Here is a 135,414-nt window from a genome sequence, read left to right on the forward strand (position 1 = left end):
CTGGCTCTCGGCCCCTCGATTGACCCAGGTAATGGGGAGGTTCACACTGGCATGTCCCTCCAGAGAGCAGAGGCCTTGGTCACTCCCTCTGAGGCCTATGAGGGAAACTGCCATGAGTATTCATTCTATCGAACAGGAAATGAAGCTTGCACCTGGCCAAACATGCTGCTCCTCCTGGGGCACAACCCCAGGGCTTTCTGACCCCATGGCCTCCTAGTGTTGCACTAGGTCTCATGGAAGAGAGATCTGGAGACTGTTTTAGGTCCTGGGACCTTTCATCTTCAGGCATCAGGGCTCTTGTAGCTGTAGGGGAGGACCTGAGGCAGCACAGATTGGGTGACTGCTGACCCTGGGAGGTCGTGGGGCTCAGGACTCTGGAGACCAGAGCCATCCAGGCTGTGCTGAAGGAGTGGCCCAAATGTTAGCTGACACCACCAGGGACTCAGGAAGTGGGGTTGGCCCTGGCCCACCATGTTGTACAATGCGACCCAGTCAGGACCCCTCCTTGAGTGGGACTCTTCAGGCCCAGGTCCACCCTAGGCATGGCATTCTGTGATTCCAGATTACTCAGAATCTGGCAGAGCAGGGTCTCTAGCTCCCAAGTCCCAAGACCTCTTGACTATCAACTAAGGATCACCATTTCCCTCGGGTACCACCTATCTGCCCATTTCACTTGTGCTCTGGGCATGTGCCTCTTACTGTTTGGACCATGGCTCTCAGCCTCCATCTGACCCTGGTCCCCACCCCCTGACTCCTGAGTCTGTCTGCACCAACCCATAGCGATTCTGCTCCACACTCTAGGCCTCACTGATGTTGCAGGATGTCCACCTCGAGGGTTTTGCTGGAGCCCCTACCATTTATCAACCATCTAGAGCATTGGTCCATACTGGACACACAGGCAGTCACTTGGGAATGCACGCACATGCTCGTATGTATGCACTGTGCACACATATTCACACCCTTGCACCCACACATGTGCAAATGAACACCTGCATATGCACACACATGCACTTGTATGTGCACTTATACAACACACTCACACACTTGCACTCACACAAGCCTTCACTCACACTAACACTCTTGCATGTGTGGGCACAGTGGCACACATGCAGTCAAGTGCACAGAACACACAGCACACACACACGAGGATTTTCATGGATGCATTCACCTGCATGAACACATACTCACTGCACACACTCTGGCATACTTGCACACATGCAATCATATGTATACATTACACCCACATGCATGCGATCACACACAAACACCTGCAAGTATGCACACTTGTACACATATGCACACATTTGCACATGCACAGGCCCACTTACACACATGTGATGACACTCACAAGAACTCATAAGAATTCAGGTTCACTTGTGCTCTGGCAAGACCAGCTGTGCCCACCTTCTCCCATACAAGCCATCTTCTTTCCTTCTCTGGACTTTGAGTTTCAGTTGCCTCCCATACCCTACCTGTCCCCTCTATCTGGTCAGCTTGTGGTAAGCCCATAGGGTCCAGTTCCTAAGAGCTTCCACTGTGCAATGCCAAGCCTTTCATGTGAACCCCTATAGCAGTGGTTATCTGTCCCCATATGCCTCTTGAGGACAGGACTGTTCCAGACATATAACTCTACCCAGAAAATACCTGCCTGGCTTAATCAGTAGTGACTTAGCCTGACTGCCATCTCCCCAGGGGCTCAGGCCCATATGGGAGTAGAAATGATGGGCTCAGCCCCTCATGGCTCAGCTCCTCATGGCACTAGGTCACCCTTCACTACAGGGTGAGCAGCCGGGGTCAGACCACAGAAGTGGTCAGGCTGGGAGCTGAGCCCACGGGTGTGGGTGTCAGAACTGACCCTTTATGTATGCACACACAGGCTCACCAACAAGTGCTGCGTTCCCAGAGCTGGGGCGCCCCCATCATCCCAGGGCTTTGATGGGGCCACACTTCCAACCAAGATGGTCATGGACAAGGGTGGCTGGACCTGTGCTCTGGGTCATGCGCATGGAGCAGGGACCCAGGCCCAGCCCTGCTCAGGAAAGAGCCAGCTGCATGAAGGCGGGAGGAGAGGGGGAGGGGGAGAAGAACTCAGTGCCCTCATCAGCGGGGCACTACTCGGGATGGATGCAGGTAACCATGGAGAAGGGCCAGCACAGACACCCTCAGGCCACAGCTGGAATAGACTCAGAGTGAAGCAGGTCTAACCCCTCTTCTTGCAGGTAGAAGACTGAGGTCCAGGCAGGGACAGTGAATCAGAGGTAAAGCTGAGCAGAAGCTCAGGACCCAGATACCCAGGAAGAATGGGAGTCCTGGTGAGGCTGAGGGAACAGCTGTGGTTCAAACCCAAGGCAGATCATTGCACCGGGACAGACATAGGACCAACGGGATGGAGCTGGGAGTCCAGGGACACACAGAGCCTCTATGGCCAACGGATTTCACCAGGAATACAAAGATCATCTAGGGTAAAGAAGAATCTCATCCACAAATGATGCAGAAACAACTGGATGGCCACACACAAAGGATGGAGTTGGACCCCAATCTCAATTAACCACCCACCCAGTTAACCAAAATGGATCATGGATGTAAAGCTATAAAACGCTTAGGAGAAAACACAGGGATAAATCTTCATGATCTGGGATTTGGCAATGAATTCTTAGGTATGACATATAAGTAATAAAAGAAAAATAAGATCTCATCAAAATAAACTTTTGTGTATCAGAGGATATTATTAATAAAGTCAAAGACAATGCGCAGAATGGGAAAAGTTTTGCAAATCATATATATGATAAGAGTCTAGTATGCAGAATTTAAAAGGATGTCTTTCAATCCACCAACAAAAGGACAAACACCCCAGTTAAAAATGGGCAAAAGACGTGAACAGACACTTTAAAGAAGATATAACAAATGTTCAGCAAGCACATGATAAGAAGTTCATTATTATCATTCAGTTCAGTTCAGTCGCTCAGTTGTGTCCGACTTTTTGCGACCCCATGTATCACAGCATACCAGGCCTCCCTGTCCATCGCCAACTCCCAGAGTTCACTCAAACTCATGCCCATTGAGTCGGTGATGCCATCCAGCCACCTCATCCTCTGCCGTCCCCTTCTCCTCCTGCCCCCAGTCCCTCCCAGCATCAGGGTCTTTTCCAATGAGTCAACTCTTCGCATGAGGTGGCCAAATTATTGGAGTTTCAGCTTCATCATCAGTCCTTCCAATGAACACCCAGGACTGATCTCCTTTAGGATGGACTGGTTGGATCTTCTTGCAGTCCAAGGGACTCTCAAAAGTCTTCTCCAACACCATTACCAGTCGTTAGGGTCATACAAATTAAAACCATGACAAAATACTACTTTACACCTGCTGAGATACTAAAAAAGGAGGAAAGTAACTAGTGTCAGCAAGAATGTGTAGGAATTGGAATCTGTGTAACTGCTAGTGAGAAGGTAACATGGTGTATCCACTGTGGAAACCAGAATGGTGGTTTCTCTAAATGTTAAATAGAGAATAACCATATGATCTAGCAATTTCACTCCTAGCGAATGGAGTCTTTGGACTGAAAGCAGGGACCTGAGCAAATACATATACACCCTTGTTCACAGCAGTGCTATTCACAATAGCCAAAAGTAGAAACAGCCTAACATCCACCAACGGATAAAACGTACAGTGGAATATCATTCAGCCATAAAAGGACTTCCCTGATGGCTCAGATGGTAAAGAATCAGCCTGCAATGCAGGAGACCCAGGTTCAATCCTGGGTAAGGAAGGTCCCCTGGAGAAGGGAATGGCAATCCACTCCAGTAGTCTTGCCTGGAAAATTTCAGAGGAGCCTGACAGGTATTGTGCTAAATGAAAGACACCAGGTGCAAAAGGCCACATATTATTTGATTCCGTTTATATGAAGTGTCCAGAGTGGGCAAATCCACAAAGACAGAAAGCAAGTTGGTGGCTGCCAGAGACCAGGGGGAAAGGAAGCAGGAGAAACTGCTTATTGGTGTTTAATTTGGGGGGTAACAAAACGTTCTGAAACTAGATAAAGATGGGACTTCACAGCATTGTGAATGCACCAAATACCACCGAACTTGAAATGGTTACCTAAAAACAGTTACTTTCATTTTATACAAATTGGACTGCAAGGAGATCCAACCAGTCCATCCTAAAGGAGATCAGTCCTGGATGTCCATTGGAAGGTCTGATACTGAAGCTGAAACTCCAATACTTTGGCCACCTGATGCAAATAACTAACTCATTGGAAAAGACCCTGATGCTGGGAAAGAGAGAAGGCAGGAGGAGAAGGGGACGACAGAGGATGAGATGGCTGGATGGCATCACCAACTCGATGGACATGAGTTTGAGTAAGCTCCAGGAGTTGGTGATGGACAGGGAAGCCTGGTGTGCTGCAGTCCATGGGGTTGCAAAGAGTTGGACATGACTGAGCGACTGAACTGAACACCTCAATAAAAAGTGTAAGGGCATGTGGGGTAGTTGAGGGTGACCAAGACAGGGTACAGAGAGAGAGAGCGCAGGAGAACAGGAACAGAAACTGCCCTGTAGGAGCAGGGGGACCAGCAGTGGTCCCCTCAGAAAGACTGCTGACAGCCCACTCAGCGTGGGCCGGAGTCCCAGAAGGGGTGGGACCTCTCGCAGAGCACCTTGGCCTCACCAACACCTCTGCACCCCAGACCCCACAGGCGAGGAGCTGGAGAAGAGTCAGACAGGGCCAGGCCACAACTGCCTAGGGTAGGGTAGGTAGCCAGGGGGCAGAATGGAGACGGGGAGTATCAGCACAGCTCTCCCTTAGTGTTCGCTTCCTCCAGTGGACACCACACTGCTGCCTGAGGGTGGGGCCCAGGCCTTGGAAGCCCCTGGCCCCGATACCCAGCGTCAGGCCCATCTAGGCCTGCCAGGAGCCACTTCCCATCCCAGGTAGGCGAGCTGGCCCACAGAAGTTGAGTGCTATCTCTTGGTGCCTGTGGGCCAACCCTCAGGGGAGCTCAGAGGTGTCCATACTGGCCAGCACTCTGAAGCACCCTCCCCTCCCAGGGGCCTGGCCACTCTGTGGTCTTCTCAGCAATCTCCCTTGGCTCCTCCACTGCACCCCGTGGCCCCAGGCCACACCCTCCACCCCCTACTGCAAGTGAGTCCTCTGGCCCACTCTACCCTGACCCCAGTCCTGAAGCCCATGGCCACGGCACACTGCCATGATGGGCGACCACTCCCTGGCTGTGCGGGTCTAATGGAGCAAGGAATACTTCTGTTGGTCTTTCTTTGGGGGATATGTCTTAACAGCTAGGTTCTTTTGCTTCTGGAGAAAAAGGTTCCCATGTCACAGGCCTCAGAATCATTAGGCTACAAATTCAGATCTCTGGGACCCATAGGGTTCTGGCTCTGGCCTGCTGTGGGGCCCAGGAATCTGTATTTATGCCTTGAAACCCATGTGCGGGGGGCAGGGCCGATCTGAGCCCTAGACTCTGATGGGCTGAGCCTCAGGGACTGGAGGGCATCACTCCCTCCCCTGCCATCTTCGCTGCATCCCTGAAGCCTTTTCCTTCATGACCCAGAAGCTCCTGCTGCTGTGCTGGGTGCTGCTGCTCAGCCTCCTCTTTCAACTGACTCTCTGAGTGAAGGGCACCCAGCAAACCACCACTGCCCTCAAGCAGCCCACTTTGGACGCTAAGGCAGGCTTACTCCAGAGAAGCAAGAAGAGGTCCTGCCACTCCTGTTCTTGAAGTCTGTTGAGGATACGTGGAATCAGATACTTTGAGTATCTTACCATTCGGGACTTTCCAAGACTTTCAAGAAATGATACAGAGCCAGAGGCAGCAGCATTGAGTGAGACCCTAGACAGCAGCCCACCTCTTTTCAGGCCTTCTGAGGGATGAGACTCTGGGGTCCAGTGGGCCAGGGGGTTACACGGAGGAACAGTCTGAGCTAAGCTCTGAGAGAAGGAGCTGTCCAGGTAGGCTGGGGTCTTGGCCAAGCTTCTATAGCAGGAGAAGGTAGGAGCAGGGGGCCAGGAACTGCTGACAGAGAGAGATAGGGCCCCTGCCTGGGAGGGGTCTCTGGTTAGGTGGGGCAGGGCCAAGAGGGGCTGATGAGTTTAGCATCCTTGGGGTGTGGAACCCAGGCAAGAGTGCGGCAGGGCAGGGCAAGGGTGGGATATGGTAGCCAAGTTGGGGCTGTAAGACCCACTGGTCCAAAGGATGAGATGCTGGGGGTACCTGGGCAGCTCCTGACCACCTGGAGCAAACTTGAGCCTCTCTCCAGCTGATGGCTCAGATGCTGAAGAATCTGCCTCCAATGCAGGAGACCTAGGTTCAATCCCTGGGTCGGGATGATCCCCTGGAGAAGGGAATGGCAACCCACTCCAGTATTCTTGACTGAAGAATTCCATGGACAGAGGAGCCCGGTGGGCTACAGTCCATGGGACTGCAAAGAGTCAGATACAACTGAGCAACTAACACTTTCACTTTTCATTTTCCTTCTGGTACAGCTGGTTCTCTTTCATGCACCACTCATTCATTCAGGAGTCCCATTCCTGCCCAGAGAGAGTGCAATCAGCCTGGGGCATAGGAACCCCTCCAACAGCAAGAGGGGGCAAGTTAAAGGAGGTGATGTGTATGTCAGTCCCAGCCAACCCAGGGGTTACCTAAACAAATGAAAATCCCCACTGCAGAACCCAGGCACGATTACCTAGGAAGCAGCATAACTGAAGGCTGGGCCTGGCTGTGGGCCTTTGGCCCTCCTGTGAGTCATCTCTGGTGGCCCCAAAGGTCCTGGCCCACCCCAGGGGACAAGAGGGCAGCTCCACCCTTCCTGGGAGCAGCAGGCCTGTCTAGTTCCAGTGATGTCATGAGGATTTTCCAAATTATGTTACTGGATCCATCACATGGGTCAGAGGAGGCATGAGGAACAGGCGGGACCTGGGCCCTTCCCTCTCTCCTCCAGACTACAGCTCAGACACTGAGGTTCCACTGCTGCTGCTCTGCCCCCTCAGAGCCCACCGGGTGCCCCTCCAGCATCTGGGGACCTGAGTCTGGATTCTGCCAAGAGGAATTCAAGGTGACTTCCCAGTCCCTGGGCCTTGCCTCCCCTGCTGTCTCTGACTAGGGAAGTTCCAGCATGTCTTCCTGAGCCAAGGCCCCTCTGCCACCCCCTGCAAGCCCTGTCACATCCCAGCACTTTGTCAGCACTTCATGGGCATCCGGGGCTGCACCCCTTGGTCAGCACCCAGAGTCCCGCGCTGCTCAGGAGCTCCCAGGCCTCCCCTTCCTCACTGCAGAGAACCCAACTGTGAGTGTGCACCTCCGTGCAGGAGTGAGCCCATCCTGGATCCTGTTGCTCAGTCCCTTCTAAAGACATCACAGGTAGACGTCATGAGTGGAACCCTCCAAGCACCTCACAGTAGATCTTAGGTATCCCTGAATGATAGGGATAGGAGCATGTCTAGAGGGGGAGGTTCCCGGGTGACGGTTGGGAGGCTAGAGAAGCGGTAAGTGGAGAGGACTGTGAGGATGTGGGAAGGGTGTTTGTTTTAGGATGATCTAAGGGTGGGCTTAGATCAGAGAAGGCAATGGCACCCCACTCCAGTACTCTTGCCTGGAAAATCCCATGGACAGAGGAGCCTGGTAGGCTGCAGTCCATGGGGTCGCTAAGAGTCGGACACGACTGAGCAACTTCCCTTTCACTTTTCACTTTCACGCATTGGAGAAGGAAATGGCAACCCACTCCAGTGTTCTTGCCTGGAGAATCCCAGGGATGGGGCCGCACAGAGTCGGACACGACTGAAGCGACTTAGCAGCAGCAGCAAGGGTGTGTGTGTAAACTGATGAGATGATCTAGGACAGGGGTTGATGAGTTATGGCTCATGGACCACGTCTGGCTGCCACCTGTCTTATAAATGAAATTTTATTGGAAGAACCACACCCCTTTGTCTCCATATTGTCGCTGGCTGCTTCTACTCTACTGCAGCAGGGTCAAGTATGTAGTAGTAACAGAGACCATAACCAGCTCGATTAAACTCAGCGGGGGCCACTGGAGAGGCTGGGAAAGATTCACAGGATCTGCTCTTGTCCTAATTAAAGGAAACTGAGTGGTTGATGAGCTTTGGGTGGACACAACCGAGTGTGACAGCTGAGCACCTTCATATTGCCCCTGGGGAGCTATAGCCGTGACTCAGCTCAGCGCAATGTTGCTCAGAGACTGAAGCACACACGCAGGCCTTGGGCCTGCTCCTCTTCTGGGGCCTCTGTCTCACCGCCTGATCCACCTCACCTGGGCTGCTCCTCCTCACTCAGGCTGCCAATGAGACCCTATGCACCTGAGATGGAGCCTCCAACTTAGTCATCAAAAATATCAATAATTTTGGAGAAAGTCTCAGATCCTATGGGTTTTACACTGCAGTTGTTGGGTGGGGACAGATAAGGATTTAAACAAACAGGGGAGTCTCAGACAGGATGATTGCTACAGAGACCCTGGCGGGCTCCTCATCAGGCACCTGCCCCATGAGAAGCCTGTCACTAGGTAGGTAGTTACCTTAGTTTTTCTTCTCTTCCACGATAACTTTTCCAAGCTGTCAGATGGCCTCCGCCAGTTGAGAACTTGCACCTGTTCTGGTCTGAGGTCTTACCTGTGGTCTCTATTCCTACTGTGTGAGTGTGGAGGCTGGCCTGACCAGGAAATCAAACTCACTTAAAGGGCCCAAGAAGTAGCAGACCCTTACTGACCAGATGGCCAGGCTGGGAAGGCCTAGAGAGGGAAGGAAATGCCTGGCACCACAGGGCTGCCCAGCTGGGACAGGTCTCTTGGCTACCAATCATTGCTCTGAACAAAAAGGGCAGAGATGGCAACACAGAGGGTGTCCTAACATGAGTTCCCCCATCCCTCCTTAAAATACCCTCTCTGATCTCCAAACCATATCTGGGCCCAAGAGAACAGCCCACAATACTCCACCAATGGCCTTTGTTAACACCAAAGCCTCCGTATTCATCAGGGGCACGAGAGGCACCAGACACCGGCTATGGGAGCAGAGTGGACCCACAGAGGCCTCGGGAAGGAATCCTGTTCTCTCACCAAGTGGCTCCGACATGTGCCAGGCACTGCTTGGTGCCATGCTCACAGCAGGACTTGGGGTGGGGGTCGGGGGCGGTTCCTGATGGAGGGGCCTGTACTTCACGTGGATACACCATCTAAAGATGCCAGGACAGGTGACTGGGCCTGCAGCTTCTCACCTGTGACACGCAGGATAATCCCACAGGCCTCACCCAGGCACACGGTGAGTGATACTTTCTGTTAACTCTTTTTCCTACCTCCAATCTGATGCCACAATACTTTTCCCAAATGTTCTTTCTTGTAACTTATTTATTGTGTGAGATATTTTATGCATCCTTTACAAGCTTCTCCAAAACTAAACAACAAGGTGTGCTGAGTACGTGCTGTGTGCGTGCCTGCCTGCATGTGCCGGCAGGTCTCCGTGTGTCTGCGTGCGTCTGCAGGTCTCTTCATGTGTGTGTCTCCGTGAGCATCCCGTGCCTGAGTCTGCCTGCACACGTGTGTCTCTGTGTGTCTCTGTGCCTCTGCGTGCGCACATAAATGCACATGTGAAGAAATAACTGTGTAATTACATCTGAGTTGCTGGGGGATGAAGTCCCCAAGCAACTCTCCCACGTTGATTTTAGTGAGTTAGCACATGCTCCAGGAGCCCGTGTGATAGAAGGCTTGCTTCCATGGAGTGGCCACCAAAGGTAACTGAGACACAGCCTCCTCCTTCTGGGCCCAGTTCCAAGGGAAGGAAGTTCGTGTGACAAAACCTTGAATACACAGAAACATTGCACAACATTACAAATGTTCCTGACATCACAGGAAGACAGGAAGCTGGCCAGCAGCCCACGGTGGCCATTGCATGCGTGGCCAGAAGGTTCTTCTGATGGCCCTTGGAGCACGGGTTTCTAGACTCACACACTCTAGCTGTGTCTACAAGTCAGAGTTTTGCCTGAAAATAACCTCCATTTCCTTATAAAGATTAAAAAGTAACTAGGGAAGAAAACTATTTTTCCAGCATAAATTTCCCCTCTTCTTTCCTTTCAAGAAGAATATCTACTAACACAGGTTTTGAGAATATCACTCCAAGGTGTACTAAAAAGCAAACATCAGTTTTGGAGAGGAGGTGCAGACTCCCACCCTGCAGGGTACCTGGTGAGAATGTGTCTACATGGTTACTACTGCAGATGGTTCTTCGGGAATTAGTGTTTAATGGTCAACCCATAAATAAGATAAAAATTGCGACTGAGGGACAATCCCAGAGAGGAGGTTATGGATTTCAAGCTTGATTTCAAATAAATCTAATGATGCACTTACCACCATATGTTTAAACTGTGACTTTTACAGAGGTAGCCAAGGAAGAGGCTGTTTTAGGGCCAGTCTCAGCTCCAATTTATTTTGTTGGTTTTACAGTAAATTCAATGTTTTAAGTTTGCCTTGCAATATCAAAACACTGATCCAGAAGCTCCAGGGAAGGAAAACTTGTGTTGCAAAGCTCCACACAGCTGCTTGTATTTTTAATTATAAATAACAAAAGTCAGCAAGAAGCACCCAACACTTGCAAGGACCATGGAACCATCCCTAATCCATGCACACATTTAGTTCCAATGTTTGTGGGTCACGGAAGAACCAAGAGAGCTCCAGAAAAGCAGCACGCAGTTAGCACCTTAAAGGAAGACTCCAGGCAGCTCTGCGTGGAAGGCGGCAGGTGGAAAAAAACCCACTTCTCCCATAAACTCTTCAGCTTGCCCACATCCATCCAGAGATATGACAAAAGTAGGTATTTACATGCCATTTGGCCTTGGCCCAGGCTCCTGAGGTGACTTCACCCAGTCTCCTGGTTTGTTTCCTTCTCCACAAGACAGAGTTTCCTAAGCTTTTTTCCAGTTTTAAGCGTTCCATATACATGTTTTTATTTTAAGCCAGCATGATCCTTTCTGAGAGAAAGTAAACACAAACCATTAATTTGTTGACTGGTACGTTATCTGGTTATCGTGACCCCTCCTTATTTGCAGGCTCTGTATTTGTGAATTTTCCTACTTTTTAGTGCTGATTTCCCTTTTTGAACCTTATTTGGCCCCTTGCAGTGAAGGCCTGCGAACACAGGACCGGGGCTGGGGAGCAGCGCCTGACCTGGGCGGGACGGTCCTGCCCAGAGGGTGGACTCAGAGGCCATCGGCCCCATGCTCCTTCTCGGGTAAGACTGTATGTTTTTGGCTCTCAGCACGGCGAGGCCGTGGGCCGCCTTGGAACAGTTCGCTCCACCTCTGCAGAGCCTCAGCGCTGCCAAGGGTGGGGGTTAAACCGGGTGCCTTTCTGCCCCCTCAACCCTGCCCTGCGGCCTCTCCTTCAGCTCTTGCAGTGTCGTCCAGCACTCAAAGAGAAGATGAGCCAGGCTTAGGAAAGGAGGGTGGGTGGGCAGCAGCCTCGCTTTCTTCAGTGGAAACCTGGCCCAAAGGCTTCCTTTGGCTGTGAGAAAGCTCTGCATGGCTGCAGCGAGGAACTGGAGAGGAGCTGACAGCACTCGGGGAGGACGGGGTCTGAGGGACGAGGGTGTGAGTGTCCTGCTGCCCCCTGAAGTGAGGATCTGGGTGGAGGCCCAGCTGTAGGGGTCACCATCTCGACCGGAGCCTGGGCCCAGGTGGGATTGTGTAACTGCCTCACTGGACCTTCCCTTCTCCCATCCTTGCTTCTCAACGGAGTCGCAGCCACCTCAGGGGCGGGAGGATAGGACGGTACAGAGGGTGGACTCAGAGGCTGTCGGCCGCATGCTCCTTCTCAGGTAAGACTGTATGTTTTTGATTCTCACCACGGCGAGGCCCTGGGCCGCCTGTGGCCAGTTCACACTATGGACTGAGGAAGATGGACTCCTGCTGGCCTGCAGAAAACTTAGGGAGCCACAGCTCCTGTCCTTCCAGGAGAAATTCCACATCTGACCCAGCCTCCTCCAGTCTTTCACCGCTCGCCCCAAGTTTCCCTGGGTGGTGCATTGAGAACAGGACTCCTGGTATCACGTGGGGCCTTGGGCCTCTTGAAGCCAGCCGCAGATGGGCCGAAGGGAACCCCGTGGTGTGCACAGCCCGCGCCCTTCCTAGCTGACCCTCGGGGTGCCCTGATGAGGACACAGTCCCTCCCCCTTGGAGGGAGGAAGCAGCTGGGCTGGAGTTGGGAGGGCACAGGAAACCAGCAGGCCCCACAGAGGGTGTGCCTTGCTTGAGAAACGCAGGTGGGAGGTTTGAATTCTGTGAAGCCATTCTGGCTAATGGTTTCTTTACCACTGTGCCCCTCCAGGGGGACTGTATGGACGGTGCATCCTCTAGGGTCCCTCAGGTCCCAGGATGAGAACGTACCATCCTAGTGTTCATGACCAAGTCCCACACACTGGGAAGCTTCTCCCAGGCGCGTGAAAGGTGCAGGGTCTTTGATTGAAGCAGAAGACTGGGAGAAGAGTGAAAAGGTCATATGGTGGCCCCAAACGTGGTGAAAGCAGCCCTGTCTAGTGCCTGGTGGATAGGGCACAGACTGCTGATCTTTCACAGGGACAGGACGCTGCGACCTGGGACTCACGCTGCAGGGACGCAGTCCAAGGGCTCGCTGTTGCACTCTGTGCTGAGGCGTACTAGTTAACTGTTGCCCAGGGAATCACAGAGGATGAAAGAGAGAATGATGCTTACTAGCGCCAGGACAACCTGGCTGTCACCAAAAGGAAGGCTTCGGCGTCAGACAGAAGGACCACACACCTGGCTGAGAAGCCAGAGCTCACCCAGAGCACACGCACCATATGCTGGGTCTGGAGTGGGTGAGGAGCAAGAGTTGGCCACACACGTGGAAACCAAAGCCCAGTCCCTCAGACGGCAGCACTTCTGCCCAGGCGTGGGTTTCATCTCCCTGAGGGACCCCACGTGCAGCTGAGAGTGGTGGCTGCTAGGCGTCTTGGACACACCACCCAAACGAGCACCGTTCCCTTTACTGCCCTGGCTGAGAATACGCACATTTCCTAATTCAGAGGTTGCGACTAATGTCCTGTGGGTGGTAGAGGGGAAAATTTGGAGTAGACAGCCCCAGATCTATCCCTGCCCAGGGCTGTGCACATCTTCTCGGGGAGGTACTGCCTGACGACAGAATGGGGCATGGCTGACCTCAGCTACTGGGAGTCAGAACTCCTTGTCCTGGCACAGGGCAGCCTGGGCCAGGCTCCCAACCCACCCGGACTCTCTGACACACACATGTGCACACAGTCACACCCCGGCCCCTTCATATGCACATATACCCCACACCCAAACCCATGTACATACTTATGTGTACATTCATTCACATGCACACACACACCCAAACTCTTGCACACACATATACATACACCCATGCACATGTAGGGCTTCCCTGATAGCTCAGTTGCTAAAGAATCTGCCTGCAGTGCAGGAAACCCCAGTTCAATTCCTGGGTCGGGAAGATCTGCTGGAGAAGAGATAGGCTACCCACTCCAGTATTCTTGGGCTTCCTTTGTGGCTCAGCTGGTAAAGAATCCACCTGCAATGTGGGAGACCTGGGTTTGATCCCTGGGTTGGGAAGATCCCCTGGAGAACAGAAAGACTACCCACTCCAGTATTCTGGCCTGGAGAATGCCATGGATAATATAGTTCGTGGGGTCTCAAAGAGTCAGACATGACTGAGCGACTTTCACTTTCATGCACATACAAACTCATACACGCCTAAACTCACACACATACCCTTGCACACACACCTCCAAATCCACTCACACACCCTCCATTGCACATATATGACTCCACATATGGTGTACACACACCCCACACACACACACACTCATATATCCACACCACTTGTCCTGTGGTGTGTACACACACACACACCCCACACACACACGCTCATGTATCCACACCGCTTGTCCTGTGGTGTGTCTTCATCCAGGATCAGGAACACTCACAGCAACAGCGCAGAGGGAGCTTGGTGAGCTACAGGTCAGAGCACTCTCTCCCACTGGCTCCCCTGCCCTGGAGCCAGGCTAGCCCTCCCTCTTCTACCTCATGAAGCTGTTCCCACTGCGTCCTTGGACAGCCCTAGGCATGCATCCCCAGACCAAACCCAGCTCCGGAACGAGGAGGAAAAGAAGCCAATGCTGAGCAGGGCTGCTAGTCAGTATCCTATGCAAATCCTGGTGGCCAAGGCCTGAGGAGGCCACAGGGCTCGTCAGAAGGCAGGACCCTCAGGAAGGAGCTGGGAGCTTCCCATGGTCAGCTGATGTCTGCCCAGGCTGTGGGCAGCCTGCATGCAGACATACTTGTCTGGAGGGCTCCACAGAGTGTGCAGGTACCACTGTATCACCTCAGGTACTGTTTCCAGAACACCGTCAGGGTTTCACCCTGTCTCTCTGCCTAGGCTTGGTGCCTGGAGGGTGCGGATCCTTTGCTCCCCTCCCCCTATCCTTTGCTGCTTACCAAAGACCTCCCTCCTAAAGAAAGGGAGCTCGGTGCATCGTCCCTTCCCATCTTCAGACTTCAACTGCTGGGAGATGCCACCCCAGTGCTATATGCTGCCCCTTCTATCACCTGTCCCCTCCACTTGGATGCCCTCCTGCTGCCATGCCCAAATCCCCTGCCACCTGACCATCCATTGCCCAGCCCACACTGCTCGGCCCCTTCTGCCTCGTTGCGGCTGTAAGCTCACTCTCACACCTTCCCAGTGGTCTGGAGACCAGTGGGGCCCAGACAAGCCCATACGCAGAGATGACAGAGCTCAACATATGAATGAGCAAAATATTAATACTCCCCGCACAAAATTTTCATCTGGATCCTTTAGCACTATACAGATAGAAGGACTGTATTAAAATAGGCCTCAGACTGTACCTAATTTTTATCAGACTCTGAACATAAGGAAAGAATTAAGCTTTGAAGGAGGTATCATTTCCAAATTTAAGCAGATTTTTGTTTTGGAACTTTCTCCCTTGAAAATTACCAAAAGCCAAAACTGACAGGCATGCTTTCTTCTGAAATTGCAGAGTAATTTATTTATTTATTCAGGCCATGTGCTCGCTGGGATGGCATCTGGAGATAAACATCTGCTTTTGGTGAGAGTCTGCAATTTAGTCATGCCAGGCACACAGCAACTTCAGGCGTGCAAAAGCACAAAATATCTGGCCCTCTTTCTAAAATAAGAGAATGGTCAGAGGTGGGAGCCAAGTGTGGAGCCCTTCCACATCCTCCTGTGATGGAGCTTGTCCCAGGCAACGGGTCTTCTTTACAGGAAGGGGCCTTAGGAATGTCTATCCTGCCCTCTCCCCAGGACCCTATCCCAGGCCTTCTGCTTTACTGCCTCCTCACTCCTGCAATTCCATGCTCACCACTCCCCTGCTCAGAAACACCCAAGCTGAAGGCTTAAGGCGTGGGGCAATAAAAAGTAACCTCTCCCAGTGGCATACCCCTCAGAAGCTCTCCCCTATATCATCCATCTGAACTTCATGTAGCCAGGACCCTAAATGGGTTTTGGTATGAACTGTGTGCCAGGCATGCCCTTATGGGTGCAAATGGTGCCCACTTGACCCCTGGGAGGCCCCACTGGAAGAGTGGAGAAGCGCAGCTGCAGGCGGGTATAGCTGACACACCCAGATCCTAATGAGGGCTCCAGAATCACCTCTGGGCCTGCTTGGGGCTCACCCTGAATGCCAACAAGCTGCAAGCTACCTGCCCGATCTCCTGTCCCCCCACATGGAGTTCCTGTAGTCCTAGTGTAAAGAGGAGAGGGAAGACTGTAGTCCTGAGGGCTTGAGAGTCTCCATCTCTGTCTCCCAGAGACACGCTTCATGGCAATTTCCAAAAAGTCTCTCAGGCACTGGACAGATGACAGATGAGCTTTGCTCCGTGCAATCAGTCAATTCAACACAAGATCTGTCAACAGCACTGAGTCCTTGTCACGCACAGAATTTCAGACACCCAGCTTGTTCTCTCCATTCTGTATCACTCAGAGGCAGCTTCCTAGTGCCCTGGGTGCCATCAGATGATCTCTGCCCCATTTTGGCCTTGCCCCCTCTCTCCATGGATGGAAGAGCCTCTCTTCCCTCCCGGAAGCCAAAGGGTTTTTGTTGAACAAATTCATGATCTCAGGACAAGCCAGGAGGGCCAGACTTGTCTCAGGTTTAAACATGAGCAATTTGAGTCAGGGACCCTCTTGACTGATTGGAAAAGACTGTGATGCTGGAAAGACTGAGGGCAGGAGGAGAAGGGGATGACAGGGTGAGATGGCTGGATGACATCTCTGACTCAAAGGACATGAGTTCAAGCAAACTCCAGGAGATGGTGAAGGTCAGAGGAGCCTGGCATGCTACAGTCCATTGTGTCACAAAGAGTCGGACATGACTTAGCCACTGAACAACAAAAGTACCATTTTTCTAGATTCTACGTATATGTGTTAGTACATGATGTTTGTTTTCCTCTTTCTGACTTACTTCACTCTGTGTGATACTCTCTAGGTCCATTCACGTCTCTGCAGACAACACAATTTTGTTCTGTTTTACGGCTGAGTAATATTCATATGTACCACATCTTCTTTATCCATTTCTCAGTTGATGGGCATTTAGGTTACCTGGAGAGCATCACCAACTCAATGGACATGAATTTGAACAAACTCCAGGAGATAGTGGGGGACACAGCAACTGAACAACAAATACCCTCTCGTAACAAGATGACACCACCCTTACAGCAGAAAGTGAAGAGGAAGTAAAAAGCCTCTTGATGAAAGTGAAAGTGGAGAGTGAAAAAGTTGGCTTAAAGCTCAACATTCAGAAAACGAAGATCATGGCATCTGGTCCCATCACTTCATGGGAAATAGATGGGGAAACAGTGGAAACAGTGTCAGACTTTATTTTGGGGGGCTCCAAAATCACTGCAGATGGTGACTGCAGCCATGAAATTAAAAGACGTTTACTCCTTGGAAGGAAAGTTACGACCAACCTAGATATCATATTAAAAAGCAGAGACATTACTTTGCCAACAAAGGTCCGTCTAGTCAAGGCTATGGTTTTTCCTGTGGTCATGTATGGATGTGAGAGTTGGACTGTGAAGAAGGCTGAGCGCCGAAGAATTGATGCTTTTGAACTGTGGTGTTGGAGAAGACTCTTGCGAGTCCCTTGGACTGCAAGGAGATCCAACCAGTCCATTCTGAAGGAGATCAGCCCTGGGATTTCTTTGGAAGCAATGATGCTAAAGCTGAAACTCCAGTACTTTGGCCACCTCATGCGAAGAGTTGACTCATTGGAAAAGACTCTGACGCTGGGAGGGATTGGGAGCAGGAGGAGAAGGGGATGACAGAGGATGAGATGGCTGGATGGCATCACTGACTCGCTGGACGTGAGTCTGGGTGAACTCTGGGAGTTGGTGATGGACAGGGAGGCCTGGCATGCTGCGATTCATGGGGTTGCAAAGAGTTGGACACAAGTGAGCGACTGAACTGAACTGAACTGAACAAGCAGGCAGAAAGACGGGCTGTTGAACCACAGCATTTCATGACGTTATGTGATGTACAGGTCCCTGTGGCCATTTCTCAGGAGGAAAAAAAAAAAAGTGAGACCATCTTTAGCAGTGTCAGGAGTGCCCTGGCTTCTGGAACACCTCCAGTGATGGGAACATGTCAGAAATGCTTACTGTCCCTAGTGGGAAGGAACTAAACTCAGGGGGTCCTGCTTTCAAAACAGACAAGATGCAAGCCCCAGAGGGCAGGGTGCTCTGAGTTTGCTCTCCAATCAGGGAGCATCAAAAACACTTGGCCAGCATTAGCCTGCCTGTCTCCGCCACACATCTACAGTGTGCAGAGAGTGGAGGGACCCTGCATGAGCAGAGCGGGCTCCATCGAGGCCTCAGCACTCTTCTTGCTGTCTTCTCGCCTCACACTGCCCTGCCGATGGAGCACGCTGCACCCACAAACAGCAGCAAACCATGATGTCCCCTCTCAGACGCTTACTCCACTGGTCACTGGTAACTGGACAGCGCCCTACTCACTCTATGGGGGTCCTGGGTCCACTACTACTTCCTGTCTCTCCTGACTTTACTGCTGTAAACACCAGGCACCACGATAGAAACCATTAAACTAAAAACATGCTGAACACGGGGAACAAATAGGAACATTTCCATAGATGGGGCTGCTGTCCAGCTGGCCATCTGCATTTTAAATCCCCTGCTGTACCTCCCTGGCCCACTGCAGGTTCTGGTCTGGCTGTCACCTTGAAAATAGCCTGCTGGAACCACAGCAAGAGGTTCCTTTTGCGATGACAAGGACACCTGGTCCCCAGGCTGAGAGGGTGAGGGGGTTTCCTCCCCACAGCTGTGGCCCTCATGACTGCCTTCATCATACTCCTTCTGTCTCCTCAAATGTGTGATGGAGAGGAAGGGACTTCTCCCAGGACCTCAGCACTAAAGACCTCCTGGAAAAGGAGTGGCTTCACAAAGCCCTTTGTTCGCTGTCTCCTAGCTCCTGAAGCCACTGTGAGGACATCTCACAGCCACCAGGGGTGGGGAAGTCTCACAGATAAGCAGATAGGAGGTAATGGCTTGGGCCAGGGGCTCTGGCTGGTTGTAACAGTGGGCGTTTAGAACCCGTATGTTATAGATGCAGAAGTAAGTTACTTCCCACTTCAGAGGTGGGAAGTAACTTACAGAAGTCCTACAGACAGACAGCAAGGAGAACCAGCACTGTGAGCTTATGCATCGGCCCTGTGGGTGAGGAATGAGGGCTGCTCTACCGCTTTCCTGGATGCAGGAAACAGCCAGGGGTAGATCCTAAGACACCCTCAACATTCCTGCCCTTGTGTTCACACAGGCTTGCCCAGCTATTTGATCAAACACTGATAAGGTGTTGCTGCATAGAGATTTTGTAGATAGGATGAGGGGACTTCTCTACCTGGTTGCAGAGGAAGAGTCCTAGGTTCACAGCATGAAAAGGATTTGGCCTGCTTCTGCTGGTATGAAGATGGAGGAGGCCATGGGGCAAGGAACATGGGTCACCTCTAGGGGCTCAGAGCAGCCCAACTGAGAGCCAGAAAGGAAACAAAAACCTCGGTCTCACTGCTACAGGGAGACGAATTCTGCCAACGACCTGGATGAGCCTGGAAGAGCCCCGGATGAGCCCATAGGAGGATGCAGCCTGGCTAACACCCTGATTTCAGAATTCTGGCCTCCAAGACTGTGAGAGGAAATTTCTGTTGTTTCAAGCCACCCAGCTTGTAGCACTTTGTTATGGCAGCCCTGGGAAACAAACACAGATTGTATTACTTGGGAGTGGTACGCCACTGCAACAAATACCTAAAAACATGGAAGTGGCTTTAGAATTAGGTAATGCCTTGAAAAGTTTAGAGACGCATGATAGAAAAAGCCTAAACCGCCTTGAACAGACTATTGGTAGAAATATGGATGTTAAAAACTCTGCCAGTGAGTACTCAGAAGGAAATGAGTAACATGTTATTGGAAACTGGAGGAAACGTATTATAAAGTGGCAGAGAACTCAGCTGAACTGTGTTCCACTGTGGGGTGAAAAGCAGAACTGGTAAACGAACACAAGGAGATTTCTAAGCAAAGTCTCGAAGGTGCAGCCTGGTACCTCCTTGCTGTTTATAGTAAGACTTGTTAAACAGAAATGATGAGCATCTGCTGATGTGGGAAACTCTCAGCCTGTTCTGACAGCAAAAGAGGCTAAAATTAGGAGATTCGTCATGGTTAGTAAGGTATGCACTGGTGAGAAAGCCGAGTGTGGCTGAAGAGATTAAGGGTGTGACTCAACCATCTCCGAAGAAGCAAGGCACAGAGATGGGGTTACCCAGGAAAGATCTAATGGAGGATCTTCTTGTCTGGTGTGGATCCCCGTGACAAACACAGGAGACCCACACGTGTTTTGAGAATGTCAATCAGCAGAAACACTGCCAGCTGGGACTGAAAAGGATGAAGTGGGAAAGGGCTGTTGGACTTCTAAAATTCTACAGGCAGGAACCAGGCTGATAGAGCTACTGAGCGATTGACGTGTTCCACCCTTCAAGAAAAAGGAAGAGTGTGCTGGGCCCAGAAGATGAAGCCTTGAACCACAGAGGATTCTTCTCAGGTCTTGAAACTGAGTGGGATTTGCCTTGCTGGATTTCCTTCCTTTATCTCCTTCCCTCTTTCCCTTAGTTTTTCCTAGTGGTCTTTGTTTCTTAGAGCGGTTTTAGGTTCACAGCAAAACGGAGTGCAAGGTATAGAGAAAGTAATCCCTGGCCTGACGTTCACAGTGTCTCCTACCACCACAACCCCACAACAGAGGGCACACTCGTTATAATTAGTAAGCCCACACTGACGCATCACTACCATCCAAAGTTCACATGAGGGTTCCCTCTCGGTCTTACACAATCGATGGGTTTTGAAAACATAACCCTACTTTTTAGCAGTATCACACAAAGTGGTTTCACTGCCCTAAAAATCCTCTGTGCCCTGCCTATCCATCCCGTTCTCCTCCCCATCCCCAATCCCTGGGAACCATTGATCTTTTTACTGCCTCCGTGGTCCTGCCTTTTCCAGAACATTATATAATTGGAATTATATAGTACGTATATTCTCAGATTTTCTTTCAGTTAGTTAATATACATTTAAGCTTTTTCGATGTCACTTCATACTTCATAGCTCATTTCTTTTTAATGCTAACACTTCATTATCTAGATGTACCACAGTGTGTTCATGTTGTCCTTTGTATTATAGTCCTTATCAGGTATGTCTTTTGCAAATATTTTTTTCCCCAGTCTGTGGCTTGACTTCCCATTCTCTTGACAGTATCTTTCACAGACCTGAAGATTTAAATTGTAATGAAACCCAACTTATCCATTCTTCCTTTCACGGATCACGACTTTGGGGTTGTATCTTTCCTAAGATCTAGGTTTTCTCCTATGTTATCTTCTAGGTATAGTTTCGCACATTACATTTAAGCCTGTGATCCATTTGGAGTTAAATTTTTGTGAACAAAGTCTGTGTCTAAAGATTAATTTTTTTTCATGTGGGTGTCCAGTTGTTCCAGCACCATTTGTTGAAGCGTATATTTGCTACATTCTGTCGCCTTTGCTCCTTTGTCAAAGATTCACTTACTACATTCAGGTGAATCTACTTCCAGGCCCTCTACTGTTTCATTGATTTGCCTAATTTTTCAACAATACCACACTGTCTGGATTACTATCACATTATAGTCATCTTGAAGTCAGTCCTCAGACTCTGTTCTTCTCATTCAGTATTGAGTTGCCTATTCTGAGTCTTTTGATTCTCTAGATAAACTGTAGAATCAGTTTGCTGATATCCACAGAATGACTTACTGGGATTTTGATTGGAATTGCATTAAATTTATAGATCAAGTTGGAAAATACTGATATGGTAACAATAGTGACTCTTCCTATCCATGAACATAGAGTGTATTTAGCTCTTCTTTAATTTTTCATTAGCAGCCATGAAATTAAAAGATGCTTAGTCCTTGGAAGGAAAGTTATGACCAACCTAGATAGCATATTCAAAAGCAGAGAACAAAGGTCTGACTAGTCAAGGCTATGGTTTTTCCAGTGGTCATGTATGGATGTGAGAGTTGGACTGTGAAGAAAGCTGAGCGCCAAAGAATTGATGCTTTTGAACTGTGGTGTTGGAGAAGACTCGTGAGAGTCCCTTGGACTGCAAGGAGATCCAACCAGTCCATTCTGAAGGAGATCAGCCCTGGGATTTCTTTGGAAGCAATGATGCTAAAGCTGAAACTCCAGTACTTTGGCCACCTCATGCAAAGAGTTGACTCATTGGAAAAGACTCTGATGCTGGGAGGGATTGGGGGCAGGAGGAGAAGGGGACGACAGAGGATGAGATGGCTGGATGGCATCACCAACTTGATGGACGTTGAGTTTGAGTGAATTCCAGGAGTTGGTGATGGACAGGGAGGCCTGGCATGCTGCAATTCATGGGGTTGCAAAGAGTCGGACACAACAACTGAGCTGAACAGAACTGAGTATATTGTAATTTCTCTCATAGAGCTCTTATATATATTTTGTTAGATTTATATTGGGGGGCGGTGTGCTAAAGTAAACGACATTGTTAACTTCAAATTCCACATGTTCATCAATGGTATCTAGGAAAGTGATTAACTTTTGCATATTAACACTGTATCCTGCAACTTTGCTATAATTGTTTATTGGTTTCAGCAGTTTATTTGTTTTGGTCAATTCTAATTTTCTACACAGAAAATCGTAACCTCTGCAAGCAAAAAAAGTTTTATTTTTCCTTTCCAGTCACTATACTTATTTTCTTTTTTAGTTTCATTGCATTAACTTTTAGAACAATGTTGAACAGGAATTTTGAGAAGGAACACTTTTGCCTTGTGCCTGATCTTAGCAGAAAAACTTCAAGCTTCTCACTATTATGTATAGTATTTGCTTTAGATTTTTTTGTAGATGTTACTTATGAAGTTGAGAAAATTCCCTTCTGTTCCTAGTTTGTTGGAAGATTTTTTTTATCATGAATGAGTATAGGATTTATCATATGGTTTTTCTGTATCTATTGATATGATCATGTGATTTTTTTCATCTGTTGATGTGATGGATTATATTGATTTTTTAAAATGTTGAACCTTGAATGTTGAACTCTGGTGACCCTTCCTAACTTCCATATCCCCTTCCCCTCTTTTGGAGTAGGAACAGCCACTTATCTAACTGTAGTTAGAAGCAGACAATCTGTTTTCTGGCTTCACAGGTCAGAGATGGAGGGAAATTTTGCCCCCGGATGGACCATACCAAGTGTCTCACCAATACTAGATGTAAATGATTCAGATGATGAGGTCAGAGCTGATGACATTTAGATGAGACTTTGGATGAAGAGCTGTCATGTAATGGGTTGAGACTTTTGCAGATGTTGGGATGGACGAATATATTTTCTATGTGGGATGAATGTGAATTTAGGAGGAACATCGGACAGATTATAACAGGCTGAACTATTGCCCTCAAAAGACATGTCCAAGTCCTAATTCCAGGAACCTGTAAATATGACCTACTTGGAAAAAGTGTCTCTACATATGCAGTTAGGTCACAAATCTTGAGATGACCAGGTCATATGGGATATTTTAGTGGATGCAAAATCCACTGACAAGTGTCCTTGTAAGAAAGAAGCACCGGGAAGTTTGAGGCAGACACACAGAAGAGGAAGCGATAATGGGAAGATGCAGTGGAAATGGTGAAATGTGGCTTCAGGAAGTGGAAAGGCAAAGATTCTCCCCTAGAGCCTCTGAGGAGACCAGGGCTCTGCTGACACCTTGACTCCAGAATTCGGAACTCTAGAACTGAGAGAGCTTAAATTCTGTTGTTTCAGGCCACCCAGTTTGTGGTATTTTGCTACAGCAGCCCCAGAAGACCATACACCTCCATCTACTCTTATGTACAGTTTGCAGACAGGCCAGGTAATGGGGAGATCCTAGCCCATGCTGTGAGGTCTGTGAGTGAAGGGCTGGGTGATGCGGAGACCCCACCCCTCTGAGGTCTGTGGACTGTGAGAGCAGAGTAACATGGACACCCCACCCATGATGATGTTCCTGTGCTGGGCAGTGTGACAAGGGAGAGCTGAGCAAGCAGGAGTGGGTGGATCTGTGAGCAGCCTCAGGCTAGTTTATGAGGCCAAGAGGGCAGACTGCTTACTTCACAGGATCCAGAGGTCAGAGTGGGCTTGAACAAGATGCAGTGGTGTCTTTTCTTATGACCCCATGCTCCAACAAGCACACAGAGCAAGTGAGGCTGCAGGTTCAGGCATCTCCTCATTTTGGGTTAAGCTAACAGGACAGTGAGTGACCAAGAAGGCATCTTGTTGCCTCCCCAGCTATTGCTTCAACCCCCTCTGTGACCCTCCCGTGCTGAAGCAATGTTCTACATGAATAAGCCAGTTGGGAAGACAGGTGGTCTCTAAGTTTAGCAAGCAGCTACTGCTTCCAAAAAGAAACCAATTTTCTATGACACGGCGCATAAAATGGGTGGGTTTGGATCTGTAAGTAACCCTGGTTCATTCAGACCACACCCCATGACCTGGGACACTTCCCTTCTCTCCACACTGTTCTTCCTGCGGGCTCACTCCTGTTGGGCAGTCAGGATCTCAGCAGAGCCTTGACTATAGACCCTGGAGGGTGTTAGGTATTTTGTTTCCTCACTTGTCAGAAAGAAACACAGATCCCCTCTGGGGAACTTCTGTGAGCACTCTGCAAAGCCAACAGGCTTGTGCGTCTGATTCACAGACGAACCACTTACTGGGCACTTAGGAATGGGATCCCTGGTCTCGTCTTCTGACCCACTTCCATCATCTTCATTCCTAATCTCTATTCCCAAATTGTGTATCTCTATGCTGCCATCGCATTAGGAAACGAACCGCCCTCTAAAGCATCACTTCCATTGGAAAACGCAGCAGAAGGTCCAAACAACTCCATGTAAGAGACTTCACAAGGCTGTGCATTCTCTGCTTGTCCTCACCTTCCATGGTAGGAGAACCCAGTGCCTGCACCCCACCTGCCACTCTTTTCCAGGGCACTGGTCCCGAGCCTCTAAAAAAGGGTCCAGCCTCATTAATCCCAGCACCAGCTCCACTGCCCAGAAGTGGGGACAGAACAGCCGCTGCATGGGGGAAGCCGCCTGAGTGTGGAGGAAGAGGCATGGGCAGCAGGCTTGGGCTGTTTGCACACCCTGGGAGGGCCCAATCCTCCTTTATGGATAGCTGGGTTTCTGCATCCTGCCCTTTACTCATTCTAGGGAACATGCCCTAGACCTACTAACCCTCCAGCCTCCAGAAGAGATAGATGGCGGAAATGAGCTGCCATTCCCTAGCTCACACCTCCCTCCCCAGGGTGAGAGAAAGGGACAGAGGTTATGATAGAAGATGAAGGTAAAATCCAGAGGTCACTGAGGAACCAGTGCTGCCTCGGACCTGGTGGGAGAGCACGTGGGACAGCGTGGCACTACTGTGCCCCGGGACAGTAGCTGCTCATGGTGGGATGGCCTGAACATGGCTGCCTACCCAGCAAGAGCCCAGGACGTGAGTCAGGCTCAAAGAACACAGCCTTGACCGTGGTCGTGCTCACAGCTCCCCACTCCTGAAGCCGGGATCTCCTCACCTGGACGCTGCACACGGGCCTTGAGTGGCCCCTGGGTGGACAAGCAGCCCCTGCTATCTTTGAATTGATGCCTTCTCTGCCCCTGCTGGTCTGTTTCTCACTGAGGAGGCTGAGGGATGAGACTGAGCAGTCCTTCTGGGAAGCAGGACCACCCTCGTCTTCAGACTAGCTGAAGGACCAACCTTGTGGCTTTTTACTTTCAAAATGAATCAGGGAAAATTACCTCCTGGGTAAACCCACTGCTGTTCTGTTTCCAGATGGGTGCCAAAAGCTTGAGATACTATGTGGCTGCGGAAATCAACTGCAAATGTGAAAACTGATTACAATTTGCAAGTTGTATTCAAACCCGTAACTAATAATTAAATCAGGAGCAGTGAGAGGGGAGAGGACTCCTCATAGGTGAGGCCAGTGGGGCCTTGGAAGCTTGCAGCATGGTCTCATGCCACGGCTGACATCCCAATCAATACAACTTCTTCCAAGAGGGCATTTCATCAAACCCAAAACCAAAGCCCCCCACCCCAACTGCCTGCCTGTAGTCAAGTTTCCTGTGTTATTTGAATGTCTCTAGGATTGCTTGCTCTCTTTTTCTCTCCTAAAATGTGTGTGTGTGCCGTTTTGCAGCCTCCAGAGATGACCTGTGGAAACCATGACCTGCCATCTCCACCTCATTCGCTCCACTGCCCCCACTTCTGCCTTAAAGGGAGGGGACCGAGCAGCGCCGTCAGCGCAGCCCGCGCAGCCCTGAGCAGCGGGGAGTCAGGCAACAAGCCGGTGCGCGTCCCCGGCCTGCGGCCGGCACTTGTGCTGTAAGCAACGTCGCTGCGAGCCGTTTGGCCTCACAATTGGCTGTAAGGCAACTGTTCCATGAAAGATAATCTACTACAGTCTTGCAGAGCATTAACTATCGATTCTTTAGCTAATTTAGATACAGCAGCTTGTTTTCTAATGCTGTCTTAACCAAATTACGCAATCTTAGAAACTGGAGGGAAAGAAGAAGCAAGGACCTCCTATTCCCCCCAAACCCAAAATACATGGTTATGTGATTCCTCACGAGCATAAGTTTCTTAAAAATGGAGACGTTATTTGATAGCAGAAGTACATGATGTAGCTAGAATTTTGGTATTTGGCACTGAATCTGGCTTACATGATTTGGTTAAGTATTAATATAAGGACTGGACATATGATGGAACACTTAAATATAGTCCATGTATGTACTACCAATTATACACAATATCATCTGTTCATTTTACTTCCAGAAAAATGCCAAAAGATTTCAGATTTTTTTATATCGTAAAGAACATACAACTGACATTAGATCCTGAATCCTTAAATGATCGACTGTGAAAAAGGAAGTATCATCACTTTCTCTTAAAGTGAAAGTGAAGTAGCTCAGTCGTGTCCGACTCTTTGCGACCCCGTGGACTGTAGCCCACCAGGCTCCTTCCTCCATGGGATTCTCCAGGCAAGAATACTGGAGTGGGCTGCCATTTCCTTCTCCAGGGGATCTTCCCGACCCAGGGATTGAACCGGGGTCTCCCGCATTCCAGGCAGACGCTTTAACCTCTGAGCCACCAGGGAAATCACACTTTCTCTTAAGTTATGCCCAAATACAAGTATAACCATGAATCTACACACATTTTAATGACATTCAAATATTTTTAGCATTTTCATTTTTCCAAAATAAAATCTTTTAAAGATTTTGTCATTAGTTTTTCATGTTTCATTGTCATTTTTGCCTTTTTATCTTTTATGGCAAAAATACCCAAAACCCTCCCAGCTGCAACCCTAGACTCAGTGCTGGCCACCAGCAGGAATGCCATGTGAAGGGCTCAAGCCACGCTTGAGTTTGGGGCTAAGGAGGGAAGTTAGATGCCCTCCAGACAATGCTTGAAGACTCTGATGTGAAACTTCAAAGGAACACACCCATCTGGGCAGGTGAGTGCAAAGCCCTGCAGTCTGTTCTCCTATGGCTTGCAAGCTGGGGACGTGTCTAAATGTTCAAATGGTTGAAAGAAAATCAGAACAAGAATAACATTTTGGAACACATGAAATATATGAAATTCTAACTTCACAGGTAGTTTTGATGGAACATAGCATGACCATTTGTTCCTAAGTCCAGGCTGCCTTCATTTAACTGTAGACCTGAGACATTTCAACAGATACCACGTGGCTTGAAAGATGAAGTATTTTTTACCTGGCCTTTTATTGAAAAAGTCTGCTGACCTCTGCCCTAAACAAAAGAATCAGCCATTTTTTTACGAAATGTTAAAGCAGTTTCATTTCAGCTCAGTATTGGTCTCACAGCTGCATTAGATGTGGGTCCTTATTCTGCCCACCTTTATAGTGTAAAACTGAACTTAAAGAATTACGTGTTTTAAGTGCAAACTCCTTACGGGGTGACAACAAACTTAACTCAATCCATTCCCTCAGTTAAGAGGTTAAAGGGCAAGTAGATTTTGTTACTCACATGCGTGAACTTGACCCCCCCACACAAATCCAAAGTCAATGTTAGAGGACAAACTCCACATCAAGAAAATAAAAACCACAATAGAAGACACAACAGGTCCTGATCCAAACACCAGTGGTGATGACCACGGGCTCGGTGTGCCTTTCCTGCCACTCTCCGGAGGGTCTACTCACCTGGTAGCATCCACTTGGTTCCAGCCGTCACACTTACCACCTAGGCCGCCTGAGGGTGGCAGGAGACATCACCAGCTGACCTGCTCGTCCCCTTCCCTTGGCACTGCTTCTAGGAGCGTCTCAACAGCTGTCCCCCCGTGGCCTCCCCATGTGCAGAACACGGAGGCGGAGCCAGTACACCACACTTGCAGGGAGCAGGGGAGGTGGAATTACTCCTCTGGGGTAAGTGTGTCGTGGGAGTCACTGCCTGGTTTCACAGAGTTCTTGGCAATTTTGCTTCAGCCTTGGTGACTAACCATTTGGCAGATGGATTTTCTGCTACAGGAAGGTGCTGAGGTTAAAAAGTTAGTTCTGGGGTCAAGGTTTAAAAAAAAATAGCATAAAATGGTCTTTGATGGTCCTTTTTTTTTTTTTTTAATTTTTAAAACACTCTAAGTCTCCACATCAATTTAGCTATTCATGGGCAAGAAAGGGCCCAGAGAATAGTCCTCTAACAGTACAATGTCTTCTGTATCACACACCTTCATGCTCAGAGTATCTGGTGATGGATTAGGAGAGGGTGAGGCCCACAGAGCTCAGGGCTTGTTCCTGGCTGGGGATCACTAGCAGAGTCCCGGCCCCTGCTTTCCAGAGGCCTGTTGGTAGCCGAGGCGTCTATGGCCCTAATTCCAGAGGAGTTACCTATTTTCAGGATGAGCAGAGGCTGGCTGGCTGCTGGAGACTGAGCTGGGGACCTCTGACCAGTGCCCACCTGTATTCAGAATAGCATCATGAGTGGCACGGATTTGTGTTCATGTCCGCTGCTCAGGGCTCTCCAGAGCTAGATGCAGAGAGCGCAGGCCTGATGGCAGCAAGTCACCTGCTCATTGAGACACCTGGGTAATGCACGCACCCTCAGGCGTCCTGACTCCGGGCCTGAGGTCAGTGTGTGTTGTGTGCATGTATGTCTGTGTTTTCTGAGTCCCAGGCACGAGCCCCATGCATGGCCATGGTGAGAACCACGTACTCTACCCCAGGGGACACACTCTTCAAGGGCTGCCATGAGAAGCTATGGTATTTGGGTGCAGCCTGCCCACCTGCACTTGCCCGTGCCCAGGGCACATGTGCTACATCTCTTCAGTCGTGTCCAATTCTATGCAACCCCAAGGACTGTAGCCTACCAGGTGCCTCTGTCCATGGGATTCTCCAGGCAAGAATACTGGAGTGGGTTGCCATGCCCTCCTCCAGAAATCTTCCCAACTAAGGGATCTACCCCGTCTCTCCTAAGTCTCCCGCACTGGCAGGCAGGTTCTTTACCACTAGCACTACCTGGGGAGCCCATGCCCAGGGCACAGGCTGCCTTTCCTCAAGTGTTCCTCCAAGTTCCACAGGGATGTGATCCAGCTGCGGCTGCCTCTAGGCATGAACTCTCAGTAACTGTCCTTGCTGACACACCTTCCCATCTGCTGTGTTCTCCCTGACCTCCCTGGGATCATGCACAAGAAAGGGCAGCACGGGGCTCAGACCCCATGGAAGGGGTATGAGCTCTGAGCTCATCCATCACTTGATGCAAAGGAAAGGTCAAGAGCGACTCTGCACACACCTGCATTGGTACAAGAAACCTTGAGAGGACAGGCCCACTTCTCATCTTGGAGGTTAGTAAGTACAAACCAACGAAGACAAACAGAGACTAGGAATATAATTTACCAAACTGAATAAAGAAAAGAACTGAAAGACCCTTATGACCATTACTTTCTAGAAATGCTACTTTCCATGTCTTTTTGGAATGGATCAGCTGTCACAAGGCTGGGCATCCCTAGGTGACCCAAAATCCATGCCCACTGGGAACCTCAGGCCTAATTTGGAAATGGGGTCTCTGTAGTCATCATCAAGGTAAAAAGATCTTGAGGTGAGATGACCCTGGATTAGGATGGATCCTCATAAGAGAAAGGACAGGGAGTTTTGAGACACAGAAACGTGGGATGATGGCCACATGACAATGGAGGCAGAGATCTGGGTGATGTGGCCACAAGCCCAGGGATACCTGGAGGCACCGGTGACTTGAAATTGCACAAATGATCCTCTCCTAGAGACACCAGAAGGACCGCAGACTGCCCACACCTCAACGCTGAATTTGTGGCCTCCAAACATGCATTCCTACTGCTGTAGGCCTCCTGTCTGTGGTACTTTGTTAGGGCAGCCCCAGAAAACTAACACTGTATCTGTGAATGAATTCTTACAACCACCCAGGACTCAGCACGCGAGTGGAGTGGTGCGCCGTGGCAGCACAGGCTTGCAGGCGCCATCCCAGGAGGGCTGCAGCAACGGCGCGCCGCAGCAACCCCGTACAAGGCCTACGCGAGCTTCTCTGGGCAGGGCTCCTTGCGGTGTGATTTCAAAGCAGCCTGAACGGCGCTTGTTGTGAGAATGGGAGGACGCCACCCACTTCTCTACTCTCCCTCTTCTTCCCATGAGGGGCTCTCCCAGGCACACACTGTGCTGTGCTGTGCTTAGTCACTCAGTCGTGTCTGACTCTTTGAGACCCCTTAGTCCATCAGTCTCCTCTGTCCATGGGGATTCTCCAGGCAGGAATACTGGGGTGGGTTGCCATGCCCTCTTCCAGGGGATCTTCTCAACCCAGGGATTGAATCCAGGTCTCCCACATCGCAGATTGATTCTTCACTGTCTGATCTGCCAGGGGACACATTAAGACATCCCAAACCAAGCGAAAAGGCATCAATGTATAGCTTCAGACAACATTCTAAAACTAGCATTTCTGTCTCTGGATAGAAATGGGGCAGAAAAGCAAAAATTAACACTATTTAAAATAGGTGCAATTTCACCAATCAGAATGGCTGCTATCCAAAAGTCTACACGCAATAAATGCTGGAGAGGGTGTGGAGAAAAGGGAACCCTCTTACACTGTTGGTAGGAATGCAAACTAGTACAGCCACTATGGAGAACAGTGTGGAGATTCCTTAAAAAACTCGAAATAGAACTGCCATACAACCCAGCAATCCCACTGCTGGGCATACACACCAAGGAAAGCAGAACTGAAAGAGACACGTGTACCCCAATGTTCATCGCAGCACTTTTTATAATATGCAGGGCGTGGAAGCAACCTATATGTCCATCAACAGAAGAATGGATAAGAAAGCTGTGGTACATATATACACAATGGAATATTACTCAGCCATTAAAAAGAATACATTTGAACCAGTTCTAATGAGGTGGATGAAACTGGAGCCTATTATACAGAGTGAAGTAAGCCAGAAAGAAAAACACTAATACAGTATGCTAAGGCATATGTATGGAATTTAGAAAGATGGTAACGATAACCCTGTATGCAAGACAGCAAGAGACACAGATGTATAGAACAGTCTTTTGGACTCTGTGGGAGAGGGAGAGGGTGGGATGATTTGGGAGAATGGCATTGAAACATGTATAATATCATATGTGAAATGAATCGCCAGTCCAGGTTCGATGCATGATACTGGATGCTCGGGGCTGGTGCACTGGGACAACCCAGAGGGATGGGATGGGGAGGGAGGTGGGAGGGGGGTTCAGGATGGGGAACACGTGTGCACCTGTGGTGGATTCACGTTGATGTATGGCAAAACAATACAATATTGTAAAGTAATTAGCCTCCAATTAAATAAATTTATATTAAAAAAATAATAATAAATAAAAAAAAATAGGTGCAGTTTGTACTGTTTTCATGTTTGACTAAAAACTGAGCAGTTAAAGAATATTTCAGGTGTCTACAGGATGATCTCAGGGTGTACCAGGTGTACTCTTAGCTTTTATTAGAACTTACAGTATAACCAAAGAGAAACTGACCTGTCCATCAGAGAAAAACGGAACAACGTGAAGGCAATGAGGTCTGTACTGAGCAGGCCATGCAGGAGAGGCAGGCTCAGGACCGAATGTAGTTCTGGAGAAGAGATTTTCCTGACAAAGGATACGCCTGCAGTGTTCAAACAGGCAGAGGGTTAGAAATAAGCAGATTCTTTCATAGAGACGTAAATCATCCTTTTTATGGTTATCAAGAGGAGACAGGATGCAAATACAGCTAGTTGTGCCCTGGAGACCTGGGACTGTGGCCAGGCAAAGTGGTCCCCGAGGCCTGGGTCCAGCTCACCCTCAGAATGAAGACGCCGTGCTGCCGTGGCCACCTCACAGGGCTCAGCCTGTGTTTGAATGTGTGGGTGCCCTTGACTCCCCGGGCAGCCTGGGTGGGCCCTGCAGGCAGGAGCTCACTGTACGTGTAGGCAGAACTCCTGCCCTGCACGTCCAGCTCTCTACAAGGGAGTCCCTGGTGGCGGCTGCGGTCGCCCCGAGCCACTTTCTCGGCAGCCCTGCATCCTGAGGCGGCCGTGCCCCTCCCGGGACAGGCACCTGGGATGGCTTCCCGGGTCTTCATCCCAAAGGAAGCGTGCAGGATCTGAGAACAACGTGCTCTGAAGTGATTCTCATCAGCAGCGGTCAGCCCTATGCTTGCCTGTTCTTCTAAGTCAGTTTCTTCATTCGTCGGTTGTGCTTGTCGATGGTTAAGGTCGTCCGGTCCACAGCTTCAGTGATGCCATCCAAGGCCTCATCCTGTCTCTCCAGCTCTGTTTCGGTGTCTAACGCAAGACTTTTGAGCTTCCTCAGGATCTGCAAGAGAAGCAGAAATGATAGGAGGGGCTGCCTTTTCTGATGCTCTCAAAAACAGATAATATATCTTTCCATTATTTTCAATAATACTTCAGAAAATGTGTAAGTTAATGGAGATGACCAACCAATGTGTAAGTTAATGGGGAGGCTCTGAGCACAGAGCCTCCAGCTCTGACCCGGCTTTGGGTCTCAGCGCTGCCGTTTTCTGGCACTGACCTTCAGCGAGGTAGGGCTGTTGGGAGATGATGCATCCGCTGTCTGGCCCTGCTCCAGGCCATAAAGAAGGAGACTGACCACACAGCCCCAGGAGATACATCCCTGAGGCACTGCTGTTTCCAACCCGTGATTTCGATGCTGACCGCCTTGCTGAGAGAATGTTACCACATCCACATGGAATTCCTGCAAACGGTAGTGGCACGGTGCAGAACCAGGAATCCAGAGGCTACAACTCAGATCTGAGTCCCAGCTCTCACCTCATCACTGCTTCATTTACCTTTCTGCATCCAAATGCCTAACTGCAGACTGAAGCTGGAAAACCAAAGCTTAAAAAGAAAGGCAACCCCCCTTTTTTGTCTGTATATTTGATATATTTCACACACAAATATAAAAGGCAGAACAAAACAGGAGAAATAGCCAGAGGTGATGAAGCAGGCACACACCACAGCCCCGTGGGCCTACCCAGAAATGCTGGGACAGCCCCGCGAGCGCAGGCCCTGGCGTCCTCCAGGGAGGCAAAGGAGGCACCAGTGAGCACACACACGGAGGACACACAGAGACGCCGAGAGCGCGCAGTGAGCCCGGGGAAGGACGGCTCCCAGACCAAGGGAGCGGACCAGGCTGGACGGCAGCTCCTTGCCCCATTGCCGGGACTCATGTCATACTTCATACAGTTTTATAAACTAGTTGAGAGCAACACTGTATTACTGTGAAATGTACTTTAACTATATACCTACTGAACCGGGGTTTAAAAATTTAATGTCTTTGACAACAAAAAGAAATGATTTTGCGAGAAATCTTAATGACCAACTACTTGCAATAAATATCAATACTGTTCCTCTTTTAAAGAAAGGTTCAGGAAAGGAAGGAACTGCACAATCTGAATTAAGACGAGCCCTTGGTGCCCGGTTTACTAACTCCCGATGGACCAGCCTGCCTATGGATCCATGCAAAGTCCTTTATCACAGGAGGATGGGCCTGACGATGAGCAGCCTGGGTGAGCACCAGAGGAGGACCCCGAGTGCAGCCCTGCTGATGACATATCACACTCCAGACTGAGAGCCACGCCCCGCAGGTCCCACCCAGAGACACGGGCAAGAAAGCTCTGGGCTCCATAGGCGGCCTGGGATAATCCTGAGCAGTGCTACTGCCTGGGAAAGGAGGCCACACCTCAAAGAGAATAAAGTGCAGCCACATGGTGTCTCAGAAGGCATAGTAGTACCTGTGAGGTCAAACGAACCAAAAAGGAATGCCTGAGCACCCGGCCCACCACCCACTGCCTGGGAGAACTCCTCCATCTGATTAACAAGAAACAGAATAGGCAGGGAGATGGTCAGGAGGAGAATACAATCAACTCGTTCCCTAAGAACGGTGGGGCTCAAATGAGATCACAAATGTGAACAAGCTGTGAAAACCATACAGTGCTGTGTAAGGTGCCGCCGCCAAGTCTTCCAATGCTCAGGCTGAAGGAGCCCAGCAACACGCCCCCGCATTTTGGAGGGCGATGTGGAGATGAGGCCCGCTGAGGTCATCCGCAGTTATACGCAAGTCAGTGACAGAGGGAGGATTTACCCCGTCTCTCTTCAAACAAAGCATCATCACAGGGATCTTCGTCATGAGAAAGAAGAATAAATCCTGATCCAAGCTAGCAGTCTCAGACACTACCTTTTTGCGCCCTCTGGGAGCTGGTGGAAACTCCATCAGTTGAGTCACTTGAAAAACTGGACAGAGCTCTGGAAAGTATACCGTGGGGTCAGTCAGCTCTGGAGGGGATGGGCTAGATGACCTCATACAGGAGGTCTTTTCCATCTCTCATTTCTATGATCTCATATGGCTGAGGCCCAGACAGCATAATAAAAAAGTCACCACTCACCACTATGTTAGGCAGGTCCTTCCATGCTGTTCTCTCTGGTCAACTGTTCCTTCCTTATTACCTCCATTTTAGTGTGATAATAAGGCCATTCTACCAGAAACTTGCACAAAATGTCCCCTTTGTCAGACACCTGCATCCTACGTGACACCTTTGAGGAGGTCTCTCTCCTAGGCTGAGTGATTAGGCCACACAGACCCTGTGACTCTCTTTGCAACCTCTACATCCTTGTCAATCACATCAAAACGTGGCCAAGTATATTTTCAACTGAACTGTTTTTCAGGACTACCAGGTTCTAAACTGTAAACACCCACTGTTCGCACATGCACTGATGGCAGGAGACGGGCTTTCAGCAAGGGAGCCGCATGTTCCCTTCCCTGCAGACAGTCAACTGTTTTGTTCTGTTCTGATATTAACAGTGCACACAGAAAACCAGGAAACAGAACTTAGAAGAGATGATAAAAGTCCTCCAAAACCCAAATCCAAATTAGTGCCTGTTAGACAAGCACTGCTGATAATATTGCTTTCTCATCCCAACATCCAAACACTCTCAGAGGAAAGTAAAACTGGGGATTAGAGAGAGAGTGTGTGTGTGTGTGTGTGTGTGTGTGTGTGTGTGTGTGTATGCGTGTGAGCTCATCTGGGTCTGACTCTTTGCAATCCTTTGGACTGTAGCCTGCCAGGCTCCTCTGTCCATGGGATTTTTCAGGTAAGAATACTGGAGTGGGCGGCCATTCCTCCTCCAGGGGATCTTCCTGACTGAGAGACTGAACCAGCCCTGCAGGCAGATTCTTTACTGCTGAGCCACTGGGGAAGCCACATAGATATTCATCTATATGTATGTATGTGTATATATATATGTGGTTTTGCTTTCTGTGTTCTCATTCCCCAGTTATCTGAAATAAGAATAGAATTTAGGGGACCCCTACAATGTGCCCTAACTATTCTCTGCTAATCCTCAATCTAACTCTGTTTCACAGATGAAGCTGAGAAGGGTGGCTGACTTGCTTGAGTTCCTGGGGTCTAGCTCCTACTGTGGCCCTGACAACCGCTGCATGGACAAGAGATGTCACGGCCATGACTCAGAGATCGCATCACTGAGACACTGAAAGAAACTGCATAAGACGTTAAAAAACGGCAACAGGGCTCTCACCAGGGATAGGCAGTTGATTCACATATCCTAGAACCTGTACCAGCTCTGAGAGCCCTGAGCGACCATGGAAAGATATCCAATTAGGGAGAGCCATACTCGAAATTTCAAAATTTCTAATAAAAAGTAAATAGTATAATTAATTTTAATAATATATTTTATTTAAACCAAATAACCCAAAACATTATCATTTAAACATGTGAGTGGGTGCTCAGTTGTGTCCAACTCTGCAATCCCAAGGACTGTAGCCAACCGGACTTTACTGTCCATGGAATTTTCATGGCAAGAATACTGGAGTGGATTACCATTTCCTTCTCAAGGGGATCTTCCCAACCCAGAGATCGAACCCGTGTCCTTGGCGTCTCCTGCAATTGGCAGGTGGATTCTTTACCACTAGCGCCACCTGAGAAGCCCCCCATTTAAACATGAAGTCAATAAACATTAACGAGAGATTTTATATTCATTCTTTTTTTATATGAAGTTCTCACAAGCTACTTGGAGAACTCGGACCAGCTGCTTTTTAAGTGCTCAGGACCCACACGTGCCCAGTGGCCTCTGTGCCAGCTGGCACAGGCCCGTATCGCCACGCGACAGCACTCTCACCAAGGACCACTTTGCGTGACGGATGCTGTGTGTCCTACACTTCCACAGCCATCTTTCTCTAGCGGATGAATCAACCGCCTCTTTTCCAAAATGAAACAGTGGCAAGAGCAAGAACACCTATATTCTTGAGTCTATGCTTAATAAACACAGTAGTAAAAGGCACATACAACTTATTTTGTGAACAGGAACAGTTGACATGACTACAAAAGTTGAGCATTTTACCGAGTATATGAGTCCAAATAAAGACTGGTTCCTGTTGAGTTTCATTTGGAAAAAGTTTCACTGAGATGGTCTTAAAAATAGCACTCGTTCTATGCAGCCTGTTGAGACCCTTGGTTGGTCTGCCAAAACTGCACTTGAAATTAATTAATACTGCAAAAACACAAGTGAGATCTTTAAAGCTACCAAGTCTGCGAAGAAAATTACTGAGTAAACCTTCAAACTACTAGTATCTCTGGAATACTGGTTCAGTGTCTTTTTCCTTTAAGAAAGGGATTGAAGTAATTAAATGGCATCGTGTGCATTCCATATAACATGGGATGGAAAGAATGGAGAATATGAAGTCTGGCCAAACCTTAAAACAGTTGTTACTTCTGTGGCCCAGGATGACAAGCTGTCTAGTCATCAATGCACAATGTTGCCAGCCTCTGGAATATCAACGGGGCTCTCAGACGAACCTTCACTGGGCTCTGACTCAAAGACCAGGGTCAAAATGGACTCTTCCCCAAGTCTCTGCTCCACTAATAAACAAACCCAGCAGCCAGCCATCATCCAGCTACATTTGTACCTAACACAGAAATTATGTGATTAATAGTACATTGAGTTTTAGGAAAAACTTTGATAAATTCCCAAGAAATATATAGTGCACATAAGTTCAAGTTAAGACAAAATAACATGTATGCCAGTATCTCTGGGAGCAGAGATTCCTTGGGAAAACACCACAGAAACGCTCAATGCTCTTCAGCTCAGGAGTCACAGGCGCTCAACAAAGCCAGAGCAGGAGGCTTGGTTCCCCACAGGCAGGATGCTGGCCTCACTCACGAGCCTCAGGAACCAGGAAGTGGGAGAGCAGAGATGACTCAGACAGGAAGTGGGAGGTACCACATGGTCCCCAGGACAGAGCAGAAGTTTCTGTCTTCTCTGGAAGAGGAAGACCTTCTGCTCGGCCACATGCTACAGTGACCTCCATCTCTGCCATGTCGCAGACCTCAGAACAGCGGCACAGACACCATCTGGGTCGACAGAAGAGCAGATACAGAGATCCTTTAGCTTTCCAACCATTTTCACTTTGTTTATAAAAAAAGAAAATAAATTATGGAAAAATGGCTCACCCAGTAGAGGAAGCTCCCTTACCAAAACAGACGTATGCCTCACGCCAGCTATCAAGGTGTGAAAGCCTGGGAATCAGAGGCCCCAAGCTCTGCTGTAAGTAGAGCCTGGAACATGTAGGCTTGTGCTTTCGCTGTGTAAGGACATGGCCTTAATGTTTCTACAAAGCCTATAATATGCTAGTTGTTGCCTCACTTATAGTCTGAAAAAAGAAAGTGTTTTGTTCTACCTCACAATAAAACTCCAGGATTTAGACTATTAGTCTATTTAAGTACCTAAAATGAGTAGGAGAAGGAAACGGCAGCCCACTCCAGTATTCTTGCCTGAGAACCCATACACAGAGGAGCCTGGTGGCCTCCAGTCCATGGGGGTGAAGGGGTATCACAACAAAGAAGTCGGAAATGGCTTAGCGACTGGACAACAGAGTCAGTTTAATATTAGCTAGACTGTCTGCCTTGATCTTGTTATTAAACTGACCCACTGAAAGACTGAATTTTCTTGCAGTAAGAAACTAGCAACCATTTAAGAACAGAGCTGGGATGAATCAAGCTGTCTGCAGTTCTACCATTTGGGACTATTAACATGCTGTAGAGAAGGCAAAGAGGGAAAAATTGGCTCCCTCTCAACCAAAGCTCTAGAGGCTGTACAGAATATTCTAGGCTACAATCTGTCACATTCAGCACTCACAGGCCACCCCTGTGCCCCACCCTGCCCTCTCTGCATTCCCTGAGGTCCTGAGGGCAACCTGTGATGCACAGGGGCAGGAAAGGGTTCTCTTTTAAGGAGCACCCCTCTTCATAACCCTCTCGCAGCACAGAGAGTTGAGCATAAACCTGCCTTACGCACCAGGGCTGTGTCTGTACAAGACTTTGAGAGCTGAGTCTTCAGGGATCTGTTAGCCCTCACTTGAAGTCTGCTGAATAGCGTGGTTACAGACACCGCAACGGCCCACAGCAAAGATGGCCCCTTTAGCTCACGGCCTGGGCAAGGAAAGCACCTCCCAGGACTATAGAGAAGTCCTGGGAACCAAGCTGCTATCAGACTGTAAACAGAGCTTCCCATGATGAGAACCATGTTTTTAAGAGAGGAATGGAATCCCTACCAAGTGAAATGCTCAATAAACTGAAGGTTCATCTTACATTAGGAAGTAAGTGCCTCAGTGGGGACTTCTCAGGACACGAAATAAAGAGAAAATGCATTAATTTGGAAGTTCTTCAGAGCTGACTGGGGCACAAACATTTGGGACCCCACTGGTAAATTTGCTCAGAACAGAATTCTGCTCCATATAATACCAGCCTCACCCTCACTTCAAAGCAAGCCTCAAGTAGGGGACCCTGTTTTGTAAAACGTGATAGTAGCATTTTATCTGCTGAAGGCCACACGGCTCACTTGGCAACGGCACTTACTGGCCATGGGAGCTATGTCTCCAACAAGTAGTCTCCAGCCCTGTGCTACAGATCGGATGGACAGAGGACGCTGCCCAAGGCCATGAAGCTTCCCCAGTACCGTGTCCATGTATTCAGTGCAATTTTACATTTAAATACTGCATAAAACCAACTTTCCAGCCTGAACCAAAACCCACCAAATACTAGTTAACTATTTTTTAAAAGTTAAAAAAGATGCTGGTAATGGATGAGATATCCCAATAGAAAATCTGTTGGGTGCACCATCTCCACCCAACAGATGTACAAAGCATACTCCACTTGAATCAGTGGAACCCGCAGTCCCCTCCAGGGCACACAGAACATCCTCCAGGACAGACCACATGGCAGGCCTCAAAATAAGCCTCAACTTAAGACTGAAGTAATAGAAAGTACCTTCACAGTGGAAAGAAACTAGAAATCTGGAAAAATAAAAAAAAACTTACAAATATGTGGAAATACAACACTCTTTAACAACCAATGGGTCAAACAGGGAAATTAGTAAACTCTCTAAGACAAATGAAAATAAAACCACAACATACTAAAATAGTAGCAAACTGAACCCAAGTAGAATTTACCTCAGAATGCAAGGGTGGTTCAGACTTAGAAAATCAATTCATGCAATATACCATACTGTTAGAACAAACAGAAAAAACATATACAATCAACTCAACTGATGCAGAAACAGCAATGACAAAACCCAACATCCTTTCATGATAAAAACCTTAGAAAAGCAGGACTAAAAAAGAACTTCCTTATATGATAAAAGAAACCTAACCTATCCTTCTGAAACTATTCCAAAAACCTGCAGAGGAAGAAACACTTCAAAAAGAAAAAAAGAAGGAAATACTTTCAAACTAATTCCATGAGGCAGGCGGATTCTTTACCGCTGAGCCCCTGAGGAAGCGGCCCCCACCCCGCCCACTGTTGGTGGGGATGTAAACTGGGACAGCCATTATGGAGAACAGTTTGGAGGTTCCTTAAGAAACTAAAAACAGAGATACTATATGATCCGGCAATCCCACTCCTGAGCACATACCTGGAGAAGAATCAAAATTCTAAAAGATACAATTCAAAAATTGGTACTTCTAGCTCTGTGAAAAATGCCATTGGTGATTTGGTGAGGATTGCACTGAACCCACAGATTGCTTTGGAAAGTATAGTCGTGCTGACAATATTGAGCCCGCTCATCCAGGAGCACGGCACTCGCGCTCCATCTGCTTGTGTGGCCTTGATTTCTTTCAGCAGTGTCTTGCAGCTGTCTGCATACGGGTCTTCTGTGTCTGTAGGGACGTTTATTGCAGGTGTTTTATGCTTGTTGTTGCAGTGGTGTCGCAGGATTGTTTAATTTCTGTTTCTGATTTTTCACTGTTAGTATATAGAACACAAGGCATTTCTATCTGTTAATTTTATATCTTGTGATTTTACCAAATTCACTGATTAGCTCTAGTAATTTTCTGGTGGTGCCTTTAGGGTTTTCTATGTGTAGTATAATGTCATCTGAAAACAGTAAGAGTTTTACTTCTTCTTTTCCAATCTGGATTCCTTTTATTTTTCTTCTCTGATTGCCACAGCCAGGCCTTCTAAAACCATGTTGAATAACAGTGGCAAGAGTGGGCATCCTCCATATGACCCAGCAATCCCACTACTGGACATATACCCTGAGAAAACCGCAATTCAGAAAGACACATGAACCCCAGTGTTCATTATAGAACTGTTTACAATAGCCAGGGCATGGAAGCAAGCTAGATGTCCACTGACAGATACCGACGTTGTGGTAACACACCACCACGTTTAAAACAGAGATCCAAGAAGGACCTACTGTACAGCACAGGGAACCCTGCTCCATGTGATGTGGCAGCGTGGATGGCAGGGGAGTGTGCGGGAGAATGGCTACACGCACACGTACGTCTGCGTCCCTTCACTGTTCACCTGAGACTGCCACAACACTGTTAGCTGGCTATGCCCCAGTACCAAATAAAGTTTTTTATTTAAAATTGTACATATATGTAATGGAATATTACAGCTCATTAATATTAATAATTAGTATTAATATTACAGCTCATTAATACCCAGTCCCATCACTTCATGGGAAATAGATGGGCAAACAGTGGAAACAGTGTCAGACTTTATTCTTGGGGCTCCAAATCACTGCAGATGGTGAAATTAAATTAAAAGACGCTTACTCCTTGGAAGGAAAGTTATGACCAACCTAGATAGCATATTGCAAAGCAGAGACATTACTCTGCCAACAAAGGTCCATCTAGTCAAGGCTATAGTTTTTCCAGTAGTCATGTATAGATGTGAGAGTTGGACTGTGAGGAAAGCTGAGCGCCGAAGAATTGATGCTTTTGAACTGTGGTGTTGGAGAAGACTCTTGAGAGTCCCTTGGACTGCAAGGAGATCCAACCAGTCCATTCTAAAGGAGATCAGCCCTGGGTGTTCTTTGGAAGGAATGATGCTAAAGCTGAAACTCCAATACTTTGGCCACCTCATGCGAAGAGTTGACTCATTGGAAAAGACTCTGATGCTGGGAGGGATTGGGGGCAGGAGGAGAAGGGGACGACAGAGGATGAGACGGCTGGATGGCATCACTGACTCGATGGACGTGAGTCTGAGTGAACTCCGGGAGATGGTGATGGACAGGGAGGCCTGGCGTGCTGCATTTCATGGGGTCGCAAAGAGTCGGACATGACTGAGCGACAGAACTGAACTGAACTGAATATTACAGAGCGTTAATACCTCAGCTATTAAAAGGAATGAATTTGAGTCAGTTGAACTGAGGTGGATGAACTTAGAGCCTGTTATACAAAATGAAGTAAGTCAGAAAAAGACAAATATTGTATATTAACACATATATATGGAATCTAGGGAAATAGTGCTGATGAGCCTATCTACAGGGCAGGAATAGATATGCAGATGTAGAGAACGGATGTGTGCACACAGCAGGGGAAGGAGAGAGCTGGATGAATTGAGAGTAACACTGAAATACATGCATTACCATGCGCAAAACAGATTACTAGTTGGAAGCTGCTGTATGACACAGGGAGTTCAGGCCAGTGTTCTCTGACCACCTAGAAGGATGGGGGCTTGGGATAGGGTGGAGGAGGGAGGCTCAAGAGGAAGGGGATGTACGTATACTTACACCTGATTCATGCTGTTGTGCGGCACAGGCCAATACAACATTGTAAAGCAATAATCCTCCAATTAAAAATAAATAAAAGATACATGTACCCCAGTGTTCACTGCAGCACTATTTACAATAGCCAGGACACAGAAGCAACCTAAATGTCCACTGACAGAGAAGTGAATAAAGAAGATGTGGAACATATACACACACACACACACACACACACACACACACACACACACATATACACACAATGGAATATTACTCAGCCATTGAAAAGAATGAAATAATGCCATTTGCAGCAACATGAATGAACCTGGAGATTATTATACTAAGTAAAGTCAGACAAAGAAATACAAATATCTTTCTTTGATATTCCATATGATATTGTTTATATTTGGTAGTTGTTGTTCAGTCACTCAGTCGTGTCTGACTCTTTGCGACCCCATGGACTGCAGCATTCCAGGCTTCCCTGTCCTTTACCATCTCCTTAAGCTTGTTCAAACTCATGTCCATTGAGTCAGTAATACCATCCAACCAATTCATCCTCTGTCATTCCCTTCTCTTCCTGCCCTCAATCTTTCCCAGCATCAGGGTTTCTCTAATGAGTCAGCTTTTTGCATCAGGTGGCCAAAGTACTGGAGTTTCAGCTTCAGCATCAGTCCTTCTAATGAATATTCAGGATTGATTTCCTTTACGATTGACTAGCTTGATCTCCTTGCAGTCCAAGAGACTCTCAAAAGTCTTCTCCAACACCACAGTTTAAAAGCATCAATTCTTCAGCACTTAGCCTTCTTTAGCCAACTCTCACATTCATACATTACTGGAAAACCCACAGCTTTGACCATACTGACCTTTGTTGGCAAAATAATGCCTCTACTTTTTAATATGCTGTCTAGGTTTGTCATAGCTTTTCTTCCAAGGAGCAAGTGTCTTTTAATTTCATGGCTGCAGTCAGCATCTGCACTGATTTTGGAGCCCAAGAAAATAAGGTCTGTCACGGTTTCCACTGTTTGCCATGAAGTGACGGGACCCGATGCCATGATCTTCGTTTTCTAAATGTTGAGTTTTAGGCCAGCCTTTTCACTACCTTCTTTCACCTTCATCAAGAGGCTCTTTAGTTCTTCTTCACTTTCTGCCATAAGGGTGCTGTCATCTGCGTATCTGAGGTTATTGATATTTCTCCTGGCAATCTTGATTTCAGACTGTACTTTATCCAGCCCGGCATTTCTCATGACGCACTCTGCATAGAAGTTATATAAGCAGGGTGACAATATACAGCCTTGACGTATTCATTTCCCTGTTTTGAACCAGTCTGTTGTTCCATTTCCAGTTTTAACTGCTGCTTCTTGAACTGCATACAGGTTTTGCAGGAAAAGTGGTCTGGTATTCCCATCTCTTTAAGAATTTTCCATGTGGAAAATTATATGTAGAACCCCCCTCAAAAAATGATATAAATGAACTTATAAAAACAGTAGATATGACATGAAGGTATGACAGATGGAAATCATAATGAAATACAAATGGAGTATAATATAGGAGATAAATGAATTATTGAGAACATATGTAATGATTAGAAATAGAAGAGCCTGTAATAAAGTAAAAACTTAAACACATTTTTTAAAAAAGCGCTTATGAAAAATCCAGCTAATAGAAAACTCAATAGGGAAGGACTGAAAGCGTCTGCAAATTAGGAGACAAGAATGCCTACTTTCACCACTGCGACACAGTACTGCTATGCACTGCGAGTCCTAGACAGAGCAAGTAGGCAAGAAAAAGAAATAGGAGGCACCAAACTGAAAAGGAAGAAGTAAAACTGTCTCTGTTTTCACATGTTAACTGGTAACACGTGCTAGTGCTCATCTGTGTCCGACTCTGTGAGCGCATGGACTGTAGCCCGCCAGTATCTGTCCATGGAACTCTACAGGCAAGAAGACTGGAGTGGGTTGCCATTTTCTACTCCAGGGGATATTCCCAACCCACATTTCTTGCATCTCTTGCCTTGACAGGCAGATTCTTTACCACTGCACCACTTGGGAAGCCCCATTTTCATATGACATGATCCTGTACACAGACTATCTCAAAGAATGCTGCTGCTGCTGCTGCTAAGCTAATTAAAACGTTTAGCAAAGTTACAGGATCAACACACAAAAACCAGCTGTGTTTCTAAACAGCAGCAATGAAGAATCTGAAAAAGAAATTAAGAAAATAACCCCGACAAAGAAATAATATGGCAGCTAATTAAAAAGCTAAACATAAAATTATCGTACAACCAAGCAATTCTACTCTAAAGTATATGTACAAAAGAACGAAAGCAGAGACTCAAATACTCATGCATGAATGTGTGTGGCAGCATTCACAGTGGTCAAAGGCTGGAAATAACCCAAGTGTCCATCAGCGATGAACAGATATCACAAAGCATGTTTTATCCATACAACAGAAGATTATTCACCTAAAAAAGGAAAGAAGTACTGATTCATGCTACAAGATGGATCAGCCTTGAAAACATTAAGCTAAGTGAAAAAAGCCCGAAACAAAAGGACTATAATACTTACAGGAGGTTCCTGTGCTTGCGCTCAGCGGCTCAGTCATGTCTGACTCTGGACCCCATGGACTGTAGCCTGCCAGGCTCCTCTGTCATGGGACTTCCCAGGCAAGAATATGGAGTGGGTTGCCATTTCCTACTCCAGGGGATCTTCCCGACCCAGGGATTGAACCTGCATCTCCTGCATTGGCAAGTGGATTCTTTACCACTGCACCACTTGGAAAGCCCATTGGAGGGTCCTAGAATAGGCAAATTCATAGAAACAGAGAGAAGATTAGACATTACCAGGAACTGGAGAGAGGTGAAATGTGGAGTTATTGTTTCACTATAACAGATTCTGTTGGGGTGATAAGAGAACTCTGGAAATAAAACCATTAGTGGTGATGGTTGCAAAACATTTTTGAATGTAATTAATACTATGTATATAGTTAAAATAGAGAAAAAAAATTTTTAGTAGTTAAAATGACAAGATTTTATTCTATATATTCTACCACAATAACAAACATGGTTATAATATACAAAACCTTCCACAGGCAGGTACTCAATAACAGTATAATCAAACACTTGATTTTAAGACTTGAGGTTCATTCAAAAGCTGACCAAGAACACAGGAAAATGTTCTGAAGGGTGAACAAGTCATCCTCCAAAACGAAATGCCTGAGCATCTGTTTCTTGCCCCTTGGCATTCTACTTTCTGCACCAACAAGCAGCTGCTCTAGAATTTGTTCCCTGAGATGCTGGTACATTCTGGAATCACAAAATCTTAGAGTTCCTTATCTGGCAGCTTCTTCCCATCCACAGTTCCCAGGGGTAACAGAAAGTACAGAGTACATCCCCAAGATTCATCTGCGTGGGTATCTGGACCTAAAGGACAGGTGCCTCCCATGCAGCTCAGGCTCACACCACAGCCTCTGTGTGGAGGAGGTCCAGCGCGCCCACACAGCTTTCTCTGTCAACTGCAGAGGGCACACAGCCACGCACTTGGACTGACCCTCTCATCATCAACAGTCACTGTCACAGACAAGGGCCTCTGCTAGAATGGTGACCATGCCCAACATACTGGAATTCTGAAGGCTGCTATGGAGAAGAGCTGGTTGCCCCAGGCAATTACAGAGGGCATCAGTGGGAGGCACATGAAACCACAGCAAGCAGGGCTGGGCTAGGCAGTGGGGGCACCACGTGTCTGTCTGTCTGTCAAAGCAGTGCTCATGGTTACCAGTGACCCAGCTAACCAACAGAGCAGACAGGAAAACCAGAAATGAATAAGTGAGGCATGGCAGTTTTCTGTAACTCAGCTTTCCTTTCACTGTGGCAGATGCTGCATTAGATGGTAGGTATTGGAACACACTACAAGTCAGTGCCTTTGCTTTTCAGAAGTGGAGACTGGGACCAGGGGAGCGAAGCAGCCTTCCCAGGACTACAGAGACTGCAGGCAGGGCTGGGACCAGCGCCGGGATGCCCAGTTCCTAAGCCAGGGCTCATCCTAGGCCATGTGACCTTTCACTGAAATGTGCCCTGTATGTGGACAACAAAAGCTGCTAGCTACCTTTTCCTCTTCTAATGGCTTAACATTTAGAAATGACATGGGATATGATGTCAGAAACATTTATTAGTAATTCACAATTAGAGTAACACATATATAAATAAACGGCCTACTTCGTTTCTAATATTCAGACTGGTATCAAAGCCATAAATAAAAATACTAACTTTCTAACTGTGCCCCATAATTAACAAATGAAATGAACTGTGTGAAAAAGATTCAGAAGACAGCAGAGAACAATAACAAGAGAACCTGAGGAGAATGAGTAAAAACCTGAAATCATCTCATCTCTCCTTATTTAAAAATCTTCAATGATTCCAAGCTACTTACAGGACAAAATCCAGACTCCTTTGAGTGGACATGTCCAGCTCCCTGTCCCCAGGCCCCGCCACAGAGCCCATTCCAAAACAGGTGTTGGCACGCCCTCCCAGCACTGGTCAGCGGTCCTATAGCTGGTGGAATGTATTACCACTACCTTTCTACTTTTGAAGGCCTACCAGTTTAGCCATTCCCACCTTCATCCTAAGAAGTATCAGTTCTAGAATGTGCATTTCTGGGGTGTGGTTTAGCCTACTGCCACAGCTGATGAGAAGCATCAGGGATTACCACCCCTCACTCATTATCTCAGACTTTGTCCTGACAATTATTCAAGGAAACCCAGATGTGTTGTCTTCTCCAAATAAACAAGTAATACACTGAAGCCAGGGCTATACAATCCCACTAATTCAGACATTTATTTTAGGCTAAAGATCAGTTATGCAAGAAATGAAAGATTCTTTTTTTTCCTGACTAGGAAAGGAGACATGAATTGGGACAAATTTAAATAACTGGGGGAAAAAGTACAAGGAAAAAGACCAGAATGGTGGAGTTACTGAAGACGAAATGTATTTTATAATTTCTACAAAGAAGAAAGAAAAAAGAAAAAAAGATAAGACTATCTTGTAATAAACCATAATGGAAAACAATGTGAAAAAGAATATAAATAGACACACACACAACATATAGAAAGAGAGAAAGAAAAGGACATTAATTTCTTAAGATAGTTAGCAAGGAGAGAGCCATAGCATCCTTTCTGGCCTTGAATTATTTCAGGAACGATCCAGTGAATTACCAGTGCAGATACATGTGGAACTTGGCTCAGCTAATCAACGCAGAGACAAAAGGCCTGGCCCTCAGTCATCTCCCCAGCACAGGCATCCACAGGACTGCCTTTTCAATAAACTCTTCTCCTCATGCCAGCTGACGAGCTAAGTTTTCCAGTAAACCAACTTTCTGACTGAACTGAATGAATCACCTCCATTTTTAATTTTTGTGCTTTGCACTTATTGTTTATAAAGATACCACATACAGTAGGCAAGCTAAATGCCCAAATATAATCAAACAGAAAGTTCAAAACTATGACCTAAAAACTTGCCATGAACCCACACTCTGTGCAGCCCTTTTTCTTGGAAACGATGATGCGCCCGGGGCGAGTCTCCCTTCACTGCTGCTCCGCGGCCGGGGACGCTGAAGAGCCCGAGAAACCATAAGGCCAGAGCCGAGTCAGCTTTCCATTCTGATCCTTTCTTTGGTGAGGGACGGAGGAAGGGTGAAAAAACAAGCACAAGACACAGAAGCGGAGATGAAGAAGTTATGAAGAAACTTTATATAAAATTGCAATGTCCTGAGGACAGAACCATGCCGTTTTTGTCTTATCACTTCCAAATGCTCTATCAAATACACGGGAGCCACAGACTGAGTAACGAAAGAGCAGGAGTTCTGAGGCAGGAAAGGTTAGCACATCAGACATTGGAAATGATTCACGGGATTCTGCCAAACCCCTCTGAGGGACTCTGATTCCTCTCCCGGCCTCCTCCACCACGTGCCCTCCCACAGCGGATGGTGGACAGCCACAGCTACGCAGCAGATGGGGCCCAATTGTAGCCCACATGCCCGCTGCAGAGGCCCAGCACAGAGGGAGCTGGCACACCACGCTGAGCATGCTGCTCCCTGAGGAAATCACAGCGCGTCTTCTCTCTAGCACCCCAACTGCACTTTAAGTCACCAAAATCCATTTTCACGTAATGACTTTAATAGCATCTGCAGCAGAAACCACAGATGAATGGAGGGAGATTTTCTTGCATTTTCATTTTCCCTAGAAATTTAACTCATTCCTACCTATGCCTGAGCTTCAGCTACACAGCTCAAAATTCTTCTCTAAATATGAAACATGTGTTTTACCTCAAAAAGACAACCTCGTATGAAACTACGTTCTCCCTGCAGGGAAGGAGAGTGAGACAGCTAACTAGCACAAAGGCCCGCCCCTCTTGTGGGTAGGTCCTGCCAGCCCAACCGCTCAGGGATCACCACGTCCTCTGCCCCAAAGCCAGCATCCTGATTCATGACCATGGCATCTGCTGTTCCCAGCACGGACGCCACAGGGCTCACTGAGACTTGTTGATGACAGTCAGGACCAACCACATAGACACAAGCTTTGGGGGGAAGAATGGCGACCTCAGTGGTTACTGAGGAATCTTCTACTCTTAGCTGTTGGTGCATCCATCCCGATCTCTCCCATTCTACCCATCTAGCTTTTAGGGGAAGGACACACTGGACATGATAGCAGAGATTGTTTATTTGAAATTGGAAGGACCCTCTCAAACTACATGGCCACCAGTAGAATTAACAGATAAGATTATGCATTTCCCATGAAAAAGCCATGTTCTTGCTCCAGTCTCAGCACAATGGTGGGACACAGAAGAGCTCGTCTCAGCCACAGACATCTTCGTTGGAGGGTGAGAGAAGGGACTCAGATCCCACCAGTCTGAGGCCTGTATGTACCCTCATTCACTTTCACAAAAACAGGCTAAGTTTGCCTTCATGGTACAAAGCTTTCTCAAGTCCCAAGACAGAAAAGATCTGTAGTGTTCTGTAGTCAATAAGCCCATCAAAAGAAGGGATTAGTAAGCTTCAAAATTTGCTAGTTGCAGCTAGAAAGCAGCATGTCTACGTGTCATTACTAAAAGTGATTAAGTCAGATCAGAAGGAATAAGTGACAAATGTTTAAAATACCCCATAGTAAAAGATGAACATTTTTCCCCCAAAAGGAAAAAGCTGAGCTTAAAGGAGTCTATGCCTATGTAGACACTATGTAGAATAAAATTATCTAAAAACAGTTTTAAAAGCCATACAGTCTCTTACAGGCTTTGATGACATTTGTGGGGTGCCACCAACAAATTAGTCTCTCCAAAACGGAGCCTGAATCTGATGGAGCCTCTAGAGCGACAAACTGCCCTACAAGAACCAAGGCAGAGGAGACAGCTCGCTGCCTGCTGGGAGCTGGGGACCAAGGAAGTAATATGTTGCAAGTTGCAAAATTCTGACAGAGAAACAATTCAGCTTCTTTCATCAAATAAAGTGCAAAAGAAGAAGAAGAGATGACAGAGGAAAGTTGTGAATGAAAGGCACTTCACTAATGCAACATCCTTCTGAGGATCCCGATTGGAACAAACATGTGACCCATTTTCCTAAATGAGGGACTAAGGGAAACCTGAGTGCTGGCTGACGTCTGATGACATCAAGGAACCTACCTTTTACTTTTTTAAGGTGAGTATGGTACTGTGCTGATTTTTTAAAACAGTTCTTTCGTTTAAAGCTACTGAAATATTTATGAATGAAATGACACAATGTCTAGGTATTTGCTACATACTTATTAAAAAGGAGAAAAAAAGGCCCCTGTGTTGTCCAGCATTAACATAGGAAGGTAAATTGAAAGTATTTCTATCGAATATTGTTTAAATTTCAATTTCCTGCACAAACAATGGCAAGCCTTCTCAAGAACCAGTGTTCAACACTTGAACGCTAACTATATAGTTAGTTAACCCTAACTATACATGCCCAGCTAGTGCACACACACACAGGTGCTGCACATGTGTGCACACAGTGCATACACCACACATGCATACGTGTACATGTACAGAGCATATGTGTGCACACACACACATACAAGAGGCAAGACTACTGCGTGTGCACAGGAATGCTATGTATATCTGCATGCCACAAAATGAAAGGAATCAGAATGGGCAATGCCTTTATTCTCCTTTTTCAAGCCACAGGGAGCTGAGCAAATCAGGTGGATATCCCAACATTCCCGTGTAGGTGAGAGGCAAGCGTAATCAGTGGAAAATTGTTTTTAGGCAAGAAAGAGAAGCTGCCTGCAGGGGAGGATATAACAGTATGAATGCATGTTACCTGTCCCAGTTCCTGGGTGTCTTCCTCAGAAATGACTGGCTCACTTGTCTGCAGCTGAAGTGGCCTCCCTTCCTGGCTCCCTGAGGAGGATTCACAGTGCGTGGCTTGGTCCATCAGTCCAGATGCTGAAATGTAAAGTCAAACACAGTGGCATTTTCCAGAAGGTGTGAACAACACAAGCACATTCAGAACTTCAGAAAAAGTGGTGTTTAAGACGGTCCGAGCTCTTAGGTTGACAGTGTTCTCGCAGTCATCTATGGGCGCAGAGCCCCTGTGCTTGCCAGAGCAGTAAGTGTAGTGGACTCACTTGGCTGAGCCTCTGCTTAGCTGACCGAATGTGGGACCTGCCTGAGCCTTGCCTTCTATCCCAACCCAGGGCTGCTTCCTTACCCAACACTGATCAGAGTGTACAACACGGTAAATACTCGGGATCTTGTTCTATAAGTGACTTTGAGAAGAAAGATCTTTATCCAGGAGTATATATTATTTAGTCACTAAATTGTGTCCAACTCTTTTGGACCCCATGGACTGTGTAGCCCACCAGGCTCCTCTGTCCATGGGATTTCCCAGGCAAGAACACTGGAGTGGGTTGCCATTTCCTTCTCCAGTTTATTAGGATGCTGGAAAGATGAAAGCATATTGGTCTGAGAACCAGCATCTGGATTCCAGGACCAACTCCTTTGAGCAGCTTGCTCTGCTTCAGCAGAATGGGAGGGCAGAAATGGGACGCCCCCACTTCCTTCCAAGGACCGTCAGGGCAGTAAGCAGCACCGCCTTCTGGCAGAGTGGCCTAGAGCAGCTGATAAGTGCATCGTTAGGAAAGGAAATTCATCTTGGGGTCCAGTTCTTGCTGGGGCTGAAGAGTAGGAATACAGCTGGGAACTCTAGGGTATGCTACCTGCACAAGTCCCTGCTCCCAGGGGAAAGAACAGCCACCTCCAACAGGCACACAGTATCCCCGTATTCTTGTTTCCTAAAAAATTTCTTACAAACTAACACTCCCTGAAATTCCCTAACTGAGCAGAGAAGACATGAGGATGAGAGCGTGTTTCCTGAGATACTCGAATCTCGGTCAGATAGAGTGAGCTCAGGAACCAGCTGATGCAAAGCAAAACCTGCATGGAGGCAAGGGCAGGGGGTCCACACTGCAGACCTGAGCACGCCCCTGGGAAGGAGACCCTAGGAGAGATGCTTGCCCTTTAACTGTGCACACCTGTGAGAAGTGCAACCTACACACGACTGCTACACCGTCACATACACCTTGGGAGTCACAACACACAAACCTTAGTACAGACCATGCACTCGGGTTGCTTTTCTATTCTTTATATAAAAGCTGCTTGCAATCAACCAAACTGATTTCACAACCCGTGTTCTACAATCCCCAAAGTGCCACTACTCCATCATCCTAAGGGCTTATTAAATAAAGAACTTTCCACAGCATACAACTCACTGTTGGTTGGTCTTACGAGACCTGAATGTTTTTAAAAAAAAAAAAAAAAAGACCTGAATGTCACTAAGATGTTACCTAATAAAAAGCATTTTCTAACACATTAGCAACAGAACACCATCAGAGCTAAACTGGAGAACAGAGGACGTGTTCTACTAACTATTATCAGCCTAAAGGAAAAGCTAACTAACGCACATGACCTTAAAATGTTATCAGTGGTAACTTGACGGCCAAGCGCACTTCATTTGTCTATGTTAACAGTGGGTCTCTGGCCTAGTGGGTGAAAGCGAACTCCTCGGTCAGCCTACATCCTTCTCCCTAGTCTGCTCCCTGACCCTGCAGACTCCTGCTCCTGCCACCTGGCACCCTGCCCCAGCATACTGGCCCCGCCCACCATGCACCCCACTGCACGTGTCATGCAGACAGATGTCCCCTAGCCCGAGTCTGGAGACGTGTTCTCTGCTCAGCCCTTCCATCACAGCAAGCCCCTCATCTGTCCTGGCGCCGTTCAGCTTACACAGGGGCAGGGACTCGCCTGGTGCTGTGCTGCTGCTTGCCTCTTTCGGCATCTGTTGGAACTGGGCTCCCCCCAGCTGGCTTCTCCGGGAGCAAGGCCCACATCTGATTCACACTCGTGCACTTGTGCCCTGCTCCTTCACTGTCACTCTGGTTTCCATTCCAACAGCTACAGCTGCATGACAGGCAGAAACACACTACTTTAAAATTTTTAACAAATGGGATTGAACAACCAGAAAATCACAACTGAGGACTTTTCTTCCTGGAACATGCTAATCAGAGATGTTTCGCACAATGAGCTGCGGCATCACCAGAGTCCCGCCTAGTACAAAACTCGGCCACCCTCAGAACTGTGTGCTGAGACCTGGGTTGCTGACTCAGTTACTTTAATACTTTGAAATATCTTCTGAAAAAAATTAATTTGATGCTGCATAAGATGGTTTTTGTGTCAGAAGTCAACAGCATTAATAGTTAAACAAACTAAGCACAAACTGTTGAGGCTACTTGAGAACTTACAGATGGTCCACTTTCTAAGGACAAGGAGGCATCAGGGGGCCCCGAGCAGGGACCGGGCTGGCAGGGGCAGCCCAGGCGCACAAGCCACCTCTGGCACCAGACGCAGACTGGTCGCCTCACTGCAGGTTCAGAGCAAGACCACCGGGGCCTGCCCTGCGAGCAGAAAAACTGCTTCAAGTCTGTCTAGTCACAAGCAAATCCTTCTCCCTGTCCTTGGGCCCCAAATGTCCCACTGATGACACAGGAAAATGCCTACGCTAACCAGCAGCTTATGTAACTGGAGTGGGAAGCCCTTTCAGATAAACACACAAAATGCCCCATGTCCTCAATGTAACAGGAGGTATATGAGAGAGAAAGCTGAAATGGAGAGAGATAGTAGTCTCAACTAATTACAATTTTAAAAAAACTTACTTTGCAAATTTACAAAATTGTATGGTACACAGCTTGGACCTCTGGGTCCTCGGAAGGGGTCAAGGGGTTGAGGGTCAAGCAGCTCTCTGAGGGCCTGTCAACAGTCAGGAGTCACCATGTCCTAAAAACCACACGGGCCCTGTTTGAAGTCAGCGCAGTGCTCGTGTCCTAGTGGCCACGTGGGGGTCTGTCGGTGGTCAGCCTGACAGCCATGGCCCAGCAGCCACATGGAGCCCTGCTGGTGGTAAGCACGGTGCTGTGTCCCAGGGTCAGAACCTCACTGCTCCAAAAGACGGTCCTACATTAATGGCCCTGTGCAGAGACCTCAATGCCCCTGAAGTTTACTTACCATTTTACAGAGATGCATGTGCTAAGCAAGATTTCTACAGGGTCAGTGAATGGGAAACCAGTCTTCTTAAATTAGATGGTCAGAGAAGGTCCTTCTCAGAAGGCAACAGTTAGCAAACAGTAAAAACAAAACTCAGTACCAAAAAACTCCTTAAAAATGCTATGCACGGACCTTGCTCTTATGATAAGACTCTGTGGTCTTCCTCCCCAAACCCATCACCCCAGTGGATCATGAGACAACATGAGACAAGGTCCAGCTAGGGAAAAGGCTACAAAACCTGACCACTGTCAAGATCATCAAAACAAGGGGAGTCTGAGAATCTGCAATAGTCAAGAGGAGTCCAAGATGAGACTCCAAAATATCATGTGGGACCCTGGATAGGATTCGGGAACAGTAAAACTTAAGGAAATCTGGATAAAACATGGAATTTAGTGAGTACAGATGTATCAACACAGACAGGTTCATTAGTTGTGACAATGAACAATACTAACATAAGACGACAAGAACCGGGGGACCTGGGTGTAGGAGACACGGGCACGCTGTGCTATCCTCACAACTCTCCCTCAAGTCTGAAACTATTCTAAAATTTAGAAGATTATTCTAAAGATGCTGCGCAGGCAAACAGCAATTTGCAACTGCTCTTTCTTAAGGTGGAATCTTCCCACCTGCACCATTTCCAGCCCCTGAAGCCCAGGAGACTCTCCTCCTCCCCCAGTCCCAGCCTGGCCACCTAGGCCCTCAATCTGTCTACACTATACATTACAACAAAAGTCTCTGGAAAGTTCTTGTGGACTCTGGTTCTTAACAAACATTGGTCCACTGTTACTAGAGCGCCACCTTCTGGCCACACATTTTACTACAATAGCTCACTGAGGAGAGAGAGGCTTCTGAGGTGTCAGTCATGGTTTCTATCCCCACTGCTTCTGCTGCTTCCCACACAGAAAAGGAAAAACAGAGGTGCTGACACATGCAGCAACAAGAAAGGTCAGCGGTGAGAGGTAAGTTCTCATTCCTGGGCCTGACAGGACCACTGTGACGTTCCAAGCAAACAAGACATCCTCTTGCTTACTGAGCTCAGCATGCTGGCTTCTTCCAAACGTAACTCATCACCTGCATTCCTCCAAATCCACAGCTGTAAGGTACACCTGCCTTGCTGGGCAAGGCAGCTTCACAAGGGGAGGATGGCACACTTCATGCTCAGTGCAAACCCAGACACACTGCAGGGATCCCACCCAGAAGCAAAAGTTAGCACTGAAATGAAAACCAATCTGTCACGGTGGATGTGGCTCAGCTCATTCCATATATATACAATCCATTACTGGGATGGGTGAGGCCATAGTCCCCAGTTATTCAATCCAACCCTAATCTAGCTGTTGCTGGGAAGGTGTTTGTAGATGTGGTGAAAGCGCTCATCTGTTAACTTTAGGGGAGGGGTTCTATCCTAGACAATCTGGTGGGCCTGGTTCAATCAGCTGAAAAAACTTAAAGGTGTAATATCCGCAGCTTCCCTAAGAAGAAAGACATTCAGCCTCTGCTCAGCAGCCTCAGTTTGTGAGCAAGAGGTCCATTTTCCCCTTCCAGATGGATGGCCCTGCAAATCTGTAGTCGCTTAGCTTCCTGCAGTCTGATCACAGCTGCAGAGTCCCTGGCGCTCACTCCCTGCTGCTCTCTAGCCCCATCTGCCACCTGTATGCTTAGAGTCAGAGCTTATCATCCCATCCTCGGGGTCTGCCCTCCGTGACAGTAAGGCCCAGCAAGCTTGCAATCGTCTCACTTGCACAGTATGACTTTCTGTGCCACACAAGACATGATCCCACCTGCCATCTCATTTGTGCCACGTTCTCTCTGTGCCACGTTCTCTCTGAAACCACCATGCCTAACAAGACCCATGAATCGAATGTGCTAGAGCTCCATGAGAAGAAGGATGGTTTTCAGGACTACAGGTACCTGGCTTCATACCTGGTATAGGTGAATTCCTCAACAGCACTGTTAAAACCAGTAGCCCACAGTGCTCTGCATCTGGTCCCACCAGCCAGGGCCTCCTTCCTCCTCTCACTGCTGAGGCGCCCCCAGAGGAAAACAGCAGTGATAAGGACTCAAAGACGTGGCTTATCAGAGGAGCTAACCAGACTGAGCTTGCAGACGGCCTTTCCTGAAGGGTCCTTCTGCTCAGCATCTGATGTTGCCCAGTACAATCTACCCTTTTTGGCCCTTTTATGTAAACAGATTACATACTGAAATCAGTCACTTAAGAGGAAAAGGAAATGAAAGGAACTGGAAACAAACATACCTCTTACAAACAAACTCTAACAACTGAAGTTAACAAGAAGAGATGATTACTTATTAGAAAAATCACTATAACAAGGAAGTAATGTCACCTGTAATGTTAGTATTAGACAACAGAAGAATATTTTATGACTTTGGGATTTCTTAAGCAGGGCTCAAAAATAAACTTAAGGGGAAAAGTGGTGGATCTGACCACGGCAAAATTAGAGGTTTCTGTAACGGAGGCTGACAGTCTGGGAGACGTATTTGTCACTTCTAAATCAACGAGGAATGAATATCTAGAATGAATAATGAACCCCTATAATTATATCAGAGAGAAAAAAAAAAGCCTAGTAGGAAAACAAAAACAAACAGAACGACCAACCCACACAGAAAAATCTGCGAGACCAAAAAGCAACTAAAAGGTGTCTGATATTTCATCTCACAATCAAAAAAATAAAAATACCATCAAGATACCACTTGACACCCTCACATCCACATGTCCTGCCACCCACACTGGACCCTGGGGCCAGACTCAGATATACCTTCCACACCCCACAGAGATCTGCACGAGGACACTGCAGCCACACTGCCAAGAAGAGCAAAGGTTTTTCACAATCTTTGTAGACGCTAAAAATCACACAAAAACTATGCCGCATAGTTATCAAAAATTCTGACATCCAAACGCACATCTGGAAGGTGGGCTTGGAAGACCTCAACTAAGTGCCAAGAAAACCGAGAGTGATGTGGGGTCCGGGTGGAGACACACCGGAGCAGGTGGAGATGAAGCTAGGTAAGACCCTAAAGCGTTGGTTCTCAAACCAAACGGAGGAAAGAGGTGAAAACATCTAACTTGGGAGCTTTCCTTCTTCTGAAAGTGTCACCAAAACCTTTCTGACCTACTTGGAAACCACAGCTCTAAAGGAAATGATAAAACTGAGTGATCTGATATTCAGAGGGTAAATACTAAGAAAAATGGTCTGAAAATATTTTTATTTACAAGCAAATGGGCAGTCGCCAGTGAGCTGAAACCAGCAGTTGCTGTATGTGATACATCATGGTCAATATGCACCATGGGTGTGCTGAGTTTGGCTGTGACTTTACAGGTTTTGTGCACAGACGGTTTTGATAATCACTCACCTGCATGCCAGACTGAGTAGCCCTTCTCTGCTAGGGAAGAGGTTCTAGTGCTTCTGGGCATCATGGCGACTTCTAATAACTCGATCTTCTTGCTGAACTGTACTTCCAAAATGGGGATAACCTCTGGCATCTTGGCAGATATCAAACGATAACTTATGTCTGGCTTCCCAATGAACCGCTGGCGGATGCTAATTTCATAAGGTGTGTGGACCTTGATGTCATCCACGTCTTCTCTTTCAAATCTGTGCATGAGCAAAGAATCTGAGTTGTAGATTTCCAACCCAGAAACAAGGACGGTGAGCCTTCCTGGTTTAACATGAGATTCTGTTCTTTGGGAAATAACAGCAGGAACTTGGATCACTATCCCTTCTTTTCCGAAAGCTTTGGAATCAGCCATGGAGGTGTCCCACTTGGGCTTTGTCTCCGATGGTGTCTTCCAAAGCCTGGAGCTAAAGGGCCACCAAGAAGGAGACTCCAGTTCAGTCAGCAACCTAAAAAAGCAAACAAAACACAGAAAGTAGACAATCAGTTGTAAATTTTTTTTTTTTTTTTGAAAATTGCTTTGACCTTTATAAAGAATGTTACCATTTTATAGTTTTCTTTTCCACAAGCAGTCCAAGAAGCAGCAAAAGCAGGAATTATTATCCTCATGTTTTAAAAGAGAAAACTGTGGCTAAGAGCAGGGGGACATTTGTCTACAGACACGCAGATCACCAGGAGTAGACACACGGCAAAACATCTTCTGGCTAGGATGCTGCTCTTTCCACACTTGACCTGGGGTAGTTTTGACCAAAATAAATCCTGATCACAACCTTTAGAGAGCCATCTAATAGAACTTTCTGCACTAATCTGTATTTCCTAATCCAGTAATGGAGACACGTGGCTACTGGGCACCTGAAATACAGCCAAAGCAATGATGAACTGAATTTTAATTTTAATGTGCTTAGTGGCTATCATATTGGACAACACAGCTCTAATTTAACCACTAATACATCAAGAGATAAATCTAAAAAATTAGAAAGGAAAACAGTGGAAGCAAGAAAGGAAAAGCAAAGGAACAAAAGAGCAAATCAAATAAACACGAAACAACGAGATAGTAGAATTATCACAACCATATTTGTAATCATACCAAATGTAAGTGGACTAAATTCTCTAACTAAAAGGCACATGGTCAGTCCAAATAAAACAGTTATATCCTGTTGACAAGAAGCAATGTGAAATATAAAGACACACGACAGACTGAAAGTAAAGGGACTGCAAAAGTAAAATAAAATAACATGCCAAAAATAAACTTTAAGACAAGAAATGCTACTGGGAAAAGAGGGACAATGCGTAATAATAAAAGGGTCCATCTGAAAAAACAGACAATGACAGTAAACATGCATGCATCTGTAAACAGAACTTCAAAGTTCATTCAGCAAAAACTGACAAAACTACAAGTTGCAGGTTTAACAAATTTCTCTCCACAACTGATACAGCATGAAGACAAAGGTAATTAGTAAGAATAGAGAAATTTTGAACAATACTATTCAACCATCTCAAATGATACCTCCAAATGCTGGATGCACTCTTTGAAGTATATTCAGAACATAAACAGTAACAACAAAAATATGTTATGTACCAGAGTGGTCAAGATGGCACAGAATGAACACCTTCACTTCCTCCCACAGATAAACCAAAATTATGACTACTTACAGAGGAACTATCAGTGAGAACGACCTGGAGACTAGCAGAAAAGATTTCCCCCAACTGAGGATATCAAGAAGGAACTACAATGAGATGGGTAGGAGCAGTGGAGCTGCAGTATAGTTAAAACCCACATCCCCAGGTAGGTGACATATAAAAGGGTGGGCAATCACAATTGCAGAGGTTCTCCCCAAGAAGTAAGGGGTCCATACTGGGCTCCCCACCCCAGGGGTATTATACTGGAAGATAAGCTCCGTAACAACTGACTTGGAAGGTCAGCAAGTCTTGTGTGTAAGAGAGAGCTAGAGGGCTCTAGGAAAAGAGAAATGCTTCTTTTAAATGATACAAAGTATCACATGCTCAGAGACCCAGCAAAGACTGAGTAATTTCAAAGGAAGTCTAGATCAGACCTGCCTGTTACACTTGGAGAAGCCTGCCAGGGAGGTAGGAAGCCACCAGAACTTCTAGGGACACAGATGCTGGTGGCAGCCGTTTGTAGGAGCCGTTTAGGTTCTATCATGAGGATACTGAAGCTGCAAGTGCACCAGTGGATGTACTTGTTTGGAGTCTAGACTATCGGCACTGGAGCATGGCTCCACCCACCAGCAGGTGGTCAACAGTCCTGGGACCTCCCACGCTGCACAGCCATGACCCTGACAACGGGCAGGCAGAGACCCCAGTCCTGGACCAACAGAGCTGTAGCCAGCCACACAAGAATCTGGCACCACCCATCAACAGGTAAGAATCAGCTCTGGGACCCCAGGCCCTACAGGCAACTATACTGGGAACAGGTTCCACTCATCATCAGGCAGGCACCAGCCCTAGGAGTCCTTGCTTCACACACTAGCAAGTATTGGGACTTGCCAGCTCTTGCAGACAGCAGTCCAAGGCTGGTAGGCCCCAAAGTCAACTGTACTGGGACCAGACACCACTTACTAGGAAACTATAAAATATCTGAAGTGAATGAAACTAAAAACATGATATACAAAAATATAGTGGAACGTAAACAGAGCAGTCATGAGAGGGAAGTTCATCTTTCTCAATGCATATATTTGAAAACCTCTTGTTGTAATTCAGTTGCTCAGTCACATCCGGCTTTTTGAGACCCTATGGACTACAGCACACCCCCAGGCTTCTCCGTCCTTCACTATCACCTGGAGTTTGCTCAAACTCATGTTCATTGAGTCGGTGATGTTATCCAACCATCTCTTCCTCTGCTGCCCCCTTCTCCTCCTGACCTCAATCTTTCCGAGCATTAGGGTCTTTTCTAATGATTCGACTCTTCCCAGCAGGTGGCCAAAATGTCGGAGCTTCAGCTTCAGCATCAGTCCTTCCAATGAATGTTCAGAGTTGATTTCCTTTAGGATTGACTACTCAATCTCCTTGCAGTTCAAGGGACTCACAAGAGTCTTCTCCAGCACCACAATTAAAAACGATCAGTTCTTCGATGCTCAGCCTTTTTATGATCCAACTCTCACATCCAAGGATGTCTACTGGAAAAACCACAGCTTTGACTATACAGATCTTTGTTGGCAAAGCAATGTCTCTGCTTTTCACTCGCTAGGTCTGTCACAGCTGTCCTTTCAAGGAACAAGCATCTTAACTTCATGGCTGCAGTCACGGTCCGCAGTGATTTGGAGCCCAAGAAAAGAAAATCTGTCACTGTTTCCACTTTTTCCCCTTCTATTTGCCATGAAGTGATGGGATCAGACGCCATTATCTTAGTTTCCTGAATGCTGAGTTTTAAGCCAGCTTGAAACTCTCCTCTTTCACCCTCATCAAGCGGCTCTTTAGTTCCTCTTCACTTGCTGCCATTAGAGTGGTATCATCTGCCTATCTGGGGTTGTTGCTAATTCTCTCAGCCATCTTGGTTCCAGCTTGTGATTCATCCCAGCCTGGCATTTTGCATGACATACTCTGCATCTAAGTTAAATAAGCAGGGTGACACTATACAGCCTTGACATACTCTTCTCCCAATTTTGAACTAGTCTGTTGATCTATGTCCAGTTCTGACTATAGCTTTTGATCTGCATATAGGTTTCTCAGGAGACAGGTCAGGTGGCCTGGTATTCTCATCTCTTTAAGAGTTTTCCACATTTTGTTGTCATCCATACAATCAAAGGCTTTAGCATCATCAATGAAGAGGAAGCAGAAGTTTTCCTGGAATTCCCTTGCTTTCTCTATGATCCAACAAATGTTGGCAATTTGATCTCTGGTTCCTCTGCCTTTTCTATATCCAGCTTATACATCTGGAAGTTCCCAGTTCATATACTGTTGAAGGCTAGCTTGAAGGATTTTGAACATGACCTTGCTAACATGTGAAATGAGCACAACTGTCTGGTTTGAACATTGTTTGGCGTTGCCCTTTTTTGGGACTGGAATGAAAACTAACCTTTTCTAGTCCTGTGGCCATTGCTGAGTTTTCCAAATTTGCTGACATACTGAGTGCAGCACTTTAACAGCACTATCTTTTAGGATTTTAAATAATTCAGTTGGAATTCCACAACTTCCATTAGCTTTGTTCGTAGTCATGCCTCCTAAGATCCACTGAACTTTACAATCCAGGACATCTGGCTCTAGATGAGTGATCACACCATGGTTATCCAGGTCATCAAGATGTATTTTGTATAATTCTTCTGTGTATTCTTGCCACTTCTTTTTAATCTCCTCTGTTTTTGTTAGGTCTTCGATGTTTCTGTCCTTTATCATGCCTATCCATCTCTGCATAAAATGTTCCCTGATATCTCCAATTTTTTGGAAGAGATCTCTAGTCTTTCCCATTCTATTGTTTTCCTTTATTTCTTTGCATTGTTTACTTAAGAACGCTTTCTTATATCTCCTTCATATTCTCTGGAACTCTGCATTCAATTGGATATATCTTTCCCTTTCTCCCTTGCCTTTCACCTCTCTTCTTTTCTCAGCTATTTGTAAAGCCTCCTCAGACCACCACTTTGCCTTCTTGCATTTCTTTTTCATTGGGATGGTTTTGATCAACACATCCTGTACAATACTAGGAACCTCCACCCATAGTTCTTCAGGCATTCTGTCTACCAGAACTAACCCTTGAATCTATTCTTCACCTCCACTGTATAATCATAAGGGATTTTATTTAGGCCAGGCCTGAATGGCCTAGTGGTTCTTCCCTATTTTCTTCAATTTAAGCCTGAATTTTGCAATCAGGAGATCATGAAAACTTCTTAGGAAGGTTTAAAATCAGTGGTCTAAGCCTCTACCTCAAAAAGCTATAAATTATACACAAAGAAAGTAGAAGGAAAAGTAGGAAACAATGAAAAGGAACACAGAAAAATTACAAAACATTATCTCTGAAGTAATTTTAAAAATTAAACCCCCAGCAAGAAATAATAAAGAAAAAAATTGAATGAGAGGGAACAAACAACCTAAAAAGTAAAATAGGCTTAAGTAATTTTATTTTATTTTTTAATAAAATTTTATTTATTTTAATTGGAGGCTAATTACTTTACAATATTGTATTGGTTTTGCCATACATCGACATGAATCCACCACGGGTGTACACATCTTCCCCATCCTGAACCCCCCTCCCACCTCCCTCCCCATACCATCCCTCTGGGTCATCCCGGTGCACCAGCCCCGAGCATCCAGTATCCTGCATCAAACCTGGACTGGTGATTCGTTTCACATATGATACATGTTTCAATGCCTTTCTCCCAAATCATCCCACCCTCGCCCTCTCCCACAGAGTCCAAAAGACTGTTCTGTACATCTATGTCTCTTTTGCTGTCTCGCATACAGGGTTATCATTACCATCTTTCTAAATCCCATATATATGCGTTAGTATACTGTATTGGTGTTTTTCTTTCTGACTTACTTCACTCTGTATAACAGGCTCCAGTTTCATCCACCTCATTAGAACTGATTCAAATGTATTCTTTCTAATGGCTGAGTAATACTCCATTGTGTATATGTACCACAGCTTTCTTATCCATTCGTCTGCTGATGGACATCTAGGTTGCTTCCATGCCCTGCATATTATAAACAGTGCTGCGATGAACATTGGGGTACACGTGTCTCTTTCAATTCTGGTTTCCTCGGTGTGTATGCCCAGTAGTGGGATTGCTGGATCATATGGCAGTTCTATTTCCAGTTTTTTAAGGAATCTCCACACTGTTCTCCATAGTGGCTGTACTAGTTTGCATTCCCACCAACAGTATAAGAGGGTTCCCTTTTCTCCCCACCCTCTCCAGCAGTTATTGTTTGTAGACTTTTGGATAGCAGCCATTCTGATTGGCGTGAAATGGTACCTCATTGTGGTTTTGATTTGCATTTCTCTGACAATGAGTGATGTTGAGCATCTTTTCATGTGTTTGTTAGCCATCTCTATGTCTTCTTTGGAGAAATGTCTGTTTAGTTCTTTGGCCCATTTTTTGATTGGGTTGTTTATTTTTCTGGAATTGAGCTGCAGGAGTTGCTTGTATATTTTTGAGATTAATTTTTTGTCAGTTGCTTCATTTGCTATTATTTTCTCCCATTCTGAAGGCTGCCTTTTCACCTTGCTATAGTTTCCTTTGTTGTGCAGAAGCTTTTAATTTTAATTAGGTCCCATTTGTTTATTTTTGCTTTTATTTCCAATATTCTGGGAGGTGGGTCATAGAGGATCCTGCTGTGATTTACGTCAGAGAGTGTTTTGCCTATGTTCTCCTCTAGGAGTTTTATAGTTTCTGGTCTTACGTTTAGATCTTTAATCCATTTTGAGTTTATATTTGTGTATGGTGTTAGAAAGTGTTCTAGTTTCATTCTTTTATAAGTGGTTGACCCATTTTCCCAGCACCACTTGTTAAAGAGATTGTCTTTTCTCCATTGTATATTCTTGCCTCCTTTGTCAAAGATAAGGTGTCCACAGGTGTATGGATTTATCTCTGGGCTTTCTATTTTGTTCCAATGATCTATATTTCTGTCTTTGTGCCAGTACCATACTGTCTTGATGACTGTGGCTTTGTAGTAGAGCCTGAAGTCAGGCAGGTTGATTCCTCCAGTTCCATTCTTCTTTCTCAAGATTGCTTTGGCTATTCGAGGTTTTTTATTTCCATACAAATTGTGAAATTATTTGTTCTAGCTCTGTGAAAAATACCGTTGGTAGCTTGATAGGGATTGCACTGAATCTATAGATTGCTTTGGGTGGTATACTCATTTTCACTATACTGATTCTTCCGATCCATGAACACAGTATATTTCTCCATCTATTAGTGTCCTCTTTGATTTCAGCATAAGTAATTTTATATTCATCAATTATTACATTGTTAAGATGGCAAAACTCTCCCAAAATGACACATGCAGCCCAATTTCTATCAAAAACCCAACTGGCTTTTGTGTAGCAACTGGCTAGCTGATCCTAAAATTCACATGAAAATGCAAGGGACCCAGAACAGCCAACAATCTTGAAATAGAAGAACAAAGTTAGATTCCTATTACCTGATTGCAAAACTTACTACAAAGCTATAGAAATGAAGATGGTGTAGTGCTGGTATAAAGTTATGTATATGAATGAAATATAATAATTTTCATAATTCAATAATAATATAATAATTCAGAGTTCAGAAACAAACCTTGACATTTATGGGCAATTGATTATCAACAAGGGTGACAAGACAATTCAATGGGGAAACATATCTTTTCAACAAACATTGCTGATACAACTGGATATCCACAGGCAAAGAAAAGAAACTGGTTCCATTCTCATGCCTTTTTCAAAAATGAACTCGAAGTTAATCATATATAAGAGCTAAAACTATAAAAACTCTTAGAAGAAAGTACAAGAGTAAATCTTTGCAACCTGGGATTAGACAAGAGATTCTTAGATATGACATCAAAAGTGAAGCAATATTAAGGAAAAAACAGATACATCACACTTCACCAAAATTAAAAATTTTCATATTTCAAAAAAACAATCAAGAAAGGGAAATGACAATCCACAGAATAGGAGAAAATATCTGTAAGTCATATGTCTGATAAAGGGACTTATATCCAGAATATATAAACAATTCTTTTAACTCTAGAATAACAATAATAAATGATCAAAGGACTTGAAAATAATATATACATAGGAACAAAAAGCACATGAAAAGATGCTCACTACTGTGAGGAAATGAAAATGGATACCACAATGAGATACCACTTCACACCCACTAGGATGGCTATAAAAAAGGCAATAACAAGTATTAGTGAGGATGTGGAGAAAACAGAACTCTCATACATTACTGGCAGGAATGCAAAATGGTGCAACTATTTTGAAAAACAATTTCTCAGCTTCTAAAAATGTTAAACAAAGACCCAGCAACTTCCCTCCCAGGGGAAATGAAAATATGTACCTATACAAACACTTGTACATGAGTATCCATAGCAGCATTATTAATAATAACCACAAAGTAGAAACAACACGTGTACCATTGGGTAGGGAGTCCCATGGTAGTCTAGTGGTTAGGATTCGGTGCTTTCACTGCCGTGGCCAGGTTCAGTCTGGGGACTTGAGATTCCACAAACCATGTGGTGCCCTCCCCCGCAAAAGACTAAAAACTAGTCAATGAATAAACAAAATGTGACAGATCTACAAAACAGAGTATTACTCAGAAATACAAAGTAATAAAGTACATCCTACAACATGAATGAATCTCAAAAACCACAATGCTAGCTGAAAGGAGCCAGGCATATATTAACTGCAGAAAGACAAATTCATACAATACACAAAGAGAGCAGATTAGTGGTGACCTGGGCTATGCTAAGAACAGACAGTGACAGCAACTGGGCTTGAGGCAACTTTTGAGGGTGACAGAAGTGTCCTAAAATTGGATTCTAGTGACATTCATTTAACTCTGTAAAGTAACTAAAAATCACTGAATTGTTCACATAAAATGAGTGAATTTTATGGTATGTAAGTTAGAAAGCTGTTCTAAAACATCTACAATAGACAAACAGCAGTAAAACATTAGAACATTTAGAATAGGGAGAAAAAAACATTAGCCACAAAGGAACAATAAATTCTCTTTAGCAATAACATATGCAAAAAGGACAATGGAAAACATCTTCAAAATGTTGAGCTGAATTCAGCTTAACTGTGAAAAGCCAAATTACCATTCAGAGTGTCAGTAAAATAAAGGCATATTCCAATACATGAAGACTGAGACAATGCTACTTACTCACAGAACCCAATGAAAACATAATGAATTCTAAAAATTCATTATGTAATCCTTATTTTACCAGAGAATGGGAGGAAGTGGTAAAGATGTGATTGAAGAATGGCATGGCTGTTAAATGAGTATTAGGGAACCAGGGCTCTTAACTCCCTCCCAAGAGGCAGCTGGAAATGAAGCCTCTGGACACCACCTGCACTGACGAGACTTTCTGCAGTGACTGAGCTTCTGTGCCTCGCCCTGCTTCTGCTCTATAGTGCGGGCTTTACCTGGAATTTGTCTGCAGACCATTCACCCAACAGTCATATTTAAAAGGTAATAAAAGGTGACAGGGGCTGTCCCTGAATACCTGAGGTTATATAATTTAAGGTTTACAATCCTAGATATTACTCCCTGCTAAATTATTGGATTAAAAATGTTACAACACGCTTAAAGATGGAACAGCTTAACATTCAGTAGTATACTAATTGCAATGGATTGAAACTCATCAAATACTTTTAGATCCAGAAATTCAAAAGGATGTTAAAAATTATACCAACATTTTTTGATGATGATAAAGAACAAAATCATTACTTTCAAAACTGCTAAATACAGAAAAACAATGAAATTTGCTCTAGAATGAAATGGTCACATGAAGGGCATCATCTATTCATAAAAGCCATATAGATAGTGAGTACAGGGAAGATGGTGGAATAGGAAGCTGCAGGAATCTGTCCCTCCAGCAAAACAAATAAACTGGCAGAACTGTCTGAAGCAACTACCATGGAACTCTGGTCAAGGAGAACATTTGCAGCATCCAGAGGAAGTTGATGCAGAGACAGTGAATTTCAAGCAACTTCTGCTTTCAAGCAGTAGCAGCTACCATCTCCCACCCCACAAAACCAGAGCTCACATCTGTGGAACAGCAGCAAGTATTCCTAGTGCGGCCTGTTGGAGCCAGGGTGGGCAACAATGACCTTTCCTCCAAAAACTGAGATTGTTGAGTTTTGACAGGGGCTTTCAATTGCTGAGAGGCTGGCACAGAGATCTCTACCACCATGGGCTGGAGTGCTCCCCAGTCAGGAGGGAATTTAAAGAAACAAGATCTATTTATTTTTTCTTTCTTGGGAGCTTCAGTGGCCACACTTAACAAGGAATACATGCTTTGCAAAAATAGTCTGGAGTAGTCACAAAAAGTCAGTTCCAACCCTCAACAAGCAAAAACCACCAACCCCTGAGGTACAGGAGAATTAGATTTCCAGAGTGTTATCATTCAGCTTGCGCTGCAACAGCCTGGTAGCTTAAGCAACAAATATTTATTTCTTACAGTTTTGGAGGCTAAAAAGTCCAAGATCAGCATTACAACAGATGTGGTTTTTGCTCAGAGCTCTTTCCCTGGCTTTCAGTCACTTTCTCTCCAGCTTCTTCCTTCTCCGTAAAGACACTAATCCCATCATGGAGGCTACACCCTCATGACCTCATCTAAACTTTACCTTCCAAAGGCCCCACCTCCTAACACCATCACACTGGTGGTTTAGACTTAATACATAAATTTCAGGGACACATACATTCAGTCCATAACAGAGTTCTGAAAACATAATCTTCAAAATATGTAGTTCTGAAGAGAAAATTACAAAATACACAAAGAAAGAGGAAAATATGCCCCATTCACAGAAAATAAAGAAAGCCCAGACATTTGAATTATCAGTCAAAGACATTACACCAACTGTCTTAAATATGTTCAAAGAGCTAAAGGAAATTATGGACAAAGAACTGAAAAAAATCAGAATAACAATATATGAGCAAAGAATGTCAATAAAAAGATAGAAATTAATAAAAGAAACCAAACAAATTTTAGAGCTGAAAAGTAACAGTACCTGAAATAAAAAACTCACTACAGGAAGTCAACAGCAGATCTGAGCAGGGAGAATAAAGGATAAGCAAATTTGAAGGTCAAACATTTGAAATTTTCTAGTCTGAGGAGCAGAAAGAAAAAAGAAGAAAAATGCTGCTGCTGCTGCTGCTAAGTCGCTTCAGTCATGTCCAACTCTGTGTGACCCCATAGATGGCAGCCCATCAGGCTCCTCTGTCCCTGGGATTCTCCAGGCAAGAACACTGGAGTGGGTTGCCATTTCCTTCTCCAATGCATGAAAGTGAAAAGTGAAAGTGAAGTCGCTCAGTCGTGTCCAACTCTTAGCAACCCCACGGACTGCAGCGTACCAGGCTCCTCTGTCCGTGGGATTTGCCAGGCAAGAGTACTGGAGTGGGGTGCCACTGCCTTCTCTGGAAGAAAAATGAACAGAACCTAAAGAAACTATGGGACACCATCAAGCAGATCAACACATGTATTACAGGAATTCCAGATGGACAGAAAAGGGGCAGAAAATATGTATGATTTGAAACTTCTCAAATCTGGTGAAAACCATGAATAGACACATCCAAGAAGCTCAACAAACTCCATGGAGAATAAAAAAGAAACACATTATGATCATATTGCTGAAACTTAAAGACAAAAACAAAAATTTAAAGCAGCAAGAGTGACTCACCATCTACAAAGAATTCACAATGAGTAAGAGTGCACTGTAACCAACCCACCACGTAGCTGACGGAACACCCTGGAGAAGGGTGCCATATTGGAGACTCAGTGTTGACCGCTGCTGCCACTGGATTGCAGGGTAGTGGCAATCGCCAAGCTGGCCTTGGTAAGTGGAGTTCATGCTTCAGTGCCCAAACACAGCCTCCTCCACCCTGTTGCCATTGTGTTCATGGGCCCACTGGGCAATAACAGGATGGACTGGAGAAACAGGCTGACTGGTGTCCAGAGAATGGGTCTTCCTATTTGTTTGGTTACTATAATTCTCTTCTGCTGAGGAGATGCTTTGGTGACCACTCACGTAGGACATACCTTCACCTTTCTGCCCATTCAGAAAGATCTATTCATACAATTCTACCCCAGACCTCCTTGTCATCAAGTTTCCAATCATGTTTCTTCCAGTCCCTGAACCTCCAGCCAAACCACTTTGCCACAACCAATCAGAACACAGTTCAGCGTCTGGCCATCCCTCCTTCCAAGCAGACTGTGGACCAGAATGCTGCTTATCGTCACTAATTCCAGAAGAGGATTCCAAACACCTGCCCACAGCACCATGGTGTTGGAGTCAGCATGAAACACAACACAGTTAAGCGCCAGATGGAGCAACGCCTTACTGAGTTTTATTTACACAGAGATGAGACAGAGCAAGATCAGTTCCAATAATGGGCACAGCTCCCTCATGGTCAGCAGGTCCCTCCAGCAGCCAGTGGACAGCAATTGGCTCGTGCACACCCCTCAGTACCATAGTGGAAGGACCCTTCCCCTTCCCCCACGGAGTCTGAAAATCTTAAAAGACTGGGTATGCTTGAGAACCACTAATGTACAGGCTTAAGCAGAACAAAAGATCACTGGTAGAGATTGTAACAAGGAAAGCTATTCCCCCAAAAGCATGGCGTAGGTTGTGGGGTTTTTTTACCTCTTGATAATAAAGTGTTCTAGCCCCAAGGCCCACTTTTAAGAGGCAAAGTAGGGGTAAAAAGACTGCATACACAAGACTGCGTTTCCCAACACAAATGAACCGGAAGCACTGCTGTGGTTCTGTCCACTGGGAGGATTTCCCTTCACCACTGTCCTTTAGGATGTCCCAGAGAGAAAGCCTCCTGCTACTACTCTCCTCCTCTGGGTAGTGCCTGCGTATCCTGCAACCAGGCCCCAGTGTTTCCTCCTCAGTCAACTGATTACAGGGCACTCCCCAAGTAGGGAATGGATTATAAATGGCTGGGAAACAGAAGGCAGGGTACCAGAAAAGGGTGGGAGGAGCATGCATGTGGGCCAATTCCTCATGCATCTTAACCTGTGCCTTCAGGGCCTACTTGAGCCCAATCTTTTGTATCCCAATTTTTGTGGGATACATTTGATGATGGGGTACTGCTAAGTATACCCAACTTCATGAATGGTGAGTCAGATAACAACCACTCAAGATGGGCAGCTGAACTTGTACAGTAGCTTGGTGGCCTGTGGTTGTGTTCTGTCTTTACTAATGCCCAGTAGCAGGCCAAGAGCTGATTCTCAAAAGGAGTAGTTATCTGCAGAGGATAGCAGGACTTTGCTCCAAAATCCTAAAGGTGTGTACAGAAATTCCCTATAAAGGTTTGCAAAAGGCTCCAAAGAGCACATCTGTCTGCCACTCACACATCATATACCAATGGATCATATGACCCCAGTGGCAGAACAGCTCTGTGGTGGTCTGGACCTGTTTCAGAGCCTTCTCTTGTTCTAGGCCCTACTCAAAACCAGCAGCTTCTCAGTCACTTGGTAAATGTGCCAGAGTAAGACATCCAAATGAAGAACATGTTGCTTCAAATGCTAAGAAGCACTGCGCCTCCTTTTTGGTTGTAGGAAGAGTCAGATGCAACAACCTACCCTTCACCATACAGGAGATACTTCAATGAGCCATATCCCACGGGATTTCTAAAAATTTCACTGCAGTAGAAGGCCCTTGAATTTCTGTCAGATTTCCCATCCTCTGATATGCAAATGTCTTATGAGTCTAGAGTAGTTGCTACTGCTTACTCACTAAGTACAATCAGCATGAACATCATGTCATCTTGTGGAAGAGAAAGCATCAAGACCTTTGTGAACTAAATCATGACACAGGGCTGAAAAGCTGGTACACCCTTCAAGTAGGACAGTGAAGGTGTACTGCTGGCCTTGTCAGCTGATAAAAACTGCTTCTCGTGGTCTTTACTAACAGGGATGGAAAAAAAAGCTTACCAGATCAGATGCTGCATACCAGGCACCAGAGGGTATGCTTGTCCATTTGCTCAGGCAGTACAACTACATCTGGAATGCCAACTGCAATCACAGCCACTACCTGGTTAAGTTTAAGACGTCCTGCAAGACCCATATTCTTTCCCACAGCCACATACGTGAGCTGGATGGAGACGGGGCAGGACTTACCATCCAAGTTCTTGACGGTGGTACTCATCTCTATAATCCCTCCAGGGAAGCGAAATTGCTTTTGGTTGACTAATTTGCTAGGTATAAGCAGTTCTACTGGTTTTTACTTAGGTCTTTTCCACCAGAATATCTCTCATTCTACAGGTCATGGAACCAGTGTAGGGATTCTGCCAGTTCCTGAATATGTCTATTCCAATTACATACTTCAGAACTAGGAAAAATTACCACAGAATGGGTCAGGGGTCATCTCATTGTGAGATGAACCTGAGCTAAAACTCCACTGATCATCTGACCTCCAAAAGCCCCTAGATGAACCACAGTGATGTTTTGGGTCTCCTAGAATCAGTTTTAGAGAAGGCAATGGCACCCCACTCTAGTACTCTTGCCTGGAAAATCCCATGGATGGAGGAGCCTGGTGGGCTGTAATCCATGGGGTCGCTAAGAGTCAGACACAACTTCACTTTCACTTTTCACTTTCATGCATTGGAGAAGGAAATGGCAACCCACTCCAGTGTTCTTGCTTGGAGAATCCCAGGGATGGGGCAGCCTGGTGGGCTGCCGTCTATGGGGTCGCACAGAGTCGGACATGACTGAAGCAACTTAGCAGCAACTTAGCAGAATCAGTTTTAGTTGAGAGCTAGTGTCTAGTGTGAAAGTGCTTAGTCTCTCAGTCATGTTCGACTCTTTAAGACCCCATGGACTGTAGCCTGCCAGGCTCCTCTATCCATGAAATTTTCTAGGCAAGAGTACTGAAGTGGGTTGTCATTTCCTTCTCCAAGTGTCTAGTACTTCCTGACAATCTGATTATTTCCTTTTTTCCAGTGCATGGTCACCCTGGTAAAATGCCACAGGTCTCTCGGGGGGAAAGCTGGGATAAAGATGAACAGTACAAAATTTGATAGTGTACTGAGATCCTTCCACAAGATGACAGACCCACCTTCCCCATTGTTCAAGGTGGTTCAAGTCTAGAAATCAATTAAGAAGCTATGACTTTTTAAAAAAATTCAATTTAGATGTTGAATCACCTACAACTCTTCTGCTTAACAGATCGAGTAAGAATTGAGTCAACTGCCCAATTATTTCTCTTCTAGGGGCACATGATCAACTGGCCAATTGACTCCCAGGTCTCTGGGAATCAGATTATTCTGATTGCTTGCTTTGACTCTGCTGTCGATTATGGTAGCCACCCCCACTTGTCTTTGGTGATTTAAGTGCTACCACTTAGCCCTGCCACCCCAAACTCCAATTATCCCTGCTCATTTAAGGATCCCTGTTCAGTGGCAGCAGTTCCCACTATAATTCCTGACCTGCAGAGAAGAGCAACCACACAGCTCTTTAAGGATGCTGGGACTCCTCTTAAAAATTTATTTCCCATAGTCAAGGTTAAAAGTGTGTCTTCCTTGGACCCTGTCAGGGTAGATGAGAGATGTCACATAATACATCTACTCTACCATTCCAGTCTTCCTGTGAGTATACTTCCTATACTTTCTCAGAGATGCTTCCTCTGGAGTATACTAAGGCAGTTCTAGCATTCCAAACTTCATTTAGTCTAGGCTGCCTTTCAGTCCACATCTCATCCAACCAACTGTTAGAGCCTTTCTAACTTCTTGAGCTACAGCAACAAATCCAAGATCTCTGTTTAGCAAGCCTCCATTTCAGGAAACTCAGCCACATCCAACTTCATATTCCTCTCATCCAACTTCATATGCCTCTCACCACTGACCCACACCCAAGCTTTCCATACCCACACATATTCTTAAGATCTCTGTCTGTAAAAATTAGAAAAATCATGTGGTTCTTTTAAAGTGTCGTGCACCTCCTTTTGTAGGTCACACTTTGGGCTTCATCTTTTGGGATCTGCTGAGACTTAAGCCTTAACAATATACTTAGAAGCACAGAGGGATGGTGAGGGTAGGTCTTGAGGAGAATCTGCATTGTCCTCTGCAAAGCAATTATCTCAGGGGAGGCCATTACAGATTCCTCAGGCAAAGTGTGGTTAATCACCTCAGATAGGGATGGAAGGGCTGCTTTTACTGGCAAAGAAGACTCATCAGAATTTAGAGGTTCTCTTCTTTCAGTTTCATCAGGACCTTTCCATGTGTCCACATTCTAATTTTCAGGATCCCATTTCATTTCTATTAATACCCTTGGTTTAACAGCAGACACCATGCAAAGTTGGGATTTCAGTTTACATTATGATTCAGTCACTCACAGGACGACACTCTGGATCTGATTTTCAGCCATCTCAGTTGTGCAGCTCTGGGAGCTAAGGTTTCCCTTCAGGGCAGATATAGCAGTGTTCAGGTCACTATGGGGCACCTGAACTCATCCCTTCCTTTCCATACTTTGTCCAGTGCAGTCAGAGCAGCCAGCCAACTTCATTACCTATCAGCATGTTAAAAATGTTATCAGAAAAAAAAAAGTTATTAGGTATCAAACGCATAGTCACTCAGAGCCTTTTACAAATATTTGATTATGCGCAGCCCGTGATGATATTTTATGTATCACCACTGCCACATCATCGTCTCCTATACCATTTGAAATAAGGGTTATTAGTCACTTTAAATCTAACCAGATTATATTTCAAAATCTGTAGAATTCCGAAAACTCATCTTCCCTTAGTACAAAAAGAGAATGAAAGAGGAAGGGGAACAGGGAGATAGAAAGGGAGGCAGAGAGGGCCAGAGAAACGTGGCGGGCGTGGGGGGAGAGAAAGAGAAGGGACCGTATTTTGGAAAGACTGTTGAAGCCACTGTCCTGTGGGTTTAGTCGTGTCTGACTCTTTGCAACCCCATGGACTGCAGCCTGCCAGGTTCCTCTGTCCATGGAATTTTCCAGGCCTGAGTACTGGAGTGGGTTGCCATTTCCTTCTCCAATGGTTGAAGACACTAACTGCATAAATCTAGGACTGTCATGGGAAGATGGGCCCGACATTCTCAGACCACAAAGCACTACTCTCAAACACTGGGACCACACTCCTTTCAGCAGAACCAAAAATTTCGCTGTACACCTCAGGCCTTCCCACGCAGAAAAATAAGACAAGGCTATCCATAACAACCCAAGAAAAAAGAGAACAGGGCATCCATGAAGTAATAACAGGCTGATACTCAAAAGAAACACTTGGAAAACAAAAAATAATTCTTGGAAATTAAAAATATGATAACAGAAATAAAAGGTAGGAAGATAAAATTCAAGAAACAAAAGCAGAACAGAGACTGCTTCAAGATAGAAGAGCAGAAGGAAATGTGCTCATTTTCTCCTGTGAGGACAACAAAATCGCAACTAGCTGTTGAACAACCATCGACAGGAGGACACTGGAACCCGCCAAGGATAAAGGACAAAGGAGACAGACTTCCACAAGACTGGGGCAAGCAGACTCTACTCTTGGGAGGGCACAAATAAGACCTTGCATGTACCAGGACCCAGGGGAATGAAGCAGTGACCCCACAAGAGACTGAGCCAGATCTAGCTGTGAGTGTTTGAGGGTCTCCCGTGGAGGCATGGGTCCACGTGGCCTGCTGCAGGGACCGGGGCACTGGCAGCAGGAGTCCTGGGAGGTGCGTGTTGGTCTAAGTCCTCTTACAGGTAGCCATTAGCCCTACCTTAGAGCCTGCAGACTCCAACACTGGGTCACCTCAGGCCAAACAACTAAAAGGGAGGGAGTGTAGTTCCATTCATCAGCAGACAACTGGATTAAAGATTTACAAAGCACAGCATGGCCTTGTCACCAGAGCAAGACCCAGTTTTCCCCACAGCCAGTCCCTCCCATCTAAAAGCTTGCACAAGACTCATCCTCATTCACCAGAGGGCAGACAGAAGAAGCAAGAACTACAATCCCATAGCCTCTAGAAACCACAATCACAGAAAGCAAACCAAAGTGAAAAGAAGTAGGATTATGTCCCAGGTAAAGGAACAAGATAAATTACCAGAAAAACAACTAAATGAAGTAGAAATAGGCAACCTTCCAGAAAAAGAATCCAGAATAATGATAGTGAAGATAATCCAGGATCTTGGAAAAAGAATGGAGGCAAAGACTGACAAGATGCAAGAAATGTTTACCAAAGAAGAACTAAAGAACAAACAGAGATATACAATACATTAAGAATAACTGAGGCAAACAAAAGGATAGATCTGGAAGACAAAATGCTGGAAATCACTGCCCCAAAACAGAATACAGAAAAAAAGAATGAAAAGAAATGAAGGCAGCTTAGGAGACCTCTGGGACAACATTAAATGCACCAATATTCACATTACAGGGGTCCCAGAAAGAGAAGAGAGAGAGAAGGGAACCGAGAAAACATCTGAAGACAATAATAGCTGAAAACTTCCTGAAGATGGGAAAGGAAATTATTAACCAAGTCCAGGAAGCACAGACAGTCCCAGGAAGAATAAACCCAAGGAGGAACACACCGAGACACATAGTCATCAAACTGACCAAAATTAAAGACAAAGATAAAATATTAAAAGCAACAAGGGGAAAAAGACAAAATAACACAGAAGAGAAATCCCATATAGTTATCAGCTGATTTCTCAAAAGAAACTCTACAAGCCAGAAGGGAATGGCATGGCATATTCCAAGTGATTAAAGGGAAGAAACTACAACTAAGAACACTACCCAGCAAGACTCTTGATCAGATCTCATGGAGAAATCAAGCTTTCCAGACAAGCAAGGGGAAGAGAATTCAGCACCACCGAATCAGCTTCACAACAAATGCAAAAGGAACTTCTCTACTCAAGAAACGAGAAGGAAAAGGTCTTCAAAAAACAAACCCAAAACAATTAAGAAAATGGTAATGCTGCTGCTACTGCTAAGTCGCTTCAGTCGTGTCCGACTCTGTGCGACCCCATAGATGGCAGCCCATCAGGCTCCTCCGTCCCTGGGATTCTCCAGGCAAGAACACTGGAGTGGGTTGCCATTTCCTTCTCCAATGCATGAAAGTGAAAAGTGAAAGTGAAGTAGCTCAGTCGTGTCCGACTCCTAGTGACCCCATGGACTGCAGCCTACCAAGCCCCTCCGTCCATGGGGTTTTTCAGGCAACAGTACTGGAGTGGGTTGCCATTGCCTTCTCCGAAGAAAATGGTAATAGGATCACATGTATCAATAATAACCTTAAATGTAAATAGATTAAATGCACCAACCAAAAGACATAGACTGGCTGAGTGAACACAAAAACAAGACCCATATATATAGTTGTCTACAAAAGACCTATCTCAGACCTAGGGACACTTATAGACTGAAAGTATGGGGATAGGAGAAGGTATTCCATGCAAATGGAATTCGTAAGAAAGCTGGAGTAGCAATACTCATATCAGACAAAATACACTTTAAAGCAAAGACTGTTGTAAGAGACAAAGAAGGACACTACATAATGATCAAGGGTTCAACCTAAGAAAAAGACATAACAACTATAAATATATATGCACCCAGCATAGCAGCACCTCAGTATGTAAGGCAAATACTAACAAATATAAAGGAAGAAATTAACAGTAACACAATAATAGTGGAGGACTTTAACACCCCACTTTTATCAATGGACAGATCATCCAGACAGAAAATTAACAAGGAAACACGAGCCTTAAATGACACTTTAGATGAGCTGGACTTGACTGATACTTAGAGAGCATTTCACCCAAAAGCAGCAGACTATGCATTCTTCTCAAGTGCACATGGAATACTCTCCAGGACCGACAACACCCTGGGCCACAAGGTGAGCCTTGGTAAATTTAAGAAAATCAAAATTATATCAAGCATCTCTCTGATCACAACATATCTGATTAGAAATAAATTATAAGGAAAAAAACAAACCTCTAAAAACCACAAACACGTGGTGGCTAAACAATATGCTCCTCAACAACCACTGGGCCACTGAAGAAATCAAAGAGGAGTGAAAAACACCTAGAGAAAGGGAAGGGCTTCCCTGGTGTCTCAGATGGTAAAGAGTGTGCCTGTGATGCAGACCAGTGTTCGAACCCTAAGTTGGAAAGATCCCCTGGAGAAGAAAATGGCTACCCACTCCAGTATTCTTGTCTAGAGAATTACACAAAGGAGTCTGGCAGGCTACAATCCATGGAGTCACAAAGAGTCAGACACGACTGAGTGATTAAGTGCACGCACGCACACACACACACACACACACACACTCTGAGACACATGAAAACAAAAGCACAACAGTCCAAAACGTATGGGATGAAACAAAAGCAGTTCTAGGAGGGAAGTTTATAGCAATACTATCCTACCTCAAGAAATAAGAACAATTTCAAATAACCTCGTGCCTAAAGCAACTAGAGAAAGAACAAACAAAACCTACAGTTAGTAGAAGGAAGGAAATCATAAAGATCAGAGCAGAAATAAATGAAATGGAGACAAAAAAAACATGGAAAGATCAATGAAACTAAAAGCTGGTTCTTTAAAAAGATAAACAAAATTGATAAACCCTAAGCAAGACTCACCAAGAAAAAGAGGAAAATTCAAATCAATAAAATTAGAAATGAAAAAGAAGTTACAATTGACTTCACAGAAATGCCAAGGATCATAAGAGAATACTATGAACAATTGTTTGCAAATAAAATGGACAACCTGGAAAAAACAGACAAGTGCTTAGAAAGGTAGAGTCTCCTTACACTAAACCAGGAAGAAATAGAAAATATAATAAACAGACCAATCACAAGCACTGAAATTGAAACTGTGATTAAAAACCTCTTGGGCTTCCCTTGTGGCTCAGCTGGTAAAGAATCCACCTGTAATACAGGAGACCTGGGTTCGATCCCTGGGCTGGGAAGATGCCCTGGAGAAGGGAAAGGCTACCCACTCCAGTATTCTGGTCTGGAGAATCCCAGGAACTGTATAATCCATTGGGTCACAAACAGTTGGACACAACTTTCACTTTCACCAAAGAAAAGTCCAGGACCTGATGACTTCACAGGTGAATTTTATCAAACATTTAGAGAAGAGTTAATACCTATCATTCTGAAATGGTTCGAAAAAGTTGTAGACGAAGGAAAACTTCCAAACTCATTTTATGAGACCACTATCACTCTAACCAAAAGCAGACAAAGATACCACAGAAAAAAAGAAAACTACAGGCCAATATCACTGACGAACATAGATGCAAAAGTTCTCAACAACATACTAGCAATGTGTATCCAACAATACATTAAAAAGATAACAGACCATGAACAAGAGGGATTCATTCCAGGGATGCAAGGATTTTTCATCCACCAATCAATCAATGTGAAACACTAAATCAACAAACTGAAGAACAAGAATGATATAATCATCTCATTCGATTTGGAGAAAGCTTTTGATAAAATTCAGCACCCATTTATGATAAAAAAAAAAAATTCTCCAAAGAGTGGGAATAGAGGATACACACCTCAACATAATGAAGACCATACACGACAAACCTACAGCTAATATCACACCCGATGGTCGAAAGCTGAAAGCATCCCCTCTAAGATCAGGAAAGGATGTCCGTTCTGGCCACTTTTATTCAACATAGTTTTGGAAGTCCTAGCTCCAGAAATGGAGAAGGCAATGGCACCCCACTCCAGTACTCTTGCCTGGAAAACCCCATGGATGGAGGAGCCTGGTAGGCTGTAGTCCATGGGGTCGCTAAGAGTCGGAGATGACTGAACGACTTCCCTTTCACTTTTCACTTTCATGCATTGGAAAAGGAAATGGCAACCCACTCCAGTGTTCTTTCCTAGAGAATCCCAGGGACAGGGGAGCCTGGTGGGCTTCCGTCTATGGGGTGGCACAGAGTCGGACACGACTGAAGCGACTTAGCAGCAGCAGCAGCAGCTCCAGCAATCAGAGAAGTAAAAGAAGTAAATGGAATCCAAATGGGAAAAGAAGAAGTTAAACTGCCACTGCAGATGACATGATACTATACATAGCAGATCCTAAAGATGCTACCAGAAAACTACCAGAGCTCATCAATGAATTTGGTAAAGCTGCAGATTACAAAATCAATACACTGAAATCTGTTGCGTTTCTATACACTAACAATGAAAGATCCAGGAGAGGAATTCAAGAAGCAATTCCATTTACTATCACAACAAAACGAATAAAACACCTAAGGAGACAAAAGACCTATACTCCAAAAACCATAAGATGCTGACGAAAGATATCAAAGAGGATACAAAAAGATGGAAAGAAATACCATGTTCGTGGATTGGAAAAATTAACACTATCAAAATGACTATATTACCCAAGGCAATCTACAGATTCGATGCAATCCCTATCAAATTATCAATAGCATTTTTCAAAGAACTAGAACAAAAAATCTCAAAATTTAATGGAGACATAAAAGACCCCGAATAACCAAAGCAATCCTGAAAAAGAGAAACAGAGCTGGAGGAATCAGGCTCCCTGACTTCAGACTATACTACAAAGCTACAGTCATCAAAACAATATGGTACTGGCCCCAAAATTGAAATATTTATCAATGGAACAAGATAGAACACCCCCAAATATGCCCAAACACCTACAGTCAATTAATCTATGACAAAGGAGGCAAGACTACGCAATGCTGGAAAGACAATCTCTTCAACAAACGGTACTGGGAAAGCTGCACAGCCACAAGTAAAAAAAATGAAATTAGATCATTCTTTAACTCCATACACAAAAATAAGCTCAAAATGGATTAAATACCTAAATGTGAGACCAGACACTATAAAACTCCTAGAGGAAAACAGGCAGAACACTCTCTGACATAAATCACAGGAACATCTTTTCCAATCTATCTCTCAGAATAATGGAAATAAAAATAAACAAATGGGACCTAATTAAACTCAAAAGTTTTGCATGGGCAAAGGAAACAATAAACAAAATGAAAAGACAACCCACAGATTTGCAAATGATGTGACCAATGGGCGATTAGTCTCCAAAATTTACGAAGAGCTTATGATGCTTAGAAGCATCAAAACAATAACACCCGACTCAAAAAATGGGCAGAAGACCTGAACAGACATCTCTCCAAAGAGGACATACAGATGGCCAAAAGGCAACGAAAAGAAGCTCAACATCACTAGTTACTGCTGCTGCTGCTAAGTCGCTTCAGTCGTGTCCGACTCTGTGCCACCCCACAGACGGCAGCCCACCAGGCTCCCCCGTCCCTGGGATTCTCCAGGCAAGAACACTGGAGTGGGTTGTCATTTCCTTCTCCAATGCATGAAAGTGAAAAGTGAAAGTGAAGTCGCTCAGTCGTGTCCGACTCTTAGCAACCTCATGGACTGCAGCCTACCAGGCTCCTCTGTCCATGGGATTTTCCAGGCAAGAGTACTGGAGTGGGGTGCCGTTGCCTTCTCCAACATCCCCTATATGTGCAAAGATGCTGAAGCTGAAGCTCCAATACTTTGGTCACTCGATTCAAAGAACCGACTCATTGGAAAAGACCCTGATGCCGGGAAAGATTGAGGGTAAAAGGAGAATGGGACGACAGAGGATGAGTTGGCTGGATGGCACCATTGTCTCAATGGATGTGACTTTGAGCAAACTCTGCGAGATGGTAAAGGACAGGGAAGCCTGGTGTCCTGCAGGTCATGGGGCTGCAAAGGGTGGGATACAACTTAGTGACTAAACAACAACAAAAAAGAAATGATACAAAGTTCAACTTACAAAACAGAAAGAGACTCACTGACTTAGAAAACAAACTTATGGTTGCTGGGGGAAGGGACAGTTAGGGAGTTTGGGAAGGTCATGTACACATTGCTATATTCAAAATGGATAACCAACAGAGACCTACTGTGTAACACATGGAACTCTACTCAATGTTATATGTCAGCCTGGATGGGAGGGGTTTAGGGGACAATGGATACATGTGTATGTACAGCTGAGCCCCTCCGCTGTTCACTTGAAGCTACCACAACATTGTTAAATGGGCTATACCCCGATAGGGCTTCCCAGGCGGCATTAGTGGTGAAGAACCTGCCTGCCAATGCAGGAGATGCAAGACACACTGGTTCGATCCCTGGGTTGGGAAGATCCCCTGGAGAAAAAAATGGCAACCCACTCTAGTATCCATGCCTGGAGAATCCCATGGACAGAGGAGCCTGGCAGGCTAGTCAATGGCATCACAAAGAGCTGGACATGACTGAGCAACTTAGCACACACATACCCCAGTACAAAATAAAAAGTTTAAAATTTGAATAAAAAGCAGAACAACAGGACGAGGAAAAAGAAAAATGAGAACAATATTAGAACATCAGTTCAGAGTTCAAGAAGTCAGATGACAAAAAGGGGGAGTTCCAAAAGAAATACATTTTAAAAAATGAGGTGAAAAAAATTTCAAAGAAATAATACAGGAAATAATAGGCTTACTGAGGGTCTATCACAATCAGCTTGAAAGGACCCATGCCGAGAAGAATCAGGAACCACAAGACCACCATCTAGGAACACCAGTCAGCTGCTCTCTGGGTAAATCACCACAGAGCTACACGGTATGGTGTCTGCATGTACCCTTCCTGTTCAGGTATTTATATTTTAATTCTATATTTTTCCTACAGTATTATTTTGCATGTTAAAAAATCATATAAATGGTATCCTGCTGTACACATCTCTTTGCAACTTGCTTTGTTTTTCAAACAGTGCTTTGGGATTTATTCAAGTTGATATCTAATATATAAGTTAATACGAAAAATTAGTCTATTTTGTGACTAAAACATAGCTTATATACCCAATCCCCTTGAGAGACCATTGATTGTAATTGCTCGCTACTGTCCAGAGTCTTTTATGAAAGTTCATGTCCACACATGCTGTGCACGAGAGCCAACATTTCCCAGGTTACACATGGGAAAGGGAAAGGTCACAGCAGGGGGTCTGCGCACCTCTGGCTTCGCCAGGTATTGACAATTGCTCTCCTAAGTGGCTGAGCCAATTCACATTCTTGACAGGAACTTCAGAGTTATTATCACCCCACATTTGAACTAACAGCTGGGGTTACCCACTAATATACTTGTTGGTTTAATTTACCTTTCCTTATTACTAGGGATGATGAACTCCCTTTTTACTGGTCTTTTGGGATTTCTCAATTGCGAGACACTGTGGCAGAGACTACTCATGATCCCTATTATCCATTCTCCTGTTTTTCCTTTGATGGTGAAATATCTGAGTAACCTCTCACAACCACCCAGCTTCTTTGTTCGTAAGTGTAGCTACAAGATTAAGCCCTGCCAGTAGGATATGAGCAGAACTGATAAGGGCGATTTTGGGGTCATCTCCTTAAAGACACGGCTGTATACCCTGGGCTCCCTCTCTGTTCGCCCTCCCCACTGGCTGGCAATGGTCGATGCCACCAACTTCTGATGTAGTAATGGTGCCATGTGATAAGATAGGAGGATGTTCCAGTCAACATGCAGCCCCAAGTGACGGCGTAGAGCAGAGCTTTATATCTGCCTGGGATCCCTACCTTCCTTTGGACCATTATATTAAACTTCTAGCTTTTACCAACCACAATACTTTTGGATCTCTGTTACAGTGGCTTGTTAGTCTAAACTCCAATCAACGACTTTTCCTAACGTTCCTGTTGAATGGTCTTCTTCTCATTCAGCCTGTAACTAACTGGATGTTAATCTTTTGTTGGGATACGGGCAGGTATCACAAGTACTCTCTTCCAGCCTCAGGGTCATCCTTTCCCTTTGTCTTTTGTCAAAAGAAGATTTACAAACCACCCAACTGTTCTCCAAAAGTATTATGCCAATTGTCATTTTGATTATATTCTTTGCAGCCAAAAATGCAGAAGCTCCATACAATCAATAAAAACAAGACCTGGAGCTGACTGTGGCTCAGATCATGAGCTCCTTAAGGCAAAATTCAGGCTTAAATGAAGAAAGTAGGGGATACCGCTAGGTCATTCCAGGATGACCTAAATCAAATCCTTTATGATTACACTGTTGAGGTGACAAATAGATTCAAGGGATCAGATCTTGTACGAGTATCTGAAAATTATGATTTGGAACACTGTACAGGAGGCGGTGACCAAAACCATCCCCAAGAAAAACAAATGTAAGAAGGCAAAGTGGTAGTCTGAAGAGGCTTTATAAATAGCTGAGGAAAGAAGAGAAACAAGAAAGGGAAAGACATACCCAATGAATGCAGAGTTCCAGAAAATAGCAAGGAGAGCTAAGAAGCCCTTCTTAAATGAGAAATGCAAAGAAATAGAGGAAAACAATAGAACTGGAAAGACAAGAGATCGCTTCAAGAAAAGGGGCGATATCAAGGGAACATTTCACGCAAGAATGGGCACGATAAAGGACAGAAACAGCAGAGAGTGTGAAGAAATGGCAACAATACACAGAAGAACTACGCAAGAAAGTTCTTAATGACCCAGATAATCACGATGGTGTGGTCACTCACCGAGAGCTGGACACCCTGGAGTGTGAAGTCAAGTGGGTCTTAGGAAGCATTACTATGAACAAAACTAGTAGAGCTGATGGAATTTCAGCTGAGTTATTTAAAATCCTAAAAGATGATGCTGTTAAAGTGCTGCATTCAGTATGTCAGCAAATTTAGAAAGCTCAGCAGTGGCCACAGGACTGGAAAAGGTCAGTTTTCTTTCCAATCCCAAAGAAGGGCAATGCCAAAGAATCTTCAAACTACTCTACAACTGCACTCATTTCACATGATAGCAAGGTTATGCTCAAAATCCTTCAAGTCAGGCTCCAGCAGTACATGAACTGAGAACTTCCAGATGTACAAGCTGGGTTTTGAAGAGGCAGAGGAACCAGAGATCAAATTGCCAGCATTTGCTGGATCATGGAGAAAGCAAGGGAGTTCCAGAAGAGCATCTACTTCTGCTTCATTGACTACACTAAATCCTTTGACTGTGTGGATCACAACAAACTGCGGAAAATTTTCAAAGAGATGGGAATACCAGACCACTTTACCTGTCTCCTGAGAAACCTTTATGCAGGTCAAGAGGCAACACAGACACAGACAATGGACTGGTTCAAAACTGGAAGTGGAGTAGGGCAAGGCTGTACTGTGTCACTCTGTTTATTTAACTTATATGCAGAGTACATCATGGGAAATGCCAGGCTGCATAGATCACAAGCTGGAATCAAGATTGCTGGGAGAAATATCAACAACCTCAGATGCAGAGATGATACCACTCTAATGGCAGAAAGCAAAGAGGATCTAAAGAGCCTCTTGAGGACGGTGAAAGAGGAGAGGGAAAAGCTGGCTTGAAATTCAACATTCAAAAAACTAAGATTATCACATCCTGTCCCATTACTTCATGGCAAACAGAAGAGGAAAAAGTGGAAGCAGTGTCAGATTTTACTTTCTTGGGCTCCAGAATCACTGTGGACGGTGACTGCAGCAGTGAAGTTAAAAGGTGCCTGCCCCTTAGAAGGAAAGCTATGACAAGCCTAGATCACATATTAAAAAGCAGAGACATCACTTTGCCAACAAAGGTCCACATAGTCAAGCTATGATTGTTCCAGCAGTCACGTACAGATGTGAGAACTGGAGCATAAAGAAGGTTGCCCGTGTGTGTGCTAAGTCGCTTCAGTTGTGCCCGACTGTTTGCAACCCTATGGACTATAGCCTGTCAGGCTCCTCTGTCCACGGGCTTCTCCAGGCAGAAATACTGGAGTGGGCTGCCATGTCCTCCTGCAGTGAAACTTCCCAACTCAGGGACTGAACACGTTTCTTACGTCTCCCACACTGGCAGGTTGGTTCCTTACCACCAGTGCCACCTGGGAAGCCCAAAGAAGGCTAAGTGAGAAAGTGTTAAGTCACTCAGTCGTGTCTGATTCTTTGCAATCCCATGGACTGTAGCCTGCCAGGATCCTCTGTCCATGGAATTCTCCAGGCATGAATATTGAAGTGGGTAGCCATTCCCTTCTCTAGGGGAGCTTCCCAACCCAGGGATCAAACCTGGGTTTCCCACATTGCAGGCATATTCTTTACCTTCTGAGCCACCAGGGAAGTGCTGAAGAATTGATGCTTTTGAGCTGTGGTGTTAGAGAAGATTCTTCAGAGTCCCTTGGACTGCAAGGAGATCAAACCAGTCCATCCTAAAGGAAATCAACCCTAAATATTCATTGGAAGGACTGCTGCTGAAGTTGAAGCTCCAACACTTTGGCCACCTGACGCAAAGAGCCGAGTCATTGGAAAAGACTCTGATGTTGGGAAAGATTGAAGGCAATAGGAGAATGGGGCAGCAGAGGATAAGATAGATAGCATCACCAACTCAATGGACACGAATCTAAGCAATCTCTGGGAGAGAGTGGAGGACAGAGGAGCCTGGCCTGCTACACAGTCCGTGGGGTCGCAAAGAGTCAGACACTACTTAGCAACAGAAGAACAACAAAATTCTTACTTTTAGTTGTTACTAATCTGATCATTAAAACCTAGATTTCCATTATTTTAGTGTACATTTCTTTGATTTCCAGTGTGGATGAACATTCCTCTAAATCTCGGATCTCAATGTTCTGTTCTATGTTGAAGCTATTTACCAGGCGTCTCTATTTCCCACAGGACTGTTGTGCTACTCCACGAGGGCTGCCTGCTCTAACAAACAACTCCCAGAATCCTTAGGGCCTAGCCCCAGTAAAGGACTATCGCCTGTTCACACTGCGGTCCAACTGAGGGCTCAGATCAGGGTTCTGCTCTGGGAGGCCACTTGGGGCCCTAAACTCTATCTAACTAATGTTCCTCTCCTAGCGCCTTCCACTCCTGGAGGACTCCAGCAGATAAAGGGGAAGACAGTCTTAGAGACTGGGTAGGAGAGCTTTTAGAGTCTAGGCCTGCAAGTGACCAACACCACTTCTGTTACAACTCAGTCGTATAACTCCTGAACTGCAAGAAGAGCGGGAAAATGTCTAGCCTTGTTCCCACAAGGAAAGCTCACGGAGGTCTGATGATGTTACATCTCATTCACCATAAGCACCTCCTCTTAAGAATAAGAAGCAGGGCCCAGTTCCTGTAGCTCTAGCACAAAGCCCTTTACCACATAGGGCTTAGAAATAGCAACAGGTGGTGACTCCAGAAGCAAGGGTCTCACAAACAGCAGTCATGCACCCCTGGTCTGAGAGACGGAGACCCACACTCAGAGTCCATCATAAGACTGTCACCTCATCCTGAGCTCTCAAGCAACCATTCCAGACATCAGGGAGGGAGAGGTTACTCCTACTAGACTCAAAAATCCCTGACATATTTTATAGGTCATATAGTTAGCACAGCACTTCTCAAAGTGTGGTCTTTGAGACCCTCCAAAGGAGTCTGGGAGGTCAAAATTACTTCATACAATACCACAATACTCTGTAGCTTTTTACTCTCATTCTCTCACAAGTGTAGAGTGGCGTTTCCAGAGACTTGTAATATCACATGTGACTTGTGATACCACAGCAGACTGATTGCAGAAGCAAGCATGAGAATTCAGCTGTTTTATACTAAGCTTTACCTTAAAGAGAGGTGCAGAAAATCTTAAACAGTGACACTCCTCTCACTACACATTTTGCTTTATAAAAGTTATTTTTCATTAAAAAAAAAAAATGTCATTTATGTTACTAGAAGCCTGGCATGCTGCAGTCCCTGGGGTCGCAAAGAGTCGGACATGACTGAGCAACTGAACTGAGGACTTGGATTTATCATTGTACTTTTTAAGTGAATAATTATTTAATGCCTTAGTTTTTTAAAAAAATATGGTACATATTGGTATATACAACCCACATAAACAAAAGCTCTTTGGGTACTCAATTTTTAAGGAGGATGAGATGGTCCCCAAGACTGAAGGTTTGAGAGTGGTTTGGTGCAGTGGCTAAGATAGCAGTTTCTGAAGCCAAAATGCTTTAGCTCAAACCCTGCTGCTATACAGGTATGAAAAAGAAATCAAGATAAACTATGCTAACAAACTTAGTGCGTGTGACCTTGAACAAATTATTTGGCCTCTCAGCCTCAGTTTCCCCATGGACAAAATGAGGAACAACATGCTCTTCCTGGCTTGTCTGGTGACTGAATGAGGTAATCCCCATAAACACTTAAAACTGTACATGGCACATACTGCACGCTCAGTGAATGCTGGCCCTCATTTATCTGTATGTCCATAGCAGTCAGCTCAGCACAACTGCCCAGGAGTACAGCTTGTGTTTTCAGACGTTGAATGTGAAATAAATAGAAGATGATGGAAAAGATATCATACCACAGCTATTCCAAGGCCAGGCTAGGATTCTAGTGTTTGCTTACCTGTCAGCCACATCCAGGTCAGATTCCATCTTGTCCAGGCCTCTGGAGATACCGTCGAGTTGCTCGCCCTGATGGTGGAGGACTCTGGCTGTGTCTTCCAGACGCTTCTGGGTACAGGCCATCAGACAAGTCAGCTCCTTCCCCTTGGTCATGGAGGAGGAGGCCGCCTCAGCGGCAGCTCCTGACTCACACAACAGCAGCTCTCTCCAGAAATGCTCGATGACGCTGAAAACAGCATTTCGGCTAGGCTGCAAGGAACTGAACCAGTGCTTGCTGTGGTCCCTCTCCAGGATGGTAATGGAACTGAAGATAAAATGAGAAGCTTCTTTCTTGATCTCAATTATACTAGAGAGGGGAAAGCTGACAAGAGTCTCTCTAGTTTTATCAGTCATAAACTTTAGTGAGAGAGAAGTTAATGACAGTCTTCCAGGGACCCATCGCTTTTCAAGCTCTAAATAATAGGAGCATGGCCAGGTTTGGACACAGGTGTCTCCGCTCATCTGGTTCCTGGGTCGGTTTGCACCACGGCCAACGTCGCTCTGCCTCTGAAGGAAAGGGCACACGTTAGTGGGCGGACGAGCCTGCAACAGGACCTGGACACCTGGACCAGGGACAGCAGGACATGGACGCTGAGGGGTGATCCGGGTTCCGAGCCCACGGGAGACTCCAGCACAGGGCCAGGCCCACACCTGCACGGGCTCTCACACCACCTGTGCCAGGCAGGATGAAGACTGCGCCCGACGCGGAAGAGAAGCGAGGGCTGGGGCCGGGCCTGTACTGGTCCCAGAGCACCACGGTCCCCAGGAGCCCTGCACCACAGCACCCTCGGTGCTCATCCGTGGCCAGATGCGACCGACGGAGAAAACCACTGGGAACGACTGCCCACGGATTCTTCACAGGAGCACCACTCTGGCTGCGAGGGCTCCCACCACTGTACGTCCTACAAGTTTCTAAACCAACACTCTTCTTTGGACAATTTTATAAGTTTACTTAGTTTCCTATATAAAATAATCCTACAGACTTTTTCATTTGTGTAATCCCAACCAACTTTATAGAGTTCCATATCATTATATGTACATATTTATATATAGTTTTATATTGTTAGAAGTAACAAAGGTATACTATTCATATCTACAGGTTGCATTTACTGATGCATTTTTTTCTTTTTTTGGACACGCTGCACAGCTTGTGGGATCTTAGTTCTCCAACCAAGGACTGAACCCAAGCCCTCAGTAGTGAGAGTGCAGAGTCCCACCCACTGGACCAGCAGGGAATTCCTTATCAAAGCATTTAAAAGTCATGAATGACAGATCTGAAACAGCCCTTGTAGAACACTCAGTCAGACCCTCTCATCATACAGATAAAGAATATAAGGCCAAGAAAGAATGAAGACTTTGTACAGGGTCAAACCACAAGTTTTAAGTCCCCCAGCATACTATGCTGGGCTGCAAGTAGAAAAGAAACAACAACATCCTTGGCTCACAGAACTTAAGAGTCCACTGGAATTCTAGAAACTTCCTCACTGAGTTATACTCTAAAGACTCAAGACTCTTCAAAGTGATTACTGTATTACATGCCACATCGAACAACACAAGGCTAGACACCACAAAAGGCAGTAGCTGCACCTGAGGAGCCTGCGCTGAATTGAGAGTCCCGGTTATAAAGAAATAAAGTCACTTGAGATTTGGAAGAGCATCATCAACTATGAAGTGAGTTAATGCAAGAAAACAAAAACCCAAAGCTCACAGGTTACAGGCATAAAAAGAGATGTAAAGAAGTCTTAATTGGACTACAGTGGCATCTAAGTGGTCTCCCGCCTTTGGTACTCCAAAACACCGCCTGCTGCTGCTGAAACCTTCTTTCCAGAGTGAGAGAGGCCTTACCCACCCCGACCCCTCCTCCCCTCTTTCTACCTTGCGGGGCAGTACAGAACTTATGCACACTTACAGAACATGTTAAATGGCAGGATGACCACTTGTTATTTGACTGCAGGCTCTCAAAGGGCAATGATCATATTTTATTCATAACCCTGACTCAGGAAACACTTTGAGACTGAACGAGTGCAGCAGATACTCACGGCTCATGGTGTCTGTCCAGCTGTGACCCTCAGCACAGCAGTGGTTGGTGCTCAGGCTGGCCTCACCCTGCTGCTTAATGCTCTCCATACAAGGTGCGGACACTACAGAGAGGGAATTCTTCACGGTGTTTCTCCACATATTATATCAAAAACTGATATGAAATTTTATGTCATGAAAACTGCCCAGAATATCTTCCTTGTAGCTGTGGGTCGTGTCTTCGTCCTGGCTGAGAGACCCGTTTCCTGACCAGGATAAGAAGTGAGTGTCCCCTCTGAGGCAAGCGCTAGACAGGTCTGCTAGCAGTCCCCCCGTAAGTTATGCCACAAACCCATGGAATGTGCAGCATCCACGTGGGCCTTAGAAGTTAGGGGCAAAGGGGCAGATGTACACAAGAATCCTGCTACACACAACAGGCCCTTTCTCTCTGACCAAGGGCCTCCTGTCTTCTTCCACATCTGCAAAACTAAGGCAGGCTCACTCTCAAACCTATAATAAAGTCTCAGACTCTTCATGATTCCCGGCAGTGATGCGCACCACAAGATCATTCTATTTTGGAGTATGGGTTCTTCATACCAGAATCTCGATTAAAACTAAGTATTTAGGAAGTAAACTCCACAAATCAACTCTATCAACTCATAATACCCTAAGATGTTTCTATTTGACTTAAGGGAATCAAGACTTTCCCCAAACTTTAATTCACTTTAAAAATAAGTACATGAAAAGCTCACAAACAGGAGTCAGAATGGTAGTTATAGCCGGGGAGAAGGGGGCCCTGAGGAGGACCCTGTGGTACTGGTAATGTTCTGCTTCTTGCCCTGGGTGTATTCATTTTGTGATAATTCAAGATTTGTGCTTTTTCTGTGCTTATGATTGGCTACTTTTTCTGCATTAACACGTCAATGAAGGATTTACTAAATATTTACTAATAAAATAAAATTTTATTAAAATTAATAATAAATGTATGTACACATGAGAGATGTACCAAAACTAAATATCAGCTGGGTGTCACAATTTCGAAAACATCTAAAATCACTGCCTTGGGTAGCAGTGCATCTGGAAGCCTACAACATAAACCTCTCCTGCAGATAGTGGCCGGTGTTCCCACTCATCTGTGTGTGACCCCTTCTGTGTGTGACTCAGCCCTCCTGCATCCACCTCGTGATCTGTAAATGGAGGTCACTGTATGTATCTCATACTGCAGTGGTGAGGCTTAGCTGAACCGATCTGTGAAAGGTGCTTAGACGAGTATTTGGCACCTAATATATGTTGTAAGTGTAATCATGAATACTACAAAGTATCTACAGAGCTAACCCAGCTCATCTATTAGGTGTGAAGAGTCTACAGTTTTCTCTTGATCGCACTTCTTTAACGACCGCTAAAGCATCACTATACTCAGAATCTGTCATTTGGTCTCATTAGTTTTCACCATCTGATCAGAGTTGGCTACAGACAGCCCCTGAACAGAAAAAGAAACATGCCAGTGAAACAGAGGAGAAGAAAAGAAAGAAGGATGAGTGTAGACACGCAAAATTAAGGTGTCAAAACAACCTGATTCCATTACGAGAGGAATAAATTTAACTATGTCAATCAAACTGAAGCACTTTCCAAATATATTCTAGAACTTCTCTCAATCACAACAGCAAGGGCTGGCCCAAACTTCCCAGATACGTGTATGTGCCAGTCAAGCCCCGTTACAACTACAAAGCAGTCCAGTTTCCTAGCTCTGCTAATTACTAACACCTGCCATTAGGACAAGCCTAGAAGAAAGCTGCCACACTAAGGATGAGAATTTTCTCATCACTACAAAATAAGACGTGGCACTTGGAAGTAATAAATATAAAGGTATCAGGGCTGGAGGGACCACAGAGATCATCTCCAATTCACTTCATTCAACAAATGAATGAGCACAGCCCTATCACGGCAAAAGCTCTCAAAGTCCACCGATAGGACTTTCCTGGAGATCCAGTAATCAAGAATCCGCCTGCCAATGCAGGGGACACAGGTTCGATCCCTGGTCTGGGAAGACCCCACACGCCACGAGCAACTAAGCCCAGGCACCACAACCACTGTGTGCCTGGAGCTTGTGCTCTGTGGCAGGAGACGCCACTGCAGGGAGAAGCCTGTGCCCTGCCACGAAGGGTAGCCCCACCCCCCATCACAACTAGAGAAAGCCCACACACGGCAAGGGAGACTCAGTTTAGCCAAAAATAAGTAAATAATTTTTTTTTAATTGAAAGTCCGCTGATGGCTTGGCTAATACTTTCAGGAGTATTAGCATCTTCAAGTGTTTTCTCTGAGTGTCAATTCTGAGAAAGCAATAGCCTTAGGATCTACATATTTAAGGAGACATGAACCCAAGTATCCATCTTCTCAGCCAACATGATGATCAATGCCAGACCAACACTAAAAACACACTGAACAAACAACCTCATACTCCCAGCTCGGCAGGGCTCTGTAAACGATCCAGGAAATCCATGCTCTGATGTCACTGGAAAGCTAACGAAGATCCCCTCAGCTGTTTGAAACTCCTGACCTTCTGTACCAAAGACTGGTGTCATCTTCTTTGCGGGCTTTATCTGTGAGCTCCCTCCCAGGTCCTCCCGGCACATGCTAGGATTGTGGAGAAGCAGAAAGCAAGGGGCAGAGCAGTTGGGAGGGGGCCTTTGCTCTTAAACAGCAGTTCCCACTGGACAAAGGAACTGCAAAGCCAAAGGGTCTTCATCAGACCTTTCTCCCTAGAAAGAACACTCACCCAAGCACTCTGAAACACATAAAACAGACTACAGAGCATCGCTTGACTGGGACACAAGGGAGGTGCAGACCTTCAGCCTGTTATGACGGACACATCTGCCGTCCTTCCTGAGTTGTACGGACCCTGGCAAGCCACCTGCACAGCCCGCTAGCACCGTCTTGCCGTGAGGCCACTGCGCAGTCATTCAGATGTGAACAAGAGAAAAGATTTTTACTCTGAGAATTAGGGGACGACTAACCCCAACAATTTAACCATGTTTTTCAGTGTTTCCACATCCAAGACAAGGTGCCTCTGGCCTCAGTCACCAGTGTGCTCACAGCTCTGGTCAGGCTCCAGCTCTGAAACTGGCAGGACCTGGTCCTTCTGACTGGAAACAGCCTCCCGCCACCTGGCCGCCCTGAGCCCGCCGTCAGCCCCAAGAGAGCTGATGCGGGGCCGGAGCTTGTTTACTGCTCCTCCCCGCACGTAAGAGACTGACGCAGCATGAAAACTGAGTTCACATTAACAAACCACCTGACCTGAGCCGTCATTCCCGAGCATGTACTCTGGGAGGTACTCCTTGAACACTGAGATTCTGCACAAATCCCCCAAAGAATTGCTGAGTCTGGCATTACAGCATCCAAGGAACCATGCTGTGGTTCCAGTGCCAGCTCCATCACAAACTTAATGACTGTGGAAAAGTTATTTCACCTTCTGGGTCTCTGTTAACCATTAAAATCACTAAAAGGCCCAAGGACAACAGCAGCTCTAAACTATTCTAAAACTCAAAAAGAGAGAAGAGAGGAAAGAAAATTCAAGAGAAGAGCAAAAACACTCCTCTTTCCTGTAGTATACAGAAGAAATACAAGAAAAGTACTTAGGTTTGACAAATACCAAGGAAAAAGCAAAAGGAGAAACCTGTGGCCACAACTTTTCCTACAACCGATTTCCATGGCAGCCTTCCAATCAGACCAAAATAAATGACGATTAAGTGGAAGAGCCAAAGGAACAACATTCCCGTGTGCATTAGCATGACCCCACAGACACCCTCCCTTTCCCTCTGCTAGGACTCGGATACCACACCTGTCCCTGGGTGTCCGCCTTTCCTCTCTCCACGCACAGTTTGTGGGAAGCAGTGTCCCCACTCCCTCAAAGACCAGGTTCTAGTCCTCTTGATCCCAACCCCCTCCCTCTCCAGCAGCAATAACTTCCCTGTCCCTTCACCACTAGGAGAGGCCATGCTTCCCCCCCACCCCAGGGACGGGGAAGCCTGGTGGGCTGCTGTCTACGGGGTCGCACAGAGTCGGACACAACCAAAGTGATTTAGCAGCAGCAGCAGCAGCAGAAGGGCCAAGTAATAAATATTTTAGGCTTTGTGAGCACATGGTCTCTGTTAAACTATTCTGCTGTTGCAGACTATAAGTAGCCAGACAATCCCCACAGTCCACTCACTGTTCCTCCAAGAGACTCCAAATGCGGCCCTGTGCTTGGCCACCAGCCAGGAATGTTCCCCTCCAGACAGGCTCCTGTCCCCACTGCTCACGGACACTTCTCAGCCCAGGCCTCCAGGTGGCCAAATCTAATGCACACATCTGTTCTAAGCTCTAACACATCCGCCCACCTCCTGGGAGACATCATGTCTTGGATCCTTGGATACCATGCTCCCCTGGTCTCCCACCCCCTGGAGCCTGTTTGCAGTCTGCTCTGCCGGTTCTTCCTCTTCTACCTGACTGCTAAATGCTGGAATCACCAGGTCACAACCTTGGTCCTCTTAATCAATACTCTGTTCTTAAGTGAGTCAACACAGATTCATGGCATTAAATATACCTTCCAGCTGTTGCCTGGCAAACTTTCCTGTCCAGCCCAGACTCTCCTGAGACTTGAGTACTGCCTGGGCATTTCCACCTGACCATCTAATAGACATTTCCAACTTAGCAAGCCCCTCCATCTGCTCCCGCATTTCAGTGAAGGCAGTGCCCAGTGAGTTCTCATAGATTCCCTCTGCCTTACCCTCTCAATCCATCAGCAAGTCCTGTATCTCACACCTGCCCTCTGCACTCCCCACCCCACAGCCACAACACTAGGCAATGTTGTCACTACTCTCCTGGACAACTTCCCAACTGACCTCCTTGTCTCATTCTGCCCCCACCACTCATTCTCTATCCAGCAGCCAATGTGACAACCATAAAACAAAATGAGAAAATATCACTCTTCTACTGAAACCCTTCCCCGTGTACCTTGAGCAAGTCCCCAGCTAAGTCAGGTAGGCTTTAGTAACTACAGCCACACCACCTAGCCCAGTAGAGACAGCCTCTCTCTCTCTGCTCTGTTCCTCAGGGCTCCCCACCTGCTGCTCTTTGGACTCTGAATGGCCAACTCCACCTCACGCTCCAGGTCTCTGTTCCAGTGGCATCCTTGCCTCTTCACCAACCACAGCACTCACGTTAACTCCAAAGAGCCTGTGAATGTGTGTACATGTTGACCAACTGGGTCCAAACACTGGAGAAGGCAAACACCACAAGGAGGGCGCCCTGGGGACAATACTGGTGCAAAACAGGAACCCGGTGAATATGGGCTGAGTGAACTGCAAATCATATGATGGGAAAACACCAGCTGTGTCCACTGGGGACAGTCGCCTTCTTTCTGTATGCTAAATTCGGTTCCCATTCTATGCTAAGTTCCTGGAGGCCTTACTTGGTCCTCGCCTGCTATAACCTGGAACCCACATCTCCAGTGAAAACACAACACACCTGCTGACCTATGGATAGAGTTGAATTAGGGAGGGGAGGTCACGGCAAGGCACCTCAAGAGTGTCTGAGAGTAACCCACACAGCGATGCTCTGGGGGAAGAAATGAGTGGTCACAGGGACTGAACTTACAACACCCTGCAGTTAGTATAATGGATCTCTTTTAGCACTTCCATCAGACCTGTGTCCTGGAGTAGACTCAGTATCAAGTAAACACCCTATTTTTAGTTAATTTCCAATGTAACAGACCAAGCAGCATTTTACACACCTTCCAATAACTCCTGACCATAAGAAGGATTAGAGTCAGAACAGTGGGAGCAGTGTCTCCAGGCAGCAGCAGTCAGTCTTTTCCATTACCTTCACCTCCCGCTCCTCAGAGGCTCCCACTTTCAACCTGGGAGGTTTGGGGTGTTTCATGGCAATAACACAGCCTATTCACATGGCATGCACCATCTTCTTAACTTCTCAGAGCCGAGAACTAGGATTTTATGTTATTCCCACTGCATTTCCTAAAACGCTAACTTTTAAACTCCCCTCCTGCTATTTTTCCTCTGGCCCTCTGTGGGGTGTGTCACTGTGGGGATGTGATAAGGCATGCCATGCTCCCAGATCTGATTCAGGTCTGGGTGGAGCTCAGGAATGTGCATTCCCCACCAGTGCCCAGGTGATACCAGGGCTGTTGTCTAGGGGCCTTGGAGGAACACAGACCTGTGTTCCAGTCCCAGTCCTGTTCTCAATAGCTATGTCAGAAACTCATGCATACAATGGTGGTAATAGGGTCAACACTAGAGAGCCATCATACAAACTAGAGAAAATACAGGACAAAATGCCTGGCCCAGGGCAAATGCTCGAGAAAGGAGACATTCTCTCCTACAATGAGCTACTCGTTCAGTTGCCCCAACAATCCTAGGAAGCATGGGGACCTGCTGGCCTAAAGCGTCCCCTTACTTATAAAACTTAGTCGCAACCACAGAGCTTCAGAAGCTGGAATTCTGGAATTCTTCCCAGGCAATGTCTATCTGAACTCCATATTTCCCTTATGAGGCAAACTTTAAACCATATTTCCCAAATCTTTAGACAATTATGAACATTCTGCTGCCCATACTTTTCCTATTTGCTTTCCATGCTCTGCATTTACCACAACTAAAATCAAATAACTAAGGAACATCCAGTCAATATGTGGCCAAAAAAACTGACAACTGTTAATCTTTTCTAAAAAGTTAAAAGCAGCAAAAGCTTACATATGTAAATCCACTTACATATAAAATAGAAAGACAGACTATGTGTATGTGTGTATGTGTGTGTGTACAGAGAGGGACATAGAGAAAAAAAAAAAAACGAATGAATGAGTACATGACTGGAAGGATAACTCTATATCAAGAAATGAAAAAATGCTCATCTCTGGATGGAATTAAGGGTGACTCTTTTCCACCATTTTAACTTCCCAAGGCATTCTAACTTTCTGCCCCGCACTGGCCCAATGAAGAATTCCACTGCTTGACCATGTGAGGAACAATAAGACACACTGGGAAAAGTGCACAGTGCACAATCACACAACCCCTCACACTACTCTGCTCGCCACAAACTCTCCACCACCTGTCCCTCTTACCCATGTTCTCAGCTTCCACTTTAGACCCCTCCTCTACCTGGACTTCAGACTCTCCCTAACTCACTTTCTTCCTAGTCCTCCCCTCTGCCTTACCCCACTTCTGGTCCTTGCTGTTCTTCTGCATAAGCTTTAAACCCCTTGGAAAGAGTCTCCACCCCCAAACCCCTCTCCAAAGCTCAGAGCCCCAATATCCCCAGAGTCTCCCTTATGCCACCTATAAGGATAAACAAGGTTACATCTTCACTGTTCAATAAAGGGGAAGAAGCTGCCCCTTCTCTACCCTTTGACTGTTTCTTTTGGTCAGGAATGAAACAAACTCAGTGTTCAGATTTTACAGGGCACAGTCACCACCTGCTGACTCAGAGCTGTAAATAAACAGGGACCTCCAGAACCCAGGCAGGAGTCTCTTGTCAGGCATAGACTACACAGGTGCATCTATTTTTCCCTCAAGGCGATGACAGAGGTCTTCACAATTGTTTCTCTGCTTTTTGTGTGTGAAATATGTGAAGTTCTGCCCAACTCTACTCTCTTGCAGATCCCTTAAATGCATGTAATCTGCTCACACAGTAATGAAACTGTTTTCTTCTCTCCATACTGATACAGGTAGATTTGAGTTGGAGGGACATGTATTTCTCCAACATGCTGAGACTTTGACGTGTCATCCCCACTCAAGTCCACCTTTTTTGTCCCTCATTTCAGGTCTGCTGGTGTGTACAGCCTCGTATCTCCATACTTGAACCCCCACACCTTCACTTCAGACCCTCGCTATTCCCCCAGCATCTCCTCCAGGTTCCCACCACCCCCTCCAGGTCCCATCATCCTATCTTGGTCTATACATCCCCTCCACGTTCCCAGCATCGCCCTAGGCCCTCAGCACTCCCCTAACCCCTAGCATCCCCACCAGGTCCCACCATCACCGGCAAATTACAGCATTCCTTCCAAGTCCCCATCATCTCCCTAGGCCTCTCCATCCCCTCCAGGTCCCCAGCATCCCTTAAAGACCCCCAGCATCCCTCAGATCCTACCTCTGGCCCTTGTACCTCTTTGTTAGCCCTGCCCACATCCCATCAACCTTCCGCAGTCCTTGAAGGTTGAGGAAGGAAAGAAGAGTCCTTGCCTCCCTGATAGCGTCAGGGGGCATTATGCCGGAAGGGCACAAACCCAGCTGCAGACTGGAGACACCGCTTACCTGAGTCGCTGGGAAGACGAGAAAACAGCGAGACTCGGGGCCGGCACCGTTCGACAACCTCTGAAGCCCTGGGGTACCCGAAGCTGGGTCGAAGCCGCTGCAGGCCGTTCCAGTACCGGGTGCGGGCCGCAGCATGAAGCGAGCATGCGCGCAGGGCCTGGCTCGCCGTGTTTCAGGCTCCGGCAGGAACTCCGAGTGCAGACTCTTGGTTCCGCTTGACTGCTCTGGGACTACCGCGGGCTTTGCTGTCTGTACCTCGCCAGTTTCTCTCTGGCTGTGGGCTGTGAGCCACGGACGCCCAGAGCGTTTACTCCGGAAGCAGTTTTAGCAAACACTTCCTTTTTCTTCTCCCAGTTTAAAGAGCAGAGACGTGGGAATGCGCGAGTGGGATTCCGGGCTTCCGCCCTTCGCGGGTCCGCGGCGCGGAGGCTTCACCACTGTTTCCATCCTCCGCACCAGCCCCTCTGTCTCCGCTGCTCCTTCGACATCCCCCGAGCCCCGCCCCGTTCCCAGCAGCCCTCCAGACTCCCCGTCCCCCCGTGGCAGACTCCCAGCCCAGGTTTCCCTGCACCCCACGGACGCAGAACCTGGCCGGGGATGGACAGGGAGACGCGCGTATTCGCCGAGAGCCACTTCAGAGGCCTCGAGGGGCGTCTCCCCAGCAGGGTTTGTCCGAAATTGGACCGCGTGGACTTCATCGAGAAGCCGGACTCCTTTTCCTACGCCGACTTTTTCAAGGGCTACCTGCTCCCCAACTTGCCCTGTGTTTTTTCCAGCGCCTTCACCGAGGACTGGGGCAGCAGGAGGCTCTGGGTGACACCCAGCGGAAAGCCCAACTTCGATTATCTGCTTCAGAACTATGGTAAGGACTGGTCAGGAACACCCTGGAGTGCAAGCACAGGCCTTGACTCTGACCTGAGTCAGACTGTGAGGGCGGAGATGCGGAGAGCCAGAGAGGGCTTGAGGGAGGCAGGGCATGAGAATTCACTGGAGACAGTGTAGCAGTGAATTGGAGGGCGGACAGGGTCAGGGAGGATGGACAGGCTGGAGGACTCTCAGAAAAGTCTTGTGCCTTGACCCTTTGCTTTCAGGAGACGTGGTTGTACCTGTTGCAAACTGTGGGGTCCAGGAATACAACTCCAACCCCAAAGAACACATGCCCCTCAGAGACTACATCAGCTACTGGAAAGAGTACATTCAGGCAAACTACTCCTCTTCACGGGGCTGTTTATATCTGAAAGACTGGCATCTGTGCAGGTAAAGGGGCCTGGAATACTGGCCACAGCACTGCTTCTCAGTTCTGAGTGAGCCCTGGCTGCACGCAGAGGAACTGGGCTTTAACCCATTTAGGAATTTAACGTGATCTCTTCAGTGGTTGAAAGTGTCATTCTCTCCAGTCATGGCCATCTCACTATGCCATCACAGGCTTGGCTGCTGTGAAGAATGTGGGCCTGGCAGAGGTGCATATGGCTGTGGTTACCCACCTCTTCGTTGTCAGTTTTGCCCAGAACCTTCCTTGTCAGCTTCACCGCCATCTAACTGGCAGCACCCAGCCTTTGCCTGTCTTCTCAGGCGCCCTGGGACCAGCCTCCCGTGTCCAAACCTACTTCCCTAAGTCAGGCCTCTTATCATTCACCTTGGTTGCTGCCAACCTCCAGACTGCCCTGCCTCAGGTACTGGACTCCACTGCTAGGCTCACTAAAGTCCAAATGAGCTTTCCAGCAGGACTGTGTCCTTCCCGTTTAAAAATCTCCATCACTAACAAGCAATGGCAACTGTTTAATGTGGCCTTCCAAGGTCTGTCCCCACCCACTGCATACTTCTTCCACCTGGAGAGCTCAAAGGATGTTGTCCTGAGAAACATCTCGCTCATGTGGGCAATCCCACCCCTTCTGTGGCGTTCCCATTCTCTGAGGTGGTCCTCGGGTTTTGTAGCCATTTCTCCTGCTAGGGTTATGCTTTTCACAAGCAGAGAAGGGGTCCTACCCAGATCCCCACTCTCTGGCACAGGGCCTTGGCACAGAGTAGGTGCTCATTTAATAAATGAGTGAACAATCGAGTTCTTGTTTCACTGACGCAGGAATTAAGACTCCAAAAAAAAAAAAAAATGAATTCAGGCCCTTGTGATTCCCAAGAGCAATCCAAGAGTACATGAAAGGCATCAGCAGCATCCTGCTCACAGCTTGCCTTGGTACTAGCTGCCACACAGTTTCTTACCTGGCAGATAGATGCTAAGATGCAACCAAACTCTGGCCTTGGCCTCAGGGATTCATATTCCAGCAGCCCAGATGGACTCATAGACTCAGACGCTCATGTCCTGTGAATTTGTGCTTCAGATAAGCAATGAGTGGTTTTTACATACTTATCCTAGAAGCTTGTTCACTGTTTATTTGAAATTCAGTTTTGACAGAGTGTCTTGCGTTTTCCTGGGCAACCCAAAAATAAAAAGAGCAGAGGAAGACCTGCATCAGGTAGGCAGGGGTAGCCACAGGGGAGATAATATCTGAGCAGGGTTTTGAAGGGTAAGCAGGTGTCTGTTAGTGTACAGAGGCATGGCAGCGGAGGAATCTGCGTGGTGTTGGGGAAACTACCAGCGGTTTGGCACCCCCAAGGCTGTACCCTAGCATGGCCTCTGACCGACAGTGTTGTATGACCGTGTAGATAGATGCGCACTCTCCCTTGGGCTGGTTTGGAATGTTCCTCTATTTGGGATCCCATCGGTTGGGCTGTGGGGGTGAACCAGGAGAGTGAGGGATTGAGAAACAAGGCAGAAAGGAGCTTGGTGTACCCGGGCTGTCCTCATGGCTGGGCTTATGGCTTTGAATCTGCTTGATGGTCAGGGTCACTGGTGTGGGTAAAAAAGTGGAAGCTCCCAAACTCGGGAAGCCATCATGATGCAAATGACGCATTTATAACGCCAGCTCAGCCAGAGGCTGAGATCCTGGAATGGGTGTGGAAGGGGCCCTAAACATCTAGGTCACTGCCTGTACAAGTTATCTAGGTTCTGTCATAGCACCCCCAAAGCCATTTTATCTGCTTACATCTCTGGTTCAGTCATTTGGGCAGGGATCAGCTAGGGTCACTTGGGGCTGTAGTCATCTGGTGGCTGGGCTATGGCTGGATGGTCTGAGGTGGCCCCACTCCTGTGCTGACCAGAAGGCAGGTCGGGGTCATTCACATAATTTCAAAACTCTCATGATATTTCATGTATTCAGGATGTGGGTGCTGGGAGGTTGGCTTGTAGCCACTTATGCTGCAGCTTCATGCCACTTTCTAAAGGGACTTCTTGGCAGAAGGCGTGTTCACCCTGCCCATATACTTCTCATCTGACTGGCTCAACGAGTACTGGGACGCCCTAGACGTGGATGACTACCGCTTCGTTTACATGGGGCCCACCGGCACTTGGTAACTGCCTCGCCTGTCTGCTCCCATCCGCCGTCCTACACCCCTGTCCCGGTCACTCTCCTGAACCTTCCTGTTGGTCTGTTGGCTCTTGCCAAAAGCCTCTCAGAGATCCCTGTTAGCCAAATGGAAAGAGCTCCTACACCTCCTTTGTGATGTTCTGGGGTTGGGGAGGTTTGGCCCTCCCACCTGGCTCACAGGCCAGGTGTGAGAACTGGGGACCACTGAGGCCTCTGAGCCTGGCCAGTCTATTCAGAAGAAGCATAGCCCACACCCGAGCCACATGGCACCAACAGGAGCTCTTGCACAGGTCGCCGTTCCATGCTGACGTTTTCCGCTCCTTCAGCTGGTCCGTCAACATCTGCGGGAGGAAAAAGTGGTTCTTCTTCCCACCAGGGCAAGAAGAAGCCCTGCGGGATTGCCATGGTGGCCTGCCCTACGACGTGACCTCCCCCACCCTCCTGGATAGCCGCATACACCCCATGCGAGATCGCTGTGGCCCACCACTGGAGGTCACACAGGAGGCAGGCGAGATGGTGTTTGTGCCCAGTGGGTGGCACCACCAAGTCCACAACCTGGTAGGATGGCACTCCACACCCCACGACCTATGGCCCGGGCAGGTCAGGGAAACAGACCACGGTACTACACTGGGCTGAGTCTTAACCCACTCAGCTGGGCACTTTGGCCTGCCCAGCAGCTCTCCTTGCCTTCAGCACCTTCCTGAATGCGATCCTGCAGAGTGGGCAGGGAGAGCCTGGGTATGGGAGAGGGCAGGCCATGGGCAAGACTGGTGCTGCATGTAGCCATGTTGGTTCCTGCACGAAGCGCTGCTGACGGCCCCCAGCCTCTTTGCCTCCCTTACATGTTACTTTCTTGGGTGACAGTGGGCAAGGGATCCACACACGTGGGGTTGTCCCAGCCTTTGGGGAGCCCCACTATGGGTTAATAATTGTGGATTAGGATGATCCCAGCCCCAGCTCCCTCTTCTCTGCTGGCTCCCACTGGGAAATAGGAGTGGCTCTTCCCAGCTGAGGAAGTCTGAGCGGATCTCAGGACAGGGGGAGGGGGCAGTGCCCCCTGTGGGATCATGAGGACAGCCTGTGCCCTGCCCCTCCAGGAGGACACCATCTCCATCAACCACAACTGGGTCAACGGCTGTAACCTGGCCAATATGTGGCACTTCCTGCAGCAGGAGCTCAGTGCTGTGCAGCAAGAGGTCATTGAGTGGAGGGACACCATGCCTGACTGGCATCACCACTGCCAGGTGGGACAACTGGTCTGAGCAGTAGGGGGGCACAGGGTAAGTGAGGCTCGCCACAGCTATGTAGGAGTAGGAGGTGGGTAGGGGCCTACCTGGGCCAGGGCCACAGTCGGGGCAAGAATATGCTCACTAGGCCAAGGCCTCAGTCGGGGAAAGGTGTGGGAAAAACCCCGGGACAGCCTGCAATCTAAAGGGAGGTGTGGTCTCTGAGGTCGGAGCTGCAGGCTTAGGGGCCCAGTGGCAAGTAGGCCTACCTATGCGAGCGAGGGTCTGGGGCTTCCAGGCTGCAGGACTCAGACCCCTTTGATCACTGGCTGACCCCCAGGTGTGTCTCTACATCCTCAAGGACTGGACTTGTGTCAGGGTCCTTTGTAGCCTAGACTCAGTATAGGGTCAACAGAGCTTGCCCAGAGCTATGAGTGAGCAGCAGCTCACTGGCTGTTTCTTTCTGACCCAGGTCATCATGAAGTCCTGCTCTGGGATTAATTTCGAAGAATTTTATCACTTCCTGAAGATCATTGCTGAAAGGAGGCTTGTCCTCCTTGCGAAGGGGATGAGCCCTGGCCAGGTAGAGGGTGGCGAGGACAGTGGGTTGGGCCCCCAGCAGTCCGCATTTGACATTGGCCGCATAGCTGAGGTGCTGGAGTCTGTGGTGGTCCACCCTGACTTCCAGAGGGTGGATACTAGTACATTCTCACCACGGCCAGAGGTACTACTGCGGCAGCTGCAAGAGGCTGTAGCTGCCACCACATCCCTTTAGTGCGTGCTCTGAGGACTGGGTGAAGCACGTCTTTGGGGGATGCTGGAGGCACCAGTGTGGAGAGCAGTCATCCTGCTCCAGGATCCCTTCTGGAAATAAAGCTCTGCCCTCCTGTGTGGCCTGGGACCTGTCACCTCCCCGTTGAACTGTCACTTCAGTGTCCCAGGCACAGATCCTGCTCTTAGGGGTCTGGTATGTCCTGGCTCTCTTTTGGCATCCCTGGGGCCCTGACGCCTATCCAGAAGGTCCAGGCCCCTTGTCCTTGTGAGGCTCAGCCAGGACTGGGAACTGGATCTTGTGGGTGCATGGGGAAGTGTTGGTCATTTGGACCCAGGGCAAGGAGGTTAGGAATGTGCTGGGGACTCAGGAGTGGGGGTGGCATAGGGCCAGGTTTTTTTCCCCCTTCTTCCCCCCGCCAGCCTTCCCTCAGCAAAGGCCAGCACCCATGCTGACAGCCTCCCATCCTCAGCAGTGCAGGCCCCTCTGCAGTAGCACCACAGCCCTGCATGAGTCCACACATCTCCCACTAGAAGAGGGCCCTCAGTGTAGGGTAGAGACTGAGGCCCAAGGCAGACCCAAGATCCAAGGCCTATGTCTCCATCCCACATTGGAATCACTTTAAATAGAGCGTTCCTTCCCTCTTCTGGCCTATGACCCTCTTCTCCCCAGCAGGATCCTGAGATGCCTATTAGTCAGAGCTCCAGGCCTCATGTGCTGTCCTTCATGCAGGTCTCCCAGATGTCATAGGTACATCAGGTGCTCTTTGGGCCCTGGCAATAGGGCAAGGCAAAGTCTGTCTCCCTCCTGCTTGCTACAGCAATACGTTTCCCCTGCAGAGACTGAGCCCACCCTTGCAGCTGCACGCCCAGTGAGGGAGAATGCCTTGTCTGAGGTCTCCCTGCGGGCCAGGTAGGACTCAAAGGCCAGCTGGAGCCTGGGTCTCTTCGACACCTCATACATCATCCCACTTCAATTCATTGCACACCCACTATTGGCCATCTAAAGTAACTTTGCAAACTGATTCAACAACCATTCTTTGTGCACTCATTCTGCCCTGTCCAGAATTTATCATTGCACTCTTTTCACACTTGTCTGTACCATCCAGTTTCCACTTGTTGCACACCTATATTATATGCAGTAGTCACAGTTTCAGGATTCTCCAGAGAAATGGAACCAATAGAATATATGTAGAAAAAAAGGTGTTAAGGGCTGGTGAGTGTGAAATTTGCATGATAGGCTGCAGACCCAGGGAAGAGCTGACATTGCAGTCTTGAGTCTAGAGGCTGGAAATTCAGGCAGGGCTTCTGTGATCCAATCTAGAGGCAGAATTGCCTTTTTGGGAAACCTAGGTCCTTTGCTGTTAAGATCTTAAGCTGATTTAATGAGGTCTGCCCACATTTTGGAGGATCATCTGCTTAAAATCTCTTGAGTTGAATGTTAATCACATTTTAAAAATGCCTTCACAGCAACATCCAGACACGCATTTAGCCAAATAACGGCACCATGACCTAACCACACTGGCACATAAAGTGGACCATTGCAATCACTCGTCACATATTCACTGGTCACTCTGCTTCATCCAGTGCCCCATTCTTACATGCCCACTCAGACTCAACAATATCTCCTTGCACACTCACTGTGTAATTAAAAAGCTGGTGACTGTCATTTCCAGGTCACTTTGCACATCTGTTTGCCATCTGGAGTCACTGCATACTCTCCATGTGCAGTTCACCAACCAGTCTTTGCGTGTGCGTCCCACTTTCACTCCAGCACACTCCTGTAGCATTAACAATCGCTCCTCCCATGCTCACCATCAAATTTTCTATTCTCACACACTACTGTGTGCTAGTCTATAAAGTTATTGCACACACACTGTGCAAGACTGCACACACACTGGGGCCAGGTTATCAACTGCCCTCCATGCCCCTCACTCTTCCAGCTTCCCCTCCTACACAGCCATGTGTGCCATTTAACAGTGCTTGCACACTCACTGCAAAACAACTACTCTGCACATTTCTGTGAATTTATCAGTCTTTCCTTGCACATTAGTTCTGCACCATCCACATTCATCAATAGTCAACTCCGTTATGGTCGTTATGTATAGTTCAGCCATCAGACGTAGGGTGAGCTCTATCTTGCTCATCCTATGTCTTCCTGCACTCCAGCTTGCATTCAACAGTCACTTGCGCGAATCCTTTAGGGCCTGGCAGAGGTGAGCCCTACTGTGTCTGAGTGACAGAACCATCAGAAAGGAAAAGGTAACTCAGAATTGCCCCACAATTCATCTGTTTCTTGCCTTTAAAGGCTATATATTCAGGGGAGGGTATTGAAAATACGTGACAGTATAGTCTGAAGGCTGTGTAGGATCCCAGGGGCTCCCTCACTGTGCCTGACATTAACCCTTTAGTTTCCAATCCTAGGAGAAGCCTCAGGAGGGCACTCTGGTGAGGGCAGGGCAATGTGTGTTCCCATCCAGGTTGGAAGCAGTCTCGTGTTTAATTGGTAGAGCTGTGTCTGTGCTGTCCATGGATTGTTGGTCCTGGTGGTATACCTTCTCCCTGCCTATCAGGCTGCATCTTGGAGCCCTTCCTACAGGAAAGCTTGACATCTCCATGACATAACCAAGCCCCAGGCAGAGAATAGTGGCCATTGGTGTGCCTGATATGGGACTGGGGACCATCTAGGACATTTCTGCATTAAAAGTTTGCAGGGCACTGCAGGGATGCTGGGAATCCTTGTACACAGGCAGCAGGAGTGCTGGTAGAATGACATCACAAATCTTTCCCTGGAAAAGAAATAAGCAGGGAAAGGAATCCTGAGGTCAGAGGAGTATTCCAATTTATGTGAAGTACTGACCTTGGCAAAGTGGGGTGATGGAAAATCTTGCCTGCCCTCAGTTTGTTTCCTAATAACCTTCCTCTGCCTTTTTCTTTTCCATGGTGTATGTTTTCTCTTTTTCACAAGTTTCTCCACTTAGGGCTTACAGAATTGCAGAGTTTGACCAACAGTTTCCCAATTGGTGGTCAAAAGATATCTCAAAAACAGAAGCAGAAAGTTCTCCCTCCATAATGTAGAAATCAGCCATTGTCCTGGGGTAGGAAGTGATCCTGGCAAGAGTTAACTTTTAAGGATGCCCACATTTCAGTGGTTGTTGCTATGCCTGTGAAAATACCTTCAGCTTCCAAATTCCCCAAGTTCTGAGGGGGCTTTCTCAGCTCCTTGTCCAGTTTAATGATACTGAAACAAACATCTCTGTGAAAGATGGATGTGGACATGTCCTTCAGAGAAGAATAACTGATGCTTCTTTCTTCCACATACAATAAACTGATGGCCTTGCAAGACTTACTGAATGAGGAATGAGAGTGTCTGTCTCTTTTTAAACACAAAAAATGAAACAATCACAACTTCTAGGCTATAGTAGAAAATGGGAGTTTAGTACAATATTCAAGTGCAGCTTTGGCTATTTACAACAATAGTTGTAAAAAAAAAAAACAAAAAACTTTTTTCTTCACCTTTTATACAAAAAAAAAAGCAGTTACTCTCTCACCTCTGAAATCTTCCCACTGCCCCTTCTCCTGTGGTCTCGTAAGTCCTTGGTGTTTGGCCCTTGCAGTGGCACCAGACAACATCAGTGGGATGAAGATGAAGAGCAAGATATGTGAAGTGGGGTCTCTCCTCTACTGGGGAAGGGAAGTGGGTAAGACTGTCACTCTCAGTTGGCCTTGATGATAGAATCTCTGAGATTCCATCTAGTCTGAGAAAGTAGTGGGAGGTAGGACCAGGATCCCTGGAAAGGTCATAGGCAGGTGCTGTAAAACAGGAGAGAACTGCAGTCGTCTGACCCAGTGGGTGAATGGGGTTCTGGGCAGCCTGTGGGCACAGCTGGCAGTGAGTGGTACCTGTAAAGGGTACTGTATAGAGGGCAGTTTCTGGCAGCAGGCAGGGCACTGTGCCCACTGGCAGTGCTCAGCCAAAGTTAACTAGACTTCTGGTTCCCAGAGAGCAGAAGGCACCTAAGGCAATAAAACCGATGGGAGGCCAGGTTAGCCTGTGAACCGCCCAGCCAGAAAACAGGTTCAGGGGTGAAACAAGCCTGGAGGTGGCCTGGGGTGTCAGGTTGGGAGCATAGTGTCTGGTTGACCTGGGCCACTTCAGTCTGGAAATTTTTAATTCACTCTGGAGAGGGTGATCCTGAGGCTGGCTACTGTCAGGAGTCAGAAGATGCCCTTTGTGAACCAGAGAAAGAGCAAAGTAAGGCTAAAAACTAAAAGGAGGGATGAATATAATAACAACATAACAATGGAGAAAAATCAACAAACTAAAAATTGTTTCTCTGGAGAAATGAAAAAATTGACAAACATTTAGATAAATTGGCTAAGAAAAATGTAAAGAAGACACAACTAAAGTCAGAAACAAAGTTTGGGGTTACCCAGAATGACCCTGGGTGTCCCATTCCTGCCGCTGTTGCTTTGTTGAGTGCAGTGGGTACAGCCCATCCCACTGGTAAAGTCAGTACTCTAACTATAATCCAGACAAGAAACCAGAGAACAAAACACAATTTTGGATGTCATCAGACAGTGGTTCCCTGGGCCCTTCACAGGGCAGAGGAGTGGGACGTGCAGACTCCAGGAGTGATGAGGACCTCAATCTTCCCTTGTCTCTGTATTAGCTTCCTCTGGCCCTGGATGTCCAGTTCACTCATGAGACCTCACAAGCCTGGACAGTAAACCTAACTCCACTTCCAAATGAGGACCCCAAGCCTCCAGCAAAGATGGGCATGTCTCTGGACTTAACTATGTTATGAGTTATATCTGGTCCTCAATCACCCATGCCCTCAAGCTATTCTGCTTGGACGATTGCCAGTGTCCTTAGCACAGTGGACCATCAATGGAGGACCAAGTCCAAAAGATACTTCTCTTGGAAGTGGAACTCTTGGGATCACTCCATGCACCCAACTTATAGAGGAGAAAACAAGATTTCTGTAGCCCCCTCCACACTAAGGGATTTTGCTCAGATGCCTATATCAGTAGACACAAGACCCCAGCAACAAGAGTTCCAGGTGCCTATATCAGTAGACAGAAGACCCCAGGCACTGTCCTGTCTAGGATGCTCTACAGGTATCCAATTCCAGAACCCTGGGGGACCTCTGCCTATCGGCCTGGTATCACTCCCCCTCCCCATGCTGTGGGCCTGTGGACATGCTGCTAGGAGATTAAATGTCCCTACCCCATAAGAGAGCTTCCCCCAACCTCTTTTTCCTCTTATCACCTTCAGGTGTGTACTCTTCCTCTGCCCCCCATACTTATGATGCCCACCTGGAAGTCTCTGTGTGTATTGGAAGGATACTTGAAGGAATATGGCCCATTAAGGAGAGGGTGAACAGGAATCCACCAGATTCCTATTGAATTTCATTCTTAAAACATAACCCATGGGAGTGGTTGACTAAGGGTATCAGGATAAGAGTTGGGCATAAGAGGTTGGGATTAGGGATCAAGTGTAGGACATTAGAGTCAGGGTCAGTATTGAAATCTGGATCAAGATTGAGATCTGAGATTAAGATTTGAGTTTGTGTTTGTGCTTGGGTTTGTAATTGGGTTAAGGGGGTCAGGATCAGGATGTAGGTTAGGGTCAGAATTAAGAATAGTGTCAGGATCAGGGTCAGGTTTTGGCTTTGAGCCTCAGGTTAGGATCAGGATAAGAATCAAAGTTTGGATTAGATTTTAGATTGGGGATGGATTGGGGGTTAGGGATTTGAATTAGGGTCAGGGTTAGGTTTAGAAACAATTTTAAGTCTCTATAAACACTTCACACATTACAGAATATCACTTCCACTAACAAAACACTGTTTGGAACACAGCTTCTAAGTAGCTTCTAGAAACACCTTTATTTCAAGTCCCTTAAATCTTCACTACAGGCATTATAGAATGGGTGACACTTCCATTTACTGATGGAACACTATACCAATTGCAGATTTCACTGACTGTTTAAAAACCATTTCAAGTCTCAAACATTTCACCACATGCATTACAAAATGGGTATTATTTAATTCATTGAAAGAACACTGTGCTGAAGGCACCTTGAAAGTAGCTTGTAAGAAACATCTTTATTTCCAGCCAAGGTCAATCTGAGACAACTGTTATAGAAGTTAATTGACTGGCAACTCAGAACCTGAGGACAACTCACTGATACCTCAGACAGACAGCTAGTCAACCTAGAAGGTAGGCATCCTAGGCCAAGGCCAAGGCTGAAACACTTTAGAAAGACAGGTGACTGAGCTAGTAGCCAGGTGCTTGAGGCCAAGTCTAGGATGATCGGGTTAGACAAAAGGTCAACACGGCAGCTTAATGCCTAAGGCCAACTCCAGGACTCCTGTGAAGGACAGCTGGTCTGGCACTCTAGTATTAGAGGTCAAGTTTAGGATGGCTGAGACTTTAGATAGGTTGTTGACATAGCAGCCTGACACAAGGGACCAAGTCTGGGACACCCTGGAAAGGGCTGGCCAACCCAGCAACCTGGTGGCCAAGGCTAAGTTTGGGGTGCCCAGGATGAACAGCTCTTCAAACCAGAAGACTAATACCCAAATCCAAGTCTGGGAGGCCTGGGGAAAACAATTGGTAGACATAGCAGCTCAGTGCCCAAGGGCAAGTCTAGAACACCTAGGACAAAGAGCTGGATGATCGAGCACCCAAGATCAAGTCTGAGAGGCCCAAGACACACAGATGATCAACTAAAATCTGGCACTAGAGGCCAGGTCCAGGACACTGGTTGACCAACAGTACAATGTCCAAGGGTAAGTTCAGGAAACCTGAGATACCAGTGATAGCTTGACCTGGCAGCTCAGTGCCCAAGGCAAAGTCTGGGACCTTCCAAGGCACATGAGACATCCACGATGAATAACAAGTCAACCCGGCAGCCCAGTACCTGATGTCAAGTCTAGGATTCCTAGGATTGTCAGCTGGTTTACTTGACAGTCTAGTATGCTAGGCCAAGTCTGAGTACTAGACATGGGATGCCTGGGATTCATATGTGGTTGATCCAGAAACTTGACACTTGAGGCCAAATCCAGGATGCCCAACAAGACAGCTAGTTACTTGGCAGAGTGGTATCTGAGACCAATTTTGGGATACCTGGGTCAAAGAGTTGGTGGGCCTGCCAGCCTGACACCAGAGGTCAATCTGGAAAGTCTGAAATGGACACTTGATTGACCTGGAATCTTGGAATCCAAGGCCAAGCTCAGGTCACCTGGGATGAATAATTGGACAGTTCAGTAGCCTGGTGCCAAGTTCCTGAATGAACAGCTGGTTGACTTGGCTACCACCCCCCAAGGTCAAGCCTGGCTCTTCTAGGATGAATATTTGGTTACCCCAGCACCCAAGGCAAAGTCTGGGATGTCTGAAAAGGACAGCTGATTGACTCTGCAACCTGGAGCCTTAAGACTAAATTTGGGACATCTGGAATGCCTAAAATAAACAACTTGTCAGTCCAGCAGTCTGGCAACCAAAGCCAACTCTGGGCCACCCCAAACAGCTGGTCAACTCAGAAGCTCAGTGCTTGAGGCATAGTCCAGAAAACCTTGGACTGACAGGTGGCTGACCCAGCATTGCAACCATGGAGATCAAATCAGGGACCTCCGTAAGGGACAGCTAGTCAACATAGTAGGTTAACACCCTAAGCCAAGGCTTGTTGTTGTTCAGTTGCCCAGTTAAGTCAAACTCTTTGTGACTCCATGGACTGCAGCACTCCCTGTCCCTCACCATCTCCTAGTTTGCCAAAGTTTATGTCCATTACATCAATGATGCCATCCAGCCATCTCTCCTCTGATGCCCTCTTCTCCTTCTTCCTTCAATCTTTCCCAGCATCAGAGTCTTTTCCAATAAGACAGCTGTTCGCATCAGGTGACCAAAATATTGGCCAAGGCTGGGACCTTACAAATAGACAGCAAGTTGACTTGGCAGCTCAGTGTTTGAGGCCAGTCAGTGATGCATGGACATCACTAAGTTGGGCAGATGTTAAACCCACAAGCCTGATGCTAAAGGCCAAGTCAAGGATGCCTGAGATGAACAGCTGGTCACCCCAGCACCCTGGCATTCAAGACCAAGACTGGGAAACCCTGGACAGACAGCTGTTTGACCCAGCAAGCCATGTCTGGGATGCCACAAATTAACAGCTGGTGGACCCAGAAGCCTAATGTATGAGGCTAAGTCTATGACATCCTGGGTCAGATAGGTGGATGATGTGGCAGACCAATGCTAGAGGCCAAGTCTTGGATCCTGGAGGAACAGATGGTCAACCTGACAGCCAGTGCCAGAGGCCAAGTCATCTAGGGGTAGACAGTTGGTTGACCTGGCAGACAGATGCCAAATGCGATGTTTGGGAACCCCCAAATGGACAGCTGGTTGACCTGGCAGCCCACTGAGAAACCAGATCCAGGATCCTCTGAACAGATAGCTGGTTGACCAGGCAACCCACTCTTCATGGCCAAGTCTGAGACAACCAAGATGCCTAGGACACAGTTGATACAGCAACCTGACACTGGAAAACAGATATAAAAAGGCTAGAATGTTTGGGATGGACAGCCGATGGAGTCAGTAACTCAATGCTGGTAGCCAATTCTTGGATGCCTTGGAGAGTAAGCTAGTCAACTCAATACTCTTGCCACCGAAAGCCAAGTCTAGGATGCCAGAGATTGACAGTTGGTGAACCCCAAGACCTGGTGGACAAGGCCAAGTTTCATGATACCCCAAAACTGATAAGTGGTCAATCTGAAATCCTAGCAACCAAGGCCAAGTCTGGGAAATTGGGACACCCTAGACTAATATCTTGGAGAAGTCGATGGCACCCGACTCCAGTACTCTTGCCTGGAAAATCCCATGGATGGAGGAGCCTGGAAGGCTGCAGTCCATAGGGTCGCTGAGGGTCGGACACAACTGAGCGACTTCTCTTTCACTTTTTACTTTCATGCATTGGAGAAGGAAATGGCAACCCACTCCAGTGTTCTTGCCTGGAGAATCCCAGGGACGGGGGAGCCTGGTGGGCTTCCATCTATGGGGTCGCACAGAGTCGGACATGACTGAAGTGACTTAGCAGCAGCAGCAGCAGACTAATATCTTCAAGAAAATTAGAGATACCAAGGGAACATTTCATGCAAAGATGGGCTCAATAAAGGACACAAATGGTATGGACTTAACAAAAGCAGAAGATATTAAGAAGAGGTGGCAAGAATACACAGAAGAACTGTACAAAAAAGATCTTCATGACTCAGATAATCATGATGGTGTGATCACTCACCTAGAGCCAGACATCCTGGAATGTGAAGTCAAGTGGGCCTTAGAAAGCATCACTACGAACAAAGCTAGTGGAGGTGATGGAATACTGGTTGAGCTATTTCAAATCCTGAAAGATGATGCTGTGAAAGTGCTGCACTCAATATGCCAGCAAATTTGGAAAACTCAGCAGTGGCCACAGAACTGGAAAAGGTCAGTCTTCATTCCAAGCCCAAAGAAAGGCAATGCTAAAGAATGCTCAAACTCCTGCACAATTGCACTCATCTCACACGCTAGTGATCTTGCCTGGAGAATCCCAGGGACAGCGGAGCCTGGTGGGCTGCCATCTATGGGGTCACACAGAGTCAGACACGACTGAAGTGACTTAGCAGCAGCAGCACACGCTAGTAAAGTAATGCTCAAAATTCTCCAAGCCAGGCTTCAGCAATACGTGAACCGTGAACTTCCAAATGTTCAAGCTGGTTTTAGAAAAGGCAGAGGAACCAGAGATTAAATTGCCAACATCCGCTGGATCATCAAAAAAGTGAGAGAGTTCCAGAAAAACACCTATTTCTGCTTTACTGACTATGCCAAAGCCTTTGACTGTGTGGATCACAATAAACTGTGGAAAATTCTGAAAGAGAAAGAGATGGGAATACCAGACCACCTGCCTTTTGAGAAACCTATATGCAGGTCAGGAAGCAACAGTTAGAACTGAACATGGAACAACAGACTGGTTCCAAACAGGAAAAGGAGTATGTCAAGGCTGTATATTGTTACCCTGCTTATTTAATTTATATGCAGAGTACATCATGAGAAATGCTGGGCTGGAAGAAGCACAAGCTGGAATCAAGATTGCTGGGAGAAATATCAATAACCTCAGATATGCAGATGACACCACTCTTATGGCAGAAAGTGAAGAGGAACTAAAAAGCCTCTTGTTGAAAGTGAAAGAGGAGAGTGAAAAAGTTGGCTTAAAGCTCAACATTCAGAAAACGAAGATCATGGCATCTGGTCCCATCACTTCATGGGAAATAGATGGGGAAACAGTGAAAACAGTGGCTGACTTTATTTTGGGGGACTCCAAAATCACTACAGATGGTGATTGCAGCCATGAAATTAAAAGACGCTTACTCCTTGTAAGGAGAGTTATGACCAACCTAGATAGCATATTCAAAAGCAGAGACATTACTTTGCCAACAAAGGTCCGTCTAGTCAAAGCTATGGTTTTTCCTGTGGTCATGTATGGATGTGAGAGTTGGACTGTGAAGAAAGCTGAGTGCCGAAGAATTGATGCTTTTGAACTGTGGTGTTGGAGAATACTCTTGAGAGTCCCTTGGACTGCAAGGAGATCCAACCAGTCCATTCTAAAGGAGATCAGTCCTGGGTGTTCATTGGAAGGACTGATGCTAAAGCTGAAACTCCAATACTTTGGCCACCTCACACGAAGAGTTGACTCATTGGAAAAGACCCTGATGCTGGAAGGGATTGGGGGCAGGAGAAGAAGGGGACGACTGCCGGGAGCCAGCATGAGGAACTCCACCCATGGCAAAGGTCATGAGGAAGGAGGCTCGGCATACGCAAAGGCGGGATCAAGCCTCAGAGGTCCCCCTGGAAATTCTCGAGCATCTACCCCCAAAACCAGAGTCTGCCTACTTTACTGCCTTGTGCTCTCACCTACACCTCTGACTTTATGGGGGGCTGTCCCCCACCACCTCTCTCTGAAAAAGAGTTAACTTACAGCTCCAGTTAATAAAGTTCTTGGGCGTGACAAGAGTGTTTCAACCTACAAACTCCTTTGGAAGTCCTCTAGCCTGCCTGAACAGGTTCTTCTGGCCACACGTGATTGTTCACAGCCTCCCAACCGTGAGAGGCATGAGATGTTCTAAACTGTCTAAATACATATTCCTTTGAGCAGTTAAAAGATTGATTAGAAATTGTATTGGTAAAGGGTTTTTCACTTGTTTGGGCCAATGTTTGCTGCTGAGTTTCCGTATCCCTTACCTACTGTGTCCCTGGGAGTGTATTGATTAATATAATTGGTGTATAGGAATGTAAGTAGTAGCTTTAATGTTTGTAACCTTGGACCCTTGAGTTAATTCTTTTCTTGTTATAGGCCAGCACACCTTTGCCCTATAGGAATGCAACTTTATCTAATGCTTTTGGAGGTTGGCGCCTGACTTTAGAATAATCACCTTTAGAGAAAAATAAGTTTTCTGAAGAAAGGATCATAAAATGTTAACAGGCCCCCTGGCCAGAAGATGATGTAAATCACCTAAACTTTTGCATATGATAAGTTTGAAAGCCTGGCTTCGATAAGGATCAAGGACTGCTGACCTTCCCCCATTATCCCCTATGCACAACTTAAGGTATAAAAAGTACTTTGGAAAATAAAGTGCGGGCCTTGTTCACCGAAGCTTTGTCTCCCCATGTCATTCTTTCTCTCACCTTCTGGCTGAATTCCCATCTGGAGCGTGGAGGCTCGTCAAGCCTACTAATTATGCCTGAGCTTCTAAGATCTGACCTGGGAGGCCTTAGTGTCTCCTCTCCTTTGGGAGAATGGGAGGACACCTGCGGCCTACGTAGGTGACGCAAATTCCTTGTCTTGGAATTTTATTACCTTTCCACGTAAACCAAGTTATTCAGCCTCTTTTCTCCACTGAATTTTCTCACTGAGCTATCCTTACTTAACCACTCTTTATATCTTTAATTAACTCTTAATTGATCTATTGTTTCCTGATCGCTGATGCCGTCCCTGCTTCAAATTCCCTGGATCCACCGGGGCTGGACCCTGGCAGACGACAGAGGATGAGATGGCTGGATGGCATCACCGACTCGATGGACATGAGTTTGAGTAAACTTCGGGAGCTGGTGATGGACAGGGAGGCCTGGTGTGCTGCGATTCATGGGGTCGCAAAGAGTCAGACAAGACTGAGCAACTGAAATGAATTGAACTGAGACTAACATCTGGTTGACCCAGAAGCCCAACTCCAAAGGTTAAGTCTGGGAACCCTGGGATGGACAACTGGTCAAACTGGAAGCCTGATGCCTAAAGCCAAGTCAGAGATGCTATAGGATGCACAGCTGGCTGCAGCCACCTGACACTGGAGGCCAAGTTTAGGGCACTATGGGTGTCACAGATGGTTGACTTGGGAGGCCCAGTTGCATGGGATGGACAGCCAGCCAACCTGGCAGCATGATACTGGAAACCAAGTCTAGGTCCCAGCACCCCAGTGGATGAGATCATATCTGGGGTGCTTGGAACAGAAGCTTCTCAACCCAACATCCGGGCACCCAAGATCAAGTCCAAGAAACGCAAGAAGCCTGGCATGGACAATTGATCAATTCAGCAGCTCAATACCTGAGGCTACTTTTGGATCAGAAAGGACAGGCAGCTTGTCAACCAAGTAGTCTGGCACCCAAGACCAACTTCAGAACACTCACAATACCCAGTGTGAACAGCTGGTCTGGTAGCCTAATACTGGAGACCATGGCAAGGATACCCCAGAAGAATGGTGGGTTAATTACAGAGAAGAGCCAATTTTGACTCCATGTTGGATCCATTTCTTTTACTTTAACGTTTGCTTCCCATTGCTTTTGTTCACTACAAGGATACTGTCCATACATAACTGTCTGCCTCAGGGAACCCTGCCCCTCTGCCTGAATGTTAAACCAGAATGCCTTTGTTTAGGACCCTGTCCATGTGTGGATGGCTCCAGAAAGGAAGAAATTAACACATCCCCTGCCCAAATCTGGCTATTCCAGGAGATATTTGAAGATTAATGGTCTTTTTACTTTATTTCCTCACCTCCCCCCTTTTCTGTTCTATAAAAGAACCTGGCCTCCAGACCCCGATAAGATGGTTATTTTGAGACATTAGTCTGTCATCTTTTCAGTCTGTCAGCTTTCTGAATAAAGTTGTATTCCTTGCCTCAACACTATGTCTCTCACATTTATTGGCCTGCTGTTGGTGAGCACAGCAAGCTTTGCTTCAGTAACAATAGCAGGTGCTATCCATGACCAGTTCTAAATTCATTGGTCCATCTTTCACTGCAGCTACAGCTGTAATAGTTTTACCTATCTTAGGGGCTTTCCACTTCAAATATCTGCTGCATCTTTTGGTTTTCTAATTTAGGACTCTTTCTGAACCCCCGAGACCTAACCAAACTACAACTCCTGTACTGCAGGAGAGTTAATGCCCAAGGGACAACCATCAAGCAATGCTGTGCCGTGCTTAGTTGCTCAGTCATGTCTGACTCTTTGTGACCCCATGGACTGTAGCAAGCAATGGGTAGGAGTAGACAAATAGTTTCCCTTCTTTGAGGTGACAATTCTGAGGTGTATTCCACATGTTAGAGGGTCCCCAGTAGCACTTAGCCCATAGTGACCACAGAAGTAAATAGCAAAATAGTATATGCTTCATTGCCTTCATGCTTTCTCAGTCTCAATCTCCCTGTTCCCTCAGTCTTGTCTCCTTGTATAGCGTTCTGCTTTTGAGGGGGAAAAAAAAGGAAGATGATTCTAGCAAAAAATTAGAAATTACTGAAGCAAACCCCTCATTGAGAGAATAAATAAAACTATAAATAGGGCTTTGAAAAGGATAACAAATTTGACTACAGGAAACAAGGCCAAAGAAAAAGAGAGCAACTAATCAATAAAGGTGGAGAAGGCAATGGCACCCCACTCCAGTACTCTTGCCTGGAAAATCCCATGGATGGAGGAGCCTGGTGGGCTGCAGTCCATGGGGTCGCTAAGAGTCGGACACGACTAAGCGACTTCACTTTCAATTTTCACTTGCATGCATTGGAGAAGGAAATGGCAACCCACTCCAATGTTCTTGCCTGGAGAATCCCAGGGACGGGGGAGCCTGGTGGGCTGCCGTCTATGGGGTCGTGCAGAGTCGGACACGACTGAAGCGACTTAGCAGCAGCAGCAATGAATAAAGGAAATCAGAAAGGAAAACCATTAAAGATCCAGTAGTCTTTAAAATATGAGGGCTATGAACAACTTCCTAAAATTGTGAAAATGATTATAAATGGGCAAATTATTGTAAAAATTTATCAAAGTTGTTAAAATTGAATTTTTTTTTATCATGGCATCCAGTCCCATCACGTCATGGCAAAATAGAAGGAGAAATAATGGAAACAGTGACAGACTTTATTTTCTCAGGCTCCAAAATCACTGCAGATGCTAACTGCTACTGCTGCTGCTGCTAAGTCGCTTCATTCGTGTCCGACTCTGTGCAATCCCTGAGACGGCAGCCCACCAGGCTCCCCCATCCCTGGGATTCTCCAGGCAAGAACATTGGAGTGGGTTGCCATTTCCTTCTCCAATGCATGAAAGTGAAAAGTGAAAGTGAAGTCGCTCAGTTGTGTCCGAACCTTCGCGACCCCATGGACTGCAGCCTACCAGGCTCTTCCGTCCATGGGATTTTCCAGGCAAGAGTACTGGAGTGGGGTGCCATTGCCTTCTCCGGCAGATGCTAACTACAGCCATGAAATTAAAAGACACTTGCTCCTTGAAAGAAAAGCTATGACCAACCTAGTCTAGTCTAGTCTAAGTAGCTAAGTCATGTCCAACTCTTGAGACTCCATGGACTGTAGCCCGCCAGGCTCCTATGTCCATGAGATTTTCCAGGCAAGAATACTGGAGTGGGTTGCCATTTCCATCTCCAGGGGATTTTCCTGATCCAGAGATCAAACCCAGGTCTCCTGCTTTGCAGGCCAATTCTTTACCAACTGAGCTACAAGAGAAGCCCAACAGCAGCTCCACCTAGACAGCATATTAAAAAGCAGAGACATTACTTTGCTGAGAAAGGTCCATCTAGTCAAAGCCATCATTTTTCTAGTAGTCATGTATGGATGTGAGAGCTGGACCATAAAGAAAGCTGAATGCCGAAGAATTGATGCTTTTGAACTGGCGTGTTGGAGGAGACTCTTGAGAGTACATTGGACTGCAAGGAGATCCAACCAGTCAATCCTAAAGGAAATCAGTCCTAGGTGTTCATTGGAAGGACTGATGCTGAAGCTGAAATTCCAATACTTTGGCCAACTGATGTGAAGAACTGACTTATTGGGAAAGACCCTGATCCTAGGAAAAATTGAAGGCAGGAGGAGAAGGGGATGACAGAGAATGAGATGGCTGGATGGCATCACTGACTCAGTGGACATGAGTTTGAGCAAGCTCCAGGAGTTGGTGATGGACAGAGAAGCCTGGTGTGCTGCAGTCCATGGGGTCACAAAGAGTCAGACACAACTGAGCAACTAAACTGAACTGACTGAATAATGAATAAAAAAAATTCCTTAATTGAAAATTTTACCATAAAGAAAACCCCAGGTCTAGAGAGCTTAAACAGTAAACTATCTAAACACTTAAGGAAAAAATATAAATCTGACCAACAGAAATTTTTCTAGGGAATATAAAAAGAGGGCATATCCCAATTAATTTTATGATTACAAAAATTTGGTATCAAAATCCTATTAAGACAATGTGACAAAGGAAATATATAGGCCAATTTTATTCATGAACACAGATACAACAATCCTAATAAAATTATTAGCAAAAGTTGGGCCAAAATGGCAAAGTAGGAAGAGCCTAAGCTCAACTCCTCCTGTAGGCACACCAAAATTACAACTCGTTACCAAGCAATTATTGAAGATAAAGATTGAAATTTAGTGCTCGCTTCGGCAGCACATATTCTAAAATTGGAACGATACAGAGAAGATTAGCATGGCCCCTGCACAAGGATGACATGCAAATTCGTGAAGTGTTCCATATTTTTTTCGATATTTGGCAAAACTAATACAATATTGTAAAGTTTAAAAATAAAATAAAATTTAAAAAAAAGATTGAAATTTAGCAGAAAAGATTTTCTACAACTAAATATATAACAAAGGAATCACAACAATACAGGCAAGAAGGGCAGAGTTACAGCCAGAGATTCCAAATTCCAGCTCTGCTCATCAGACAACTTTTACTGTCTTTGTTTCCCCCTCCGCTTTTCTTCTGGTACTCAGTGGATGTCTTTATGACTATTCTGACCTCTGCCACTCTGTAAATACACTTACTGAAAGTCTATGTGGTCAGCCCAGGGAGGGGCTTTATTGTCCTGAGAAAGGGTGCGGCAGAGACCTCAGACCTCCCACCCACATAGGGGTAGTTCACTAAATGGCCTAGAGCTCTCTCTTTGCAGCCATTCTTGACTGGATTGGTCTCTTTTACCATTAAGCATTTGTCATTGGCGTTGTCTTGCCAAGGAAGCACTGTCCCAACCAATTCAACAAAGGTTGAGCTAGTACTAACCTCAGAACACTGTAGGTGTAAGCCCTACAAACCAGAAGTCCAGCACCAGCCCTGAGATTCCAGGTTCCTTCAGACAAAGAGCCCAGAACCCAACTCTTCGCGTCAGTAGGCCAGCACCAGCCCCAGAACCCACTTTCACCCACTGGTGAGTTGGCACCAGCCCCAGAATCCCTGAACACTGGGACTTCCCTGGTGGAGTGGTTAAGATCCCATGTTGCCACTGCAGGGGACACAGGTTTGATCTCTGGTCAGGGAACTAAGATTCTGCATGCTATGCAGCATGGCCAAAAGTTTAAAAAAAGAAATTCTTAAGCCACTAATCCTGTGAAAACCAGCCCAAGGCTACTGCAATCCACAGCTTGCCATGTCAGGACACAGACAAACCTCTAGCAGGCAGCACCAACCTTGGTATTCCTGTGCCCTGGTCCTGCTCACCAACAGGCTGACAAGAGACCTGGAAATCCCTAGGCCCTGGATCCACCCACACAGCAGGCCAACAACAGCTCCAAAACACCTTGGACCCCTCAAACAGTAGCCCAGAATCCAGCCCCACCCAACCGGTCAGCTAAGACCAGCTTTGAGGCCCCCAGGAACCTGAAGTCAGTGACTCTAGGACCTAGCTCTACCCACCAGTGAGCCAGAACTAGCCTGGGGACCCACTGGACCCTGGGTTTAGTCCACAAGCAGGCCAATACCAGCTCCTAGATACCTTAGACCCCTCATCCAGCCACTATTGGATAGAGCTCCACTCACCAGTGGACTATGACTTCCCTGGTGGCTCAGAAGGTAAAGCATCTGCCTACAATGTGGGAGACCCAGGTTTGATCCCTGGGTCAGGAAGATCCTCTGGAGAAGGAAATGGCAACCCACTCCAGTACTCTCGCCTCGAAAATCCCATGGACGGAGGATCGTGGTAGGCTACAGTCCACGGGGTCACAAAGAGTTGGACACGACTGAGTGACTTCACTTTCACCAGTGGATCAGCAATAGCTTTAAGGCACCCAGAAGCCACAGCCAACTGTGTCAGGAACTGGTCTTACCCACCAGCAGGCCAATGCTAGATACAGGAATCCATCCCTAACTACCATTCCAGAACCCAGTTCTGTCCACCAGTGGGTCAGCCTAGCCCTGGAATTCCCTGGGGTTCCACACCCACCTGCTTCATGACCTGACCCCACCAACAAGTGGCAAGCAACCTCCACACAAGGCAAGTCCTGGCAACCAATTGGAGCAGAGGCCAGTCACGCCTACCAGATGACCCACAGTAATCTGCCCACCACAATAGAAGGACTCATGCAGCCCACATAGGGGGAGCATTAGCTAGAGCATTAGCTTTATTGATAAGAGCAGAGTGAGCTGTTTGCACGCACAGCACATCTCCGACAATAGGCCACTTCTCTGTGGTTGGGAAATGTATCAAACTACCATACATACAGAAATAAACTGCAAATTAGGGGAAAAGGTGACGGAGGTGTGCTCTGTGCTAAGTCACATCGGTCATGCTCAATTCTTTGTGACCCTATGGACCATAGCCTGCCAGGTTCCTCTGTATGGGATTCTCCAGACAAGAATTCTATGTGGGTTGCCACATCTACCACCAGGGGATCTTCCTGACCCAGGGATTGAACCCACGTCTCTAATGTCTCCTGCCTTGCCAGGCGGGTTCTTTACCACTAGTGGCACTGCTAACAAGATAAAAGCCAGTAATGATTGTAAACATGATCAAAGAACTCAAGAAAAGAATGGTTTAAACACAGAAGTTAAAAAGACATGGAAGATATAAAAAGAATCAAGTAGAGCTGAAAAAATACAATAACTGAAGTTATCAACAGGAGAACAGGCAATACAGAGGAACAGATGAGTAAACTTGGAGACAGAGTAATGGAAATCACTGAAATCGAACAGAGAAAATAAAAAAGAAATGAGGACAGTTCCTGAGCCAGGAACTGGTGGCTCAGAGGCTAAAGCGTCTGCCTGCAATGCAGGAGACCTGGGTTCGATCCTTGGGTTGGGAAGATCCTCTGGAGAAGGAAATGGCAACCCACTCCAGTATTCTTGCCTGGAGAATCCCATGGACAGAGGAGCCTGGTGGGCTACAGTCCACGGGGTCGCAAAGAGTCGGAAACGACTGAGCAACTTCTCTTCAAGACAACATCGAGCATACTAACGTTCACATGATAAGGGTCCTAGAAGGAGAAGAGAGAGAGAGCAAAAGTGGTAAAGAGCATATTTCAAGACATAATAGCTGAAAACTTCTGTAACTTGGGAAAGGAAACAGACATCTGGTCCAGGAGATACAGAAAATCCAAACAGGATCATCTCAAAAATGATCACACCAAGATACACTGTAATTAAAATGGCAAAATATTAAATGAAAAGAGAATATTAAAAGCAACAAGGAAAAAGGAACAAGTCACATACAAGGGAACTCCCATAAAGCTGTCAGCTGATTTCTCAGCAGAAATTCTGCAGGCCAAACAGAAGTAGACAGTCTTGTAGGTCTTCATAGAACTGTTCAACTTCAGCTTCAGCATTCCTGGTTGGGGCATAGACTTGAATTACTGTGATATTGAATGGTTTGCCTTGGAAACAAACAGAGGTCATTCTGTCATTTTTGAGATTGCGTCCAAGTACTGCCTTTTGGACTCTTTTGTTGACTATAATGGCTACTCCATTTCTTCTAAGGGATTCTTCCCCACAGTAGTAGATAGAATGGTCATCTGTGTTAAATTCACCCATTCCAGTCCATTTTAGTTCACTGATTTCTAAAATGTTGATGTTCACTCTTGAAATCCCACATAAATACAGCCAATTGATGTTTGACAAAGAGCAAGGGAAATACAATGGAGCAATGACAGTCTCTTCAACAAATGGTGCTAGAATTGAACATCCACACACGCACAAATAAAATGAATCTAGACACAGATCTTACATCCTTCACAAAAATCAACTCAAAATCGACCTATATGAAAGCGCAAAATGTAAAATTTAAAAGATAACATAGGAGAAAACCTAGACGATCTTGGGTAAAGTAATGACTTTAGATACAACACCATAAACATGATCAGTGACAGAAATAATTGTAAAGTTGGACTTCATCACAATTAAAACTGTCTGCTCTGGTGGTACAGTGGATAAGAATTCACCTGGCAATGCAGGAGACATGGGTTCAATCCCTGGCCCAGAAAGATTCCACATTCCACAGAGCAACTATAGCCCACAGGCCACAACTACTGAGCCTGAGTATTGCAACTACTGAAGCATACCCAGAGTCTGTGCTCTGCAACAAGAGGAGCCACGACAGTGAGAAGCCCACACACTGCAATGAAGGGTAGCCCTCGCTTGCTGCGCCTAGGGAAAGCCTGTATGCAGCAATGAAGACCCACTGTAGCCAAAAATAATATAAATTTTAAAAAAATGTCTATTCTGTGAAAGGCACCATCAATCTAATGAAAATAAAAGCCACAGACTGGGAGAAAATCTGCAAAAAGCTATTTATACAAAGACCATTAAAGCTCAGTAGTAGGAAAATAATAAGATTTTTTAAAATGGGCCAAAGACTTTTATGGTAAATAAGCATATGAAAAGATCATCATATGTTCTTCATCACATGTCATTAAGGAAATGTATATTAAAATAACAATGAGATTCCTTCACATGCCTATTAGAATGGCCAAAATCCAGAACACTGACAATACCAAATGCTGTCAAGGATGTGAAGCAAGAGGAAGTCTCATACTTTGCAGAAGGGAATGCAAAATGGGACAGCCATTTTAGAAGACAGTTTAGTAGTTTCTTACAAAACGAAACATACTCTTACCATATGATCTAGGTGTGAAAGTATTAGTCATTCAGTCATGTTTGACTCTTTGTGACCCCATGGACTGTAGCCCACCAGGCTCCTCTGTCCGTGGTGATTCCCAGGCAAGAATACTGAGTGGGTTGCCATTTCCTTATTCATATGACCAAAGGGTCATGCTCAAAAGAGAATTTGAAAGCTATGTCCACACAAAAACTCGCACATGGCCATTTAAAGCAGCTGCATTCATAATTGTCAAAACTCGTAAGCAATATAGATGCTCTTCAGTAGGTGACAAGATAAAAAATATGGTACATTCAGACAATGTAATATCATTCAGCTTTAAAACTCAGTGAACAAAATCAAGTCACAACAAAATCAAGTCACAAAAAGATGCAGAGGAAACATAAATGCATATTACAAAATGAAAGGAGCCAGTTTGAAATGGCTTCAAACTGTGTGATACCAACTATATGACATTCTGGAAAAGGCAAAACTATGGAAACAGTAAAAATATCAGTGGTTGTCAGTTAGGGGATAGGGAGGGATGAACAGGCAGAGCACAGAGGATTTAAAGCTGTGAAACTACTCTGTAACCATAGATATGTCATTCATTATATATTTGTTCAAACCTATAGAATAGGCAGAGGAATCAGAGATCAAATTGCCAACATCCGCTGGATCATGGAAAAAGCAAGAGAGTTCCAGAAAAACATCTATTTCTGCTTTATTGACTATGCCAATGCCTTTGACTGTGTGGATCACAATAAACTGTGGAAAATTCTGAAAGAGATGGGAATACCAGACCACCTGACCTGCCTCTTGAGAAATTTGTATGCAGGTCAGGAAGCAACAGTTAGAACTGGACATGGAACAACAGACTGGTTCCAAATAGGAAAAGGAGTTCGTCAAGGCTGTATATTGTCACCCTGCTTATTTAACTTATATGCAGAGTACATCATGAGAAGCGCTGGACTGGAAGAAACACAAACTGGAATCAAGATCGCTGGGAGAAATATCAATAACCTCAGATATGCAGATGACACCACCCTTATGGCAGAAAGTGAAGAGGAACTCAAAAGCCTCTTGATGAAAGTGAAAGTGGAGAGTGAAAAAGTTGGCTTAAAGCTCAACATTCAGAAAACGAAGATCATGGCATCCAGTCCCACCACTTCATGGGAAATAGATGGGGAAACAGTGGAAACAGTGTCAGACTTTATTTTTCTGGGCTCCAAAATCACTGCAGATGGTGACTGCAGCCATGAAATGAAAAGATGCTTACTCCTTGGAAGGAAAGTTATGACTAACCTAGATAGCATATTCAAAAGCAGAGACATTACTTTGCCAACAAAGGTTCGTCTAGTCAAGGCTATGGTTTTTCCTGTGGTCATGTATGAATGTGAGAGTTGGACTGTGAAGAAGGCTGAGCGAAGAAGAATTGATGCTTTTGAACTGTGGTGTTGGAGAAGACTCTTGAGAGTCCCTTGGACTGCAAGGAGATCCAACCAGTCCATTCTGAAGGAGATCAGCCCTGGGATTTCTTTGGAAGGAATGATGCTAAAGCTGAAACTCCAGTACTTTGGCCACCTCATGCGAAGAGTTGACTCATTGGAAAAGACTCTGATGCTGGGAGGGATTGGGGGCAGGAGGAGAAGGGGACGACAGAGGATGAGATGGCTGGATGGCATCACTGACTCGCTGGACGTGAGTCTGAGTGAACTCCGGGAGTTGGTGATGGACAGGGAATCCTGGCGTGCTGCGATTCATGGGGTTGCGAAGAGTTGGACACGACTGAATGACTGATCTGATCTGATAGAATATACAAAACCAAGAGTTAACCCTAAAGTGAACTACAGAATTTGAGTAAGTGGGATGTCACTGTAGGTTTATCAGTTGTAACAAACATACCACTGGAGCGAATGATGTTGATAATGAGGGAAGCTATGATACATTGGTGTAGAAAATAAGTGAAAAATTGTTCTATCTTCCTCTCAATCTTGCTGTGAACCTAAAACTGCTCTTTAATACTTTTTTGTCTTTTTTCAAAAAAAAAAAAAAAACACAGAGGTCTGGTAGACACAGTGGGAGAAGGAGGATAAGAAGAATTGAGAGAGTAGCACTGACGTGTATATATTTGTTGTCATTGTTGCTGTTCAGTCACTCAGTCGTGTCTGACTCTTTGTGACCCCATGGACCACAGCACACCAGGTTTTTCTGTCCTTCACCATCTCCTGCAGCTTGCTCCAGCTCATGTCCATTGAGTCAGTGATGCCAGGTCTACACTACAATGTGTAAAATAGATAGCTATAGATAGTAGTAGGAAGCTGCTGTATAGCACAGGGAGCCCAGGCTGTCAGTCTGTGATGGTCTAGAGGGTGATATCAGGGGCAGGTGATGGAGGCTCAAGAGGGAAAGGATATTATATATATCAATTCAGTTCAGTTCAGTTCAATTCAGTCGCTCAGTAGTGTCCAACTCTTTGCAACCCCATGAATCGCAGCACGCCAGGCCTCCCGTCCATCACCAACTCCCAGAGTTCACCCAAACTCATGTGCATTGAGTAGGTGATGCCATCCAGCCATCTCATCCTCTGTCGTCCCCTTCTCCTCCTGCCCCCAATCCCTCCCAGCACCAGAGTCTTTTCCAATGAGTCAACTCTTCGCATGAGGCGGCCAAAGTACTGGAGTTTCAGCCTCAGCATCAGCCCTTCCAATGAACACCCAGGGCTGATCTCCTTCGGAATGGACTGGTTGGATCTCCTTGCAGTCCAAGGGACTCTCAAGAGTCTTCTCCAGCACCACAGTTCAAAAGCATCAATTCTTCAGTGCTCAGCTTTCTTCACAGTCCAACTCTCACATCCATACATGACCACTGGAAAAACCATAGCCTTGACTAGACAGACCTTTGTTGTCAAAGTAATATCTCTGCTTTTTAATATTCTATCTAGGTTGGTCTTAATTTTCCTTCCAAGGAGTAAGCGTCTTTTCATTTCATGGGTGCAGTCACCATCTGCAGTGATTTTGGAGCCCAAAAAAAATAAAGTCTACCACTGTTTCCACTGTCTCCCCATCTATTTCCCATGAAGTGGTGGGACCGGATGCCATGATCTTAGTTTTCTGAATGTTGAGCTTTAGGGCAACTTTTTCACTCTCCTCTTTCACCTTCATCAAGAGGGTCTTTAGTTCCTCTTCACTTTCTGCCATAAGGGTGGTGTCATCTGCATATCTGAGGTTATTGATATTTCTCCCGGCAATCTTGATTCCAGCTTGTGCTTCTTCCAGCCCAGCGTTTCTCATGATGTACTCTGCATAGAAGTTAAATAAGCAGGGTGACAATACACAGCCTTGACATACTCCTTTTCCTATTTGGAACCAGTCTATGTTCCATGTCCAGTTCTAACTGTTGCTTCCTGACCTGCATATAGGTTTCTCAAGAGGCAGGTCAGGTGGTCTGGTATTCCCATCTGTTTCAGAATTTTCCACAGTTTATTGTGATCCAGCAGAAGTAGATGTTTTTTCTGGAATTCTCTTGCTTTTTTGATGATCCAGCGGATGTTGGCAATTTGATGTCTGGTTCCTCTGCCTTTTCTAAATCCAGCTTGAACATCTGGAAGTTCACAGTTCACATATTGTTGAAGCCTGGCTTGGAGAATTTTGAGCATTACTTTGCTAGCATGTGAGATGAATGCAATTGTGTGGTAGTTTGAACATTCTTTGGCATTGCCTTTCTCTGGGATTAGAATGAAAACTGACCTTTTCCAGTCCTGTGGCCACTGCTGAGTTTTCCAAATTTTCTGGCATATTAAATGACTACAGCCTGGTGTTAATCTCCTGGTTGTACATTATAGAGCATCTGATCTTTATCTGAAGACTGGTTACTGAGATAAGCTTTAGAAACAAACTTAGAGTGTCCTTAATAACTTTATTAAATCTTTTATCAATATAACATAACAACAAGGAACTATTTCATAAGTGAGTCTTAGTAAACACTAGACCTTAATTAAAAAAACTAGAAACTTAGTTTAACAATTAACAAAACTTAACGTTCAATTAAACATAATTTTTCATTATGAGGGCATTAACCCTTAGCCAGGGAAGGCTTTAACCCATCAAATAAAAATCAGGTTTGTCAGGGAGCCGGGAAAAGCCAAGCGGCCGTCTTGGATTTCCCATAGCCCTAACGCTTTGATTTACAGCTACTGTTCACCCATTTTTAATTCCCCAATTCAGGAGTAGACTGTTGCCATGTTTTAAGGACATCAGGATAGCAAAAGTCTAACCGTGAGGGCTTATTTTTTATTTTTTTGTAGAAGCAGAATAAGCTTTGTCTACATGTACCATAATCTTAGATAATGTTTATTTAGTTTACCAAAGTAACAAAAGACTTTTAAAACAAATATAAACCACTTAAAGGCAAAGAAATTCATAATGTGTTATCAAAAGCTGCTTTTTAAGAAAACTTTGTTCTCTTAACATAGAGAGTAGACTAAATTCCAGTCTGTTACCAGATAACAAACAAAATTTGTTTATCACTTAATATTAGAAAAGTCTTTTCCATAAATCTTGAAGTAGCAGTATTCCTGCAAAGGCATCAGAGTGAAACCATAGAAGGCAGGTTTAAAATCTGATTAAATTGTAATTGACAAAGTAACCTGGTCATTGCTGTGACTTATAACACTTTAACATGATAACTAGAATTATAACTGACAACATTTTACCAGGACATATCAGATTTTCATGAATTTCACATAATTTCTAGGATATCTATATTAGTAACATCAACCATACAATACAATGTGAGAAGATTTATCACCCCTTCAACAGTACTTCCCACGTGATTTAACATGTCCAATGAACCCAGGTAGTTTAATAGCTCTTTGGGATGTCTCAGGGGCCCTCTGAAGCATCCCAAAGTTAGCTAGAAATCAAGTTATTTAGGAAGTTTTGTCAATAAATATCAAAAGGGTTTATAATACTCAGTCAGATAGAATCATATAGATCATTGCAAAAAAATATATTCACTTAGCCAAAGTAACAAAGAAGATTTCAAAGGTAAACATAGAACAGATCACTTCAGAGGTAAAGAAACTTAAAATCCATTATCAAAGGCAGTTCAACATCTCAATAAAACTTGTATTTATGCCCAAAACTCTTCCTTTGGGGTCCACTTTCCATAAAACCTTCTTATCACTTTCTGTACCCATTACTCTGTTCTCCCATCCTGAAACTGCCATCTGTAAGTCAGAACTACTTCCTTTTCCCTTCATAAAATGTAATTTCATTCCTCATACCTTCTTTACTGAAAACACACATCCTACTTTCCTTAAGCAACCAAGAACTGACCTTTATATTAGCATTCTATAGATTGGTGAACATAAATACCAGTGACAAATTCTAAAAAAAATTTTAGAGAACATCTCAGGATGGCATCAAACATTATTCAATAATAGTCCAAAATCACTAGTTTCTCTGTAAGTGGAAGTTAGTGTTCATTAATGAATGTTTCAGAATCTTATTTTATTTGGAAATGATCTAGCTATTCAATAAACTTCCATCACTTAGTTTAGCACAACCCTAGAAATTCAAGTTACCCCAATCTGAAGAGACTATTTTAGACAGATATTCCTAAAGTATAATTATTCTTAATAATTTAACTAAAAGCTCTTGTCTCATTTATATTTTTCTTTTTTAAAAGTTTCTTCAGTCAAGTTACTTCCCTTGCTGACAAACTTGTAACAGATATAACAATATAACAATATTTAACTTATAATAAACCTAGGCACAATGAAAATACTATGCTTAATGACTCTTAGACATGTCTATATTAGATTAGCAAACAAACATTAATATTAGATATTTAATACTGAAAATTACCCAGTTCATGTAAATCTGAAATTCATTTAGGTTAATTTCTCTTGTTTTTAAGATTGTCTGATTTGTAAGCCCCTAATTTTCTTTAGGCCAATTAAATTAGAATTCATTTACAACTTCAGCAGTATTATTAAAAAAAAAAAAAAAAAGACACACACTGAGACATACATAAACCCAGACAGACAGACAAACAGAGATCTCATAGTTTTCCACTTGAGATTTAAAATGTCTCTTTGACTCCTTGTTTTTTGTTTTTGTTTGTTTTTGTTTTTTGCTTGAAGTGCTAATTTGCCCAAGGCTGAGGTCTCAGGTAAAATGGGCCGTGTATTTCAAGGACACGGAAAGGGTAAACTTCAAGCTTTTTCCTAGACAAGCCTTTTATCAAGCTAGTTGTTTTTAACTGCATATGCAAAAAGACCGGTTTTGCAGGTTCGAAGAAAAAAACTTTCACTTTAACCAGTTTTCTCCAGAATCTAAAGAATATCATGGCCATCCTGTGTCAAAAAGTCATCTTTCCTTTCTATAGTCATAGTTTTATACCTAAACTATAGACCAAATAGTGCTCAAATTGACTCTGATATCAGGGGCAGATCAGCTGATAAAAATCTTGGATTGTCCCTCTGGTGGGAAGTGAGGTCTTTGTTCCATTAGAAGAATCTGAGGGATTAAGGGAATTTGAAGGAGGAGGCTTGGTCCTTCCCTACTCTTAGCAGTAGTTAGAAGAGAATTCTTTAGGATGTTCAGGAGTGGGGGAAACTTGGTTCCCTCCCCACCTGAGAGATAAGCATACATAGAGGAGAGTTTTTGATCCTTCAGGCTTTTGAATATAGAAGAAAGACCTGGACCAAAGGGAACCTCAGAATCCTTTCTTGGAGATCATGTGGATATGCAAGGTCAAGTAGGGGTCATCTAGGAAATCTGATGGAGAGAGACAGAGGGGGACAGATGATAGGAAGGCAACGGAAAGACACATGCGGCATGAGTCCCTCAAATCCGGATTCTGACTGAGGACCATGAAGGACTGAATACAAGGAAATTCTGAGACCTTTCCCTGCTTTTGGCAAAAGATACTATGCTACTCAGGGGCCATTTTTGGGGGGTCCCCCAGTTTGTATTGGGCCAGGCCTTTTGCAGTGTCTCCAGTTTCTGAGAATGTAGTCAAGAGGTGAGTCTGAGAGAGGCTCCTGAGATGTACCAGAATCCACTCTTAGCCTATCTGCTGTAGGATGTGGGTACTGAGAGACACTGGCTGACTGAAAGGCGCCCCTTTTGTTCCAGTGATCTCACCGTGTGACTAATGGCACAAAAATGGCCAACTGTCCCAAGTTGCGTCCGACAGTGAGAGGTGACCCCTGAGAACCATGCAGCTAAGGTACCATGTGACCTGGGCAGAGAAAGACAGCATCTGTGACCTGGGCAGAGACAGATAGAGACTCCTGGGAGCAACCGGGTGACTCACTCTTTGGCGATTCCCTGAAACGTGGAAGCCATTCTTGGGATGGCTCAGAGGCAACACCTAGGCTCCTGTAAATCAATCTGGACTGAAAGGGAAAGAAGTGAAAGTGACAGGGAAGAAGGCTGAGGAATCTTCCCTACAATCCTACTGGGGAGGCGGTGGCCAGGGGACAATGCTCTCTGTTTTCCTTGTCTTGCTGCGGGTGGATGCCCTTGTGGCCTGATCCATTCCGTGTCCCCCTTATCCTCACACGGGAGTCTTCATGTGTCAGGCTCCCTAATGGCTTTTAAGTGCCTGATCCATGCCCACACAATATTGGTTGGCCTAGTCCTCAGTTGGAAAGAAGACACAGGAGAGACCCTCACCCGTTCAGGCAGCAGCTACTGGGGTGCAGTAAACAGTGGGGCCTTTGGAACACACCAGAGGGTAACCCTGGCCAGAGTTCCTCAGTTGCTTCCACAGCACTTGCCTGTTTGCAGAGGGTCCCTATGAGAAAGAAGAGAGGAGGTGGGGGAAGAGGCCCCAAGGTCCACATACAGGCCACCAAAAATGTCATGGTCCGGACATGGGTCAGAAAAGAATTTCCATACATGAGACAGAATGAGAAGGAAATAAAGTTTATTAGAGTGGGAAACGCTGTTAGAACAGTGGGGCAGCTCAAGGGAGAACCGACCTTGAACAGGGGTCCTTAGTTCACTTTTATACTCAGGGTACAAGGCGTGGGATGGGGCCTTGAGGGTTATTTGCTGATTGGATGAGGCACGTATACTGGTTGGAGGGAAGAGTAAGGAAATACCTTCTCCCTAGGGGGTAAAAGGGGAGACAGGTTATAATGCTCAGGAGGACCTGAAATCTGTTAATAGTTACAACATGGGGGAGGAAAGGATGATAAGGGTCTGGTTTTTCTGTTCCTGCATTTCAAGACCCTCCCTGGTTTTATCTGCTCTTTCATCCTTGGGTCACCACAGATGCCATGATCTTAGTTTTCTTAATGTTGAGTTTTAAGTCAGCTCTTTCACTCTCCTCTTTCACTTTCACCAAGAGGTTCTTCTTTTGAAAATTGGAATGGAAACTGACCTTTCCAGTCCTGTAACCACTCCCAAGTTTTCCAAATTTGCTGACAAATATTGACAGCAGCAATTTCACAGCATCATCTTTTAGCTCAGCTGGAATTCCATCACCTCCACTAGTTTTGTTTGTAGTGATGCTTCCTAAGGCCCACTTGACTTCACCCTCTAGGATATCTGGCTCTAAGTGAGTGACACACCATCGTGGTTATCCAGGTCATGAAGACCTTTCTTGTATAGTTCTTTTGTGTATTCTTGCCACCTCTTATTAATCTCTTCTGCTTCTGTTGGTCCTTGCTGTTTCTATTTTCTTGAGATTTCTAGTCTTTCCCATTCTATTGTTTTCCTTTATTTCTTTGCATTGTCCACTTAAGAAGCCTTTCTTGTCTCTCCTTGGTATTCTCTGGAATTCTGGCATTCAGTTGGGTATACCTTTACCTTTCTCCCTTGCCTTTTGCTTCTCTTCTTTCCTCATCTATTTGTAAAGACTCCTCAAACAACCACTTTGCCTTTCTTTTTCTTGGGGATGGTTTTGGGCACTGCCTCCTGTACAATGTTAGAAACCTCTGTTCATATTTCTTCAGGTACTCTACCATATCTAATCCCTTGAAATTATTCATCAGCTCCACTGTATAACCATAAGGGATTTGATTTAGGTCATATCTGAATGGCCTAGAGGTTTTCCCTACTTTCTTCCATTTAAGTCTGAGCTCCAATAAGGAGCTCCTTTTTGGCTTCAAAGACTGTAATTATTCTGATTTTGGTGTTGGCCATCTGATTAGGTCCATGTGTAGCATCATCTCTTGTGTTATTGGAAGAAAGTGTTTGCTATGACCAGCATGTTCTCTTGGTAAAACTCTGTTAGCCTTTGCCCTGTATCATTTTGTACTCTAAGGGCAAATTTTCCTGTTACTCCAGGTATCTCTTGACTTCCTACTTTTGCATTCCAATCCCCTGTGAAGAAAATGACATCTTTTTTGGATGTTAGTTCTAGAAGGTCTTGTAGGTCTTCATAGAACTGTTCAACCTCAGCTTCTTTAGCATTAGTGATTGGGACATAGATTTGGATTACTTTGATGTTGATTGGTTTGCCTTGGAAATGAACCAAGATCATTCTCTCATTTTTCAGATTGCATCCAAGTACTGCATTGTGGACTCTTTTGTTGACTATGAGGGCTACTCCATTTCCTGTGAAGGATTCTTGCCCACAGTAGTAGTTATAATGGTCATCTGAATTAAATTCACCCATTCCTGTACATTTTAGTTCAGTGATTCCTAAGATGTCAATGTTCACTCTTCCATCTCCTGCTTGACTACATCCAATTTATCTTGATTCATGGACCTAACAATCCAGGTTTCTATGCAGTTTTGTTCTTTACAGCATAGGACTTTACTTTCACCACCAGACACATCCACGACTGCATGTTGTTTTCTCTTTGGCTCTGCTGCTTCATTCTTTCTGGAGCTGTTAGTAACTGCCCTCTGCTCTTTCCCAGTAGTATACTGGACACCTTCTGACTTGTGGGGCCCATTTTCTGGTGTTAAATCTTTTTTCCTTCTCATACTGTTCATGGGGTTCTCTTGGCAAGAGTACTGGAGTGGGTTGCCATGTCCTCCTCCAGTGGACCATGTTTTGTCAGAACTTTCCACTATGACCCATCGGTCTTGAGTGGCCCTGCCCAGCATGGCTCATAGCTTCATTGAGTTATGCAAACCCCTTCACCACGACAAGGTTGTCATTCATGAATGGGTCAAAAATTATGTAACATCCTCAAATAAAACTCAAAAATATGCAATACTGCCATGGAGAAAAAACATGGAAACCTAAATATAGGGAGACCTAAATAAGAGCAAAATAAAAGGAGAGCTATACGATGGTAATGGACTATTAAAATCAATAATGTTAGATAATATTTTTTCCCAAGTAGATTTAAGGATTCAAAGAATCCCATCAAAGTCTCAGCATTTTTATTTATAAGTTGTCATGATGACTATTATTCATTTGAGCTGAGCATAGCCAAGACAGTTGAACAGGAACTTACAGAAGCCACTATGGAAGATGGTATGGAGATTCCTTTTAAAACTAGGAATAAAACCACCATATGACACAGCAATCCCACTGCTAGGCATATACCCTGAGGAAACCAGGGTTGAAAAAGACACATGTATCTCATTGTTCACTGCAGCACTATTTACAATAGCTCAAACATGGAAGCAACCTAGATGCCCATCAACAGATGAATGGATAAAGAAGTAGTGGTGTATATACACAATGGAATATTGTAAGTGGCTCAGTCGTGTCCGACTCTTTGCGGCCCCATGGACTGTCCATGGAATTCTCTAGGCCAGAATACTGGAGTGGGTAGCCCTTCCCTTCTCCAGGGGATCTTCCTGACCCAGGAATTGAACCAGGGTCTCCTGCATTGCAGGCGGATTCTTTACCAACAGAGCTATCTAGGAAGCCCCAGTGGAATATTACTCAGCCATAAAAAGGAACGCATTTGAGTCAGTTCTGATGATGTTGATGACCCTAGAACCTATTATACACAGTAAAGTGAGTCAGAAAGAGAAAGATAAATATCATATTTTAACACACATATATGGAATCTAGGAAAATGGTTCTGAAGAATTTACTTACAGGGCAGCAATAGAGAAACAAATACAGAGAATATATTTATGGACATGGTGAGAGGGGAGGAGAGGGTGAGATGTATGAAAAGAGTAACATGGAAACTTACATTATCATATGTAAAATAGATTGCCAACGAGAATTTGCTGTGTGGCTCAGGAAACTCAAATAGGGGCTCTGTATCAATTTAAAGGAGTGGGATGGGGAGGGAGATGGGAGGGAGGTTCAAAAGGGAGGGGATATATGTATACCAATGGCTGATTCATGTTGAGGTATGACAGAAAACAACAAAGTTTTGTAAAGCAATTATCCTTCAATAAAAAATAAATAAAGAATTTACAGAAGGATACTTATTCTACCTTACCAAGATTGTTTCCTGCTATATTAACAAAGGGTGGTATTTGTGACCCTATTCCTTGCTGCAACCTGCCTCCATACCTGTTGCAGATTCTTCCTTTCTTTTCTTTTGCTTTTCCCCATAATGCTTATTTTCTAAAATGTATATCATTTTGTTCATGACTTCTTGTCTGCTCAATCTCTCTGTTAGGGAAAGCATACTGACTGAAATCGCCCACCTTGCCAGGCACCATAGTAACCATTTGCATGAGTTATTTCATGACAGGAGGAGGTCCTAGTAAAGAACAGCAACTAATAAGCCACCACCAACCAGAAGAATTCGGGAAAGATCAAAAGGAAACACCATATGTCCGATCATCTTCCAGAATCCTTCTCCCTGGTATCCATCTTGGCTGAGTAATGTGTACACCACCAGGAAGGACTCTGAGTCAGAATAATTGGCCAAAGACAACCTGGAAAGTAATCCCCCATTACCATAATGCTTGAGACTGTGAGCCATGTGGCAGAGCAGTTCTCCTGGGTTCCCTTACCCTACTGCTCTCTGGGGGCTTGGGAGGTGGGGTCAGGGTACTTTTTCCAATAAAGTCTCTTGCTTTGTCAGCATGTGTGTCTCCTTGGACATATCATTTCCGAGTGTTAGACAAGAGCCCTCTTTTGGGCCCTGAAAGGGGTTTCCCTTCCTGCAACACCTCCTTCCCCGTCCCCTGACCCAGAAAAAAGTTCTCCAGAGCAATGATCTCTGTTTTGCTCACTGCGGTAGGGCTTAT

At 45.8% G+C, this 135,414-nt stretch overlaps 2 protein-coding genes, 1 long non-coding RNA gene and 1 other non-coding gene across 11 annotated transcripts; 3 read left to right on the top strand and 1 right to left on the bottom strand.

Annotated features, from left to right (window-relative positions):
* The first annotated feature begins 19,579 nt into the window (after window positions 1–19,579).
* On the top strand, window positions 19,580–25,918 carry LOC129623053 (uncharacterized). Its single transcript, XR_008700322.1, has 4 exons — window positions 19,580–20,130; window positions 23,385–23,472; window positions 24,417–24,483; window positions 25,786–25,918. It is a non-coding gene; the product is annotated as an uncharacterized LOC129623053 (long non-coding RNA).
* Window positions 25,919–30,860: 4,942 nt separating this feature from the next.
* Window positions 30,861–97,750, bottom strand: SNAP47 (synaptosome associated protein 47). 5 transcript variants are annotated; one of them, XR_008700266.1, is made up of 6 exons: window positions 97,482–97,750; window positions 87,128–87,672; window positions 57,118–57,608; window positions 50,474–50,598; window positions 44,714–44,942; window positions 32,301–32,439 (listed from the first exon to the last, which is right to left on the bottom strand). XR_008700266.1 is itself a non-coding variant. In XM_055540046.1 (5 exons), the coding sequence occupies exons 1-5, from the start codon at window positions 97,614–97,616 to the stop codon at window positions 32,293–32,295; spliced, it is 1,443 nt and encodes a 480-aa protein (XP_055396021.1). In that variant the 5' UTR covers window positions 97,617–97,750; the 3' UTR covers window positions 30,861–32,292. The 5 variants fall into 5 exon arrangements, 3 of the variants coding, with proteins under 3 accessions (XP_055396021.1, XP_055396033.1, XP_055396012.1); XR_008700269.1 differs by lacking the exon at window positions 32,301–32,439 and adding an exon at window positions 32,449–37,510; XM_055540046.1 differs by lacking the exon at window positions 44,714–44,942 and having other exon boundaries at window positions 30,861–32,439.
* A 92-nt stretch (window positions 97,751–97,842) lies between these two features.
* Window positions 97,843–103,035, top strand: JMJD4 (jumonji domain containing 4). Of its 4 annotated transcripts, none has more exons than XM_055540061.1 (6): window positions 97,843–98,343; window positions 98,546–98,738; window positions 100,761–100,886; window positions 101,230–101,461; window positions 102,001–102,147; window positions 102,602–103,035. In XM_055540061.1, exons 1-6 carry the CDS (start codon window positions 98,079–98,081, stop codon window positions 102,902–102,904), a joined length of 1,266 nt encoding a protein of 421 aa, XP_055396036.1. In that variant the 5' UTR covers window positions 97,843–98,078; the 3' UTR covers window positions 102,905–103,035. The 4 variants fall into 4 exon arrangements, with proteins under 4 accessions (XP_055396036.1, XP_055396034.1, XP_055396037.1 ...); XM_055540059.1 differs by having other exon boundaries at window positions 97,846–98,343; window positions 101,194–101,461; XM_055540062.1 differs by having other exon boundaries at window positions 97,848–98,343; window positions 98,573–98,738.
* Window positions 103,036–118,841: 15,806 nt separating this feature from the next.
* Window positions 118,842–118,948, top strand: LOC129642451 (U6 spliceosomal RNA). Its single transcript, XR_008709722.1, has one exon. It is a non-coding gene; the product is annotated as a U6 spliceosomal RNA (small nuclear RNA).
* Window positions 118,949–135,414: the final 16,466 nt, after the last annotated feature.

Source organism: Bubalus kerabau, chromosome 1 (assembly GCF_029407905.1).
Source record: "Bubalus kerabau isolate K-KA32 ecotype Philippines breed swamp buffalo chromosome 1, PCC_UOA_SB_1v2, whole genome shotgun sequence".
NCBI lineage: Eukaryota > Metazoa > Chordata > Mammalia > Artiodactyla > Bovidae > Bubalus > Bubalus kerabau.

Excerpts from the sequence above, each read along its gene's own strand:
- SNAP47 (XM_055540037.1), bottom strand. The coding sequence starts at position 97,616 with ATGCTGCGGCCCGCACCCGGTACTGGAACGGCCTGCAGCGGCTTCGAC. Across the intron at positions 57,609-87,127 it reads GACCTGGATGTGGCTGACAG|GTTGCTGACTGAACTGGAGT; the intron begins GTAAGCAAACAC and ends TTGCTTTTTTAG. Across the intron at positions 50,599-57,117 it reads CTACTCAGTCTGGCATGCAG|CATCTGGACTGATGGACCAA; the intron begins GTGAGTGATTAT and ends TTTACATTTCAG.
- JMJD4 (XM_055540059.1), top strand. The coding sequence starts at position 98,079 with ATGGACAGGGAGACGCGCGTATTCGCCGAGAGCCACTTCAGAGGCCTC. Across the intron at positions 101,462-102,000 it reads ACCACCAAGTCCACAACCTG|GAGGACACCATCTCCATCAA; the intron begins GTAGGATGGCAC and ends CTGCCCCTCCAG. Across the intron at positions 102,148-102,601 it reads ACTGGCATCACCACTGCCAG|GTCATCATGAAGTCCTGCTC; the intron begins GTGGGACAACTG and ends TTTCTGACCCAG.